The 144179-nt window shown below is 40.0% G+C and overlaps 6 protein-coding genes across 8 annotated transcripts in view; 1 reads left to right on the top strand and 5 right to left on the bottom strand.

The window, feature by feature from the left end:
- Window positions 1–7031: 7031 nt before the first annotated feature.
- stum (stum, mechanosensory transduction mediator homolog) lies at window positions 7032–20192 on the bottom strand (the record flags this gene model as incomplete). The annotated part of the gene is made up of 2 exons (XM_083898529.1): window positions 7032–7231; window positions 19982–20192. 2 exons carry the CDS (start codon window positions 20190–20192, stop codon window positions 7032–7034), a joined length of 411 nt encoding a protein of 136 aa, XP_083754655.1.
- Window positions 20193–25488: 5296 nt separating this feature from the next.
- Window positions 25489–26708, bottom strand: LOC310934538 (C-C motif chemokine 4-like). The gene is made up of 3 exons (XM_083898283.1): window positions 26630–26708; window positions 25754–25865; window positions 25489–25628 (listed from the first exon to the last, which is right to left on the bottom strand). The coding sequence occupies exons 1-3, from the start codon at window positions 26697–26699 to the stop codon at window positions 25535–25537; spliced, it is 276 nt and encodes a 91-aa protein (XP_083754409.1). The 5' UTR covers window positions 26700–26708; the 3' UTR covers window positions 25489–25534.
- A 10860-nt stretch (window positions 26709–37568) lies between these two features.
- ehd3 (EH-domain containing 3) lies at window positions 37569–50130 on the bottom strand (the record flags this gene model as incomplete). The annotated part of the gene is made up of 8 exons (XM_083899180.1): window positions 37569–38096; window positions 38174–38338; window positions 39277–39447; window positions 39887–39986; window positions 40106–40247; window positions 43835–43932; window positions 45599–45775; window positions 49904–50130. 8 exons carry the CDS (start codon window positions 50128–50130, stop codon window positions 37569–37571), a joined length of 1608 nt encoding a protein of 535 aa, XP_083755306.1.
- Window positions 50131–54816: 4686 nt separating this feature from the next.
- Window positions 54817–59964, bottom strand: il20ra (interleukin 20 receptor, alpha; the record flags this gene model as incomplete). Its single annotated transcript, XM_083898530.1, has 7 exons — window positions 54817–55713; window positions 56265–56398; window positions 56879–57023; window positions 57165–57334; window positions 57419–57624; window positions 57998–58121; window positions 59916–59964. The coding sequence occupies 7 exons, from the start codon at window positions 59962–59964 to the stop codon at window positions 54817–54819; spliced, it is 1725 nt and encodes a 574-aa protein (XP_083754656.1).
- A 930-nt stretch (window positions 59965–60894) lies between these two features.
- med23 (mediator complex subunit 23) lies at window positions 60895–75524 on the top strand. 3 transcript variants are annotated; one of them, XM_083899088.1, is made up of 31 exons: window positions 60895–61034; window positions 61549–61580; window positions 62354–62441; window positions 62543–62667; window positions 62985–63096; window positions 63456–63554; window positions 63665–63766; window positions 63869–63938; window positions 64029–64141; window positions 64236–64331; window positions 65102–65119; window positions 68397–68603; window positions 68692–68835; window positions 68941–69086; window positions 69190–69435; window positions 69540–69682; window positions 70289–70463; window positions 70606–70769; window positions 70863–70987; window positions 71073–71278; window positions 71465–71645; window positions 71757–71927; window positions 72077–72293; window positions 72433–72542; window positions 72630–72756; window positions 72992–73157; window positions 73292–73364; window positions 73457–73671; window positions 73760–73880; window positions 74670–74801; window positions 74965–75524. In XM_083899088.1, exons 1-31 carry the CDS (start codon window positions 60984–60986, stop codon window positions 75214–75216), a joined length of 4227 nt encoding a protein of 1408 aa, XP_083755214.1. In that variant the 5' UTR covers window positions 60895–60983; the 3' UTR covers window positions 75217–75524. The 3 variants fall into 3 exon arrangements, with proteins under 3 accessions (XP_083755214.1, XP_083755215.1, XP_083755216.1); XM_083899089.1 differs by lacking the exon at window positions 65102–65119; XM_083899090.1 differs by lacking the exons at window positions 62354–62441; window positions 62543–62667.
- A 21160-nt stretch (window positions 75525–96684) lies between these two features.
- akap7 (A-kinase anchoring protein 7) overlaps window positions 96685–144179 on the bottom strand; it is a gene marked incomplete at its 5' end in the record, with an annotated part of 54190 nt that continues 6695 nt past the window's right edge. The window contains 10 exons of the mRNA XM_083898531.1: window positions 96685–98582; window positions 124807–124907; window positions 125144–125190; window positions 126646–126758; window positions 128691–128851; window positions 129842–129978; window positions 130346–130497; window positions 130675–130821; window positions 131983–132175; window positions 132269–132386. Coding sequence (XP_083754657.1) covers window positions 98371–98582; window positions 124807–124907; window positions 125144–125190; window positions 126646–126758; window positions 128691–128851; window positions 129842–129978; window positions 130346–130497; window positions 130675–130821; window positions 131983–132175; window positions 132269–132386 — 1381 coding nt within the window. The 3' untranslated portion in view covers window positions 96685–98370. The remainder of the gene's footprint in view (window positions 98583–124806; window positions 124908–125143; window positions 125191–126645; window positions 126759–128690; window positions 128852–129841; window positions 129979–130345; window positions 130498–130674; window positions 130822–131982; window positions 132176–132268; window positions 132387–144179) is intronic.

The following is a 144179-nucleotide window of genomic DNA, read 5'->3' on the forward strand; positions in this document are numbered from 1 at the left end:
AGAGTGAAAGGTGATTACACAAAAGAGACGACGATAATTAGACTCGTTTGTTTTTGCTGCCGAGCATTTATCAATTACTTTATATTGCATAATGCTTCCCAACAGCTTTGTGCAATCTCACTCAATCAAACCAAATAAATGTGCTGTTTTCCCAGAACACCAGAGACGGAGAATCAGTGACTGCACTCTGCATATTTGAAGCAGTGAAAAAGGTCAGGACCCCGCTGCGTGTCAGCACCTTGCAAATGACTGATGACTGTTTGATTGTCGAGAGTCTGCAAGATGTATCGAGTGGCTCGCTCCGAGATGGAAACTACTCCACTGTGGCCGTGTTTACACTACAGGGGAGGATGGAGGTGGTCGTGTTGTGGATCGAGTCGTCTGGTCAGAAAGAACGAGCACAGAGAAATCCTTATTTGGTGAAAGAGAGAGAAACAGAGGAGGCTCAGGAAGCCTGGGCTCAGTCTCTAAAGCCAAACACCCTCACAGCACCAACTTCACTCTACAGATGGTTAATGAGACTATTTTTAATGTCGCCATGGAAACGTGGATGTTGTGCCGTGTTACGAGACGTGTGCTGAGGCTCAAATTGGGAGAGGAAAAACTCAAACTGACAAAGTTTTCCGCTTCTTTCACTCTCTCGGCAGATAAATGGAAATATTTCAGGACTAAACGTTTCATTTATCCTAATGTAGCCTCTCTGCTTCGAGACATGAACGTGAACTTGATGCTCACGAGGATAAATGCTCGTACCAAGCAGACGCCACGGCGCTCAAAGTTGCCGAAACATTAAGCGTCAAACCATAAAAGTCTAAAAATGGCAGTCAGATATAATTTATACAATTAAACTTGTTTCTAGGTGAGAAAAACACACACACAAAAGAGCAAATGTGATGAAAAAGGAAACATTGGATGTATCAAAGATTGCAAAGCTTCCATAGCAACAACTGCTCTCATGCTTTTTTCCCCCACTGCCACATTCAAAGAGGCATGTTTATTAATTATGTATTCGTATATTTTTTTTTCTCCTCATAGTAAACCAAAGGATTACTGCTGCCTGCAAACCCAAGATACTTTTAAGTTAAAAAAAAACAAAAAAAGAAACTGCCTTTAAGAGATAATGGTTAGTGAATGCTTTAAGGAGGAACTCCAGCCTTCATCATGGTGACAAAAAACATGAATAAAGAGAAATAAAAGTTAATGTTTTCACCACAAGAAAACAAAATAAAACACACCCAATGATGGAATATATGAAATAATTGCAACCAAGAGTTTTTAATAGCAAGATTTTATATTTGTCATCAATATGTGTGTGTGTGTGTTGTGTTATTTCATACATTTAACATCAAATATTTGCATGCAGAAAACTGAATTTCTATTCATCCTACAGTTGAAAAGCAAAAAAAACATTACATTACACTTCCACACATCCCCCCCACACACACCTTAAACAGAGTCTGTATGTAGAGATGTGAAATAATCATTATTTCACATCTATAATCAATAAATCTATGAAGTAAAACCAACTCCACTGCTACAAAAAACACACTTGGTCATTTATAAAGGCAAACATTATCATCAGGATTACACACGTCATCTTCTCTCTCACAACATATACACAGTCAAAACCAAAGCATCAGTGTTGTCTTACAAAAATACTGTAGAAAAGTCATTAAACCATAGTGGAAATGAAAAAAAAACAAAAACATTACAGTACATCACGGCATTTTGATTTCTGTAGAGGCACCGACAATAATTTCAACCTTGAATCCAGTAAATGCTGCCTTGCATTTGCAGGAACAAGTCAATACACGTTATAATCAGCTGTTTTTTCACTCACTGAGCTGATTGTTTACACACACACACACACACTGATTCTTTCCCTTTAAAGCTGTTTGACTTTTGATACGGTTGGATATTTTTCAGGGAAATAAGCCGCTGATAACGTTAGAGGAAGCTAATGTGGCATCAACATGGGAGAAGCCTTCAGTTGAGAAACTTGTGCACGTCTTTATTTACCACACCATATACAGTATGGCACACAATAACACAATAATGACATGATTATACACCAGGGGTCTCAAACTCTAATGACCTGGAGGCCACAGAGTGTCTAGTTTGGTCAGTCGGGGGCTGGTGAAGTGAAAAAAAAAGGCCAACCTTTTGAGAAAAAGACATGGAAATAATATTTATGATGATATTTTTTTGATATGGAACAAAAAAAAACTTGACAATTTAACCGTATTTGTGATGCAAATTTAATATAGTAATAAAAAAACATACATAAATAAATAACTAATGCTGGGCACGTTAACGGTGTTAGCGTTGGTTAACAGTGTTAGCGTTGGTTAACGGTGTTAGCGTTAACGCATGTTGACGCATCATGCGTTTCCATGAAATTTAATCTGTGAACTAAACTTCACAAAAGACTGCATTTGATTCTTCATTTTGCAAACACCTGCATGAGTGCATGGTTACTGAGGTGAATAAATAAGATTTCCCAATGTAATGCAGTCCTTTTTTTAAATTCATACTTAGGTTAGGATTTCATATTTGATATCAACTCAACACAGCTGGCTGTTTTATGCCGTTTTCCTGTCCATTAAATGACTCATGTTCACAAATGAGCTCCTTTGTGCGCTTGAAGTTAAATGAATGAAGAGACTAACGTTAAAAACCAGGTACTGTGATTATAGTAAACAGAGTGCCAGTTGGGACACTGGTGATTGTTAAACACACAGATTCTGGTGAAATCCACAAGGCAAAAAATACATACAAAATCACCATCTTACACCCTCATGTACATGTTCTTCCTTCATTTATTCTCTAATATCATGAAGTTTGACTAAAGTCTCTACAGATTTGTTTCAGTGAAATAAAAAAATCTTAATACAGGAGATACAAAGCATAAACACTCGTGGGTTTTCCCTCTTCCTCTTCTTCCCTGTTTGTGTATTTGAATCATAAATCTAACAATGTGACCCCTGGTGCTGATGAATCAGCAGCAGCGACTTAATCAATCAATCAAATCAGATGATTCACTTAGACTGAATCATCTCTTTTTCTCTACGCTCACACAGGTCATCACAAAAAGGTCCGGCTGATCAGAAAAAAAAAACTGTCCGTGTCGTCGAAAACATCGGAGCGACGTCGCTCCTCACACGTCCTGAGGGACGCTGTGGTCCCTACAGCCTGAGGAAGAGGAAGATGAGGGTGAGGTCCAGACAGAGGGAAAGAGGAAAGGACGTTGGACCTGAACACTTTTACAATCACAGGACTATAACCCGACGGTGATAATTACGCAATAGGGAAGTCATTTCATGGCAATTCCATCCTTTATTGCTTTGCTAATCACCAGCTAAATGCTTCATAATAACAAAGGAAATTGTTATTCACATCACATCTGCATTCATATGCGTGCACTGTGCACACTCTTAGAAATAAAAGTGCTAAGTAGAACCATATATGGTTCTTCGGCTTGTAAGACTTTTTTGTATAACCCTTTTGGAGGGTTCCACCAAGAACCCATTATTCAGGATAGGGGTTTTAAAGGGTTCTCTGGATCAAAATGGTTCTTACTGGAACCATTAGTGTCACCAAGAACCCTTGAAAAACCCTTTCTTCAGGAAAAGGGTTTTTCAGAAGCAAATGGTTCCAAGTAGAACCTCAGCCTTTGTAGAAGAACCCCTTTGGAACCATTATTTCTAAGAGTGCAGGCTCTGAGATACAAAGTCCCATTCCAAAGATCAAGAGTTGGTGATGCCAAGGTTTTCCGGGCCAAAACAACACAAACATACAGTAGTTTAAATCCTAAATCCTGCTTTCGGTATCTTCAAGCTTTCTGCTGTTGCTAGATTATGGATATGGGTCCTTTGACTAAATGTTTACAGTCTTTGAACACGGTTTATCACTGTGTTCTGAGATTTGTCACTGGTTGTGGTCGACGTTCTCGTCCTTGTGAACTTTATATTGAATCTGTGTGCAGACATGGCATCTGCAAACTCTTCTTTAAAATACCTAAATGCCACCATTTTCTTCGTTCTAGTGACGTTCTCCATCTTTCTGTTCCACATGTTATAAAGGATTGGGGCAAAGAGCGTTCAGCTTTGCTCACTTGGAGCAGTTGGTTCGATCTTATCAGACAGACAGAGAGGAACCACTAAACAGTGGCTGTGTTTTTAATTTATTAGTGTCATTTATTACTTTAAATGTCAATATTGTACACTATTACATAATATTTATTACGACGTGTGCTGCTGACCTCTTGGCCATGCAGGTCACCCTTTGACAAATCTGTGTGGCTGTTCTTCTATTTTACAACTACTTTCATGTGTTTTTCTTCCTTTCAACTAAACTATTTTCAGAGTTAAGAAGAAGAAGCGTATCAGCAGAAGATGTTGAATAAAAGCCTGTAGAATTTGAAGGATTCCAAGGTCAAAGAATCCAGGATACCAAACATAACTTCCGTCCCAGACGAGAGATCATGGGAAAGTAGTTCTGATTAAAAAAAGTTACTTCTAAGCCTGGGAACTCTGCCTGGGTAACTATTCAGTATGTTTGTGCTATTTTACGTCATTCGACAATGCTTGATAGTGTGTGAGAGAGAAAAAGAAACACCTACCATCAGAAACTGATCCATGAAGAAGAAGAAGGTAAAGAAGGGAGGGAGGAGCAACAAGAAAGAGACAATTAGTCAGGATTTAACAGCTTTAAAGGCCTTTAAGTATTTATGAAATTGGCTGTAAGTGAAGTTCAAAACAATACATGATCAAATATACAGTAACACAATCCTGGTTTAGTGAATCGATGAGCAGAAGAAGACGGGGAAAAAGAGGTACGCGGAGCAAGGAGGTGGAGGTGGAGGGGAGGGTGTAGAGAGTGGGAGGAATAACATGAGTGATAAAAAGAGAGGGAGCAGGGATATGGCAAGATAAAACAGAAAGAGTCATTAGACGGAGAGAACGGCAGAAGGGAGGCGATCAGTGGGAGGCAGATAATACCACGATCATTAGATAGATAAAGAAAGGAGGGAGCCGTGTTTGAAAAGACGGAGGTATGGAAAGAAAGGGAAAGCCAGTCAGTCATCGTATCAGCACAAAGCTCATTAGAGATGAAGAACGTGCACAATAAGAACCACATTACACTCGCTATTCACTTTCACATGCGAGACGACGACGGGGAAAGAGTTCTATCAGAGGCAAACTCTTCAAAGACAAAGAGCATGTATGATTACAGCGTGAGGATCTGGGCTCAGAGAGGGGAGAGGAAAAAAAAGGGTTTTCATATTCAGTGTAAACATTGGGATGCCTGTTAGCCGCGGGCTCTAACGGGAGGCTTTTTAAGCAGCAACATGTTGAATAAGACATGTGGCCAAAGGCCTGAGAAACAGAAACATGCACACGCACACACGTCCTGCAGGCATGCACACACATGTTGTATAATACAGTGCTGCTCTGGCGAAACAAGTTCATGACTTATGATATATAATAAGGGTTATGTTGTTTAAAAGGTCTTATTTCATTATTTATTTGACATTGAGGATGCTGCATATTTTATGACGATCGACATGTAAACGTGCCAGTTTATGGCCACTGGCTAATTTATATTATGTGTAGTCCTGAGGCAGGCTGATGGAATATCTATCTATAACGCAAGTTGCGTCTGTGGGTCCGTTGTCTGTCTGTGACGGGAATATCTCGCTGACCGTTTGTCAGATCGCGCTAAGACTTTAGATGTGGGTTGAGCATGGCCCGATGGTGTGCATCCTTGATTTTCAAATTTTTGGAGGAATTTTCCTTTTTTCACGGATTTATCACGCTACACCAGGCAGGCAGCGGCTCATCAGCAGCAGTTGCGCTGTCTGGAGCGGGGAGGTGGGAGTGAAGAGGCTGTCCTCATGGTGGGTGAGACATTTTCACAAAGTTCGCTGCAGAACATGGTGTTATACTGAAACGACGAAGTCGGTGTCCATTCACCAATACGGAAGCACATATTTATTTTGCATTAGCATGCTACTATTTTGCGGCTAACTTGGCGAACCTGTTTCCAAAGGTAAGCTAGCGACGCTACAATTAGCATTAGCGTAGGGCTAACATAATACAAACACTGTGCAACCTCATTAGGCACAACCTAAAAATGTTTTCATTTTCAATTATCATTAGCGTAGCTAGCTGTTGTGACTGTCAGCCACACCAGTGTTTGTATTATGTTAGCCTTTACGTTCCTTATCATGCATTACCATAACTGAAAAATCTTCTTCAGCTCCCACTATAGGAATACATACTTCCTACGGGCACTGCACTAGTAACACAAAATTCAAAAAGTACATTCACTGGAAGGTTGCAAGAAAAAGGTACATACAACATATGAATAATAATAATAATAATATAGAGCAGTAGGAGTGGTAGTGGTATATAAAGACTACAGGAAATGAATCTCAGTCAAAATAATATCTTCTAAAGTAATGAAAACATGACTGTGTGTGTGTGAGAGTGCAAATGCTGCATTTATAGGGTCTATTTTCAGCCATTATGCTTATTCTTATGCAGTAATCTGGCTAGTTTTTTCTTGATAATAACATTTTCTTGTCATTAACTCTTAGATGTGCCTTCAAAAAGGTCACCTAGAGCATCAAAATGTGCTCATAAATGTTCAAACAGTTTTATTTTTATATTTTTCTGAAAACCAGCATCAGTCCTCATACATATCATATATTAATATTAATATTAACCCTTAAATCGCCAAGTTTGTCTCATGATGCATGCAAAACAGTAATCTGAACATGCTTCAATGAGCACATTTTTGTGCTTAGGTGTGTTAGTGTGAGTATTTTAGTTAACAATGTTTTACAATAGACTGAAAATAAGAAATGCATGAATTTTTTCACACTATCATTGAACCTCACAAAAGGTCAAATCATTTATTGCCGTTATTCCACAACTCTATATATTTCATGCTGAGCATCAGTTTGGCAGTGTCATGTGGCATCAGTTTGGCAGTGAACACACCAGATTAACCAGTATAATCTCAGATCAGTAGCTGTACTGACTTGCCAGGATGACCATGTCCATTCCCCAGAAGATGCTCATGATCCATCCGACCATGATGACGGCCGTCAGCACCTGGATCAGCGCCGCGGCCACGTTGAGCCAGAACACGCAGCACACGCCGCGCTCCGAGATCAGATCACAGCGCGCTCCGCACAGAACTGTGAACGCTGAGATGAATGTACCTGTGATATTTAAAAAAGTGAGAGAAAAAAGTGAATGAATAACAAGTGTGATGTAGAACTTTTTCTGTTATATAAGTACATTTGAACCAAAAGAAAACACATGATTTACCGCTTAACTATACAGTATATTGTAGATTTATGTATACTGAATCTGCTCAGTGAATGCAACTTGTCAGATTTTCTCACTGCTGCCATTGTCTATATCCCCTACATTCTCGTGATTTCTCTTTCCTCCCATGCTTTCCTGATGTTTTCCATCTGGTTCCAATGATAAAAAGTGACCTTTTTCTAAAGAAGTCACTGAATGTCTGGCCCTGATTGGCTGCCTTAGAGAAACAAACAAACAAAACAAAACAAAACACAGACAAACAGACTGATGCTCAGTGCACAGCCTTTGTCTTCCTGAATGAAACCCAATATCACTTCTCATCATGAGACCTGGACCTTCCCACAACCCACTCATTGTACAGTTACAGTGTGTGTGTGTGTGTGTAAGTCCCAGTGCTCTCAAATCAGATTACCCTACTACAAATTGTTTCCATGACAACATCCCCTCAGGAGAAAGACATACACAGTGTAGATAAACAATACTTCCACTCTTTCTTTCATTCTACTACTACTGTTTTTAAATGTTTTTTTTTTAAATGTTTGGAATGGATATGCTCCCAGCTTCTCCTAAATATAAGCCTGGAAAAACAATACATTTCTGAGAGGCTCTAACATTCCCACAAGGAAATAAATGACTTTTTCCCACGTCATCTCAGCAGTATATCCACATTACCCGTTTAGGAAAAATGTCTATACTTGTTTCTTTTATTAAATTAAATTCACACTCATCCATCGTCTGCTGCTTTATCCTCCACATGAAGGTCACGGGTTGCCAGTCCTTCACAGGGACACCTAAAGACTCACTGACCCCAGATCTTCATGCTGCTAAGGCAAGAGTGCTAACCGCTACACCCAGCCTATCAAGTGGTGGCCCAAAAGCAACCTCTTAGTGCCCCTTGTTCCCACCAGAAACTCTGAGAAACACTTTTCACTGTCCCTCAAATACAGTAGCTCTGACCATACATGGGTCATATGTGACAAATATGTATCTTAATTCAGAGAAACTAATGCTGTTGCTAATATTGTGCACCTTTAGTTGCACTTGGGTTAAAGACGCCATTTGTAAGAATGTGGCCAAAAACGGTTACCACACAAATTCAAAATAGCGAGGTCTTTTAGGTTTCGTTTTCTCCGCCATCGTAGCTCAGACGTAACTGGCAACCCGTGGTTGCTCGGCAGCTGAGACTCTACTGACTGCAATAATTGGTAGATTGCAGTAGGTGGCGCCACATGCCAAAACATAAACATGATTTGCCGTCTGCAAAAGATTCTTTTTAATGCAAATATTTTGGCTGTACTGTTGTTGTTGGTGAGTTCAGTTTGTTATATGAACATTATTTCTGAGTCTCTGATTAGGAGGATTTTATGGCCAGTTGCTTTAGATTTATTACATAATGCACCTTTAAATATCAAAAACTAATGTATCAGTGCATGTGTGTTTGTTTTTATGCACTTTGAGGTGCACAAATGACAGAATGCATTTGTGCTGGTGTTTTTATTTTTTTATTTTAAATTTTAACCCTTTAACACAGACACCTTTCTTGCTTGGTGAAAGTGTTCTGTGAGTAAGTGCTTTTGCCCATTTTTCCATCACTTTCAATATCTGGCAGTTATTTACAATTTATGTTAAATGTTAAAATATTGTATTAATTATTTAAAATGAAGTAAAATAAAGTTTTATTCAGAAAAGGCACTGTAGCTGTACATAAACCCCAGATTTTGCGTGTTAAATTTGAACACTTTCTTTAATTTTTTGTCTCAATGTCCAAGAACAGGCCAAAATATAGGAAACTATGTGCAGGCGTTTTTCCCAACTCTCTCCTCTCTGGTGACAAAGATGCTGATTCGCCAGCTTCCTGCAACAGTGTAAGTGACCGTAATAACCAGCTTTCAGAAGCACAAACTGTTGTGTAATTACGGTAATGTACTTGTCGGCGATGCACTCTGTGTTAAAGGGTTAATTTGGCTCAGTTGAGTTCGTAATATCACCACAATGGTTGACGTTTTTATCAATTTATCATGGACATACTCTCAGTAAGAAACAAAAACAAACGGTGATACTTAAATTCCTCATGTGAGAAGAAATAGAGGGAGGATGATAAAGAGATGGATCAAGGCCATGATGCACATCAGGCTTTTCTTGTGTCGCACACAGTATTAACAACAACAGTACAACAAACCTGCAGGGAGAAATTAAAAATACCAGCAGATCTGCTGAATAATTGATGGTTTTTGTACAAATGGAAAACATTTTTTCAAATGAAAAGGAACAAAAAATGAAACACTTCTCATCAGGACACTTTTATTGGAGTTATCTTATTCTCTCACACAATCTGAAACAAACCCGATATAGAGCCTATTTCACGTCAAAAACCACCGAATAATAATAAAATCTAATAAAATGAGACATGGACACAGACAGATGAATTTAACGTTTGGATTGCAGCCAACTCCCATTTCAAAGCTTTTCCGCAGAAAGAGCAGCAGCGAGCTAATTGGAGCTCGTCCACCCAGAGACGACGATGGTCTGATCTAATAGAGGAATCTTCTGGTCACAGAGGCCACGCCCACCAGCAGATGCTCCGGAATGACCACCTCCACACATGAGCTGTGACTGACAGCAAGCTGCCGTCTCTAGTTACAGGCAACTTTTTTAAAAAAAGATTGAAGGGTTTCCAGTTTCTGTGTGATTTCTTCTGTTATCTTTATATTTATTTTGGTTTTATTATGTTTTATAGTATGGTTGCTACTTTTACCCATGTCTCATGTCATTTCACTTATTTTGGATGTTTCTTTAGATGTAATTTATAGCCTCATGTGAACTTTTTATGTGTTTATTTATTATTCTGTGCAGCACTTTGTTCCTCTGTGGTTTGATTTTTAAAGTGCAGTGTTGTAATGTAACAAAGTACACATAGTTCGTTGCTGTACTTAAGTACAAAATCCACATATACTGTACAAATACTCGACTACATTTCCCATAACTATCTTTGTCACATATAACTACCAAATAAAATCAGAAGAGTTGGTTATGGTCTGGATTTATAGCGCTTTTCCAGTCTTGATGAACTGCTTTAAACTATAGTTTTGTCATGGGGTAAAGTGTCTTGCTCAAGGACACATACACTAGCCGAGCCAGGAATTGAACCCACAGCCTTCCAGTTGAAAGACAACTACTTTTACTTCTTAAACTCAAGTACATTTTATATCAGAGAATGAAGGTTCATACTTTTACTTGAGTTATATTATGACAAGTGACTTCAACTTCTACCAAAGTCTTTTTCTGCTTAAGTACCCCTTTAAGGTACTTTATACAACACTATTAAAGTGCTTTATAAATAAAGTTGGGTCATATCAGGCCTGTCACACTGCACCAAGGAGACTAGGACTCAAATGTAGGCTCTAGGAAAGTTAAACAGTCCTTTCATGACAATTCAGGTTTGGCACACTTAAATCAATCCCCACAGCAAAGACCATAAGTCTAACAGGTATCAAATATGTGCAATAACCCCAGAAACATTCTCTAAATACAGTCAAACTTTGGTTTGAAAAACACTGGCCCCAACAACACGCGAGCACAAGAAGAATTGGCGCAGCCACAGGCAAAGACAGAGTTTAAATAGGGAGGAGAGCCAACGACATGCAGGTGTGATGCATTAAGGCAGGTGGTGGTAATCAAAGAGGCGGGAAAAACACACAGCAGGAAGTGGAGAGACCTGAAAGAAACAGGCCATTTGTAAGACAAAACATGTGATAAAGGGAATAAAAGGGAGCTTAGCTAAGAAGGGATTTGACAATGTGTTGATAATAAAGTAGTATAGTTGTTTGTGATTTGTGTTTTTGAAATTAGCTACTTGATTTATCATATCATGCCTCTGCCTTGAGATAATGTATGTTCTAATTTGATTTGATCTATAAAAAAAACAGTCTAGGTCCATTTAAGAAAGTGGGAAAGTGTTTGATACATACTACTGTACTGTATTGGAATAATTTAGATTTTTAGCATTGAAAATGCCTGACATTACTAAACATGTTTGTTTGTTTACTTTGAGGCAGCAGAAACAAGTTGTGTTTCACCTCTTATCAGCTACTCATACAATTAGCAACATACAGAGCTAACTAGCTAATGTTGAGTAAAATCCATGTTTATTCACTGTTTACTGGTGCTGTTTAAACTGTGTGCGTACAGAAATGTTTCACCTCTTTTTTAGCTACTCATACCATTAGCGACATACAGAGCAAAGTTAGCTACTCAGTAGCTAATGTTGAGTATAAGTCCATATTCACTGTGTATTGTTGCTGTTTAAACTCTGTGTGCATAGATAAACTTTGTGTTTCACCTCTTATCAGCTACTCATACAATTAGCCACATACAGAGCAATATTAGCTACTGAGTTGCTAATGTTAGCTACTTAGTAGCTAATGTAGAGTAAAAGTCCATATTTATTCAGTGTTTAGTGCTGCTTTTCAAACTCTGCGTGCGTACAAAATGAAACAAATAACCATAAAATATAACAATAATAATTAGCAACAACATCTGCTTTGGTGACAGCTGCATGACAATATCATCATACGTGTTGATAGTTACACACTGGTATGGTGAAATTAGTTTAAAAAGAAAAAGTTTAATTTCATATTATCACACCTAACACGTTAATATCCCACCAGTGTTTTTTTTTCACAAGCAGACATTATGAAATATCAAAAATGACCACGCTGCTGGCATTTGAGTAGAACACAAGGCCAAATGTGAAGGACGTGTATGAAAGTTCAGAGATTTATGGAAAGTTCTGCATGACGACAAAAAGGTTCACTAAATCTTTGTTACAAATCGACATTGTAACATTAACTTCATGCGTGAAAAGCTTTTGGATCGTCTGTATGTTGCATGTGGGAGAGTGTGTGTGTGTGTGTGTGTGTGCACAGATATTACCCAGACTAATGACTGTAATTACACACAGATCTGCACAGAGCACCCACTGGCAGTGTAGGAGGTTAATGATGGAGTGTGAGAAAGACAGAGAAGGGATAGTGAAGAATAAAGAGAAGGAAAAGAAAGGGAAGAGCGAGGAGAACGACAGGTGCACTTAAAAAACTGTGATGGAAAAGTTATTCACACAATAGAAATGAATGACTTTATCTTTTACTCAACAGCTAAATATCCTAATAATATCCATTTGGCGTTACAGTGTATGAAGCTCACAGATGCTTATGACAGTGTAACTTTATATGAAAAGAATTGTATATCACACAATAGATTAATATGTACAATATTAAATACTCTTTAGTATTTAATAGTGTACTTAATATAGTATTTAGGTTGTCAGTGACATTTGAAACCAGCTCTTTGATCAATTCCCAAAAAAAAAACAGTGATTCCCAAAGGTCATTAAATATTTAAACGTTAATATATAAATAATACATAATAAACACGTCTTTATTCGTCAGTTGCGTAAATAAGCAAGTATGCAAGTTCCGAAATAAGATGACTGATATAATGATCATCGTCATGATTCAAGGTTTAGGTTTGGATCTCACAGGATTTTCAGATTATAAAATGGGCCCCAACACTTTTAAATTTGGTAACAACTGATCTACTGTATATCCAGGTTTAAAAATTATTAGTCCGTCTTCTCTTTGTTCCACAAGCAGAACATCAGGAGTGTCTTCAGTGCTGCAGAACAGCTTTTGAGAAAGCTTTTAACGTGATTAGATCGCTCGCTAACATTTCTGAGCAGCAGCATTTTAATAGACAATGTGGTCGTGTTGTGCAGTTATGGAACACAGTGTTGAGAGGGAGATTTTATTTCTAATAACCACACGACCACACTGCATTTCCGTTTGCCGTGTGAATTGAATTCAAACAGAGATACAAAGACAACTTTTTTGTGATGAACAATGATGAGAATGTGTCTCTTTTTTTGTTCAGAACCCTCAGTTAAGTAGTATCTCTTTAGGTCCACCATAAAAACAAGTAAATACGAAACTTAAGGGACAAGAAATGACATCAGCCACAGAGGCTACTGGGAGCTAACAGCAGTTAGACACTGGACAGATAAATCCTCTGAAGCTGGAAGTTTGTGTAGGACTCTGTGCTGCACTGTGGAGCCAAGAATAGAACTTTTCTCGGACTTCCGATTTTCGGATACCGTTGCCCTCGTCAGCACTCGTGCGTGCTTTACGGACAAAGCGGAGCTCCGCGAGACAACAATTCCAGGAATTTAGCGCATTGTGACGTCCCAGTGAGTGCGGAAGTCAACATCGCGTGTTTTATCTCCTGTACTTAGACTGAGGAGGACCACAAAAACATGAGTGAGTCAACTTTTTTCACACTTTGCCGAGTGATAGGACCTCCAGAGTCCCAAATATAAGGATTTAAATGATTAAAAAGTTGACTTTGCATAATATGGGACCTTTAAGTAAGTTTTGGATAGTTCAATATGCCACTGAACATTAACACATCTGTTAAACCTTTTAAACCAGATCCAACTTTAAACTACAGTTAATGTGTCTGTTTACCTGCAGCTTGCCCTCAGTTAACCCAGTTAACAATGACAAACAAGAAGTCCTGCTTTTTTTCATGGTGAATCCATTTGGTTCTCGTATGTTCTGAAAACACACACACACACACTGAAATGTTTGCGTAGCATTTATAAAGAGGACTCATTCCTTAAAACCAACCCTTAAAATGGTGGACAGTACGTGAGAAGCAGCCAAAATGTCTTGTCAAAATGATTTATCCAGGTGCTTTTTGTGGAATATTTATCTTTATACCTCTAGTTTTTAGCTCTGTCTAGTTTTCTGTCCCTTGTTTCCTCTTTTATTTTGAGGTTTATTTAGTTGAGTTTTTCTTACTGCCCTCTCTTCCCTGTTGATCGTTTGCCTCGCCCTGACGAGTCTCACCTGTGTCTGATTAGTCTCACCTGTGTCTCGTTAGCCCTTCCTCCCTCTGCTCTCCACTCTGTTTCAGGTCACTTTGTTAGCTGTGTTTCTACTCCCTGTGTTTCAAGGCTTTTCTCTTTGTATTTTACTTTTTGTTTGTTTTAGACTCTTTTAACCCCCTTCATTTTTGCAACCTTTTTTGGTCCCCACAAAGGAGAAAAACCCTTACAAGAACACACACACACTAAGCTGAGACTAAATTAGGGGTGCATTAAACAAATCGTGATATATTTAATGATCTAAATAGTGTTTATTTTGACTTAAATGTGGGTTTATTTTGTAGTTGAAGATCTCACATGTGCACGACTGTTCAAGGTTTTAAAAACAAAAACCATTGAACTGCTTTACAAATGCATTGTGTGTTGTTGTATTTTGTGATTTTCTTTTTAATTCATGTCCTGTATCACCACACTTAGCGTTTCACAAAAGTGCAAATTAATACTAAGCCCCTCTAGTTAAAAAACAAAACAAGAGTGACACTGCTTTGGAGTAATTAACACAACTATAATCAGTGCAATTTGTAGTGTTACATTAGTATTGATAATAGTGAACTGTGAAAAGTGCACTGAGTACACTGAGGTGGTGGGTGGGACACTTTCTTGTACTTGCTGCATACTGAGGACCGGGTTGCTGACAAAGTGAGGATCAGCATTTCCACTTTGTAAATCAACACAATTACAAATCTACTTTATGAATGACATCTAAAAAGAACTACTGGGTGCAGTACAATACACTGTCTGAAGGTGGAGCCCCAGAGCAAAAAGTGTGTGAAACACCAGGGCTGTAAAACGGGTTTTTGTACTCTGTTAAAAACAGAGATACATCATGTTTACAACCTAAGGATGTGATTTCAATGAAAACAAAGTGAGGACCGGCCAAAATGTCCACTTTTTAAAAATGACCTCACTTTGTTGGTTAAAAACCCTCACTGGTCCTCAGTGTGCCGCAAGTACAAGAACACACACACACACGCACGTACACACACACGCACGTACACACACACACACACACACACACACACACACACACACACACACACACACACACACACACACACACACACACACACACACACACACACACACACACACATCCAAGACAACAGGTCAGCATGACCTAGAAAACACAACACACTGGACTATCTCTGCCTGTCACGACAAACTTAAACTGCAGAGATCTGTAGTTTTTCCTTCACAATAAGAGCGTGTGCGTCATTATTTACAAAGCTGACGGTGAATACCAGCCTCGCCAAGAGAGTTTGAACTCATTGCATTACAGCAAAACCCAGGAGAAGATGAATGTCAGATTTAATTCTCCAGCTCAATCTTCAGGTTCACTTAAGGTAATCAAATTTGACCTTTATCACAATGTTACATTTTTTTTTTATAGCTTTATCTGTTCACACAGACATACATAATATAAAGGACTCAGCTGCTCTCAGTTGTGCTTCATAAAAGTGTCCTATATAATTTGTCATTGTGTGTGTGTGTGTGTGTGTGTGTGTGTGTACATTCTATCTATGTGTGTATTTCTTCGTCCACCAGTGTATCTGCATGTCTGGCGCTCTGCTCTGGCTTTGCCCTATAATGCAGTTACACATGTCCACATTTTATTATGGCTGCAGGTTGAATAGAGCAAGATGCTGTCTCACTCAATTCACTCCCATTTGCAATGACACACGTGCACACACACACACACACACACACACACACACACACACACACACACACACACACACACACACACACACACACACACACACACACACACACATGCATGCATTGTGTTCATTTCAGTCGGTGTTGTCATGACAACTAACCACAGCTATTCAATGAAATGTCATGGCATTCAAGGCGAACCTACGCTGTACATGCACACACACACACGCACACACAGACACACACCTATATTGTAGTCAATATTGAACATAGTGTGTGAAAATCTGTGTCAAACTTGAGCATTTGCTGATCCTGTTTTAATCAATGGGTGTTTGGGGCGTATTTATGCGGTCGATAATTCAGCATTTATTGTGATTTTTGAAGAAATAAGAACCACACACACAGACGCTCACAATGACGACCAGCATCTGGAGCTGTAATTGCTTCAAATTAAAATATCAGAATTTTCTCTCTGTGTGTCTTAACGACGCGAGTGTTAACATGTTCTCAACTGAGCGCCACTTCATGGAACAGTTTTATGTCCTGCTGCTTCCCAGCTGACACACTTAAGCAATCTGGATGAGTCAATGACACACACTGTGTGTGTGTGTGTGCGAGCGAGTGTGTGTGTGCGAGCGAGTGTGTTACCGTGTGCCCTGAACCTGAGCTCCACTTACTTTATGTACAAAGCGAGGATCAACATATTGATGAAGTTGCTGCTGCTGCTGCACACAGTGTGTGTGTGCACGTGTGTGTGTGTGCTAAACTACCAGATGTTATTACGTAATCTTACTATACAGAGATGCACATGCAGAGACGAGCAGCCCGAGTGGAGGATTAAACTGTAGAGGGAAAAGGTGTAAGAGATGGGAAGAAATGTCTTAAAAATAGACGGTTTGGATTCTAAAAGCACACAGAATACAAATCCTTACATTATTCTGACTTTATACAAGTATTATAAGAATACAGTGGTATGCAAAGGTTTGGGCACCTCTGTAACTGTTCATGATTTTCCTTTATAAATCATTGGTTGTTTGAATAAGACATTTCAGTTAAATATAGCAGGAGACAAACACAGCGATATTTGAGATGATTTAGGCATGTGCATAAGTTTAGGTAAGAAACATTTTGTGCATCCTCCTTTTGCAGAAATAACAGCCTCTAAACGCTTCCCATAGCTTCCAATTAGAGTCTGGATTCTGGCGGAAGGTATTTTGGACCATTCTTCTTTACAAAACATCAGTAGTCCAGGTTTGATGGACAGTCGGCTTTAAATCACACCACACATTTTCAATAATATTCAGGTCTGGGGACTGAGATGGCCATTCCTGAACATTGTATTTGTTCCTCTGCATGAATGCCTTAGCAGATTTTGAGCAGTGTTCAGGGTCGATGTCTTGTTGAAAGATCCAGCCCCAGCACAACGTCACCTTCGTCACCGATTCCTGGACATTGTTCTCCAGAATCTGCTGATATTGAGAGAACCAACCTCTCTATTGAGAGAGGCCACACAGCCCCACAGCATGATCGAATCGCTACCAAATTTTACTTTAGGTAGCAAGTGGTTTTCTTGTGTTCTTTTTCCGCCTAGTGTCCTTTCCCCTTGTTTTTCCCAAACAACTCTATTTTAGTTTCATCAGTCCACAGCACCTTATTCCAAAATGAAGCTGGCTTGTCCAAATGTGTGCTTTAGCATACCTCAAACGACTCTGTTTGTGACGGGTGCAGAGAAAAGGCTTTTTCTGCATTACTATTCCATACAGCATCTCCTTGTGTAAAGTGCGTTGAATAGTTGAACGATGCACAGTGACACCATCTGCAGCAAGATGATGTTGTAGGTCTTTGGAGCTGGTCTGTGGGTTGACTGTGACTGTTCTCACCATCCTTCGCCTCTGCTTATCTGAGATTTTTCTTGGTCTGCCATTTCCAATTCCTCACAATGTTCCTCACGGTTGAAATTGAGAGCTTAAATCTCTTAGATAGCTTTCTGTAACGTGACACTAATTCGACCGGAGGTTATTGGGTGGTTGGGAGGCTGTAGCTACTTGATGAGGGTCTGTAGTATGAGGAGAACAATGGTGTTGAAAAGTCACAGTAAAGTGTTTTTTTTAGATGTGTTTCACTGACAATCTTCTGCCTGTAGCTTCCACAGCGACGGAGCTATACACGCTGCCAGATTTACAGCATCCGACCGTGCTAAGTCAAGGTTTCCAGCCATTCTAATGAAAGTGATGATGTGTCTCGCCTGCTGTGATAATGCTGCTGCCTGTAATGACGACACCTGCCATGGATCTTTACACACACACACATGCAGAGACAGAGAGATGACACCTCCACCTGCTGCTGTGATGACATGCAGACGGCACATTTAGCACGGGCATTATCACACACTGACACACTGAAGCTGCTAGGATTCACACTCTGACACTATTATTTTAATACAAGGTGTGAATGGGGTGAAAACCATTCTTATTCCACCTGTATATCACACACACTCACACACACATAGAGGGGATTGAGACCTCTCCAGTTAGACCTCGTTCACACCTGCTATTAACAGCCTTGAACTAATTAGCCAGATCACACTGAATACAGGTCTGAGATCTAGACCAAGAGAGCTGGTCTCGCCTGCAAAAGTTTCAATATAATGTGCTTATTATTATTTTATTATAGCTTTTACTGCCACAATATCAACACAGATGATTAAAACTCTCATATAACAATAGCAGGAGAAGAGTTTGATTTCCTGGAGATCCCCCCCCCCCCCACACACACACACATGCAACTACAAGGATAGTGGACACACCTGTGCACTCAGACTCCTTTAGGAACACGTCTATTGGTGAATTCCAATTCCTTGCTTAAGCCTCAATCTTAACCCTCAATCTCAAAAATGCGTGCTCCCTCTAGTGCAAGTGCTGACCCGATTCTCAGAAAAATTAAGTTGAGGGGCAAGTTTAAGGGCTGTATCGCCCTCAATATTGAGATTTTTTCCGAGATCACCCTTGGGAGCAAGGGCTACCCAGAATGCATTGCGTGTTTTGACAGAACAAAGATGGCGCAGAAAGCAGAAAAACGAGTACGCTACAAACGTAAGTATTTTCTTTGTTAATAGAGACCATTGTATTATCTTAGTTAAGGCCCATATTATGGATTACTTACGCCATTGTCAATAGCCGGCCAGTGCGGACAAGCGATCGTTTGCTATCATTTACTTTTCAATAAGCCGTGGTGTGTGGTAACTGTCAGCTGAATATGTCAGTGGTTGTGGTATTTGTATGAGTATCATCTTAAAACTAACTGATAGGTTATTACGGATGACGTAAATGTGTTCTTCTTCTTCTTTTTTGGAGTTGACAGACTGGACGCAGCTTTCGCGTTATTCTGCCCCCTACAGTCTGAAGACGTATCTGCATTTAAGGGGTGTCCCATTTCTAAGTGAAAAAATAACCCTCAACACTTGGATTTGAGGGCCAGTTAAGATTAAGGGTTGAGCTTGAGGGTTAAGATAGGAATTGGAATTGGCCCTTTGTCCTCGCGAACAGACATGATGTCATTGTGTATTTGAAACAGAGGCAGGAGAAGTCAGATGTGATCATATGTGGTTGTAGTTGTTGTAGGATTTCAACGGCAATCACACTTCATTCCAGTCCATGTGCGACTGTATCATCACTGAGGATTAAACCCTGAACGGGGGATTTAATGTAAGTAGATTTCTGCCTTAAATGGTCTTAGGAGATTTTTTTTATCCCAAACTTGTCATGGTGTGCCAACTTCTGTTTGCTGGCATGTCTGCTTGCACCACGTCTGCAAACTTCTCTCGTATGTGTGTTTCATGAGCAACGCAGTGTCTCCTTTATCTGTTTTCATTCAACATTTTCTCTTGGGTTTTTTGACTCAGTAACTTCATGGACATGCATTTCTTTCTTTTACACAGGAGCAGGAACAGAGACGGATCAAAACAGTCTCCTCCTCATACAACAAAAAAAGGGATCGATTTAGATACATGGAAAGAGCAGGACAATCCTGATGCTCAACTTACCGAGTCCAGGTATGAAGGTGTTGAGGAACAGACAGATGACAGCCAGAGGAAAAGGCATTGTGGGTATCGCTGCCCGCAGAGGTCCTTTCTTCTCCCTGACCTCGACCACCACTCCTCCGCCGGCTGTAGGTGCTCCGACGATTGCTTTGGCCCCCAGACTCTCTCCTGTCTTGACAAACCCTAGGTCTGTTCCTCTTTCCTTATGTGCCATCTTTTTAATTTTTTTATGAATCAACACTCAAACTGTAGTTGGTGACGAGTAAAGGTTGATGCAAAAAGAACTAGTAGTGTTTCAGTGGAAGGAAAAAGTGATCCACTTGTCTCATTTATTCAGGAAGTCTATAAAAGCACAATCAATCTATGGCAGTATACTGAAACAAATATATCCAGACAAATCAACAGAAATGCTAATTTTTATGCCCAAAAATGAACTTTGCAAACCTTGTTGCAGGGAATAATCTTGTGCCTTGAAGCTTTTCATCAATATTCAAGTAAATCTCTTAACCTCTACCTCTTTAACACTTTCTGTGACTCCACTGGAGAGAAAAAATCACCTCATTCTTGCAGCTGCTGGTGTCCTTAACTTTTTTTTTCTCCTTCAATGATCCTGAATTTAGTCCCTGTAGGAGATTACAAACGTCTCATCAGGCGTCACAGGAATCTGTTGATGTTTGTCTCCAACGTGTCCAACATGGTCCTGAGCAATCAGCAGAATCTGCGCAGATCAGTCCTTAATAGATGTGCAGCACTTTTTCAACGAAGTCCCCTGTTTTTCTTTCCTTCTTTCTTTGTTGCTTTGTTTCTTCCTTTCTTTCTTGAAAAGAAAAGCACACACACACACCTCTCAAAGACAGAGAAGAGAAAGTGCACACATCCCCCCCTTTTTCTAGGTCTCCCTCTCTCTCTCCTCCTCCCCTCTATCGCTCTATCTCTCTCTCTCCATCCCTCCCTGTGCTCCCCATCCTCTTGCTCCATTTAAAGGAACAGTACGACGTTTAATGCGTTCACCGGTGTTATAATATCAGTGTGACTGGTTTAAATTCACCGTCCTTCAACGATAAAAGTTTACAATGATGTCGTTGCACGTTCTTTTTTATTTTATTTATTTATTCATACAGCAGGACTCATAACATATGAACTAAATTTGATGAACATTAGATGCTTACTAACATGCATATAAGTAGCATACTAGCTCTTTATTAGTAGATATTAAGCACCTATTATCACTTTATGTAGGGAAAATCTGAATTCATGTCGTAATAGAGGTCGAATAAGGTTATGTAGAATAAGGTGTTAATACGTGCTTAATGATTAGTAATAAAGGACTAGTATGCTACTTATATAGTAAGCACTAATGGTGAATATGTGTTCCCTAATCTAAACACATCGATAGAAAAATCCACAAACATTAAAACAAAGAGACTGAGACAAAGAAAGACAAGAGTGGAGGTAGAGAAGGGAAAAGAGGCTGAATGAAGAATTATCAAATAAGAAAACGAGGGGATGAGGCAGGTGTCGGACGGTGATGAATGGTGAGGAGGAGGAGGAGGAGGAGTGGCGATGAAGACAGAGTCGGTATCAATATCTCAGTAATTATTCATGCAGCCCACTATCGATCAGTCGCACGGCCGGTGCACCTTCATCACCCGTCCTCTGCCTCCTCATCTTCCTCCTCTTCCTCATTCTGTGCTTCTCAGCACCTTTTCTTCTTCACTCTGTCAGCGCTCGGTGCTAACGCCCGGCGATAAAGACGCACGCTCTGCCTTTGTGTGTTTTCCCGTTCTCTGTTTCATCAGCTGTCTTCCTTCTCCACCTCCCCTCTTCTCCCTCACATCTCTTCTCTATTTGGTCTCCTAGCAACCCAGGAAGCTGTAGGTAATTATACAGCTAGATATTGATCTCTCCGTTCAGGTCCCCCTCTTCTTAATATCTCTCTTTCTCATAATTTCCCACTTTTAATTTCCTTTCAGTGTCGGCAGCAGCACACGACAGGACAGCGGTTTTATTCAAAGTGTGATGTGATAATGTGGACCACTGAGCCCAATCGCTCAGCTCAGTGATGCTGATCACCATGGCAACGTGACATTGTGTACGAGGAGTAACTTGTCTCTTTCTCCATTTCTGCTCTCTCTCTCTCTCACACGCAGAGTTTGATTTATGTTGATTCCATCTGTCAGAGAAAGCTGTCATCAAATAGTTCTGTCTCTCTCTTTGTGTGTGTGCGCTTCCCCATTGTGTCCCATCGCCCCAGACTGGATCATCACCACAGTGTCTGCTCTGTTCAACACACACACACACACACACTCCTTTTCTTTGGCCCTTTCATCCACAGGCTCCCCGGCTGATTCTGGTGCTGGCTTTTATGTTCCTCTGTTTCTTCCCCCCGTCTTTTAATTTATCACTGCCCCGTCAACGCCGCACAAATTTCTCCCCAAATTCAAGTCACATGGCACAGTGTGTGTTTCCTTTCAGCTTTTATATGAACAAACAGTCTTTTATTGTTGGGATGAAGGCGTCAGGGAGACACTATAATAAAGACACAGACGTTTAATGTGCTCATCGGCTCTATAGACCAAGGTCAGAAGCTTATGTCTTCCTGAGAGAGAGCGAGAGAGAACAGGAAGGAACAAGAACAGAGGCAGTAATGAAACATCACTTCCTCCTGAGTGCACTGATCATTTCATGAATGTATGTGTCATTACATCTGTAATCGTTTAATAATTGCAGTATAATCCAATAATATAATATGCATTACAGCCATTTTTTCCCCACTTGGTTAATAAAGAATAAACCTAAACTTTAATTCACATTCTATTACAGAGTCAGATTAACTTTGACAGTTGTTTTTTTTAATTTATTGGACTTTTTCAGATCTTTTACTCTAATAACACACAGAGTACAAATCCTTGCATTATTCCGACGCTATACAAGTATTATAAGCATATCTAGTTTATAAGGATATCATTTAGATCAGGTGATTTAACAAAATAAAACAAATTAAAGGAGGCAGAAAACTAAGTGTGGTAGAATATAGCTTAAATAATAACATGGAGACTGAGATTTAACTGACTGTAATTACATGCACAAAGAGCAGTGTAGGGCTTTCATTTTCTTTGGAGGAAGTGACTGTCTGATAATCAAATAACACATTTATCTCTGGAAATGAATAAAAAACTATAGATTTTTGAGGTGAAGTGGCCCCTTAAGGACTGTGATAGAAGTACTTACTTCTTCTGTTAATTTCATTGTATACTTTAAGACAGAAAATCTAATCCAAGTTCAAGAATTGATCAAAAAGTTTGTTTATTCTTTGTTCTCTTGGCTGATTTACATTCTGACTTATCATAACTACAGAAAAATGTTACTTATGTACTAATGTAAGTAGAATGTCAATGAAAGATTTCAGTTTAAATTTGTTTAAATTTTTTCTATACTTCACTGTGTGTGCATAGGGTTAAACAGTAGACTCTAAAACCTCACTCTGTGTCCTAATTTCACTCCTCCACAGGCTGACTGACGGATGGACGGACGGACGTGGTTTTATGCAAATAGGGCATCTTTTTTTCCGAGGCTCTTCTGCTCTCATGAATATATTTTCGTCACAGCAAATCCAACATGACAGCCAATCGAGCGCAATGTGGCTTCACCACTGTGTGTTTGTCCAATTAATCCTGACGCCGCTCAGACCCCGACGTGCCGAACTCTCGCTGTAATGTCAAATAAGTTTGGCATTTTATAAAAGTAAGAGCAGAATGTAATCAGACCACATCTTCTAATGAGTGTGTGATGTTAAAAGTGTCTGCGTCTGACACTGACATGTTTGAGTTTAAAGGAGTCATATCATACCCTATTTCTCCAAGTTAACCTAGTTTCCTGGTGTCCTAATGAACATGTCTGTGACATGCTTTGGTCAAAATACCATAAGGATGAAGTACAGTTCAATCACCCTGCCAAAACAGCTCTGTTCAAAACGCTCTGTTTAGTTGTATCTCTTTTGGTCCACCTTAAAGGTCCACCTTAAAAGTAAAACGAAACTTAAGGGACAGGAAATGACATCAGTCACAGAGGCTACTGGGAGCTAACAGCAGTTAGCATTCGGAAAAGTGATCATTTGCAGGCTCTAGCAGGCACATTGCCGTCATATATAACATGTATCCACTGGACAGATAAATCCTCTGAGGCTTGACGTTTGTGTAGAACTCTGTGCTGCACTGCGGAGCCAAGAATAGAACTTTTCGCAGACTCCCGGTTTTCGGATACCGTTGCCCTCGCCAGCAATCTCCGCGAGACAACAATTCCAGGAATTTAGTGCATTGTGACGTCGCAATAAGTGCGGAAGTCAACATTGAGTGTTTTATCTCCTGTACTTAGACTGAGGAGGACCACAAAAAACATGAGCGAGTCATCTTTTTTCACACTTTGCCGACTGATAGGGCCTCCAGAGTCTCAAATATAAGGATTTAAATGATTCAAAAGTTGATTTTGCATAATATGTCCCCTTTAAAGAAAGTCCGGGCGATGGCTTCACCTGGGAGGTTGTTCTGAGATGTTCTCGTTTGTGTTGCGTGTTAATCTTGTCACCTACAGATCTGTTTTATTTTGGTGCTTATACTGACAATCTCTGCCACCTCAAACAGCTTCACCACCTGTGTTTTCCCGCCACTGAGATTAGAGCTGCTCCACCTCATTAGTTTCACCTGTGTCCAATGAACTCAGCTCAGTATTTAGTCTGTGCTCAACAGCTCAGAGTCTGAGTGTTTTTCATCCAGAGAGGGTTCTGGGGTTTTTGTTTGTTGCCTTTGTTCGGTGCTGTTCTGACACCTGAGCCATTTTACACTTTTATCTGAGATTTGTCTCAACTACTCTGCATTTAAGTCACTTGTTAACTCCAGGACTCATAAAATCAAGAGAATCATGACATGCTTTGATTTTTTGTGTGATTCTGAATCCAACCCTCAAATCGTTGGTGATTAAGGTGTTTTTTTTAACTCTTAATTTACTTTGAGGCGTATATTCGCCCCCTCTATTACACCAGACAATAAAGATGTCAGAGGTTTTATTGGTACTATTGAAAAATGTTCTCATATATCATTGTGGTTTAGCTGAGGAAAGAAGAAGAAAAGAGCAAAGGCCACATTTTTCTGCAAAAAACCACACACTGAAACCACCAGGAAACATGTTTGACTTCCGTGTGAAAAGGATAGAAGAGCGACATCTGCTGACTCACATTAGACAGTGTAAAGTGACAATTAGGACAATTTACCAACAAAGAAATACATTTAATAAGCCTGACTTACTCACGACTATGTAAAGAGTTATTATTTGTGCCTTTGTGCTGCAGATCTGAGTTTCCTCTCTGCTGTTTCCCATGTGAAAGAGCTGAATAAGGACAATAACGTGCACTAAAAAGTTGAATTTATTTGTTCATCACTGTAGATCTTACATCTAATCTTCCACTACAACAGTTGAATTATTTAATGATGCATCACACATTTCTACATCTTCTTCTTAACTCTACGAGCTTTAAAGTGGAGTCATCTTTATTATCATTTTTTAAGCCTTGGCTTTTCCTTTGGCCTTCATTATGTTCTGGACCCACTCCACAGACGGGTCACCACAGACTTCCACATTACTCTGCATGGTGAAGCTTAAAAAAAAAAAAGGAGAGAATAGGTGTTGTTAGTGTCAGAGATGCATTGATGTATTTCTTCTTCACACAGATGATATAAATCTATTTAAATGTACCGGGAAATCACGAGTCAAAACACTCACAGCACGCCCTGCATAGGACACAGTTTGTCTGTGCGTTTGTAGCTCACCACCTTCTTCACAGGCAGAGCTCTGCGGACGAAATTAAAACAGCATGCGTCTGGACTGAAGATGCCTGCCAGAAAACAAAGACAACGTGGGATTAAACACAAAGGCATGACGTGTCGGAATAAAACAAATTCTTCAAAACTGTCAGAGTTGACCCAAAGAATAGGTTTTTCTTATGGCCCACCAGGCTTACATTAAAAAAAAGTGAAATGTAAAACCCAATACAACTGTTTATGATGTTTTTTGGGAAATAGAAATGATCCTTTTGTTATTATTATGTGTAAAAGCACAGCTAAATGCATCATCAAGGCAGAAAATTAGCAGATTTGCACTGTGTACTTTGAATTACTTAAAACATTGATATTTTATGGCACCTCACAAGGAAAACAAAGTTATGTGACAAAGAATGTGGAATTCTTAGTTACCTATAATAAGTAAAACAATATTTAATAAAGGAACATGGGATTCCAGCACGTGCCTCCATCTTAATACATGCTGTACATGTATGTGTTAAGGACACACACCTGCTTCAGAGGACATGCACATACATGAACGTAAAATGCTGTATTGATAGTAATGCAACATTATTACACTGATGAGATTATTAATCCCAGTGCCAACTCAACTTGGCAATAATAAACACAAGGACATACGTAGAAACATGAAAATAGTATTAAAATCAGTATGTGTTGCTAATATTTAGTTGGATTATGTGGAATAATAATCTCATGGATGGAGCACTTGTTCTCCAGAAAATAATTTAACTTAACATAGCTTTATTTTAATTCCTAATTGATAAATAAATAAATAAATAAAGTAGAATTAACTCACTGTGAGAGGCCAGGACAGCGGGGGATGAGAAAATCAAGATAAAGGCCACGAGCGTGATGAGGGTCTTCATCTTCAGTATGATGATCTGGTCTGGATGTTTTTCTGTCAGCGTATGTCTCCTTTTATTTAAGGTGTGTGTGTGTGTGTGTCGGTGTGTGTAAACACTGACCTTGTCAGGACCAGTAGTCCTCATGAAGACCAAAATCTAGTCCTCATGAGGCAGAAGCTCATTTCTGAGGAACTGTTTAAGGATAAGGGTTAAGTTTTTAGTTGTGTTTGGGTTAAGCATGAACTAATCATGGTTAAGTTCAGGGATAATGCTTTGTTTAGGGTGCACAAATGTCCTTAAAAGCATAGCTGTGTAAACTTGTGTGTGTGTGTGTGTGGGGGTGTGTGTGTGTGTGTGTGTGTGTGTGTGTGTGTGTGTGTGTGTGTGTGTGTGTGTGGTAGCAGAGCAGGTTCCATGACAAAATAACCCCCATAACCTGAAACTACATATCCTGCAGACATGTGGTCATGTGGTCAGCGCTTCTCAGTAATTATGTGAGGGGTGGGTGGGGGTGGCAGAGGACGCTGTTGTTGGTGAGAGCAGATTTGATGAAACGTGCAACTTTGTGCAACTTGCAGATGCAGCTGTGGTCTCCAGCTCTATATACCTGTGATGTGATGTTTGTTTGTTTTCAAATAACATACAACATGATGAAATACTATCGTCAGTGTAAGACATGATGTGTTTTAAAAAAGTATAGTCAGCTTTTCAGAGTTCTAATGAGTTCTTTTTCAAGATAATCCATGATAATCCATTACTGATATTAATAATATTATTACTGACCTCATATTATTGTATTATTTCTAAGGGGATCTTAAAGGAAAGGAGCAAATATCAATTCAGGACATGATATTTATGCTGCTCTCCACACACACGTGTGCAGCATTCATAGTGAAGACCCTCATAGACCTTAACCATCACAACTAAGTGCCTAACCCTGAAAGACTCATGAACACCAGCCAAAATATCCAAAATAATAATAAAAGTATCCTCGCTCTGTTTGGTTTATACAGTTTTTGGTCCTCACAAAGTTACAAATTCAAGCACACACATACTCAACCGACACAAGTTTCATTTTCTCAACCACGTAGTTGTAGTAATATACACCAGACGATATCAAGTGTTGCATGTATTTTACTGACTGCAGGACAGCAACAATTATCATTTGTTACAGTTCACCTTCTACATTTAATTTAATTTTAATGGCATATACTGTGCAACAATACAATTGACTTCAAGTTGTGAAAATGTTGAAGTAAAGCTTGAACGACTGATTTCTACTGTAGAGGGTTACAAACGCAGAGATAGTTTCACACAGAGACAAACTCCCCCATGTGCTAATTCAAATGTGACCCTGTGGTTTGTTGCAGAATCAGCACAACATAGACCAATATGGGTGTGTTAACACCAAAGAAATCTATTTTCACGTCTATTAACCTAGTATACTAAAATACACTCTATGATACATATTATTGTATACTAAACCAACAGAGGTAAGACCAAAGATTGAGAAATATATCATATCAGAATGTGTATATATATACATTTATACATACTGTATATGTTTATTCATAAACATAAACAGTTCTTCACTTCAATGAGGTTTTGCCTCATTAGGACCAGGTTTTTGACTCCATGAGGACTACTGGTTCTGATAAAGTCACCGTGGATACAAGGAAAGGTCATAAAAAAAGGTCATCAATAACAAATACAAGCAGAAATAACTGTTGCAGTACCTGAGTGTACCACTGGGTGGCAGCAGAGACGTACAAAGAGGAAAGGAAGGGTCAGGGTTAGAATGATTTTGTGTTTGCTGTTTGTTTTCAATCACACTTACGACTATATATAGATTGTATTTGTGTTAATTTTAACACCAGACAGGCCAGATAAGATTTGAAAACTTATCTACAGGAACAGTGCATGCACTCACAGAAATGTACGATGATGGTTTTGGAGCTTATACTTTATTAATTTTTTTATTTTTGTTTTTTTTAATGATTCTAGTTGTCATTTGAGCAGCCAGTGAGTTGTCATTTATCATGTGCATCATCACCCTCATTAAAAGTGCGAGCACTCGTGTCTGTGCTGTGTGTTTATGTATATACGCTTTGTGTTCTTGTGAGAATTCATCCTGTCTGTCACTTAGAGAGGAAAAGGGTTTTGAAAACAATGTCCACCCACCGAGTCTTCTCTTCACATCCTCTCCTCGTCCTGGTCCCTGACCAGAGGCTCATTCATCAGCTGATAAGACGAATAAGTTATGAGTCATGATTGCTTTGTGAATGTTTATTACAGCTCAATAAAAGCAGCGTTAAACCATACATGGAGCTGGAACTAAGTGGATCCAGATCCAGAAGTGGAAAAACACAGTTAAAAAAAGACATTGAAGCGTAGAGCTTGATAAGTTCACCATTATTTCCCTATATTCTTTTAAGACACTGAACAAAGTTTTATTCTCTGTTTCAGTTAAGTTGGACCTCCTAAATTTGATTATTCTCTAATGCCATTCTTCTAATTTGTCCAAATGTATTCAAAATTTAAAATAAAAAACAATGTCCTATGGAGAGGGATGTCAATATGAATAAAACATATTCCACACTCTGCTTTTTCATTGCATGGTTCATTTTAAACAGAGGTCTTGGCCCGCGGGCTTCATGTGGCCCCCCAATCAGTTATAAGGGTATAATGAGTGGTTTCTGTATGTTTTTTTATTCATAATAAACATTTATATTGTGAATTATGTATCGCTCCATATCAAAGAAACACTTTTATTTTGAAATTATGTGAAATATCATTATAAATATTATTATTTTGATGTCTTTTTCTCTAAATGTTGGATTTTTTTTTCCACTTGACCAACACCCTACTGACCAAACTGGACACTCTGTGGCCCTCAGGTCATTTGAGTTTCAGACCCCTGATTTAAAACAGGCAGAATTTATTGCAATTATGGCTCTTGAGTGAAAGATAAGATAAGATAGTCCTTTAAATTTGCATTGTCACAGCAGCAAAGACAGTAAAGATAAAGATAATAAATAATAAACATGCATGTGAGAAAGTACAATATAAAAAGATAACAATATGACGATAAAAAGTTAACACAGAGTCTACACATTATAGACAGTTTCCAGAATACATACTGTATGGGCTTGTTATTTACAGTATAAACAAGGAATGAGATGAGATATTGTACACGTAAAGTATGTTATCTATATACATGACACGTGGGATGAGCAGCCTGTTACGTGTGGTCTACTGAGAGCAGTGCTTGTTTAACAGCTGCAGGGAGGAACGACATGCGATTTTTTTTTTTTTAATGTGTTTGTTTGAATGTTAATTGACCTGAACTGTCTGCCTGAGGGCAGCAGTTCAAACAGAGTGTGTCCAGAGTGAAATGGACCTTTTTAACTACTGCAGTACAGAAACACTAGAGCATGAATCATAAATAAAACAGATTTCTTTTGTGGGAGTGGCTTAAAAAGTTAAAATCTTTTTCTGTGTTCGGAGTGCAATGCCCTGACGTTGCACTGGGATGGTTAATTTTCACATTATTCACACTCTTAGAAATAAGGGTTCCAAAAGGGTCCTTCCGCAAGGGCTGAGGTTCTACCTGGAACCATTTGCTTCTGAACAACCCTTTCTTCAGGAAAGGGTTTTTCAAGGGTTCTTGGTAACACTAATGGTTCCAGTAAGAACCATTTTGATCTAGAGAACCCTTTAAAACCCCTTTCCTGAATAAATAGTTTTAAAAGGGTTCACGGGTTAGGTTCTACCTGGAGCCAAAAAAGGGTTCTCCTATGAGGACAAGCCGAAGAACCTTATGTGGTTCTACTTAGCACTTTTATTTCTAAGAGTGCAGAGTGGGTGATGAGACTCACTGAGGTCAAAGTAGAATAAATGTCCACACCTGAATGAATGAGTGCTGCTGTCTGCAGTGGAGTCAGAGCGGTGTACATAATGTACTCTGATAACATATCGCAAAATTCCTTATTTGCACACGTCTTATGTGATGGAAACCTAGTTCCTGCTCTCACACACACACACACACACACACACACACACACACACACACACACACACACACACACACACACACACATGCACACATACATGAGAGCACACAAAACAGACAGGAAAAGAACCAAAAAGGTGGATAAAGAGAACAGGAAGGTCTTCAAAAATCACTGACTTGTTGAAACGTCACATCACTCACTGATGCCAACGTGACAGTTCCTAGAATAAACTAAGGTGTGCCTTGTTTTGGGCCAAAACAACATCAAGAGCTTGACCTTTTATGTCACAGCAACATCCTTTAGTGTAATCGTCAGGTCGTTCAAGTGGAAATCATATTAAATAGAGGAAATATTGGATCACAATAGTGTGCCGTGTTGTCTTATCGGCTTGTGTAACAAGGCCATGACATATTGTTGTGTTGTTTTCTGCATATCCCACAGTGACCGTGTCATATCTGATTCTCCTTATTGAACTTGTACGGGTCAAAAGTCTCATAAGCACGTTGGGATGGACATGGTGCTATAGCGTTGAAATAAATGGGCATGTTTATGTTTGGGTTTGACCTCATCCATGACCTTTGGTGAGGCAAGGAAGAGGTTGAAGGAATGTCTTTAGGTTACTTTTAACACACAGAAACACATGTAATTGTTTCCTTCAGTCACAGGATACAAACAAGAAGTTTGACCTGACACCAGCTCAAACGTCATTGTCTTTATTTTTGATTGATTGTTGCAAGATTTTTCTTGAATATTTGATTGATATTCTCACAACAACTTCTTAAATTCCCACTTTTTACGCAGTATTATATAAGAATTACTGTTATACTATTGTTGTTTTTAAGGAAAAACATGATTGTATGTAAATGGACACTTCAGATGAGATAAATGGACATTCTGCCACTCCCTTCGCTATATCTTTGTTATTTTTCTGTACGTCACTGTGCAAAACAAGTCAAACCGACTCATCCAATAAATAACAAACCTTTATTTTGGGCAATAACATATGTCCATTTAAAAGAAATTAGACATGTTCTCAGTTTTGTAATCATGTCCTGCTCTCACATTTTCTGTCTCCATGGAGATCAGAGACATTTAACAGTAGGGTGACACCACTCCACAGACCTTGTGACCGCTCCACCCTCACACACACACACACACACACACACACACACACACACACACACACACACACACACACACACACACACACACACACACACACACACACACACACACACACACACACACACACACACACACACACACACACTCACTCATCAAAGCAGTGATGAAGTGTGAGCTCAATAAGAGTCCATCTTCTCGGATAGAACCAGACTCAGGAAACAAACACCAATGTCAGTGTTTCTGCTCAATGAAAGGTGGTGGATCACACCGGCGGCAAGAATGTGAACTATAGCGTGAACCACACTAAGTCCTGTTTTCCTGCTGAAGCTCATCACTGGCAGGTGAGAAGAAGCAGATGACAGAAGTATGTCACGGTCAGGCTGTGCCTCTACTTAATTTCTCCTTGTGTTTCCTGCTGTTTTCCCTCTTTGTCTCTGGTGTGTCCCCTGTTCACCCTGACTGCGTTTGTGTGTGTGTAGCTACACCCTTTTTTCCTTCCTGCTGCCAAAGCCACCTGCACACCTGAACCCCCATCCATGAATGAATAAAAACACTGCCTCCACAATCCAGACCAGGCCAAGCTCCGGCTTGTACAATACATTTCCCCCCCTGTTTAATCCTGTGTTTACTTCTGCTTCAGATCCATTACAGAACACTGCTTGTGTTCGCTTGCCTCGTCTTGCACCATCATCTGTCCTGGCTTTAACGTCCAGTGTGTAGGAATTAGTGACATCTAATAGTGAGACTGCAGAATGCAAGGAAAGTTTTATTGCTTCAGTTTCTGTTTGTCTGGTCGTAGAAACATGGCGACCTTCTTAAAATAAGGCCCTTGCTTAAATATATAATATATATAAAATGTATATGGCTATTTCTAAGGCTCTGAAAACGTCTGTAAATAAACCCTCTTAAATATCTACTCCAAACTTGTTCTTGCACATATTCAGTTGTGAGCTTCAGAGCTGAAGAAGATTTTTCAGTTATAGTAATGCATGATAAGGAACATAAAGGCTAACATAACACTGTGCAACCTCATTAGGCGCAACGCAAATGTTTTCATTTAGCATCAGCGTAGCTAGTTGTTTTGTAACTGTCAGCCATGAGCTGCTGCTGATGAGCCGCTACCTGCCTGGTGTAGCGTGATAAATCAGCGAAAATTTAAATTCCTCCAAAATTCAAGGATGCACACCATTGGGCCATGCTTAACCCATATCCAAAGTCTTACAGACACACAGACACAACTTGCTTTACAGTTATATGTCATAATAATAACCACGGCCACATTTATAGGTAATATACAAGGCTGTAATATACTGAAACCCAACTATATGTCTGTTATTGCAACTTTTGAACACCACACTGGTCATCATTGTTGTAGTGGGTGAAATACACAACTGTTTGTGCCTTAACAATTGTGTTCTTTTTAAATCATTCCCTCAAATTACCTCCTAAATCAGACTTTCCATTTGGATTTTTCCCAATAATGACGTGCCGCGCCAGTGTTTGTATTATGCTGTCCCTACACTGATGCTAATCCTAGCCTCGTGAGCTTACCTTTGGAAACAGGTTCGCCAAGTAAGCGGCAAAGTAGTAGCATGCTAGTGCTAAATAAATATGTGCTCGTGTATTGGTGAATGGACACAGACTTCGTCCCTACCACTAATCCACCACGGCTCAATCCTAACTCCTCAATTTTTTGAAAATACTGCTTAATTAATACTTCTTACTTCTAAAACGTAAGCACATTTTATATCAGAAAAAGACTTTTGCTACTTAGGTACAGTAAATGTCATATGTTTTAAGACTTTTACTTAAGTAATATTATAAAAAGTGACTTCAACTTCTACCAAAGTCATTTTCCAGTGAAAATATTGTACTTTTGTAGTACAAATATACTTTTTGAGTATAGAGGTAAAACCTAGTGTCAGAGGTGCACATCTGTCTACAGGGTCTCTCAGGTCAGACAGCAGGGCTTTTACAAATGAACAGACTAGAGATGATAAATTTAAAGAAAAAATGGGGTTCAACATCCACCAAGAGGAACATCTGTTTACCTTGAACCATACACATACTTTAAATGTCTAGGGTTTAGGATGTCACCGGTACTACAGAGCACATTTATTTAAGAACACACAACAATATCACCATGATATCGTGTGTGTGTGTGTGTTTGTGTGTGTGTGTGTAAGAGTTCATCGTCCACGCCCCAGTGTTCGAAAATACCCGTTCCCTCGGGTGTTTGGGTGTATACATTCAATCTTGACGTATATCTTCCTCATGCGTGCCTGTCCACAAGAACAAACACACACATCCATCACAAGCATTCAACCTCACACACACACACACACACACACACACACACACATTGACGGACTGTTTCCCCTGACATGATAAGATACCACCCCCCAAACCAGAGACAAACACGTTTCAGCTGTCTCTGACTTGAAAATTCCTTTTCCGTCGCATGCCTCTCTCTCTTGCGTCTCTGTCTATCTCCATCATTCTGTCGAATTTCTCCACAATTCCCAGTTCCAGGAAAGACTAAAATACTCGACCTGAAATAGTTATACTACGAACAATTGAATGACCCCAGGAAAAGCTCACAAACGCACATGGAAAATCTGAACACGGAACAGTTTCTTTTGGCTGTAACATTACATAGGTCATTGAAAAGTTAAGTTCACCTTGTCCTCTCCCTCACACACATATGAAGATCAAACATATTTATATAAGTATAACATAAAGTACATTATACTGGTGTGTCTGTGTGTGTGTGTGTGTGAGAGAGAGAGGGTCAATGTGGGACAGACAGGAAATGGTGGACAAGAACAGAACTTCCTGTGTGAGCATCTTCCCAATGTGCACATGTGTGTGTGTTGTGAGTGTGTGTTATTGTGTGTATGTGTGTACGTTTTAAAGGGGTCTTTGAGTCATTGGCCATAGGGGATGCTTTCACTTCCTGTCACACGCACGCACACATACACACACACTAACATTAGAAAACATTCCTTAACTTAATTCCCTGGAGTGATAGCATTGAGGAATTATTATTTTACAGTTATTACTGTATATATTCTACATGATTCTTTCTTTAGATAAACAACATACAGTATCTTTAATAAAGCCTGGCATCTGTTGAGGGAATCTCAGGATAACCCTCTAATAACTAATTATATTATGTGTGACACACAGTCATTTAGTTTAATAAAATTAAACAGAAGTAATATTGTGTTTTTGAACTTGCTCTGTCATACAGTTTATCTTGCTTTATTTCCTTTTCATAGTTTTGATATTTTTAATATAAACTGATTTTTTTGTTTTTTTCTGGTCTGGCATCAAACCTATTTATTTTATAACATTGTCTCTTATTATTCTGCACTTTAATCTTACTATTATTGTTGTGAGGTGGACTGAAGTTTAGTTTCGGCTACAATCTTGCATATTTCCATTATTAAAAGTAAAGTAAATGAAGGTCAGTGGTCAATATATCAAAAATAGACATAGAGCATCATTGAGGCTTCATGCAGAGGAAACTTAAACCCTGAACTAAATGAGTTTATACTTTTAAATAGATTTTTCTATTAAATCAATGCATCTTTGTTTTTGTTTTTTTAGTGCTATTCACTCCTTTCATCACTCAGAAAATGACACAACCACACCTACAGTGATGTCCTGTCCTCCCTATAACAACTACACAATTTAAAAACTTGGTTGTTGATTTGAATCAAAAACAATGTTAACTATACAAAAATCTTACTGATTTACACTTTTTTCCCACACATACATACACACAAAGGCTAGAACGCTGATTAAATGACTTTTATTATGCAGTTTATGTCGACAGGAAAGCAGCGAAAATACAGATGAAGCAACGCAATACCAGAACACCAGTGTTTCCCACAAACTATTATTATTGTACATTATACAGACAGAATCTCATGTCGCAGTCCATCAGGACGAGAATCCAACTTTTCAAGAGGTTAGTTTTCACAAAAATTCTTCACTCCATATCCGAGAAACATGAGCCAGCGATGCATGAAGCACATAATAATACATGAAGTGGATGATTTTGCAGCCTGTTCTCATGGAATGTGAGCAGATTCACAGTAAGAGCACGGAGTCGTATAGTGAGGGGAAGAAAGGACAGTATTTTTCTTATTCCTAATACATCTTGGAATATTTCTTATCACATGGGAATCAAATTTTAGTTAAGTTTATTTCTTTATTTTTTTTAATTAAATCTATGGTCCTAATATGAAATATACAAATATAATGTATGCATATACTGGCATAACGCCAAAGTAATACAGCAAGTATTGTATGTGTACAATTTAATTATATGGAATTAAAATGTATTAAAATTTAAATTGTAAAATGTGGTGTTAGGTTAGTGAGCTGTAGTTAATAATCAATTAATAACCCACTGGAATAATCCCAACTCAGTAGCCTGTGTGATGATTAAGACTGAATACGTACACAAATACACAAATAATAACACTGATACATGTGCGTTACAGAGAACAGTCAGGCTGTGCCCACACGGAACCATGAACATTCAGCGTCCTTACATTTATACTTTATTGATCCTGGGAATGTCCAAACAATGGTTTCATATTACAGTCACAGTATCATCAGACATGTTAATGAGATTCACAACAATTAAAAAAAACCAAAAAAAATCCTCTCATTTCCCTCGAGAGAAACACACATCCTCCTCCAATCGTGAAAGTCTGTCTTAAAGTCCACTCGTCTCCACACACGACGGTGATGTCATAAGCTCCGCCCCCCTACACAGATACTCACATCGACGTATTATTGGAAGTTAGTTGTTGAGTCCGGGCAATTTTATACTCTGTCAATGTCAAAACGCTAAGCCAGACTTGGTTCATTTACTCTGTGTGTTTGTGTGTTTGTGTGTGTGTGTGTGTGTGTGTGTGTCTACTCTCAAGCAGTTTGACAGGAAATCTTTGTCTGCATGAAACAAAAGCCAGACTCCTTCGCTTGTGCTGGGAGACCAAAAATAATACAAGACCTTGAAATAAAAATGGCTCTGAAATTAGTTTTGAAGGTCAATCGGTTCACCGAGACCATTACAGGTAATAATGCTGTAATGTTTTCTATTACACATATTTTAAAAAGGGGATAAACTGAATATTTGCATGGTAAATTATCTCAAAATAAGCCTTCCTTCGAAACTTCACATTGCTGCATCCCTCCCCGTTTTCTTCCAGTAGTTGAGAGCAATTTATATATATATATATATATATTTTATTTTTTTGCTATTCCAGTGTTTCTTGGTTTAGTCTTTGACTTTAGCTTCTCTGTAGTACTCACTCTATCAGTTGTGCCAACATCTCTAATCTCCCGTATCTCACGTTTTACTACATAAGGGAGGAATCTGGTTTTAAAACTGGTCCAGATCCAGTTTTTCTACACAGATTTTTTTTGACGAATATGACGAATCAAATGGAGTTTTGCTAATAATTAAATCCTGAAAAGGTTTGCAGCTAATTTGCTCACGTTTAATTAGGATTTGCTAACTTTCTTCTACTTGAATGGAACTAAATCGTCTATCTGTTGAAGGTAAGGAGAAGCTGCAGGTGTGAACAGAGCAGGGCTGGCGGTTGGAAAATGGAGTCGAGTTTTAAGCTTTGCTTCCTCTTCCTGTTATATCGGGAATCATTTTCTCTCCAGATGGTGGGTTAGGGGTCTACTTACAGGTTTTGGAGCAGGGAGTTTGGTTAGATTTTTACATTTATTCAGGTAATTTCCTCTTAGACGGAGGAACCAGGTGTGCAGGCAGCTCTGACGGCAGTTCATGTCCTTCCAGTTTGACTTTTATCAGATGATTGGCCAACGCAAACTCCTCATCATCCAGCATCCCGTCCTTGTCGATATCTGCCAGCTTCCAGATCTTTCCCAGCACCGTGTTGGGCAGTTTCGACTTCACCATCTCCCTCTTGGCGTTGGCCCCCGTCACTTTCCCGTTGACGGGCGATAGCGTGTAGAAGATCTCGTCGTACGCCGGTTTGTCGCGAGCGACGACCCACTCGGCTTCATCGATGCCCTCGCCGGCTCCTTCGCCGTATCCGTGGCCAAACGGGCCGTTCAAAGTGCCGTCGAACGCACCGCCTTTCACCACTGGGTTAGGACGCTGCGTTTCTTCTTGACGGACCAACACCATTAAGCCGGCGATGTCGTGGGCTAACATGTCATCAACTGCCTCCAGGAGTTTGGGTTTCAAAGGCTGGAATTTGTTTAGATCTTGAGCCTGGAGTTGGTCCTGAAAAGCAAAAAAGATTTTTAATTGGATTTCATGTTTCATATGAAGAACAAATTAAAGTACTTGCTTCTCTTTACCTGCATCTTCTTCAAACTTGGGAAATCTCCAGGAGATATTTGATGCTCTCGCTCGATGCGCTTATAGATGTCTCCCAGACTGTTGATCAGCTCCTTCTTCTTGTTCTCTTTACCAAACACAGTGGGCATCTCTTTCTTCAGTGCGCTGATGATGTAAGCGTGAACCTGCACATGGAGAGGGAAAGCGTACAGGATCAAAATTCCCGTGGAGAGTGAGCTCAAGTTAGCTACGCTGTCAGAAATCCAATAAAGAAAACCCAGCCACACTCTTAGAAATAAAAGTGCTAAGTAGAACCATATAAGGTTATTTGGCTTGTCCTCATAGGAGAACCTTTTTTGGCTCCAAGTAGAAACTTTTTATAAAGGTTTTACCTGGAACCCTTATGGAGGGTTCCACCAAGAACCCTTTTATCTGTTCTCTGGATCAATCTTATGAATTATTACACAACATGGGCTTTGCCTCCAGAATTTCAGTCATTATGCATGTACAGTATTTGTATTTGTTTCTTTGTGTTTTTATCAGTGATTCTTGACCGCCGCTATTTTACTACCCATGAAAGACTGGTTAAAAATGGAACAGCAACTTTAATTAATCTGTACATTTTAATATTCATCACAAATATTGTGTTGCTGTGGTGATATACTTGTATGCGTATGTGTGTGTGTTTTTCCTGTCCTTGAATCTTATCACCACACACACACACACACACGCAGCCCTGGAGCTGTCAAACAGGAAAAATGCCCTCAACTCGCACACTGTGTGTGTGTGTCTGTGTGTGACGCTGTGCATGTGTACATCCTCAGTGTTTCCTCAAATTACAACCGCCTGAGGACTGCTGCCTCTCACACCTGACATCCTGTCCCAGACAGCGAAAAAGGAAATAATTCACTCAGAGGAGCAGAGAGAGACACACATGTCTGCTTCTCCTGGTTGTCTGATAGCAACAGGCTTTTTCTGCCAAGGTTAGCAGCTGAACAGGATGGAGAATGTTGAATGTGTGATGCTCTGACACATGAAACACCTTGTTACAAATAAAAAGAATAGAAAAAAACTCGTAGTAAATAATCTCCATCAGTGGCCTATGGGTGTGACCGTTTCTTACCTTGGCGAGTCTCGCCCTCTTGATCAGATCGTTGAGTTTTCTAAGCGCCGCGTTTCTCGGCAAAGACTGGATGTCCTTGAATAGGTCCTGCTCCTCTGCTTCAAACAGCTTCCTGTTGTCAGGGATTAACAACGGGTGGGACCAAAATGAACCGATGTAGACACGGATCACCTGACAATGAGGGAGACAGAGGGGGAAAACTGATTTTACACAACAAGATATGAGATTTTAAAAAACACCACTTTGACCTAAAGCATGTCATTATTGGTATACACGTTTTTTTGTCAATGGGAAAAATCTAAATGAAAAGTCAGATTTAGGAGGTAATTTGAGGGAGTGATTTAAAAAGAACACAATTGTTAAGGCACAAACAGTTGTGTATTTCACCCACTACAACAATGATGACCAGTGCGCTGTTCAATATTTGCAATAACAGACATATAGTTGGCTTTCAGTATATTACAGCCTTGCATATTACATATTTGCATATTTGTCCGACAAAGTAGAACATTTCTTCCTCTCAGTCTATTTGTAAGTAAACACAAGTTTCCGCTCCGATTCAAACAGTTGCAACCTTTATTTATTTTTTCAAAGTTCATGGTTACTGTACCTCCGGCGTGTTGACTATCTTCCCTAGTGACCACATCAGAGCTCCGTAGACTCTCATCAGCTGCTGAGTCTCTATTTGATCAGCTTTGTTCAGCACAACCCTACACAAAACAACAATGTTGACATGTAAAGTTCCGCATTAGTGTAACATTAAATGGTTTACGAGCATGTACAGTGTTTTGTGTCAGTATGGAACTTTAAAGCAGCAGTGCTGGGTCACCTGATCTTGTCCTCGTGGTTCTTCAGGGCCTTTATCACCTCTGAGAACTCATCAGAGATGTCCAGTTTGTGGGCGTCAAAGAGTAATATGATCCGGTCCACTCGCTCCGCAAACCACTCAAGGACCGCTGCAAAGTCATAACCTGAGAGCAGGAGGAGGACGAGGAAAAGGGAGGAACACCAGTGGAGAAAATCACAAAAAAAGGCCGTCAGGGAGTGAAATGAAAATAATAATGGTTTCAGACAAGGTGACGGAAAATGAGCCATGTTTTCAGTGTCAACAGAGGCATTTGAATTTAAAGGATTAATGCATTTTGAGCTTTTATGCTATTTGTTCTCTGAGAAGTGTCAACATCCACTGTGATGTTGTAATATTCCCAGGAGAAAACTACTATAATAGCTTCAGGTCATAGAGGAAACATTCAGAGGGGTCATTGAGCGAGAAGAAGTGTTTAAACTAAAAGGGTGGAACCACAAACACCATAAATCTTTAACAAATTAATTCCTAAGCTTCGTAGAATACTGTGAAGCTGAATGAATCATTGCATGACTGAGTTAAAGGAAGTGTTTCGGCTCCAATAATGATTCCCTAAATGAATCAATGACTGAGTCTGTCAGCGGGAGTCCATTCTCAGTCGACTCCTTGGACGTTCTGTTGCGTTCAAGGACTCTTACCTGGGTAAATTCCACAGGATATGAGAGGTGAACAAAAGGGTAGAATGAAGGATTAGTTTGCTAAAATGTCCAATCATCACTGAAGGACATATAAGAGACGCAGAGTCAATGGTAAACCTGTTACAGTCCAGCTTACAGAATAGCAATGTAGCTGTCAGTTGGTAGTTGGTATTAGTTTGTGTTAATACAGTGAATGTCAGATGGATTTTTCCCCCTCAAGCTACAAACTAAATGGGTTTTCCATATTATAACTTTGATACAAACCTGAGATGGAATATTCCGTCCTCAGTCTCACCACACAGACATAGCCGTGTTAAAAAATCCCACATTTTACTGCTGCAACTGTTACTGTGGCTGCACAATAGTCTATAAACTTAATACTGACATGAAACCTCAGGCTGGTAAACTTTCAGTAGGGTTTTAGCGTTCAAACATTCCTCACTGGGATGGAAGCAAACGTTTAGCCGTGGTAGCAAGAAGCATCTAAAGCGACATAAATCGGGGTTTATCTGTGTCTCTGAGAGAAGACAGAGGGGGCACACCACACGGCTGCTCGAGCAAAGAGAATCGGCTTTTTAGTTGGCTGTTCTTCACGCAGTGCACTTTTCATATGGTAAGGGTCCAGAAGAGAAGCTACCAAAGGGCTGCAATGATAATTACGCTGAATAACACATAAAACTAACCAATAATAAGGAGTTTTATGAATTATTTTAAGGTCCAATCAGCTTAAAATGAGGTAAAGTTACAGAGAACACACAGATCAGGTTGTTTATTACAACTTGCTTACAAAGGCTGATCATATTTTACAAAAATAATCTATAACTGGTATCTGCACAAACTTGTTGCTAAACTGACCTCCATGTGAAGGTCAATTTAAGTGTATATAGTGTGGTGAATGGCTGAAGTGTGTTTTAACCGACTTGTGTTGTCACAGGCGTGTTTTACTCACTAATAAACAGTTCTTTGAGGTAGTTTCTATGACAATTGAGGTCCTATCTTGCGCTACTATTGTTGCACAGATCAACTGTCATCACCATTTTACAGTAAAACTCAGATTCTAGACAAAAACTAACTCTCTCTCTTAAAAAAAAATGCTACAAACAACTCTAACTGGCTGAACTGAGCAATGTATACATGTACAGTACATATTAACAAGATGTACATACTGTATATACATGTATTTCCCAAACCATGTGTTAAGAGTCTGGTGAAGAACTTAAAGAACACTCCATACATTTCAAGAAAAAAATGCATTTTCTTTAGCATTTTTGCAGGTAAGTTGGTGCCCAGATTTATTTTCAACAATACCTCCGTACGGACATCTATGTAGGCTGCTATAGCCTGACAACGCTTCATCTGGACAAGACACACACACACACACACACACATGGACACAGATGATGGTGAAATAATGCAATGGGGGAACAGACAGACAGTGATAAAAGTGAAACAGAAAATTAACATGATTACCACACACACACATACAAACACAAACCCACTGTCCTCAGTGAAAACAACTGTGCTGACTCAGCGCTGGTTAAGTGTAGCCTGTGTTTCTACAGACAATGGTAGAGACACACCTCGCTGTGCACTTTATTTGGTTTGACAACATGATCAAGGGGCATTTATGCTGAAAAAGACAATTGGAAAATGCTGTATAACAGACCTGATGTGGGTCTGTTTCAAATTAAACTACTCCCAAACATAAACAGCAGCGCAGTATAAACAGTACATATACACTCAAGTGTGAAATTCTGTCCGTGCTGACAAAGCACTGGTTCTTTTTTTCCTCGGACAATGTTGCTCTCGTGACAGAGAAACGGTCTGAGGAAAAGAATTCCACATCACAGAAAGACCCAGCCCTATTATGAAGTAATGTGATGAACCTGATGATCTGTTCCCTGTTGTTGTTTAGCCTTTGAAAGAGCCTGTGTGTGTGCGTGTTGCACATTTGATCAGGTCAACACCCTGAATATCACAGCACAGTCAAGGCACAATCTCTTCTCACAAAGGGAATTAGGTAATTCTGTGTGAGTCTGATCTGAGTTTTAAATGTATTTCCTCAGCTTCTCTGGTTCTCACGACCAAGCACTACAACAACACACTCAAGCTTCTTTCTTTAATGTGATACTGCATTTACTGATGCAGGTTCTGATGATTGTGACAGCTTTGGTCTTTTGAAACTGACGTGAAAGGAGAAAAACAAGAAAGAGAGTGAGAATGTGTGCAAGACTAAATTATTGCTGTCTTTAATTATCTGAGCTCCTTTTGTTAACGCTGGCCGTCGGCATGGCAAAGACAGCTTTCGGCTTTGGGAATGCCAGCCATGCCACGCACACTTATCAACCTGTGGAGAAAGCTGGGAATGTTTCTTGTCTTCGTTCTTTCTGTTTTAGCTCAACACTACAGCTGAGATCTGCTTCGACTCAGCTAAATATGTCTGTAATTACAACGAAACGCGAGGAAAATGCACTCGGCGAGCGCAAAACCCCTCGCCAAGGCTACTCGGTTTCCCACAGGATACTGATAACCACCAAAATGTAATCATTTCTTTCTTAGGCCATTACCTACACCCACAGAGACAGTAATCGGAATCTGTTTTTAATATTACGATGCTCAAAAACAGACACAGAGAGAGAGAAACACCAGCAAAAACATCATCCTGGTGGACGTAATCATGCAATGTCTTTGGTGAAATATTCAGTACAGAACTATGCTGTGCTAAAACTGTTCGATCTGAACTGTGAACTCTCTGCGTGTGTGTGTGAGAAAGACAGAGAGAGCATTCAAAGTTGATCTTTTTGTCGCTGCTTCCTGTTCTTTGAAATGAATGAGGCATAATCCTCCTGATAGTTAAAAAGCTAAAATAAACACACACGCACACATCCAGAAGAAACGCTGACATTGTTGTTCAGAGTTCAGTGGGACAAGGGGACCGCAGCTGAATGAGTCCAGTGAATTAGCTCTGACACACACACACACACACACATGCACACACACACTAGTATAAACAGTGGAGGATGAAAGTGTGAGCCTCCTGAGTGGGGTGTCTCACCTCGACTGATTCTCTGTTTCTCTCCAGACAGAATCCCCGGTGTGTCGATCACACTGATGCTTTCCAGCACTGGGTTCGGCAGCTGAGCACACACGAACCTACATACAAACACACACACACACACATGAAGAGAGGACACATTAAAGTATCAGGACAGAAGTGTAAAACATTTTAACAACAAACATCGTCCACACCAGACCTCAGTCTTTCCCTTATCTCCTCTATCTGGACTGCTCTGGATCTCTGTCTTTGTGCAGCTGCATAAATACAGGCAGGTTAGCGGCCGTCCTCACTGTGAACCCCCCCCCCCCCACACACACACACACCCCATAATCCCCACTGACAGTCAGCGCTGTCTCAATTCAGCCGTGGTGCGCCTTCACAGTGAGGGCACTACTGCAAGAGCGAAGAGTTTTTGGCAGTTTCCCTTTTACAAGATGATTCTGCAAAGATCAGTCTCGCTCTATCGCTCTATCTCGTTCTCTAAGCGGTGAGCAGATGGAAATTCAATCACATAGGAATGTTGAGCTGTGGTGTGGATTGTCACTCGCACTCTCTTCTCCACTTTTTTTCTGGCACTGACCTTGTGAGGACGAGTAGTAGTAGTAGTAGTACATCTGTTACCAACAAAACCTGGTCCTAATGAGGCAGAACCTCATTTCTGAGGAGCTGGTGATGGTTAAAACCCTTTAACACGAGCGTATCGTAGGCGACACGTTTGCCCAAGCGCACTCTGCATTGCCGTAATTACACAACGGTTTGTGCAATCGGAAAAATTCCACCAGTTTCTGAAAGCTGAGAAGTTGCACTTCAAAAACCAAGATGTGGTTATTAGGAATATTTCACCCGTGCTGTTTCAGGAAGCCGGAAAATCAGTGTATTTGTGGCCAGTGTTTTCATTTTTTTGGTCTGTTTTTGCAAATTGAGAGACAAACGGGTTAACAAATGTTATTGTAAATACGTTTCATACTGTTCCAATTTCAAATTTGACACGTAAAATCTGTTGTTCATTTGTTTTTCTTCACTCACAAATTGTTAAAGGTCCCATATTATGCAAAATCAACTTTTTAATCATTTAAATCCTTATATGACTCACTCATGTTTTTTTGGTCCTCCTCAGTCTAAGTACAGGAGATAAAACACGCGATGTTGACTTCCGCGCTCATTGGGACGTCACAATGCGCTAAATTCCTGTAATTGTTGTCTTGCGGAGCTCCGCTTTGTCCCTAAAAAAAACTTGAGAGTGCTGGCGAGGGCAACGGTATCCGAAAACCGGTCCGCGAAGTCTGTGAAAAGTTTCTTGGCTCCACAGTGCAGCACAGAGTCCTACACAAACTTACAGCCTCAGAGGATTTATCTGTCCAGTGGATACATGTTATATATGACAGCAATGAGCCTGCTAGAGCCTGCAAACGATCACTTTGCTCACAGATGCTAACTGCTGTTAGCTCCCAGTAGCCTCTGTGGCTGATGTCATTTCCTGTCCCTTAAGTTTCTGTTGTTGTTGTTGTTTTCTGTTTTTTAAAGAGATACTACTAAACAGAGCGTTCTAAACAGTTGGCAGGGTGATTGAACTGCTGCGGTGCTTCAGTCTTATTGTATTTTGACCAAAGCATGTAACAGGACATTCTCTGGTCCTTTTATGGTTAAAATAGGGTCCTCAGAAGAATAGATGTGCACCTGTGTGTGTGTGTGTGTGTGTGTGTGTGTGTGTGTGTGTGTGTGTGTGTGTGTGTGTGCGTGCGTGTGTGTGAGATCATCTACCTGTTGAGGAATGCGTTCCCAAAAGCGTTCAGCTTTCTGAAGGGCTTCTTGGGGTCAACCACCAAAGCGTTTCCGGGAATGACTCCCTCGGTGTCGCCGTGCATCACCGCGATGAAGGAATCCGTGGTGGGTTCAGGGCCGATCCGCATCCCAGGAAAGTCCTGCTCCAACAGGTACCTGTGGGTAAGATAGCAAGAAGTGGCGTTTAACTAAACAAGACGTGTGGAGATTTCTGCGATATGTTCAAACCTCTTAAAGGGCTTTTTAGTACGTTGCTGTAATCGTTCTAATAGATGCTGCCTGAATTATTGAAAGATCGAGTAGAGGATGATGTGTTTAATCATCTGTTATTTATGTATTATGTATATGAAAAGGGAATTATATTATTGTGACATAAAACCTCCAACTTAATCTTCAGTTGGAAAGAAAAGTCTGCAACAGCTGCATCTCCACGTCATCAATATGAAGCTGTAACCTTTATATCTGTCATATTACTATAAATCCCGACATTCATCTGTAGGCGATGGACCAGATCGGCCACATCTGCAGCGTCTTATTTGAAACAAGTACTGTGTGCTTTTTGTTTTTGTATTGTGATCATGTTGAAAGGAAATTGGTCTGGATGGTAAAATATGATTCCAAAATTGGCCGAAACGTAGTCTGTCTTGAATTAGACGCTGCTGGAGCAAAGATTGGGGGAATTTCACATAATCATAGACCGGATTAGTGCTGTAAGAAAAAGAAACAGACTCAAGTTTGTTGTTAGCAGATAGTTTTGTGTTGAGGTGAGACAAAAACAGAGCAGTATTGTCAGACAAAGCACCCGAAAAACACATTTTTATCAGCTCCTTTATCTAAAAGTGATGGGTTCCTATGTGACCAAAGAATAAAGAATAATAAAGAGAATAAATACGATTGATATTCTGCAGGACAATTTCAAATTTTAGATTTTGGTTCAGCTCTTCCTGTCCTGACATGGGTCTCAGTACCATGCCACAGGCTTGTTTCCTCACAGATGATCATAAACAGCTGTCTGGGGTGAAAAGAACTGTAAGGGACACTGGGCTGTCAGATGTAGATTATATGCATGTTTGTCTTTGACATACAATACACTTCTCAAATCTGGTTAATTTAATGCGATTTACAGCAAATTATTATCAATATTATTACAGTATTATATGTAGGGCTGGGGCTATTATGAGTACAATTGAGAATTGATAACACATTTTATATGGATTTTTGTGTATATGCTGATATTGATGTTTGTCTATTTATTTAATATGTTTAATACAGGTATGAAATGAAATAGCCATATAGATTATTGGTGCAGGGAAAAAGGGTGGGACCTGATAAGTTTATCGTGTACATGTTTCATATTCAAAATAATAAATCATCATAATAGTAACACAAAAACAACACAGTTTGCTGCAATTAATTCATTCTACTTTTCTATGTGCTATGGAAATCAAATGTGTGATACAGGAATTAATTCATAAAATTCTGAATTAATGTGTAAACCCTTTAAGGTACTACAATTGCATCAAGCTGAACTCACGAACACTTAATGTGACTTGTGAATGTTGTGAATGCTCCATCATGATTGAAATATTTCACATAACAAGTATTGAACTAAAGTATAATTTTTATACAACTTTTCGCCTAATTGTTTAGCTATGTAGCTAATACGGTTGAGTATGTTTTAAGTGTGAAAGTTTGACTCCTCAGCTGTTAATGCAGTGACATAACACATGTTCCAAATGAAAGTTTAATGCGTTCCTGTCGAGGTTCTGCACACAGCAGTGGGAGCAGCACAGGCCAGAAGAACAACATTTACGACTCAAAAAAAAAAAGGCGGGGATCATAAATTTGAAGTGCCAGAGTGAGTGTGTTTACATTTTAATGGCTACCAGATGTAAAGATGGGTTCTCTTATACATCTTCTCCACAAACACACATACACCTTGTCAGAGGAGCCGGCAGTGCCTGGCAGAGCCATCTCTCTCCCCACACACACACACACACACACACACACACGTCTGTGTGGTGAGAGTCTGCATGCATCAGATTGTATGTTCGATAGAAGAAACATGAGTTCACATTCATTCATCATAGTGAAGTGTAGTTTCTTCAGATAAACCTGAAAATCCACAGGCACCAAGAGGCCCACAACCTGAAAAGATTCCAGTTCATGAGCTTTAAAGGTCAGGTAATGTGTAAGAGTTAGCAGCATTAGATTCCTTATTTTATCTTTTACCATATAATTCTAATGTATTTGTGTAGTAAGCTTCTACTTCTAAATGCTAAACACACGCTCTGGCTGGTTTGTCCTTTCAGCTGCTGTAGAAATGTGGTTGGGCAAGGTGGCGACCTCTGTGAAGCAAGGCCCTTGTGTTACAGTACATACACAATACCTTTAATGCCTTCAAATAAACCCTCTGAGATTTTACACACCGGCCCTTCACGACGCTGCATATGTGCAGTCATCTTAAAGGAGGAAAACCTCAGCTTCGCAGTGAGACTCTTGTGATGTGAAATGAGATGCCGTAACTGTGCAGCAGCTCCCGCCGAGGGTTACTCAGCACTTTGCGAATTCCTCATCTTAGCGTTACATCGACGGCGGTGAGAGGTCACGCTGCTGAGTGTGTGGGTGTTGTCCTGAGTGGAGGAGCAAATCGGAGACAGAGGAGGAGGAGGAGGAAGAGGAGAGAAAGCAGGGATGTTTGCGCTGTCCTGCCTTGTAGCAGGAAGTCACTAACAGCATCCTTTCTCTGGCTTTCAACTAATGACTCAACTGTGTGTGTGTGTCTGTGTGTGTGAAAGGAAAGATGTCAGCAGCACTCAAGCGGGTCAAAAGAGGCCTATATCACCCAGCTGCCAATATCTCCTCATGTCACACACACATACACACACATGCCTCTTTTTGGTCTCGTCAGATTAGCTAATATGAATATTGAGTTAAGTGGTGTAACATTATGTGTATGGTGCTTCCTACCTCTGAAAACAGGCTCTGTCAAGCAATACTATCAGACCTGACTGAGGGAGCGTTTGTGTGTATACACACACAGACAGAACAGGGACGGGTGGGGAGCAAGACTTGACTTCTGAAACTTTACTAGGGCGTACTTGTGCAATGTTGTCTGTCTCGATATATGCAACAAATCACTTCCTGTGTGCAGGGCAGAAAAGTCGCCAGGGCGACACGGGGCTCTAAACCCTGCTATACTGAAAAACAGAAAAGAGTTGTGTATCATTGTGTGGATTCGTTTGACAATGGTTTGAAGGTTGATCACATTCAAAAGTTGCACTACAGCTTCAAGTTTAACATGAGAGTCTGATACCCTCGTGCCTGATGACAACACACTTCCTTGGTAATTACTTGTGTCATAGAGAAGAGAGATGGACTAACGACGAGTCTTCAGACTATGATGAGACTGTGATTTATTTAGTTAAAAAAAATTAAAAAGATCACATCTAGGCTGGTATAGTCAGGGCTAGGAGGAGGATCACAAGACCTCCTGCCCCTCAGGGCCTGGCAGTCTAACCTCCTGTATCAACTGACTCAGTTAAAAGTTCTAATCATACACACATTTATTTGTATACCTTAGTGAGGACACACCATTGACATAATGGATCCAATCACCCTTTACCCTAACCCCACTTCTAACCCCAACCCTAAAGCCCTTTACAGTTATGGGGCCCAGATAAAATGTCCCCACAAGGTCAAACCATCCTCACAAAGATAAGTTTGTATGTCTTTTTGGACCTCACAAAGATATGAATACAGACATACTATCATACATCGATAATTCCTCTGAGAAGGAAGAACACATATATTTGTATACACTCCCAATTCACATATCATGAATCTGTCTCAAGTCTCCACAAAAGCGTAAGCCTGCAGACTGTTCTGCGTCCATGTACCAAGAATCAAGTTTGTTAGTGAGTGTGTGTGTTATGTTGGCTGTTCTATAAACTTTTAATGGATTCAGTAAAAACTGACATAAAAGTGCTTCCAGACATTTGGACTGGGTGTTTTCTTGTGTGTGACGAATGACCTTTATTTCCAATCTTCTTCTCACATAGTTGTGTGCATTCTCTTCTCTTGAAATCATTATTATCATCAGTTCATCTTCATATGTGTGTGACCACTGCTCAGCTCTACTGAAGCTGAGAGAGAGAAGAGTGAGTTTGGGTGTGTCAGCCTCAGCCTCCCCCTTTTTCTTTCTGTATTGACTCTGTCATCATATACACAGTGTGTACGTGTGTGTGTGTGTATGTGTATTGACTGTTCATGCTGCCCGCTCACCGTATGAAGCTCGTCTTGCCAGTGGAGTACTGTCCCACCAGTAAGACCATGGGCTTGTTTTCAAAGTCAGCATCCTCCAGAGCCGGGGAGTGGAACTCGTGAAACTTGTAGCTTTCCTCCAGAGGCAGCAGTTTGGTTTTGTAGAGCTTCTTCAGTCCATCGCTGACCGTCTGAAACACTTCTGGCTCCTTCTTCCTCCTGTCATCTGTTCCAAGCCAACTGAACATGGTCGCTTATGGTTGGAGTAGTACAACCTCCAATATGTACAACTGGCCAAGAATGCTGTTTGTTGTTATGAACGTGTAGTTGTGGTTAATAAATGTGAAATAGTCTTTGATGTGTTGGATATTTGCCCACGAAAAAGGCAAAAAAAAAAAAAAAATCAGGAAAAAAATAATCTTTTAAAAGGTTGTTTTGGTCATAAAAATTAAATATAATAGTGGCAGAGGGAGAAATGTTAATGTGACTATTTGGACCAATACTCCAAATGGTTGTTGATTACAAAGGTTAATCCTTTATATTTATATTATATTCAGCCCAGTTATGATTTAGTAATATTTTATCTCTCCATTTAAATCAGTCCTTTCAAGTCCAGGCCACTTGTTCTCCTGGGCCGAAACAACACTGCACTCGGTGACTTTGGATTTGTCTCCCAATAATCTTTAAATAAACAAAACAAAGCCCAGAGGAAAAAATAAAAATAAAACACCTAAATCATTCTGTTCATGCACAGCATCACGTTACCGCTATTCAATTTCGTCCAAGAGCAAGCGGAGGAATCCCAAAAATGATGCACCGAGCTGCTGTCAGAGCACAGCCGCCCTTATTGTTCCGCTGCTCCCGCTCTTCTGCCAACAAAAAAAGACAACAACTCGGGGTCCGGCTCATGAACCTGTCGCTGTCAAAATGAAGAGAAACCTGTCTTGAATTGCGTTACGAGTTAATTTCTGTCACGGCGCAGCGGTGAATGTACGAGCAGCTGATGCCCTGCAGCTCCATTTAAATGCCGAGTCGAAGGAAATCCGAGCCCGCCGGAAGTGCCCAACGACTGGCAGACCGACCCACCGACGTCCCGCCCCTCTGATGCGGGGGGATGAAGCCGATCAGGGCGACGCCATGATGGATGAGGAGCGGCCGGAGGATGGACAGTGCACCACCCAGAGGATTCGCAGAGAAATAAGTGTTTAAATTACCCTTTTTTTCTTTCATTTCAACACTGAGAAGTGACTATGAAGACAGTTAGTTTCCTTTAATGTTGTTAATATTCCAATAAAAAACTCCACACAAGTCACTTCTGCTTGCTAATGGGTAAGATATACCTTCCAACTGTCACACACTGTACTGTGTACTTTAAAATAGTTTCGACAATTGTTCACATTCATTTATACAATGCAAACATGGCAAATTGTGAATACAAACAACAAAACACGAGCTATTTCAGACAATGCTGCTTCAAACTGTGTGCGAAACTACTGTACGTTTTGGCACTTGCTAATACTGAGCACCAATACGAGCACATTAGTCATTACATTGCTTACATTTATAGTGAAAATAATAAATGGCCTACATTCACGGACAGCTGTAATTAAAACACTTAAAAAAATAAACCATCTTTATATTATAGTCCTATAAGTTCTTATTATTCTGAAATATCATTCTGCCAATATATGTCCTCACAGTAAATGTTGTTTGTAATTTGACCACCAGATGTCACTAATGACCAACTTCTTACAGGCTTGTGTCAAGAGTAGTATTATTTCTCATCAAAGGTTTCCTGAATGTTTAAACTGTGTGCGTTCATACTGATAATATGAAAAATGCAAGTGAGTTTAAAGAAGGGCTATTCAACTAAAATTTCTGGAGGGCCAGCTTTTCTGAAGGCTGTCCAGCCAGTGGGCCGGTCAACCCCTGTACTACTATTTTGTGTTGCATGTACAGTAAACGGATACAAATAGATACAAAATGTTTTCAATTATTTAGCACTTATTTATTGAAATAGCTGCTAGTTTTGTGCTAAAAAGGTAAGTAACCGACATTCTGGTACAATGCAATTTGCGTATAGTGCAAAAAGGTCACAGTTACAGTACCACCAACATTCGGATAAGGCTCTTACAAAATTAGAGATAACAATATAAACAACATTAAGCTGCAATGGCCACAAAAGGCTATTTTTGCAGAAATACAAGCAACAGTACCAATGATATTCAGGTACAACTGCTACAGTTGGCTCTTAGTGCAAAAAATAAAAGTTACAGTACCAACAAGACACAGGTACCGCTGGCCCATAGTGCAAAATATTCTGGTACATACATAGGCCGCCTACAGCTGTACTAGTATTTGCCAAAAAGGGACACAAAGTGTCAGAAATAGGCAAAGCTATGGTTTTATTGGCCTTTTAATAATACATTCATTATTTATTTGTTAATGGGCCGTGGGCCGGTCCAAAGTGGTTGAAGGGCCTGATCTGGCCCCCGGGCCCTCAGTTGAATAGCCTTGGTTTAAAGCCTCTAAAACACATGTGTCAAACTCAAGACCCAGGGGCCAGATGTGGCCCGCCATGTCATTTTATGTGGCCCGCGAGTGATTAATTGGTCTTAAAATAGGTCTATGCTGCTTTAAGGCGTGCATTGACCATAAACTACATTTCCCGCCACTAGATGGCAGTGTATCATTGCATATGCATCATGCGACGAGTGCAAATTGAGATTGAGACTGTGATCGCAGCAGAATGTGTTCACAAAAGCCACAACCAAAAACGATGAGGCAGTGAAATATAGCTTTATTGTGGCTGAAGAAATCACCCGTGCTTCAAAGTCTTTTTCTGAGGGTGTGCTTTTGAAGCAGTGCATGCTGAAGGTGTGTGAGCAGACTCACCAACGCGGACCGGGTTACATCTATAATGCATAATATTTGTAACTTGAATAAGTAATAAATACAGAAAGTTATTTAGCAATATGTTACGGAGTAGTTTACTTTATTTTACATTATATATGCACCCCTGCTCTAAAATGAGAGAATACTGGAAAATAACTTTCTTTAAGTTCACTTTATTGTTTTTTTATTTGAATATACAACCATATAGTCTTGCAACATACAAAAGTATGGCAACAATATCCCCAACATAATTCCCAGAGTAACACCACTTTTGTAAACTGGATACAACTTTAATGCACAGCATCTAACTGCCCACCACATAGTAGACAACCCCAGTTTTTGCAAATCCCCCCCTCTTCTTGTGATCTTAGACACAGGGTTAACAGGGAATCTACAGAAAGATTTTACAGTTATTTTCAATATGATACAGATAATGCAGAAGTCAGCTGAGGTGAGGAGGTTAATGTTCTACACGTACACATAAGTTTCAGTAGTTTTGACCTCATGTAGGCAGAAATACAAACACTAAAGAAGCGGGAGAACATTGACAAAACATTATAAATACTTCCTTCATTACGGAATATATGGTGTAAAATAACCAGGGTGGTTTTCTTCTGTATCACAAAGATACAATAGTGAAGTGAAAGGATTTACTGTGCATCGATACAGATCTAAAAAACAACAACATTATTTTATGATTATATAGACTGCTGTTCAAAAGTTTGGGGTCACTTAGAAATGTCCTTATTTTTGAAGGAAAATTACTTTTTTTCAATGAATAAAACATTAAATTAATGGTTTTTAATGGAATACGTGTTTGCTAATCGCATTAGAAGGCTATTGGTTGATTAGAAATCCCTTGTGCAATGATGTTATCACAGCTGAAAACAGTTTTGCTGGTTATTTGACGAAAGCTTGAATAAAATCATTATTTCTAATCTTGTCAATGTCTTGACTATATTTTCTATTCATTTTGCAACTCTTTTGATGAATAAAAGTGTGGGTTTTAAATGGAAAACACAAAAAAGTTGTATAGGTGACCCCAAACTTTTGAACAGTCATGTAGATCTTAACAATCTTTACCAGATGAAGCTGGTAAAAACTAGTGACGTAAACAATCGAGCATATCAGAGTACACAAAATGACTTCCGTAGACAATGTGTTTAAAGAAAAGAGAAAAAGAAAGTGCAACAAAATAATGTCATCATTTTTTTTAGTACAAGGAAAGAAACCTGACCCGTGTGTGAGTCACGCAGCCTCATTATTCATGTGTAAAAGAATAACAAGTAAAGTGCTATAGTTTTGTCTACATCCTACATGAACATGTTAGTTGCAATGAAAGAAAAGCCTCTCCTTCATTAAAAATAAACATTACATTTCATTTAACCGTACTATCCTTCATTTTTAAAACAAACCCTATCCAAAGGTGTTTCAGCAAGAACGGCTTAAAGTGTTTAACCTGAAACTAAACTGCGGACGGAACTAAATCAAAATAACTACGGCTAATCGCTGTCATGGATCAACACAGATGTATACATACACATGATAAACTGAGACGTGGAGAAAATAAACATGTACTGTTAAAAAACAACAACCCCACAATATCACAAAAATATTCCATGTTGTTAACAAAAACAAAAAAATATTTCGATGGTGAAACATGACACTAGCCTTAAACATGCCATGTTGGACTGAGAGATAAGGATTTTACTGCAAATAATAATAACAGATCAACATAATAAAAATATGAATATACAGTAATAGTTTTCCCAAAATTCATAAGGATTAATATTGATTAGAGTGACACATTAATCAGTAAGACACAGTAGGTCAACCATACCAAAAACATAACCTAACTAATTAGTGCTCCAAAGATTTTGTCAATATTATTTGTTTTTAAAACGAATCACAGTTATATTTTGTATTATTTTCATTTCTATCGTGACTAAATGATTCAATCTAACTGGATAAGTGCAAAAGAAGAGGGTGTATTTTTTTTTGTAATAACGGGGTAAATACAGTACATTGATGAATATCATCTACTGGTCCATTGGGATTACCACGTTCCATTTGGCGAATATATCATCCATCTCCCATCCTGCTTCTCCACCTCTCTCCACCTCTTCCTCAGATGCTTGTTTGACTAAGACGTTTTCCAACATCAATTTGCCTCCCGTTACGTTCGCTTCCTCTCGTCCTAAGTTGCCCTCACTCCCTTCCGCTCCCTCAATCTCTAGTTTCAACACTAGTTTGCGAGTTTCAGGGTCCCAGTTAACGCAGAGTCCCCCCTCTTCCTCCTCCTCCTCTTCTTCCCCTTCCTTCTCTACACTATGTGCTGAAGCTACACTCAGAAGCCCATAGTCATCTGCCAGGTAATCTGATTGGTTACCATGGATGGTCGAGGTGTTTCCTACATTCTGGGAGGCATAAGCAGAAAAAAGGGCTACTGCCTCACTTCCTTCCTCTGCATCTCTATCTGTCTTTCTATTAGCTTCTACTAGACTGTGACCGTGTGTGCATGTGTGGGGTGAAATCTGTGTGAGGTAGGAGTTTGTCAGAGGACAGTTAACTCCGGTGAAGTGACCAACTCCCCACTTCTTCTTCTCATAACTGTCTCCTGCAATGCATATCTGATTTGTACCGTTCAGATTATTCCCATCTCCACCTTGGTCAGACCTCCTCTCTCTTGCCGTCTCTTCTCCTCCGACACAGGTTTGAGGAGCTTCTCCAACAAATCCATAATCAATCAACAAGTCAACAGACTCCGGAGGTGTTTCTGGTCTCTGCAGCGCATAAGGTGGTACAGGATCTGCAGGATCTTTTTGCACGTGGAGGTCTGATAGTGAATCGTTGTTGATGACACTGACGAGGATGAAGTTGAGATTAGGCTTCTCAGGAGAGAAGGTAAGCGATGGAGGCCAAAAAGTAAGTGAGTTCTGGAGGGTGAAGGAGGAAAAGGTGTGGCCTTTTACAGATTTACGATTTGATTTTAAACATTACTAAAATTAACATTGCATGCCATGTAAATGTATTTTTTTTAATACTACAAAGCTGTAGCAATTCAACTATTAGTTCCTACACTCTTAGAAATAAGGGCTCCAAAAGTGTGTAGCTAGTGTAGCATGGACATACTGCATCCTACGTTTCCTTTAATGTACTCTATAACAGTGTCTTTTGACATCAAACTCTACAGTTCAGTTTGGAACAAAAGCTTTTCTTCTTTGAAACTGTTCTACACTTCCATGCTTAGATAAATGCTTCATTAGAGTAATTGTCTCTGACTTGAGAGAGCATGTCTCTCCCTAGAGAAATGTGTACTTTTATACTGTGCTTTAAACATATTAATAACATTTACAGGGGGTTAGAATAGATACATCATAATCAAAGCACATTTTCCTAACACTAAGGACAAATATTTGACAAAGCAGTTTTCATTGTGTGTGTGTGTGTGTGTGTGTGTGTGTGTGTGTGTGTGTGTGTGCATTACCAGCATACGGCTCTTCTGTCCTTTTCCCGTTAGGTAGTTATGGAGAAAGTAGGCAACCACAGCAAGTATACACAAGCAGACGGATGGAACAACAATTGCCCAAATCACCTTGTGCAGGCGAGCAATCTCAGGGTCTGGAAGGAGATGGGTGAAACAATATATGTACATGTTAGTCATTTTGGAAAAAACAAGAGAAAGCATCAAGGATGCTCAGTTTCCTGGTCTGGATGTGGATCCAGATCTGGATGTCCACTAAAATCGAATTATCTCATAACCTACATCTGCACAAAAAAATTATCTTTGTCTTCTTCTAACTGAAACGTCATAGTTTGATCCCAGGCTCCACGAGTCTACATGCTGATTCGTCCCTTGGCAAGACACAATCTGAACACTAAATGCATATGACTGTGTGAGATACAAGACGAGAAAAGTACCATTTCAACACAGACCACACCTTTTTTTTCCACACAGATTTCATATTAAACTCCGTCTCAGGCACATGACTTATTCTGTCTTTCACCTCTGTATCTCTATAACATTCCATTCCGACCAGTCCGACAAGAAACATCGCGTACTCTTGTGTATATCTCACACAGCAGCAATGTGGTTTGTACCTTGAGGTGTGGTTATGCAGTGCCACTCTGATGACTGACACTGGATGGGCATGGCGGGCAGTTTCATCCTGGCAGAGAAGCAGTGCTTTTTATTGTGCAGTATCAGCTGGTATGTGTACCGATTAGAGTCCACTGGAAAGTGATACTACACACACACACACAGAGAACAAATACCATATTAGTCTACAATTGGTTAATTGTTACAGTGGGAATTCAAGAGTGTCTGATTTAACACCCTGTCCTTGCCAGGAGGGTGGGGAAAGCTGTGATTTATTTTTCTACTCACTGTCTGTCTGTGGATTTGGACGGAGAGGTTGTAGGTCAGCTGGGGGTATAGTGTTGCCATGGAAACCACTGGGAAGTTATTGTTGGGTTGATGTCTCATGGGTGCCTTCATATCAATTATGGCATTGTTGCCCTCCATTTCCACAGAAACCAGCGGAGGACCCAAAGTAGCTATATGGATGGACATTGTTATTTTAGCGTTAAAATATTTGCAGTTCTCAGTTACCAAAAGGCATAAGTGTCAATTTAACTCACTGTCCAAAACTGGATCAAATCTCCTTGTCATGGCCCATTTGGAGGATTCTCTCTTGCCCACAGCACGGACTTTGGCATAGTATGCCTCCTCTGCATCCCATGTCTCCAAGCTCAGGTCACACCAGCTCCTCGCTATGTCCGTACACTGCTGCACCGCCCTCCAATGCACACGTTTCCCTTTACTTCCCTGTATAGTGTCTCCGTAGCTGGAAAAGACAATGCAGGCCCAAAGAGATGAGATGACGGCTCTGAAACCCTGCACGAGGGAGCAGGGATCATCGCAAAATGTTCCCTCAGGTGAAGAGCTTAACTCTATATCACCTGTTTGTTCAGGTTACTTTGCTCTTTTGTGTCTGCCCTATTTCTCTTGTGACTTCTCTTTCATCTATAGATTCCTCTGAGACTTGCAAAAGAAAGCCTTTGTAAAAGCCCTGACTTTACTTCACCTATCTCAAGTCCAATGTCATGTGGACCATATACTAAAGAACCTCTTTGAACCTTTACAGGGCCTATTCTCTTGGAAAAAACACAGACATGCACATATAGTTATCCATATTAAATGTTTATTTGTATACCTACATGGCATACTGCACTGTAAAGTATGTGTCCTCTGGTGTGGCGTATCCTGGAGTCCACTGCAGCACATTCCTGAGATTTACTGAGGAGAAGATGACATTGATGGGGCTGGAAGGAGGGGAAGACACTGGGGAGAAAAAAGTTTGGAAGAAGATTGAGAGAGAGAGAGAGAGAGAGAGAGAGCCATAAATTAATTAAATATATTATGTTTCCTCTTTATAATGCCTGCTTGTGCAGATAGCGACGGATGTCGATGAGATGTTGATTTAAGGATCAAGCAGGTTGATCCTTAAATCTCCTCTTGTCACAAAGATACATGTTACTTCCTTATAAAATGTGATGGTTATAACCCAGTATATATTTATTTATTGTGCTTACTAGATACTAATGCCCATCCTTCCATACATTATCTACTGCTTTATCCTCCACTGAAGGGTCGTGGGGGGTGCTGTGCCAATCTCAGCTGACACAGAGCGATACCCTGGACAGTTCACCAGTCCATCACAGGGCCACATATAGAAACAAACAACCATTCACTCACACTCTCACACCTACGGTCAATTTAGAGTGACCATTTCGCCTAATCCCCACCCAATCTGCATGGTTTTTGGCTGTGGGCGGAAGCCAGAGAACCCAGAGAAAACCCACGCACACACGGGGAGAACATGCAAACTCCATGCAGAAAGGCCCTTGTTCCAATCGGGGCTTGGACCCGGGTCTTCTTGCTGCAAAGGAAAAGAGCGCTAACCACTATGCCAACCGTGTGGCCCTAGATACTAATGTCTTAATATTAAATGTGCACAGTTAAATACATCCATCCATCTTCTACTGCTTTATCCTCCACATGAGGGTTGCTGCAAAAGGTGGGCTCCACTGTAGACGGGTAGCCAGTCCATCACAGGGCCACACAGAGACAAACATCCATCCACTCTCACACGTTTAGAGTGTTCAATTTGCCTAATCCCTAAATCTGCATGTTTTTGGACTTGGGAGGAAACCAGAGAACCCAGAGAAAACCCAAACTAATCCATCTAAAAACACAACATAACAGAGAACAGCCATAGTGTCCAATAATCTACTGTCTGTAATACAGCCTGTAATACATACATGAATGATGAATGATAAATCTACAACATTAAATGTCTAGCTGTGACAAGTTTCTTTCTGAGAGATTAAGCATTCTTCTTTCCCTCGATACTTCCCCATGCTTTATTTTTATTTATATCATTTGTACTGACTGTGGGTGTTCAAGTTTGCATGTCTCTCAGAAAACCCTGTTATTTCATCTGTACTGGTTCAGATCCTCTGCTTTGGTTAGTGCAAGAGGAGGAGAAACATTAAAAACGACTGCTTTAGTGCAGCTTGTGAATTAGTTAGTATAAGTATTCATTGAAAGTTCAAAAGTGGGTTGATTATTACTCAATGCTAATAATGTAATTTGTATTTTTTAAGTACAATTTAAAATCAGGATTTTGCATTTGACATATTTCTACTACCCTCACACCCCACGCAAAGTAACTACATAACTTTTACTTAAAGTACATTTCAAATGAACTACTTTTTACTTCTACTTGAGTACATTTTCATCAAAGTATTGGTACTTTTACTTGAGTACAATATTTGAGTACTTTTTCCACCTCTGACAGTTAGCAAACTTGGGCTGCAGGAGTTTGATGGAAAGGCCCCCTTTTACCTTGTTGAGCCTCCAAAATCCATTGAATCGTCCCTGACTTAACAAAAACAGTGTCGCAACTTTGCATTGCAAGCGTTTAATGATTAATCACTGCAGTGTTAGTCATTAATAACACAGGAGAAACTGACTGTATGCCTTAAGGAACATTCTCGATCGTTACACATGGCATCGAAAGAGGACTATAAGGACAGAAAAGAGAAAAACAGAACAATAACAATGCATAAATACCTGCATAGGATAGAACCGCCAGGTCCAGAACAAATGACAGTGTCCACATTTCTGCGTGGAGTGATCATGTGTTTTCTCCACAGACATGTTCTGCTCCTCCGGCTCACCTGTCGTCTGCAGCCGAACACTCTTGGTGCAGGCTGTCAGAGGTCCTCTTTCTCTCACTGACAAGTTTTCTATATGGTCGAAAAGAAGACAACGAGGAAGTGAAGGTTAAGTCGCAAGCGGTGCTGTGTTTATCTGTTAACATAAACAACGCCCGCGCGTCAAATTTCCGTGTACGAGGAAGGAATGTTACCTCACTTGTTTGCCCGTGTGTGTGCGTGCGTGTGTGTGTGAGAGAGCGAAACAAAACGATGTTATTTGTAAATCATTTACAAATGACATAATGTATGATTTTTACACTACACACATACAAATATATATAATTATACGAAAAATAAAATATAAAAGCCGGACTGAGAACTTAAAAAATGTAAAAAAAAGAATATCATTTTTTTTTTAAGAATTAAAAAAATATACATATACAACAGTTTGAAACGGCATGTTGCTGTAAATTCAGCATAGTACAGCATATTCAGAATATTTGTGACCTGAACTAAAACTGACTTGCCATTATTTTTATTTCATATAATGTCACCCACAGCGACATCCACTGGCCAATGTGTATCACTGCAATATATTTCACATAATAGGTCACATAGATCAGCGTTAAACAGATACCTGGAAGTAAATGACGATTCATAATAGTATTTAACTTAATTATTATTATTATTATTATTATTTTCCTATCGATATTAAATCCATCATTCGCAATGACCACAGAGGCCAAGTGTTTCACATCACGATGACCAAATGAAGCGGAACTGTGCAGCAGCTTCTGTCTCTGTACTGATGTGACTCCGGATTGTTGTGGGTGTTGCACGTCTCACGGCGCCGTTAGCATCCATTGCCGTTAGCAGTTAGCTCTTAGAGTGGAGTGGCTTCGCTCTATGAAAGGAGTAAATGGGTTGTTTTTTTTAACGTGTATGATGCATCGCTAAGAATTTAACCTATTTTGACGCAGACATGGCGCTTTCTATGGAGACGCAGCTCCAGAGCATCTTTGAAGATGTGGTGGTAATTTTGCACGTCCATAAACTGGCTCTGAAAGCTAACACTTGTTAGCACCACATAAAGCGTTAGCCCCACGTCGTTGTCCTATGGTTATCTTTGCAAATAAATAATATTCATCAACTTATGAGGACAGAATTGCCCTCTACGTGCAATAATGTCATCCCGCTAGCTAAGGCTGTATCATTTGAGATTTTACCTCGTCAGTGTATAAAGTTAGGCTAATATTTCAAATACAACGAAGCCCGAGAATTTCTTCACTGATAGACGTTTTTAAAATTGCCCAGAAGTCCTGAACATGCATTAATTTTAATCTTTTTGCACAGACACTCACCCGTAAAATAAACGTACCTAAGCTTCACACTACTCATGAACACCGGTTATAAATAATGTATTGTGTTGCTGCAAGAGCTGACAACTGAACTCTGTTTGTGCATGAGAAAGAAAAGTGCTGATGAATTGATTTTGTCTTCCCAATTAAGTGTTTCTCTGAACGTTGTTTTCTCCTTACTTCTTTCAGAAAACTGAGATGATAGAAGAGGCCTTTGCTGGGTAATATGGCTCACACATATACACGCTCTTCCTAACGCTGACTTATCATGTCCTAACCAATTTTTGCTTGTTGAAGATGGCATTTAGTTTAAGATAAGAAGTCCTTTATTCGTCCCGCAGTGGGGAAATTTACAGTGTTACAGCAGCAAGACAGTAAGGATAAGGATAATAAATAGTAAACATGCGTTACCAAAAAGAAATAGAATCTATAAAGTACAATATATAAAGATATTAACACTGACTATAAAAATAGGTTTAAAAATAGAATGTACATTACAACCGGTCTGCAGAATATACACAGTATGCACATGGTATTTATAGTGTACGGAAACAAGGCTGAGCTATTAAATAAGGATAATAAATAAGGATAAGGATATTGCACTGATGAGAAAACTACAGTATAAAAAATTTGACAGTATGAAAAATGACAATATATTGCACTTCAAAAAAAGTTTACATTATGAGAAAATATATACAGTATATTACACCAATGAAAATTAACAGTATATTGCACATGGAGAGTGGAGTGTGTGTGTGTGTGTGTGTGTGTGTGTGTGTGTGTGTGTGTGTGGGGGGTCTACTTACACACACACACACACTCCACTCTCCATGTGCAATATACTGTTAATTTTCATTGGTGTAATATATTTGTGCTGCTCTGTTTCAGGAGGATGCACACTAGTGACAGAAAATATACAATAATTCCGTTTAATGATTTCCTCATGCTTGTATTGTAATTTATTGCCTAAACGTGCTGCTTTGTTGTGGTTTAGGATGTTTATGGACACTCCTGAGGATGAGAGGACTAAACTGATCAGTTGTCTCGGGGCCTTCAGACAATACTGGGGAACACTGCCACAGGTCTCTGCTCAAAGAGGAACAGACGCTAATTTGCCCTGAGGATGATTGATTAGATATATATATAGATATGTTTTTTTAACATTGTCCGTGTCTCTCTGCAGGAGTCTCATGAACAGTGCGTGCAGTGGATAGTGCGGTTTATTCACAGTCAACACAGTCCTAAGAGAATCTCCTTTCTCTATGACTGTCTTGCGATGGCTGTGGAGACCAGCCTGTTGCCACCAAGGTACACATACACACTCACATTCAACAATGCAGACAGATACATATATAAATCTATTAATGTAAAGGGTTTGACAGATATATGAAGTTTAGTATCTGTCTAATACATCTATTTAAGACTGCTTTTTTCTATGATATCAACTGCATTGTATCCTGTTTCTTTGTATCTTGTGCATTGCTTATGGTTTTTATTGTTTGTAATTTTTTATTCATTGTTCGGTGTCCTTGAGTGCCGAAAGGTGACTGTAAATCAAATGTATTTTATAATTATTAACTAATTAATAAATTGCTAATCTGATGAATCTCTTCATTCATTTAAAGGATGGTGTGTGTAGCGCTGATAAGCTCCGATAGTTTGGAGTGGGAGAGGACTCAGTTGTGGGCGTTAACGTTTAAACTCATCCGCAAGATCATTGGTGGCGTGGACTACAAGGTCAGTAACACACACTTGCATAAACACACTCACACATGCTTGTACAACTGAGACAAGTCATGGACACGCAAGTCCTTGAAAAATTCAATTTGTATTTGTTATCTGTGTTAGTGTTTTTATTGCAAACATCACTTAGATTGTTGTAGAGAACATTTCTTCAGGATTCATATAAGTTTATTGCCTTTACTTGCAGAGTGTTGTTGTTGGGTACATTGCACATTTTAGAAGGAAACTCCAAATTATATCAAACATTTGGGTGTGTTTCCAGTATTTAATTCCCCCTAAAGACTCAGTTCTCCTATTGTGTAGCACAAAAAGTGTTAATTCACAGAATATGTTTGTGTGTCTGGGTGATTCAGGGTGTCCGGGACCTGCTGAAGCCTGTTCTGGATAAAATTCAAACCATACCCACCACTGTCAGTTCAGCTATAGTCCAGCAGCTTTTGGCTGCAAGAGAGGTACTTGTCATTCATTTCTTTACTTTTATGTTACATTTTTGGAATTTGTTGTGATATTTAATGACTCGTTTCATGTTTTATTCTCTGTCAATGTTTGTTTTTTATTTAAGGTTGTAGAGTATATTCTAGACAGAAATGCCTGTCTCCTCCCAGCCTACTTTGCCATCACAGAAATCAGAAAACTGTATCCAGAGGGTCAGCTGACACACTGGGTAAGTGTGTATTTCTTGTCATTAGAGTATATGTGTGTACATGTATTTGTGTATGTAACACCTTTTCCCTCCTGTTGTATGTTTTGCCCGTCCTGTGTGTAGCTTCTAGGCAGTTTGATATCAGACTTTGTGGACAGTTTCAGACCCACAGCCAGAATCAACTCTATCTGTGGTAAGAAACACACGCACAACTGACCTCAAAGACGCACAAACACAAACCTATGTTTCTCTTGACCATTTGTTGTGTGATTGTGCGTAACAGGGCGATGCAGCTTGTTACCTGTAGTGAATAACAGTGGAGCCATCTGCAACTCCTGGAAATTAGACCCCACTACTCTTCACTTTCCCCTAAAAGGAATGCTGCCATATGACAAGGTAACATATGTTTTTAAACACTTCACTCACCTATGCACTTTTTCCCACAAAGGGTCACAATTTGAATGTGTGTGTTTCCTTTTCATGGATTTAGGACCTGTTTGAGCCACAGACAGTCTTGCTGCGCTATGTCCTAGAACAGCCGTACTCGAGAGAGATGGTGTGCAATATGTTGGGACTGAACAAGCAGGTAAAACTCTCCTTCTGCCTCTGCCCCATTGCTAACACAGTATACCCAGACCTCCACCTGCTGTCATGATTCTTGTCCATGTCATCCTCTATATTTACTCTTACCCTTTTTTTGTTATCGTGTTTACAAACCCACACTCTCCGCTTCAGCTTCGTTTTTTTAATTTAGTCTCTTCTTTAGTGCTCCTTTGTGTTGTTTATCATCCTTTGTGTATATTAGTTAATTCTTTATTTTATCCTCCTGTTTCTATTTTTGTTTATCTTTACCCAGATTTATGTATCTTTCTTTTTTATTTATCGTCTTCTTCCAACCTTGTCTTCCCCTCAACCACTCTCTACACTTGTTGCCCTGGTAACACAGTCACTGTGTATACAACCATATGTTATGCAAACCAATGATGTGTGTTTTACCCACATGCACTGGTGTTAGTTTGCCTTGTTGGGTTCATACAGTTTCAACTCAGCCCATCACGCTGAGCACACAGTGTGTCTACAGAGTGTGCTGTTAAGACACTATAAGATGGTGGTTAAAAGATTAACATATTTTAACGACCACAACAAAAATCCAGTTTCTATGCTTGAACTGGCTGAGTTGAAGCCAACTGTGCTGAACAGACAGTGAACAACTTAGCTCCTTTAGTCACCACTTTTTCTCTCTGTCTCTCCGTTTTTTCCTTCTCTGTTTCTTTCTCTTTTTTGTCTTTATTTCTCTCTCTTTTGTCCTCTGGTTGTGTTGTGTCTTTGTCCGTCTCTCTGCCATGCGCTCTCTAGACTCTGAACATTGCCCAGGTATGTCATTGTTCCTCTTCCTGGGTCACCTGACCTATCGACTAACCCGACTATTGGACACTTTTGGGCTTTTTAGAAGCACGCAGATGTCCTAGAAATGGGAACGCAGACAAATAAAAAGAAAATTTGAAATGAGTAAAGGGAAATGTCACAGAGCTTGAAATGGTCACAGCAGGGCTTCATAGAGATATACTGAGCATATAGAGAGACAGATGTGAACAGGTACACAGACAGAAAGACGGGTAGATCATGCATAAAGGCTAGGAAACAGCACGTAGATTGATGAATGTGCAGGTTCTTCAAGGAACAATAATCTTGGATGAATTGGCAGCATGTAAATTGTGTCTAGTCACATTTTTATAGAATGAATTAATTGAGGCTACATTATGAATAATAAATATCACTATGTTGAATTATATTTTTGGCAAAACAACTTGTTTCCCCTTGGCCTGTAACAGTGCAGGGGTTTTGTAAATGAAACTATTTTTTAACACAATAGAATACATTTTATAATCATATAATGATAAATCAAGCTGCCTGACACTTGGTTGTCAGTGTTCTTGGATATGTGTAGGAGTCTCAGCCATGGTACACATGTACTCTATGTGCCCCGTCTAATAATCTGACTACTTTTCTTTCTTTCTTTTTTAAACCCTGCTGTTGACATTTCAAGTCCTGCTGCGCTGCATGTCTGGATGTAGTCTGGTCTGTGCCTGTTGTTAGTGAGGTCCTCCTCCCATGTTTGACCCAATGCTGCCGCTCTCTGTTCCATTGACCTGGGCAAAACTCACTGTTTTTTGGACATAGTAGTGTCGACTCAGGCAGTAAGAAGACGATATGTGTCATGAGATCACGTAATGGATACATCAAATTGTTGATCATTTTTTTGAATTAAGGTTGGTGTTGGTTTTTATTTGCAGTGAACTGTGATGAGTTGAAGTGAAGTCCACAGTTGGTGGATCATCAAAATGACATCATTGTCTTTTGATGTATGTGTATGTTTGTAGTGATTTGTCCAGGTCTGCTGATGACCTTCATGATGTTCACTGGTTAATGATGCGCATAAATGAAAGACAACAGAGAGTTGTTTGCATCTTTTTTTTTTCTTTCTTTTTTCAATTCTAGTCATACAGGTTCCTCTTATGATGAATGAGATAAAACATTGACACACATGCCCATGCCAGAGCTCATGTCAGTGACTTAATCAGTTTTACATAATCAGGGAGAGCAACATTTTTTTTCAATCTCGAAACTTTGATTCAACAGAAACAGGCAGGGCTAGTTAGAGGCCATGGGAGTGTATTTCACAGTCTTTGTTCACAATGGTTTGTTTGATTTATTTGATTTATTTTTATTGTTTTAATAGTTGTAACACTTGTTATCAAAAATATAATTTCAAATCCTTTTGAATTGGTTAATAAGACCAAGCAAGGTATTTACAGAAGACAATTATAAATATAAATAAAAACAATTATTGCCTTAATGGAAATTATTTACAAAAATGATCTATTGTAGACATGCTGGTGTGTTTTCAGCTTGTTAAGGATGCAGATGAGCAAAGAAAATCCAGTGTTTAGGATGACGTAGGTACGTGATAGGTGGGATTAAAGACCAGGCTCTCAGCCTAGGTAAAGCAACTTGTGGTTGATTTCTTTTTTGGACCCCTCTCTATTTCTTTCTCTGGCCCTTCTCTCTCCTTCTGTGTGAGTGTGTTTGTGTTTTGGGAGCAGGAGACGAGAAGCGATGAGAAGACTCACAGCCTCACAGCTCCTCCTCATCTTCTTCTCCACCACCACACCACCTCCCCCACTCTCTCAAACCCTTTCGCCTGCATGCAGGAATGTAATTGCACTGTTTGGTTCAGTTTGGTGTTTAGTGCTGTGCTGTGCTGTGCTGTTCTGTTCCATTATATTGTAATGCTCAGTGTTGTGCCGTTCAGTCCCTTTGCTATGCTCTGTGCTGTAGTTTTATGAACATGACTCTGCTGGGTCCCACAGTGCAGAGATCCTCACTCCTGCTCTGTCACACTTGGGTGCAGTTTGATTTTGACAATTGAGGGGCATGTTTGCAATAGTTTACACAGTCTTCCACATGGTGTGCTAACTTCATTTCCTAGGCAGGAACATGTAGTCAGCCGACATCATTGACTGCATTCACCGAACTACATGGCTTTAAGACATTAACTTGCCTTCTCCTCACCAAAAATCCCCGTCTTCTGTCTCTAGCGATTATTCTGATTTCCTTGTGATTCTCCCTCTTGCAAAAGGGTTTTCCCCTTTTCTTCCTTTTGTTGAAAAGTCCACTTCCTGGTTTGGATCAAATGCCCATCCTCATCATGCAGGTTCTCCTGTGTATGGAAACAAATTGTATCTACATGGCAATTCTAGTAGAAATAAGCCATAATTCCACTTCCACAATAATATCAGTGATACCGTTTTTATATATAGTACTGTAAAGAAGTCTCAGGGCACCACCAGCTTTGTTGTTTTTATGCTTATCAAAGTCTGTGATCGTTGGAATTTGGACTACAATGATGCAACTAAAGATCAGTTGTCAATGAGTCACACTCCGATAGAGGCTTTATTTTAAAACCATACATGTTTCCTGTATTTTCTGGATGTGTTCGTACAAAGTTATTGAGAAGTAATTATACTGTATGGTCATTATAGCATTGCTAAAACAACACATCTAACGGTGGCGTATGACTTTTGCACAATACTGTATGATCCACATATTGGGATGCAATGGAATCATGACAAAAGCATAGTATTCCTGCAAAACCAGTGTCATTTCAGCTGTCACGTTTTCCAACATGCATTTTCCAATTGTTCACTTGGTTCTGATTTGAATATTAGTACATTCACATTACTATATAGCAATTAACTGGGGATTTGTGAGACTTATGTGAAAGTCTCACAAATCTCCTATTTCAAAAATAGAAAGGTAAATGGGGATTAATGGGGTTTACCCAGCTGACAGAGACAGGATAGAGATTCGGTCCTGCATGCCAGGGATGAGGAAACATTTTTATGGTACATTTTTGAGCTATTGCTTGAGCTGTCTGTTAAGATTACATGTTGTTTATGAAGTATATTGATGATGACCTTCTTTCTTGTTCTCTCCCTCCCTCTGTCTTTCGTTCTTCTCCCCACCTTTTTATCTCTGGCTTTTTTCACTCTTCTTTCTGTCTTCTTGGGTGTCTTTCCTCCCCGTCCTCCGTTTAACCTCCTCTCCCACAATATTCTTCATCCTTAAACTCCTCGTCCTCCCCTGCCAGCATAAGCAGCGTTGCCCAGTGCTGGAGGAGCAGCTGGTGGACCTGGTTGTGTACGCCATGGAGCGCTCTGAGAAAGAGGAACACTTTGACGCCGACATCGGAGGAACGAGCCAACTGCTGTGGCAGCACCTCTCTTCCCAGCTCATCTTCTTTGTTTTGTTTCAGTTTGCAAGCTTCCCGCATATGGTGCTGTCATTGCACCAAAAGGTACATCTGGTTATCAATGCATATTATTATTAACACTGTAAACATTAAATTGTGTGTTTGATTCAGTCAATTCAACTCCTTTTTGCAGCTTGCAGGTAGAGGTTTGATTAAAGGGAGGGATCACCTGATGTGGGTCCTGCTGCAGTTCATATCAGGAAGCATTCAGAAGAACGCCTTGGCTGACTTCCTGCCTGTTATGAAACTCTTTGACCTGCTTTACCCAGAAAAAGAGGTGCATATTTAGAGGATAAAATGTCAATCATTAATGTTTTGTGTGACACACCTTTTCTAAACAGTACCATCAGATAAATCTGCATTTTTCCCTCCGTCTACTCAGTGCATCCCCGTGCCTGACATTAACAAGCCTCAGTCAACTCATTCGTTTGCCATGACCTGCATCTGGATCCACCTCAACCGCAAAGCCCAGAGTGACAATTCTAAACTACAGATACCCATTCCTCACTCTCTGAAGCTACACCACGAGTATGTAACCGTGCTGTGACACAAACATACCCAATAATAAATGTAATAATAGAGACCTGTTGTGTAGCTTGATGACCTGACCTGAGTCCCTCCTCTCTGTTAGGTTTCTCCAGCAGTCGCTGCGGAACAAAACTCTTGGCATGTCCGACTACAAGATCGCCCTGCTGTGTAACGCCTATAGCACTAACTCTGAGTGCTTCACTCTGCCTATGGGCGTCCTCGTAGAGACCATCTATGGTAATGGATCTATGCGGATCAACCTGCCTGGCACCAACTGTGTGGCGTCTGGATCTGTGACGCCGCTGCCCATGAACCTGCTGGATTCACTCACAGTACACGCAAAAATGAGGTAGGAACAAACGGAAGCAGATAGGACAGTGACACTGTTTTGAAAGACCTACGTCATTTCACTGTTCTTCACCTTTTAGTAAGTGTCTCTCTGCCTGTCTCCAGTCTTATCCACAGCATTGCCACACGCGTGATAAAGTTGGCTCATGCCAAATCCAGCAATGCCCTGGCGCCGGCTCTGGTAGAAACATACAGCAGACTTTTGGTCTACATGGAGATCGAGTCACTGGGCATCAAAGGATTCATTAGTGAGTACATTTCAGTTTACTGGAAATGCCTAATGTGCATGAACATACACTTTACAATATTACTGGATGCAAGCACTTGACAAAAAGTCTGATACTGTTTATACTGTAGAGTCTGTTCTTAAACAGTATTCTTCATTGTCCAAGGGAACTGGTTTTTATTATTATTAAAGTAACATCCTGGAGTCGTGGATAGCACTGTTTTTATCTAGGGTTTCCTCCCACAGTCCAAAAACACTTGGAGGTTAACTGGACTCTCTAAATTGACTGTAGGTATGAATGTGAGAGTGAATGGTTGATTGTCTCTGTGTGTTGGCCCGGTGATGGACTGGCGACCTGTCAGTGTGTAACCACCCCTTTGTTTATTTAGTGTTGTTCCATCACTGTCACAAAGAGTAGGCTCAGTATAAACCCACAAAATGCATTTCAAAAGACAGCCAGTTAATCTCTCATCCGAGAGGCTAATTCTCCTCTCTAATCCTACCATGAAGATAGATTTGAGATAGGAATCTGTCTTTTATGCAGCCACGCATTTTCAGAAACATTCTCTGAAACCTTTGCCGTCCTTTATAGAGGAAATAATTTGAGCCATTTTTTTCCCCCGTCCAGGCCAGTTGTTGCCCAACGTGTTTAAATGTCACGCGTGGGGAATCCTTCACACTCTCCTGGAGATGTTCAGCTACAGGATGCACCACATTCAGCCACACTACAGAGTCCAGCTGCTGAGTCATCTGCACAGTCTGGCTGCCGTAGCTCTGACCAACCAGAATCAGCTGCATCTGTGGTAATGCACACACACAAACACACACAAGCTGCTTCCATTAACATCTCTACTACAGATTATATTCTGTATGTTTAAACTGAATTTGATTGAAAAAGACAGAAGAAGGTGTCTCTAATTGTCTTATCTCTTGATCTTTATTCAGCGTTGAGAGTACAGCTCTGCGCCTGATCACAGCGTTGGGGAGTTCAGAAGTACAACCGCAGTTCACTCGCTTCCTAAACGATCCAAAGACGGTTTTGTCAGCTGAGTCTGAGGAACTAAACCGAGCCCTGATCCTCACCTTGGCCAGAGCCACGCACGTCACTGGTAGATCTCGCTCTTTTTCTCTCTTTTGTTCTTTAACTCATTAGTTTTGTCAGATATTTTTAGGTTTAATGGTCATCTTGTGTCTGTGTGCAGATTTTTTCACAGGGTCTGACTCCATCCACGGGACTTGGTGTAAAGACATTCTACAGACCATCATGACCTTCACACCTCATAACTGGGCTTCACACACTCTGTCCTGCTTCCCTGCTCCACTACAGGTGCACATGTGGTCATTTGGATGTGGACAAACTCGAACAGTAATTTCATTTTAACCATGTTATAACCAGGCTTTCTTTCCTTCAGGCGTTCTTCAAGCAAAACAACGTTCCTCAGGAGTCTCGTTTTAACCTGAAGAAGAATGTGGAAGAGGAGTACAGGAAGTGGAAATCTATGGCCAATGAGAACGACATCATCACTCACTTCTCCATGCAGGGCTCACCGCCACTCTTCCTCTGTCTACTGTGGAAGATGCTGCTGGAGACGGATCACATCAACCAGATAGGCTTCAGGTGGGATTTTTAATGCATTTTCAAAGAAAAATCACTTGGAGAATTAGCAGTGTTTCCACGATGCCTGCTTGAGAAAAACGCTTGCTTTGCTCCATTTTAATAGAACTGAATCATTAGAACTTGACCTCTGCCTGCACTGCATGCTAATTACAACCTACAACTTCATCCTGACTGTGTGTACCTCAGGGTTTTGGAGCGAATTGGGGCTCGTGCCCTTGTGGCTCACGTGCGCACATTCGCAGACTTCCTTGTCTATGAGTTCTCGACCTCAGCCGGCGGACAGCAGCTGAACAAGTGCATTGAAATTCTCAATGACATGGTCTGGAAATACAACATAGTCACACTGGATAGACTCATTCTCTGTTTGGTAAGAACAAACTAAAAAATAGAAATAATTTACAACACTAATATAGAAGATGCTTTGATTTACATTCCTGGTAAACATGGACCATCTGCCGCTCATCTTTTCCTCCTCTAGGCGATGCGTAGCCACGAGGGCAACGAGGCTCAGGTTTGCTACTTCATAATCCAGCTGCTACTGCTGAAGCCCAACGATTTCAGAAACCGAGTCAACGATTTTGTCAAGGAGAACTCCCCCGAGCACTGGCTGCAGAGCGACTGGCACAACAAACACATGAGCTACCACAAGGTACACATGTCACAAAGTCACACTCTTTGACCAAGTGAATGTTACATAAAGGGAATGAATGACAAATGTGATATAAACATATTGTATAATTGTAAAATTATATGTTTAGCCTTCATTTAAAAGGTGTTTTTTTTTTGTTCATTTGCCAGAAATACCCAGAGAAGTTGTACTTTGAGGGTCTTGCAGACCAAGTAAACCCCCCCATGCAGCTCCAGCCTCAGTATCTGCCAATCTACTTTGGCAACGTGTGTTTGCGCTTCCTGCCCGTCTTTGACATCGTCATTCACCGCTTCCTGGAGCTTCTTCCCGTGTCCAAGTCGCTAGAAACGCTGCTGGATCATCTAGGAGGGCTTTACAAGTTCCATGGTGAATCATACTGTCTATGTAGAAATGCAATAATAGTAACTATATGTACATAAAAAAACAGAGATGGTTGATTTTGTGATTTTAATCTGTTAGCCAGTAATGGAAACTGATCTGTGTTTACTGTTGTGTTTGTGTGCAGACCGCCCTGTCACCTACCTGTACAACACACTGCACTACTACGAACGACACTTGAGAGACAGAACCAACCTGAAGAGGAAACTGGTGCACGCTATCATGTCTTCTCTGAAGGTATGAAGCAAGAACCAATTTCGTCATTGTCTCACGTCATACACGACATTATTTGCAGCAGTTATTTACAGAGGTGTTGTTTTGTAGGACAACCGTACACCAGGCTGGTGCCTTAGTGAGACCTATCTGAAGTGTGGTATGAACGCCAGAGAGGACAGCGTGTGGATCCCTGATGACACCTACTACTGCAAGCTGATCGGACGCCTGGTCGACAATATCCTTCATTAATCTAAGCCTACGGGTAGACGGCTCTCTCACTGTGTCTGTAACATAATCACCCTCATGCTGGCCAAGAAATCACTGACCTCTGGAGTCCCTAAATTATTTATTTACTTTGTCCGACCTCTGTGCCTCTTTGTCTCAATGTGACACAGTAATTGTTTTTTGTGTCAGCAGTTAATTAATCACCTCTGTGTCACTGCCTCTTTTTACCCTTAACTCTTTCGCACCCATGGCGGGAAAGTCACCAGGTCCTTTCCCCAACTGTGACTGGAGATTCAACGAGTTCCCCAACCCTGCGGCCCACGCTCTGCACGTCACCTGTGTGGAGCTGATGGCTCTGGCTGTGCCGGGGAAGGATGTTGGCAATGCTCTGCTCAACGTTGTGTTGAAGAGGTATGATTCGACAAAGAGCGCGTCCTTCTCTGAGAGATGTCATAAATACTATTGCGTGTAGTGTTCAGTGTTGCAAGATTTAAAGAGCATTTGAATTATTTATTAACATAGCAACTTCTTCTTTTACCTTTCAGCCAGCCACTGGTTCCCAGAGAGAACATCACAGCTTGGATGAACGCCATTGGTCTTGTCATCACTGCACTTCCTGTAAGTTAAAACACGCACAAATATCTTTTAGTTTAGTATTTTTACAAAACCCTATTCACGGTTTGTTTGCCACCTCTGCTCTGCTCTCTCAGGAGCCGTACTGGATCGTTCTCCATGACCGCATCGTGTCTGTGCTCGGCTCTCCGGCACTGACATCAGAGACCCAGTGGGCTGGTTATCCCTTCGCCCTGCTGGATTTCACAGCCTGTCACCAGAGCTACAGTGAAATGTACTGCAGTTACGTGCTTGCGCTAGCACACGCCGTCTGGCACCACTCATCCATTGGACAGATGTCTCTGATTCCCAAGTAAAACCGTCTTCCTTCCCATGCTTCCCAAACCATGCATTCATTTTGATCGATTGTCATCATAAAATTGTCTGTTTTTTGTGTGTAGATTCTTATCAGAGACTCTGAAGCCCATCGTCCAGACAGAATTCCAGCTGCTCTACGTGTATCACCTGGTCGGGCCGTTCCTGCAGCGCTTCCAGCAGGAGAGGACGAGATGCATGTTGGAGGTGCACACACACACGACTGTTGATGCTTCTTTTTTTTTATTAATGTCAAGTCAAGTTTATTTCTAGTGCTTTACAGATTTAACGGCTCAGCAACATAATAGGTATAAAACATAAAAATCAATAAAGATAGAAGTAAAATAGTGACATAATGTCTAGGCTGACTTTTTTTATCCTGAAGTGAAGGCCAAGGAGAAGTGGTCTTTATAAATGTTCAATGGTGTGGGTGGATTTAATGTCCATGGGTAGCTTTTTTCAAGGTTTAAGGGCAGCTACTGAAAAGGCCTGATCGCTCTGGGTTGGAGCTTTAAAAACCAACAATAAAATGTTTAAATCAATCCTAAAATGAATAGGAAGCTAGTGGAGAGAGAGTGCAACACAGGTGTGAAGTGGTCTCTCTTCTGTTTTCCTGTTAAGAGGCGAGTGGAAGCATTCTGGACAGATGACTGGTCTAAACCAACATCCAGGGAATTACAATAATCCAGCCGAGATGTTATAAAAGCATGGATTACGGTCTCTAAGACCTTTTGCGAGGGAGATAGCCCTTCACCTTGGCAACGAGACTTAGTTGTGATCCGTTTGTTGAATTTGAAAGCCAAGGCTTTTAACAGAAGTGTGGATTCTTGGTGCCAGTGGACCCAATGCACCCACATCCACAGTAAAAGTGTATACTAAGAGTCGACTAATAACATAAAACTGCATTTTATTATTCCATTTGATGTGATTTCAAGAACATTGTTTTTCTGGTTGTGTGTGTGTTTCTTTTGCCCACTACATTCCTGTGTGTCTCAGATTGGCGTGGCCTTCTATGAGATGCTCCAGGCGGTCGACCAACACTGCCAACACCTCAGCTACATGGACCCCATCTGTGACTTCCTTTATCACATTAAATATATGTACACTGGAGACAGCGTGAAAGACCAGGTAAGCTTTTGGATTTAAATAGAGAGAGACGGGTTGTCGTTGCTTTCATGTCATGATTTCTGAACTGAACGGATTAACAACTGTTCTTCAGTCGTCATTATTTATCTCCCTGTATCATCACCTGACCCTTTTGTCAACACGTGTGTACTTTCTTTCTCTCTAGGTGGAGAAAATCATCATGACTTTACGCCCGGCCATGAAGCTGCGCCTGCGCTTCATCACGCACAGCAGCCTCGCTGAGACCTCGTCGTCGGCCGCTGCAGCCGCCGCAGCTGCCGCAGCCGCCGCCGCTGCCGCCGCAGCCTCTGCGTCCGCCCCTCCCTCCTCCTCCTCTACCCCCCAGCCCCCGCCCACGTCGCTGTCGTCGTCCTCTGCTGCCGCTTCGCCCTCCACCGCGCAGCACACGCCCATGTAGGCGGCCGAGGGGAAAACGCAGAAACTGTCGCAGCTGTGTGGACATAGATTATGAGCACGTGACCTGTAGAGGTGAACATGAAGCATGGATGAATGCAGTCCAAACTACTACACAGAAGTCAGTGAACACATTTTTAAACTAAGAAGTCACATGGACTGATCTGTTTAGATAATCCCTGTTTAGTAGTCACATACTGTAAGGAAACAACATTGTTATTATCATCCTAATGTATTTTTTTTATTATTATCATTTCTTTTTGCAGTCATTTTTATATTGCATGTTTTCATTACTAATTAATTAAAAAAAGATTTGAGTATTTGTAGTTTCAGCTTTTATACTTCTTTCTTCCGTTTGGCTTGGCTTGTGTTTCTTTCCTTTTGTAAAACACTTAAGGCTGGGTTTTTGTTTGCAGAGATTACCGTGTTGGCTAACCTTTCCTCTCCCTCTCACTCACTCTTTAGACGAACACATTTTCTTTAGGTGAGTCACATTCAGGCAGGTTGTGACCGAGACGACCCAGTTTCTGAGAACACTTTACTTAACTGCTGTGCTGTGCTGTAAAATAAACACTTTACAGAAGCCTAACACCAGTAGAGGGAGTCCAACATTTCCCTTGTTGCCTTCAGTTGCCCCCGCTCACTCATACATTTTATATCTTAGGCTTTAGATAGAGAGACTGTTGGCCTCGTTACCTTATTTTTCTGAGTCTGTCAGAGGGAACTTTTAAAATCACCCAAACAGACAGATTTAATTTGGTGAGAGGCTCGGCTTTCAGCCAAGAATATTTACCATGTTGGCACTGAGCTGGGTCTGGGATTTTTGCCATTTGACATATTGCAATTAAACTACTCCAAATCCTATGGGTGTATTTGTTGGGTCGGCAAATTATAGTTATAATTAAAATGGTGCCGTTGGATGTTATATAGCTCGCTGGGGGATTGATGCGACAATAGTGTTTTGCAGTCTCATTCTGCCATGTGCAGTGTTTTTTGTTCATGTAGCTGCTTCTCTGCAGACAGAATACATTTTTTATTATGTAAGAAAAGTCTTTAAATATGGAAGCCCATTGCAGCCAGTGAAGATCCTGTAATTTATTGTAATGACTTATTATCTCAAAATATTGACTTAGTATCTCAATATACTGACTTATCTCAAAATATTGACGTAGTATCTCAATATATTGACTTAGTATCTCAATGTATTGACTTATCTCAAAATATTAACTTAGTATCCGAATGTATTGACTTAATATCTCAAAATATTGACTTAGTATCTCAATATACTGACTTATCTCAAAACATTGACTGAGTATCTCAATATATTGACTTATCTCAAAATATTGACTTAGTATCTCAAAATAATGACTTAGCATCTCAATATATTGACTTAGTATCTCAAAATAATGATTTAGTATCTTAATACATTGACTTAGTATCTCAAAATAATGACTTAGTCATTATAAGTCATTATTTTGAGATACTAAGTCAATATACTGAGATACTTTCTCATTATTTTGAGCTATTAACTCATTATAATGACTTACAGGATCTTGTTTTTCATCACACTGGCTTCCATATTTCAAGATTTATATGAAAAACATGAAGTCTGTTTCATGCTGCAGAATCAATGAAGGGTTTAAATGATGCCCTGAAGGCAGGTCAGCGTCTGTCGTGACCATGTGTGACCACACCCGCCAGTGACACACCGACACACTCACACTGTGCACGCCTGCATCACGTTTAAACCACTGGAGGGCAGCATGCATGAAGTTTTCAGCTGGTGCTGCCCTGTAATCATCAACACTGTCAGTCATATTGGTCTGTGGTGTTTTCTGATGCTGCAGGATCATTTACTGCCACTCCAACTGCTCAGTCAAGTCCTCCTGGTGAGCACTCTAACAGGGTCTGAAGTGTAATTCTGCATCCATCATCCTTTCCTGAAAAGAGTGTCCTTATTCCCCCTCGACACAGCGTCGGAATCCCGACGAGACCGCCGGTGTTTACGTTGAAGAAAAACGAGGTTAAGACCCACAGTCAATCATTGCTACTCATCCACACTCAATTAAATTACATCTCCGCCAGGTCAACTGTAAGTAAATGACGATGAACAGTCAGCCAATACTTAATTACATTAGAGGCCCGAGCATCTCTTGTGATTTCCATTGTGCAAATTCTGCTTAATCCTTTCTCGTGTCTTCACAAGACAGAGGCCTCACAGAGAGTCATTATACTTGTGCTTTAAGTCATTTCTCTTCATTAAAGTTTCACGTTTGCAAGGTCAACTGTGACGTAATCACATCAGTGTGTGTGTGACACCATCTGTGCTCGGGCCTTAACCCTATTATTTTCCTCTGTATAAAGCGTGAGTCATCACATGGTCTCTGTAAGGTCCAGGGGGATGTAGGTCACGTCGTGGGCCTCTCTCTCTGCGTCACCCATTAAACTCTGCTCCTTAATGTAACGTGACAACATGTAGGGTCTGTGGATGTGGCGGCGCACGCTCGTGCTAAAGCTGTTGCTACATACACGTACATGTGTGCGTGTCTGTCTCCGCTCTGCTCGTGTCGCGTGGGAAGCGGCGCTCTAAATTTAGTCTCGCGCTGAGGGTCAGGTGCTGTGGATGGGCTGCTTTCCAGAGCGAATGTGTCATCGAGCATCGATTCAAGACAGGATTCAGTTTTGTTCCGTTAAACTGAATTATGTTGTTCTGTCTGTTTAGGAGGGAAAAGTCAGTAAACGGAAATGCACAATTAATCACAGGTGAATCTGTCACTTTGGGCCATTTTGGCATGTTTTAGCAGGAAAAGCACAGGTGTTACTGATTAACTCAGTTCAGTTTATTAAAGTCAGAACGGTGTGACAGTGAACTGGCATGACTCTTAAAACTGAAGAAGCTAAATGGAACCCAGCCATCATTAAACTGATAGATTGCACCTGTGATTTCCCTACGGCGACCTGTCAAAATGGCTGCTGTTCTTTCATGCTAATGCATAGGAAGGATTATTGAAAATATGATTTATAACATTGAAAAAGTAGGGCAATTACTAACCTTGCAGGACTGAATGGTATGTAACACACACACATGATGTGAAGCAGTTTAAGTGTTTGCTATGCTTTCATAGGTTTGTGTGTCAGTGTCATTTTTCTTTTACTCTTTTGTTCAGTTGTTCTGACTTTAATTTGTGAAACAGTTTGTAGTTCTTTTGACCTTTTTTTTTACTGACTCTGTCTTGTATTCTTGTTTTGTTTTCTTATAACTTTACTTCCTGCTCGACCTCATTACCCTCACTTCTGCTTGTTGCTTTCTTGTCCCTTGTATCCTTTGTTGGACTCACTTGTTCTTACCTCTCATGTCTCTTTGTGCTGTATTTTGCATTTTGAATATTGTTACCCTTTAACCTCTGTACCCTTGCTACAGAATTGTTATTGTCTTTTCTGGATGTCACACCAGCCTTTACTTCAGAGGTCTCAAACTCGCGGCCCGTGGGCCCTCCAATCAATGTCCTGTGGCCCTGTACTTGCTTTAGAGTAATCATGAGAAATGTGACCTAATGATTATAATACATTAGGTTACATTAATTACACTGTTAAATTTGACATTTAATAAAAAAGGACTGGAAACGTATCTCAAAATAACGACTTAGTATATCAAAATAATTACTTAGTATCTCAATATACTGACATCTCAAAATATTGACTTCATATCTCAAAATAACGATTTAGCATAAAATATTGACTTAGTATCTCAAAATAACTACTTAGCATATCAAAATAATGACTTAGTATCTCAATATACCGACTTAGTATCTTAAATAATGACTTAGTATCTCAAAATAATGACTTAGTATCTCAAAATAACCGCTTAGTATATCAAAATAATGACTTAGTATCTCAATATACTGACTTATCTCAAAATAATGACTTAGTATGACTTAGTATCTCAAAATAATGATATAGTATCTCAATATAATGACTTTGTATCTTAATATATTAACTTAGTATCTCAAAATAATGACTTAGTATCTCAATATATTGACTTATCTCCAAATATTGACTTAGTATCTCAAAATATTGACTTAGTATCTCAATATAATTACTTAGTATCTCAATATATGGACTTAATATCTCAAAATAATGAGATAGTATCTCAAAAATAATGAGATAGTATCTCAAAAATAATGACTTAGTCATTATAGTTCATAAACAGAGAACTCATTTCATATCATTTACAGTTATGAAAAGTTTAAATACTTGTGTGTATGAGAGCGATTATTTGTTTCATTTGTCACTGACTTTAGTCTTTAATGTGTCCCTCAAGGACACACACACACACACACACACACACACACACACACTGAATTCACAGCACAGACAGTTTGCACACTTAGTCTTGCCTCCATTCTTCCTCCTTCACATTCAATTATTGCTAAATGAGAAGCTCTGAGACAGACAAACACAGACCGCACACTCCATTTCCTCATCGGCGGTTGCCACGGTAACCAGGTGCATCTGGGTTAAATGAGTGTCCCCAGCATTTGTTCGCTTCTGACTTGTCTTGTCTCTGAGAGAGAGAGAGAGAGAGAGAGAGAGGATCTCGTCGTGACCCCATCACTCTGAATCTGATCTGACACTCTAACTCTCTTTGACAGGAAGCAAAGCAGGTGGATGGATGAGGGGAAAGAATAGAAATGCAGGAGCACTAATAGACAGAAAGTGACCAGAGAGGGTGTTTTCCTGGGCTGCCGGAAGATCGTTGCACTGGCATCAGAGTCACAATCAAGTTAGAATGACATTCCCTGGCGAAGGCGAGTAGATGTGTGTGTGTTTGAAGGATGCATTATCGAGTAGAGTGGTGCCAAAGAGGAAGCAATTACAGACATAATTATCATTTGCTGCACAGTAATTTGGATTACTGTGGAGGACAGGAACAGATGGAAAAGGACAAAGAGGCTATGTCAGGTTTTGATATGACTTCTTTATAAAGACCCGATGCAAAATAAAAAAGAAAAGGTGTCACCAGATTCTTCACTTGCACATGATTTGGTTTAACTTCCAGGGAAATAATCACTTTGAAAATGTTATAGTTCAGTTGCGTTTTCCCACTAAGTCCCTGACCAGATGATAGGTCACAAACACATTTTGATCTTTTAAGGAAACAATCCATAAGCTACGTGGACACACACACACAAGATACCAGTGAGAAAATCTATATTTTGTTCATGTAGCCTCTGTGTCTCAGTATGATCCTTCATCCAGCATCTCTTATCTCTGTGTTGGATGTCAATAAAGGGTGAAATGTAAGTACACAAAGGAAAAGAAGGACGACAGTGTTCATTATAGATGAAAATCTACACTTCTAACTTATTTTAATGTTAGTGTCACTCATTGACAGCTGAGATTTGCCTCGTCCTCTCTCACTATCGTGACCCTTAAAAGGTTCACAGGAGAGACGGATAAATAAAGGCTATAGAGCTGCAGAGCCACATGTGATTTGTGTGACAGAGCTGCACTGAAACTTGAACAAGTTGATGGACTGATTGGTGTTTGCCAGCTGAGCCACATCCACTTCAAAGGTGTGAGGAAAAACAAATACTGGTTGAAGAAATCCTTATTTTTTTCATGCCGTGAGACCAGGATTCCAAGTTACTTCTGCGTTGTGTGTGACTGCATGTGCAAACTCTGCATATGCAAATCGGAAAGTAAAATGTATAATTTCAGTGCGAATGCACAGCTGTGGCTGCAGCTGATTGCCAGCAGCGTGGTGTGTTTCCAGCTGATTACAGCTCCTGTTTTACAAATCGTTTTGTACAGACATCAGGAAAAAAAATGGAATATCCCCTAAATGTAAAGGGTTACTAGGATTTAGAGAATGAAAGGGAAAGCTTTATTTTGGAAGAACACTGTGAGTAATCGCCGATGTTGTGTATTTCCTGTTATTAATATTTATATTTGCAAACCTCTTAAGGAATATTTTTTATGAATTTTTGAAATTCAGGAAATGATCAATTTGCCCTGATGCATTTTGACAGTGAGCTGACTTTCTTCAAAAAAACCAAAAAGTATCTCGGAATGACTTGAAATTTAGCATCATAATAGTTGTTATCACCCTGAACAAGGATATCTTGAAAATATTTGCAAACCTCTTAAGGAATAATTTGTATGAATTTTTGAAATTCAGGAAATTTTCCATTAGCCCTGATGCACTTTGACAGTGAGCTGATTTTGTTCTCAAAAACAAAATGCATCTCAGAATGACTTGAAATTTACCATCATAATAGTCGGCATCGCCCTGAACAAGGATCCGTTGAAAATATTTGCAAGGAGGACTCAAGATCCTCACTCATGAGCATGGTGAGTAATTTCTATGAATGTGCACCGTTTTAAATTCACTTTAAAGCACGTATGTGTGTATTGGCAGGTGGTGCAGTGAAATTGTGGTGATGAAGGGTGTGGAAGACACTCTAATCTTCGTCAGTGATTAAGGTGGCTTGAAAAACAACATCCTCAGTGACTCTGTGTTACAGGGTTCAGGATGAAAGCTGCATTGGGGGGAAAAAAAAAACACTTTAGCAACACTTTCTTGGCAGAACGACCACTCATGTTAAACACGTAGTCAGTAGCACTGGCTGTTCTGTGCACTCCTCTATCTCTGCATGAGATATGGACGCTTGCCCTCAACGGCTACCAGAGGAGATATAAGGACAAATGGATTTTTGTCACTTTAAAAAAAAGGGTCACCAAATAAAATCTGTAGTCACTTACCAAATTACAACATTTTAGCTCATGGGACATAGAATCTGCTGGTCTGCTACACTCTTAGAAATAAAAGTGCTAAGTAGAACCATATAAGGTTCTTCGGCTTGTCCTCATAGGAGAAGCCTTTTTGAAGGGCTCCATCAAGAACCCTTTTAAAACCCTTTATTCGGGAAAGGGGTTCTTACTGGAAACATTAGTGTTACCAAGAACCCTTGAAGCAAATGGTTCCAGGTACAACCTCAGCCCTTGTAGAAGGACCCTTTTGGAACCCTTATTTCTAAGAGTCTACTGCCTTGTTTTGGAAGTTTTATTGCTTGATAAATCTTAATGAAGTTGAACACCAACATTTCAAAATCCCCAAATCTGTGTGTGTGTGTGTGTGTGTGTGTGTGAGTGCCATAATGTTAAGTTGCTTTTTTCCCCCTCTATAGACATTGGTGTAGCGAGTGTGTGTGGTTTACAAAGTGACACAAATTTCAGTTTACAGTTGGAGAATGTTTTAAACAGCATGAGTGTGGTGTGTTTGTCTGATCAGAGGTCGGTGTCTCGGCTGTCAAGTGTGTGTGTGTGAAGCAGTGTAACTAATAATACACACACATATTCCTTTCTATACAATCCAGGCTATTTTGTTTACTTATGGAAGGATATATGATAGGATATTGCACAAAACAATGTCATATCAAAGCAACAATCAAAAATAAAAGGACACAATAAAGGAACACAACAGTGTTTCCCTCTGCTCCAACACACCTGATTCAGATGTTCAGCTCAGCTCGTCAGTATAAGCTCTGCAGACGCTGCTAATGAGCCTTCATCTGAATCAGGTGTGTTGGAGCAGGGGAACGTCTAAAAGTGAACACCTGTTTGTGACTTTGGACGTTTGTTTTACAGTCAACAGTTTGACAAGCAGCGTATATCTGATGTAAGTTTGTGTGTGTTCTTGTTTTTTTTGTTGATTTGTGAGGAGCAAAAATCACATAAACCAAGATATTTTGGGAAAATGTTGACGATTTGGCCATTTTTAAATGACCGTTTCAGGGTTAAGACCTGGTTTTACGGATAGGGTTAACATTGTGTTTAGGTTAGGGTTAGGGAATGCTGCGCAAACGTGTGTGTTTGTGTGTGTGGGAACAATGTTTGTGTAGGGTTAGCATGTGTCTCACTAATGAAGAGAAAATCTTTCAGCAGCATTTAGTCATTTGTAAATTCCAGTCCCAGTGTCACTCTTTCTCAAATCACTTTGTTTTCATTATACTACAAGGTGATTATGAAATAACTGATAAATAACGCCTAGTGTACCATTATTGTTCAAACTACTATAACTTTTCCATTAGTATAACCTGTGTTTGTTAACACCAAGACAAGACTAATTTATTTAAATACTATTTATTAAAATTGTTTGACTTTCACCCACTTTTATTTAAGATTTTAAAGTGTCGGGTGTTACTGAGCTTCCAGGCAACATCATGAACCTGGTCTGGTAAAGTATACAAACTTTTATTTTAATCGTTCTTCCCCTGTTCGATAATCAAAACTGAATTGGTTATTTAACGCACGTTTAAGTTAAATGATGTTCATGTTTTACTGCCATTAACCAAAGCCAAGCTGCCCTGAGGCTGGAAAATCAATTAACTGAGTTAAATAAATTAAATTTGTAGTTAATGAACTAAAAGTGAAGTTCGATATAGCGCTTGAATCCGTTCTTGTGAGTCTGTGTTTTAATCCTTCCATTAACTGCTACACCTTATTCTCAGGGTCTTAATTAGAAAACGTTTAAACTGGCTTAGTTTTTACAAGCTTCAGTGTTTTTGTCTTTATTCTGATCTCTGACTGATCGCCGTGCTTTAGCGTGCACTTCCACAAAAGGTCAGGTTGACTCAGAAGTTGACTCAGATTTATGAACAACAGCTGCATGATGCATTAGAGTCGACGCTGCTTTCAGGAACAAAAAGGAAACCACTCTGCTGTTACTGAAGATTTAAGTGCTGGTTGATTTAGTGACTCACTGGCAGTACCTGGTGTCATCAGGTCCTTTTTGTTCAGCGGAGAATTAATTGTGCATCGATCAGTGAGGGAAATAAAACGCTCCCCTGAGTTACTTATAATGTAACAAATGTTTACAGATATGCTTTTGCCTGCTGGGAAAGATCTATGAGTAGGAATCCAGACACAAACATCCATTTATTCACAGAAATGCATCGCTGACTTTCACGGGTACACAAAAACAATGCATTCAAAAGTCTCTCACATCTTATCTTAGAAGACTTAATGCCAGACAATATGTAGCAGGCAATGTGTCAGGCAGGTTGTCTCTTTGGTGATTGTATTCAAAAAAAGTGAAGATAGCTTGTTGTGCTCCGGGATCCGGGAACAAGGGGACAATCAAACAGGAGAGCGTTTTCAAGGATGCCAAGAGATCACAGCCATAACATACCTGAGCATTGAAGACGGAGTAATGGGAATCCAGAGCAATGCAGAGCGCTTTATAACCATTAACATTACTTGGAGCACTGCTAGCTATCTCACCGGAAGGACTACAGGAACTGCTGGACTCTATAGATAGCATCTCTAGTGAGTACCAACTGGAAGTACCAGAGTACCAAAGTAATGGCCGTAACCAAGGCCGTCACAAGATTTAAGTACATCCTCAATGGAAGAAACAGCCAGCTGTAGCCACAAATTCAGGGTTCTTCTTGGAGCAGCACATGCAGCCCTCCGAAGTCTACAAGTAATCTGGAAAGATAGGGCCCTCAAGACAGTCACAAAGTGCTCAGAACTCTTGTCTGGCCTGTGGCAACCTACGGCTGTGAGGCCTGGACCCTACATACCAGTGACGTCCGGAAGATCCAGGCCCTGGCCCTCCGAGTCAGCTGGACCGCACATTGCACAAAATGACTCGGTGCTAGAGGAGCTGGGAGTGAAAAGAACACTACTTAACATCATAAAAAGGCGGAAGCTCAAATACTTAGGCCACGTCACCAGAGCACAGAACATCTCCACATACATTCTACAAGGGACTGTTGCTGGTAGAAGGAGACGTGGGTGACCACGGAGGAGGTGGGGTGATGACATCCGAGACTGGATGGGAAAACCACTGGTGGAGTCCAGAAACAGGAAGGAGTGGAAGAGACTGATACTGGAAGCTACCATGGTCCCCGACCCTCAAGCATGAGGATGGGACTAGACTAGACTTGGCGCAGGACAAGGGTTTATCAGAAACCCTGAGATGTCTGGATATTGCACATCGGTAATAAAGTCTGTTATGTATTACTTGATCCCCATGGATTCATAATGCACAGTACAATACATTTTCCTGCCAACATGGTGGTGCAAATGTCAGTGAAGGTTCTCAGTCATCCAGTGGAGGCTGGATCCCGAGGCCACGTGGGGCTATCAACCGTATGTCTTCTGAGGGATGCAGGAGTGACCAGAGGGAACCTGAAGAAGGCAACCAAAGAGCTAGTGGAGGAGGCAGAGAAGGGGAGCTTTTGGCTCTGGCTGAAGGGGAAAGACAAGAGCTGGAGAAAGTACAACTAACCCCGACAACAGCCGCAGGGGGAAACATCCATCAGCTGCAGGTGGTGACAGGGAGACGTTCCAGGATTAAAGGAGCGAAACGGTTAATGGTGGTTCCTGGCTGATGACCCTGCAGCTATGCCTAGCAGGTGTTCCACCTACCTGTGGTTCTTCCCACTAGTTTCAGGGTTTCTCACTCCTGGTCCTGGGGAGCCACTGTCCTGCATGTTTTAGGGGTTTCCCTGCTCCAACACACCTGATTCAAATAAATGGGTCATTATCAGGCTTCAGCAGAGCTCACTGACGAGTTGACCATTTAAATCAGGTGTATTTGAGCAGGGAGACATATAAAACCTGCAGGACAGTGTCTCCTCAGGACCAGGAGTAAGAGGCAGACCTGAAGGAGGCTTCCTGGATGAGAGGTGAAACGTCTTCGACTCGGTGTAAACAAACTGAGTCCCGTGATGCCCAGAGGTCGATACAGCTTATGCTGTTAGGGTCTAGAGTGGAGCTGGAGTCAATGCCAGCTCTCATTGCGTAAGAGGCAGGTTCCATTTTTGCACGTCACCAGTCTGTCACACGGCCAACGTACAGAGAAACAACAGCACAGCAGATGTCATTGAGAGCAACCTCACATCCTTAGTATACGGTGTAAAATGGTAAATAGTCTAACCCCTCACAGTCTCCTGCCCACACACACACACACACAAACCTGCTTCAAAAACAGGCTTTTCCCAAAGCTGTATGGAAATCCAGTTCATTAAAAGGAATGCTGCTGCCAATATCCAGATTTATGCACTTTGACAGTTATTATGTGAACCTCGTGAAGTATCTGCTGAGGATTGTTCTGTTGCTCCAAGGTTCAAAGTGTTGTGCATTCAGAGCCGGTCTTCTGCTTCAAACCTTGGTCGTAACATGTGGTCATTGGAGTCACTCCAAAGTTGCCTTCATTTAATCTCCAACCACTCTGGTTATTTTTCCTCTGACCGCAGGCATCAACAAAGCATTTCCGCTAAGATTACTTCAAATCACTGGATATTTTCTTTTTTTATTGAGCCTAGAGATGGTTGTGCATAACAATCCCAGTAGATCAGCAGTTTCTGATCCAACCAAGCCCCCACGCTCAAAGTCACTGAACTCACCTTTCTTCATGCTAATGTTTGGTTTGAACTTCAGCAGGTCATGTCGTTGTTTACTGCATTAAGTTGATGTGATTAGCTGATAAGGTGTTTGCATTATAAGTAGTTGAACAGAGAGCAAGGCATTAATGCTTAGTTACTACTGTGTGTCCTGAATCTATATGAGAGCCCAAAATAAAATTTAAACCATAGGATGTGTGGACATTTTGGATAAGTGTGGACAATTTGGCTTGTCCTTATAATTTTAAAGGGCTTTTACAGTTGTAAGACTTAAGAATTGGGGTTAGAATTGGGTCAAGGAGCTTCCTTACTGTGTCTTTGAGAGCAAAAAACTTATAAAACATAAAGGGAGTGAGGACAGTTTAGGAAAGTGAGGACACTTTGGCTGATCCTGATGTTCTGTCACCCCTTAAAAGGGCTTTTTGGGGGTTAAGACTCTTTAGAATTGGGTTTAGGATTCAGGTTAGGGTAAATGTTAGGATTGGAATTCGATTTAGGGTTAGAGCTTAACGTATTATGTCTATTCCTCACTAGAAATGCTCCACAAGTGTCTGTGATGAGCATTACCAGGCCGCCGTGCTATTATATTTGCTCCAGCTGTGCCGTCATCAGTGAACCTGACCTCAAATTGTGTTGTTGATTGAAACGTTGCTTGTCTCCAGTGAGAAAACAACTCTGTATTTCTTTATGTTTATATGCAGCCAATGTATTGATTTACACTTTTTCACCGTATAAGGTAATATTAATCCATCTCTGCTGCTGTATGGAAAAAACATAACAGGGTGAATCACTCATGTGACGTGCAAACAGCTCAATGTTTTACCACACTTTTTTTTTTTTTGACGTGCCTCACAATGCAGCTCAATAAGAGCTACAATAAAATAGTTTTCTTTTGTATTTCTTCCCAAAGCATTGACTTGAAGAATAAATCAGTGTTGGACTGTTACACTCACCTCACAGCAGGTGTTTATTGAGGTCATTAGAAATGTGGTGTTTGCAATTTGTCAGGCGGCGCTGATGTGACGCTAAGGCTCAAGGCTGTGGGGGAAAAATAAAAAAAACTGTAAATCTGTAGTAACATGTCTGTCAGTCTGTCAAGTAAGTAAACAACACACAGTTATCAGTGTAAAAAAACCCCACTATTTTAAGTGTATATTCTCTCTGTGTATATACAGTATATATAAGTAACTGGACGTACAGTTACCTTATATATATCTATATCTATATATTGATTTAAAGACAGTGCAAGTTAAACATTACAGGCCAAGAGTTCTATTTTCTTGGATCTTTTTCACCTTTTCTCTCTCTGTGAGTGTGTGTGTGATGGACTGCAGGTGTGCATGATTGTGTGAGTGTGTGTGATGAGTTGCACATGTGCCTGGTTGTGTTTGGGGAGGATCCCGGGCGGCCGATTGGTCCAGCTCAAAGTGTTTGGGTACAAAAAGGCTGAACTTTCTCAGCGACAGCGGACATCTTGTGAGTCACTCAAAGGCAGAGTATCAGCAGACACTGATCTCATGGTTTACACCTTTGTTTTGTGGGGAAAATAGAGGGTAATGTTCAGCATTTTGAAGTCCATTAATTTCGTGAACTCAGTTCTTAAAGAAGTATATTCTGACCACTGAATTCTTTCCTGCCCCAGTATTTTTACATTTATATTTGAATCTGTTGCTTCATTAGCTGTCTACCACATGAGGGTCGTGGGTTGCTAGAGTTACTCCCAGCTGACACGGGGTGAAAGGCACAGTGGTACAACCTGGACAGAACCAACATGTGCGCTAACATTCCCACCTGTGGTCAATCTAGAGTCTAATTAACCTCTGTATGTGGTCTGAACTGTGGGAGGAAACCCAGAGAAAAGCTGTAAATAGTTGTCTCCTGCTTTACATGGAGGTAGAAACACTTTCATCTTTTTGTGCATGTGCACTTGGAGAAATATCAGTATCATTACTTTAAGAAATGAATCGAACATCATGTGCAACACATTAGAGTTTCTTCTGTCACAGAGAAAGCCTTATTACTGAGATAAATGGTTTTAAACACTGTATACAAAGACCTAAAAAAAAAACATTATCACTTTAACAGTGATTACTGTGTCGTTTCAGCTGTGACACCCAACATAGATTTCTTCCTCAGAAGAAAAATGTTGTTGCTCCGGGTGCTAAAAGAGCTGTAATTTTGTATTTTCCTTGGTGTGTGTGTGACACACCGAGATTCTTCATGATAGATTGTGTGTGTGTGTGTGTGTGTACCTGTGAGTGGGGTGGCGGTGCTGGCTTGTTCATATTCCAGTCATGGTTGAGTCACCTTGCCATCGAGGCTCTTCATCACAAATAATGTCTCTCTCTCTCTCTCTCTCTCTCTCTATGCCTGCCCTTCGATTTCTTTAAATTATTATTGTGATAATTACCCACTTTCAGCCCACGTCCCCTGTGAGACGCCTTCCATTTTCATAATTGTATAATTATGACAGCATGTGTGCAGATATTGTGTGGATTTAGCTCTCACTTTATACTGTTGATTAAAAAGGGGGGTGAGATCGGGGGTGACATGAGGACTTTAGAGTCGACGCTCACTTTTTAAAAACTCAAACATGACTTAAACCAAACTTTAGCTTTACTTAAGAGACTGAAGTTCGCACAACATGGTAATTCTTCTCACGCTAACTTAACCACAATTCAAATATTCGCCCTAAACCAGGGATCTGCAACCTTTTAGAATGAAAAGACCCATTTTTGTATTTTCTCCACCCAAATATTATTCATCTGGAGCCTCAAAAAACCTATTTGACCCTTTAAAATGAAGTTGATATCATGTATAGAGTTTCTTTTTTACTTAAAATTAAATGTAAGAACTATGAAAACTGTTGACATTTCATTGCTGTTGAAATAAAACAATATTTGGAGTTTATGGAGTTCATGCTTGAAAAAACCCGGCCTGGCATAAGTACGTGGCTCCAAAGATGGACAGGACTCCACATGTACTTCCTCGTGTACACATTACTTCATTTAAGTGTTGGGCATGGCCTTTAGGGAGGTTTTTCAATATTGTATTTGACGTCGACATTGGATGTGACGCACAAAATATCAAACACTTATTTATGCCTTCATCTCTATACAAAAATGGTGAAAAACATGGAAATAAAACGTCTAAAAAGAGGCCATAGGTTACTTTCTAAAATCCTCAAAAATGAGGTTCTGCCTCATTACGACCAGATCTTGGTCTCCATGACGACAACTGGTCCTGATGACAAGGTCAGTGTTAATACCAGAAAAGGAACCTTAAGAGGTGAAAACAACACAAGTCACACACGCCAAAATGCCCGACGGTGCCTTGAACTGAGACTTAATATAGAAAATGATATTTCCCATTTCATTGCAAAAAGAGAACAATGCTGTGGGCATCAAAGAGCGTGCACACAGCAGAAGAACAGCTGGACGCTCGCCAAATTGTGTTGCTTTATTTATTCATGGGCCTTTTATTTTTATTTTTTTTTAAACTCCAGTTTGTTTTGGTTTTTTAGACTCAAGTAGGAAAGGGGAGAATCACACACACCATCTAACCTAGTGTTGTATGTTTTATTGTAATGTGGGCCTGAAATACTGTATTGTGCTGTGTATATATCCACACCTGCTGTGTCTGTAAATATTCTGCATCAAAATACTAACTGATATAAATTGTACAAAATAAACAGATTGAGTCTTTAGTAGTTGTTGCAGCCTCTGCAATCATGCACGTTCCTATGAATTATAATCATAGAACCGGTATGAAGGAAAAGAAACAATACAAAAAGGTTACTGTCGTGTGTGTGTGTGTGAATCAGAAGGGCCTTAATGTAGGTCAAAACCCTCAAACCTCCCACAATGCAGCTGATTATCTTCCTGCATGAGTTAACCCGATGTCAGAGAAGCTCCCCGCATAGCAACAAAAGACTCTACACACGACACTACGCTGTGCAACTGCTTTAACAGGCCAAAGACTTCCTCATGATGAGTAAACTGACCTTTTAAGAGTAACAAGATTAACCTTTTGAGCTGGCTTCAGCTCCAGGGAAAACGCTGGTCAATAGTCTCTCACTGACCCCTCTCTACTATGACCCTTCTATTGTTATTTTCTACAGCTCATGTTCTTGGGATGAAGATCAGTATTTAGTAACAAGTGAAATAATGATTTACTTAGTTTTATGCAAAATTACTTCAATTCATTCATCATGGCTGAAGTTTAAAAACAAGATAAAAAGTCAAATGTTTCATTCTCCCAACTCAGACATTTTGTTTCTCTGCATGTCCTCCAATCAGGGGCCTCATTAGTATTCAGCACAAGCCACATTAACAATTTCCATTCATGATGAGACACACAGTGGGTACAAAGAGCTGATAACTTGTATAAAGCTGACGCTGAGATTGACATTTTCCCAGTCGTGATCACTCGACATCCCAACCTGAAAATCAACAACAGGAAGCAATTGAAAAAAAAAAAAAATGGATTACGTGATGGAAATGTGTCATACATATTGATTCAGGCAGTGCTGCAAACATTCTAGAGTTGGTGTAAAATCTATCTGCATTTGTCTGAGTCAGAGTGGACGCCCAGAGACCAAGTGAACATGTTTTATTTTCATGTGGTCAGTTCAGAAGAGATAATCTTCAGTTGTTTATTGACCTGGGGCTTTCATGATTTTCTATATTGAGAAGAAGCATCTTCTTGTCTTGAAGGCATTTTTGGTATTTCTTCATGCGACTGGTCTATACAGTATGATTAGATGTGGACTCCTGGTTCTCACAAGGTAGAAAAAAATCCTAAAGAGCTAACAACAAATACGAGGACTGCTCGTACTTATTCATGGACGGGGACCTTGTGTCCCAAATGACCACGAAACCACAGAATAATAACCGCTAAGTTGCAGAGCAGTCAGCTCACGTCACTTTTGCAGATGTGCTCAATGTGGGTCCCGTGGTTCATATATGGATTTTTCAAGCAGAGTGAATGCACAGCCAAGTTACAGGACACTTCCTGTTTGAGATGAACTACTTCCTGTTGGGAGGTCATGACTTGTGTATGTGTTCAGGGCCTGGTCTCACATATGACGTTTTGAGCAAATTGGTCAAAGTTACAGGGCACTTCCTCTTTCATGGCAACTGGTCGAAATTCGGTAAAAAAAAATAATAATTCCGATTGTTGCCGTGGCCACGCCCTTTTGATTCCGCGAAACCTTTCGATAACTCTTTATGTTGGTACATTAACATACTCAGACAAGTGTGTTCATTTGTGCCAAGATGGATGGCAAATTCAAAATGGCCGACTTCATGTTCCATTGAGGCCATGGTTTTTTTGTCTTGGTCTGCAACATGTTTCCACCAGTTTTTGTGACCACTTTTTACTGCATTTTGTTACATTTTTTTTGTATTTTAATTGATTGATTCGCATTCCATTTTCCGTCTGTTTTCACAATGTTTAGTGCCTCAAAAATGAGATCCTTTGAGAAGAAAAGTAATTCCAATAGGTTCTTCTCTCACACACACATGCTCAGCTAACAGCTCGTGTGACTCAGTAGATTCTCATGTTATAGAGAAAGCTGTGAAATGAAAGGGCAAACCATGAAAACCCTGCTGACCCCATTTCTCACACACTGACTCTGTCGTGTATTTGAAAAATAAATATCATCATGAGCTGTTTTCATTATCACTTCAGTCCCAGTGATGCTTGTAGTGTGTCTCCTTCACTGCTGTTTTTTATATCTCCTGAATGTCACCATAGGGAAGACAAACGTAGTTAAATGGCTCATTATGCTGCATGATGATGATGATGATGATGATGATGATGGAATCAACATCTCTGGTGATGTTTGCATGAAATTTTCTTTGTTCATTTGTGTAACAAAAAAAATCTATTTTAACTGTGGTAACACTTTACAGCACAGAAACAATATGGTCATGTGTAATATTTATATAGTAATTGCAACCAATTATTTCCACACTTTTAAAGGAGACATAATATACCCTATTTCTACAAGTTAACCTAGTTCCCTGGTGTCCTAATGAACATGTCTGTGACATGCTTTTGTCAAAATACCATAAAGATGAAGCACCACAGCAGTTCAATCACCCTGGTTTTGAGTCTCTTTAAATGCAAATGAGACACAAGAAACTACATCAGCGTCACTGAGGCTCCAGCAGCTAACAGCAGTTGGCATTTGGAAAAGCAATCATTTACAGGCTTTAGCAGACACATTGCCACTGGATCCACTGGACAGATAAATCCTCTGAGGCTGGAAGTTTGTGTAGAACTCTGTGCTGCACTGTGCAGCCAAGAATAGAACACTTTGCAAGCTTCCGCTCTTCGGATAATATTGCCCTCGATTTTTTAGGGACAAAGTGGAGTTCTGTGGAGGTCTCATTGTGACTTCAGAGTGAGTGCGAAATTCAACATCGTGTTTTATCTCCTGTACTTAGACTGAGGCGGACCACAAAAACATGCCTCAGTCATCTTTTTTTACACTTCGCCCATAATTTAAAAATTATTAAAGTTGATTTTGCTTAATATGCCCCCTTTAACACCGAATGCATTGCAGACGACATGTTTTCGCAAGCAACTTTGCATTACCATAATTACACAACGGTTTGCGCTAGCTCAAAAAATTCCACCGGTTTCTGAAAGCTGAGAAGTTGCAAGTCAAAGTCAACATGTGGTTATTACGGTAATCGGCGTCTTTGGCACTGGAGAGGAGAGAGTTGAAAAAACACCTATAGTTTCTATGTTTTTGGACATTGACACAAAAACTCAAACATGTTATTTTAAATAAGAATAATTAAATATATGTTTTATATTCTTTAAATTTAACATGCACAATCTAGTGTTCATGGTTTTTCCTCAGTAAAACTTTTGTTTTTCTTCATTTTAAATTGTCAATACACTATTTCAACACACAGTAAATGGTAAATAACTGCCAGATATTGAAAGTTTAGGTGTTAAAGGGTTAATGTGAATGTATTACACTGATGGTAACCAACATTAATTATCACTACCAAGCTATTACCTGGATATTATTTTGCAAATATTATCAGGTGATTACTGAGCTGGAAACTGCATAAGAAAACATGGTATTACCTTAATTTAAATATGTATTTCCATGTTGCTGTGCTGCGACGTAAATCGTTACCCTGACATTTGTTTCACTGCAGCGGGGTCGTGAACTCACCGTCCTTGTTATAGCGTGAGGCATCGACAAGTGAAACAAACGTCCCACGTGCATTTGTTAACGTTATTCCTAACGAGTCGAGGTCGTAGAGGTGTTCCACTCGTCTGCACACGTCACGCACACGTGCAGACAAGTGAACACGTCTAATCAGACCAACGTGAAATCACCTGTCTGCAGGAGACGGAGTGTAAGTGAGGACACGTCCAAAGTCAAGGTGCTGTGACAAACTGATGCCCACCAACAGATGGAGGAGAACTCCACTGGTATTTATTTATTTATTTATTCATTCATTCATTTAAAAAAAAAAGAAAAAAAAAAGAAGGAAAATATGGTGTTTAGAATTATTTGCAGTAAGAGTGAAAGACTGCTAATAAAGCAGTACAATCCTCCCTTGTATATAAATAGGCCATTTTTGGTGGCAGACCTTTCGTCAGATTACTGTCACAGTGGTTTGAATGAAATGAATGGTGGTTGGTTAGCTTCTATTTAGCACCAGGTCAGTGGAGTCAATTATGACTTTAAACACACTTATGACCACTTAAACACTGGAATATTTCAATCATTTAAGAGAGAACATTTATTATGTCCTACCTTTTTACAAGTGTAATATATAATGTCAATAACAAAGTGATGTAACAGTCACCGACTATTACACTGCAATTAAAATATTTATCTTGTCATATATATCTATATATATATATAGATATATATTGTTGTTGGGTTATTGCTCAGCCCTGAGCTTACCACTTTATAATTGATTGTGTGATTAACTCACATGACCTGAAACGATCCATCGTCAATGTGATCAATATCACCCGTGCTTTTCCCCTGTGATAAATGATGTATGAGCAAACATCAAGGACACTGACATTCTGCACAGAGTGTCAGAAAATGAAGCCTAACATGAGCATTTTATCTTTCATTTATAGCCATAATAGAGTCAGAGGATAAATGAGTGTGAAGGCACATTTAATAGTGAACACAGTTCAAATGTATTTATGTTAAAAAGCTGAAAGACGTGAGGAAAATGCAAACATTCATACTTGTGTTTTCATTAATAATAAGTAAGCGTTGTTTGCTCTATATGTAAAGGATTCAGAATGCATAATCTATTTTAGACTATCACTTAGCACATTGTTGCTAAGTGATACATCTTATAAGGACAATAATTGTGTTTTTTTTTTATAAATATGAAATGTTTTGTATTTCATTGCCTGGTGTTATAATACATTTAATTATAAGGACAATATTTCACTTTATAATACAAAACTATGATATGTTGTTGCATAATTGGAAGGAGAAAACATAAATGTTATGTTAGATATGACGGCAATGTGCCTGCTAGAGCCTGCAAATGATTACTTTTCCAAATGCTAACTGCTGTTAGCTCCCAGTAGCATTTGACCAAAGCATGTAACAGACATCTTCATTAGGACACTAGGGAAGAGATAGGGTATAATATGAGTCCTTTAAATCAAAATTTAAGATGCTGCTTTTTCCTCAAAGGATATGACATTTAAATAAACACATTTTCATTCACAAAACATTTCTCACTAATACTGTGTTCCTTATAAAGAAGACGTCACCACTGTTTCACAAAGTGTGACGTAACCTCGACTTCTGTGGACACACGTGGACTGAAATCAGGAGACGGGGAGAAGGATATTGGTTTTGAATCTCATATCCTGTTTTATTGTTCAAATATGGCAGAACATGATAAAACACACACACACACACACACACACACACACACACACACACACACACACACACACACACACACACACACACACACACACACACACACACACACACACACACACACACACACACACACACACACACACACACACACACAGAGAGAAAGACAAACAGAAAAGACAAATTTGTTGAGGCGTTCTCACACTCGCCTCTGTGTTTTTATAACTGATAGTGACAAGACTTTCTCTGGGGAAGCTCTGATCCAGCATCCCACACACACACACGCACGCGCACACACACACACAAACGGATGAACACATTAAACAAACAAATCAACAGGACAATTTGTGGATTAAAGGGGATTTTAAGGAGATTAAGGATCCGGTGACAATAATAAGATCAAAACAAAAACGTTCAAAAGCTTCCACCTTAAGACAGAATTCTCTTCTGTTATTATTAATGTTTCAATGAGTCCATGACAGGACTGAAGTGGGTTTCACAGGGATAAGAGAACACTTTCCACCTCACGCCTGTTTGAACTAAAGGGAAATAAACCTCATATGGCACAAAATCTGAGCCGACAAGCGGAGTCACTCTTTTGAAATAACATGAATTCTGTCTCTAGGTGGATTTTTTTTTCCCCCCACTCAATTTCCACATTTAACTCAACCATCCAAATGTAACAGGTGAACATTTATCATCACCTGTGCATCGTCACCTTCAGCACTTCAACAAAAAAATCACATCGATTAGTTTTAGTGACTAAAGGCCACTTTGAACAGAGGCAGTTTGATTTAACAGCGTCTACCTGCTCTCTAAATCTAAAGTTTGTGCTTTTTTTTTTTAATCATTTAAATGCAAACTGAATTCAAAATAAAACATCTTTTCAGTTGTTCACATGAACGTAATATTTCTGACAGTGATTCTGCTGCAAACCTAAAGCAAATAAATAAAATAGTTAAAATGTCATTAGTTTATAACCATTATCTTGTGCCATCGTCATCTTGTCAGTCGAAAAAAACAAAACAAAACCCTCCCCTCAAAAATCAAAGCTTTTCGTTGGCAGCCACGTGTTTCTGAATGGAGTCTAATGATAATGATCTTGGGGTCAAACTCATATCGATGGAAGACGGCGAAATTAAAGATCACGGCGTTTTTTTCCTTCAGCCGACAGCAGCGTTTGTCTGTCACTGAGAATAAAATTCTCTCAGATTAGCACAAATACCAAGTAAACACTGAGCCAGGCTTAAACTCAGACTATTTATAAATGGACTAAAAGAAGAAGAAGAAAAGAAACTAATAAATCATGTGCATTCTTTAACTGACAATTTACATTTATATGTGGTCACCAGACACAAAGCGAGGGCTAATCAATTATTGAATATGTCAAATATCAACAGCCATAATAGCCTTTCACATATAAATGTAACCGTTTGTTATTGAGAGAAGCACAAAGTCTTAATAATGTTGTAAAACACATTCTTGGCAGCTCGTAGTGTGTTGTCATAGTGTTGTAGTATTTTGAGTATCTCCGATTTTAGTGTCTCCAATTCACATCTTCTGTGAAATAAATACATTAGTGGAGATAAATGACACTAGATTCATTAATGGACCCAACACAGGAAGGAGTCATGTCTGGGTTTTTTAAAACAAATAGCTGAGTTTATCTTTAACTTCATGATTGTCTCAGTGCAGCTGCAGCTGAACAACACTATATTTTTAATACCTGGGTCATAACTGGAGCCATTTTCTACAAACAGCTTTAGAATGAAGACAAATCTGCAGGTTGGTTTGTAAACAGAAACCTCATGTCATAATCATACAATAAAACAAGTACCTTGAACAACTTGCAAACGTTGTGTTAGAAACAAGCTAGACGTGAAATTTCTTAACCTAAAATTTTGTTGTGATAATCCAAATCGTGGCATGTCAAAGTACTTTGGATTCTACACCATAGAAAGAAAATAAAATGCTGACTCACCTTTTTACCGCATCGCTTAGCTCCACCTGAGTGAAGCAGCAGAGGACGGTATCGTATATTCAAGCTAATGTGACGAACAGCAAGTGTAATAATGACATGAGGGGATAAAAGTGACAGCCCTAACTCCGCTCTGACGCTCTATATTTCACATTTAAGTTTCAATAATTAGCCCAGTCACAACACCGTCAGTCAATGATTTTCTAAAAGAAAAGAGGCTGAAAGAAAAGTACACCTGAAATAATCTACTGAAGGAGAAAGGAGGTGGTGAAAAACATGATAGAGTCATTTTGGTGACGGTAAACCAAAATGTCTACAAAACATGATTCGTTCCATTCTAGTGAGTGAGAGGTCACAGTGAACCCTACATGTGCAGAGAAGGAGTGCTTCACGAAAATGTGTTCTGGGTAACATGGAACAACATCCTCACCGTCATGGTGTGTTCTGACCAAAATGTGATGTGAATACACACGTTTTCAGAATCTAACGGGAGGTCCTGCTGTTTTTCTGACTTTGAGGGTGAAACTTTTGTTTGCGTTTCTTTCCTTTTCTTTGAATCTGCTCCACGTTTGGTGAGCTAGCAGACGTAGCTAGCCTGTCTTTTGGAAACAGTCATCGTGTGGCACTGGTCTCCGGCTCCATGTTCTATTTAGCACTGTGTCAAGCCTGGTCAGGTGGGCAGGAAGCTAGCATGGCTGGCTAGCCGTTGAAGTTGGCTAGCTGGTGTAGTTGGTCAGCAAACTGACTGGTTGGCTGGTCCAGGGTTTTCTGCCCAGAACACGGACTCTTCTCCTGGTTAGCCAGGTCTGGCTAATGGTCTGTGGGCAGCTGGACTTTCAGTCTGTGTACCTCCCCCGTCTTTCGATGTCACTTCCTGTTGTCTGTGGTCAAGTTAGCTGTAGTGTCCGTCTTTGCAGCATTTTCCTCAGGGAGCTGCACCACCACGGAATTAACCCCGCCCCCATTTTGAAGTGTTTCCTGTTTGTATTGTTGCACAGCGCGACTGACGGCATCCTCCACCAGTTTCCTGCTGACTCTCAGTAGCTCCGCCTCGTCTGGCTCAGACCGGCGACGCGCACCTGAGTGGAACACAAAAAAAGTGCTTATTACGTAAAATTTGCGCAAAACAACATAATGGATGCTGAACTTGCTCTTGTGTATGTAGCTGCTAAATGCTCCGATATGTTCACCAACTCGTCAATAACTCACTGTTGTCCTGACATGGATTTTTTTGCCCCTATTATTATGTAATAATCATATCATTTTATAAAGTGGTTTGTCCCCTGGAATTGACCTGTATTGAAAACATTTGACAAACAGGTGCGACAGTGATCAAGCACAATAAGGATCAGCGATTAAAAACAATGTCAAAAATAAATAAGTAAATGATGTCAGTGAAACCTAGTACTTCAGCAGTTTAACAGTTGAGGAAACACCACACATTTTACTCGTAATCATCTGGAAATTGTGGTTCATTTCTAAAAAAATACATCAAACGACATCCAATTTCAATTTGAATGCTATCATTTAATTGTCAATTTACCACGGATGTTAATGTAATGTGCTGGGGTTCGTCTCCACTGTATGACACAGTAATAACAAACTCTTTAATAATCTAAATGCTACAGAAGATTTGATTCTAGGTCTACGCTTGCATCATCATTTTTATTCCACTATGTGCAAAATGAAAGCAGAAAGTTACCAGATGTGTCAGCAACAGAAAATTATGCGACTATTGATGATAACAGATGAGCCAAACCTTCTAAATGTTCATTTTGTAATTGAATCTACCTCCTGCAGTGTTTGATTCAGCAGGAAAATATTTTTTTGCACACTGCTGTTTTTTTGTGTGGTGCATATATATAAAAAAAACTGCAGAGAAAATCAGACAGACTTTAAGCCAGTTTGATTTTAACAAAAAGAAAAAAAAGGTAAGGTAAGAAGGCAGAATGTCAATAATTCATGTAGAAGGACAGGCAGGCCGGCTCGCTGGAAGATGGACAGGCTGCACTAAGCCATTTAGATTCAGAATAATAGAAAATCACTCAAGCATCTATTCTAACACACACACACGCACACATAACCACCCCAACATTTGATTACAGAGGCCAAACATAAAATCCCAGAGCTTATCGCCTATACCACACAGTCCCAGTGGGCTCAAAGGTTTGTTTACATTTGAAAACAGAGTGCCACTCTATTATTCATTACAGAAACAGACAGTAATGAGACAACGGTCACAATCTCATCCATAAATGAATATATGGGTTTGTTATGTACATGCTGTGGTGTTATTACGGTCATTTTTGGAAGGCTCATTTATAAAAATCCTTGTAACTCTATGGATGTGCAATGCTTCACTTATTCCCAGGGAGTTTAACGCAAAAGCACATGGGCACATTGTTAGAAACACCCAAAAAAACTCCACATGGTAATTATAGGACACAGACTTACACTTCCAAAGACAATTATAACCTTCTTTTAACAACTACATCAGATTTGGTGATTTGTCTGTTTACTGTAGTTATTAATATTGGGAAAATGCAGCTAGTTTCTATTATACATGATATACACAACCAGCCTGGATGGTTCAAAGTGTTAGTTTAATGGGGCGTATAGATGCTGTGCTTAATCCATGATGAGTTGGCATGGAATTATCCAGTGTTGCTCTCACCTGACACCAATTTGCACTTGATTTCCATCCTTTTCTGCTGAGCTCTACCACACAGCCCACAGAAATAAATCACAGTCACTGTTACCACAACATTTCGCCACCATCACCATCATCACCACCACCACAACAGCAGCAGCTCCTTCTGTTGACATGCATTATGCATCTATGGATTTTTTGTTGTTGAGGCCGTTCTGCAAACAGCTTGACAAACAGAAACCAGTAATCAACAGACCAGCAGGCACATGAATACTGACTCAGCTGTGGTCACCATGTGCTCACATCAGCTTATTTTCTGCAAAATGTGGTTTGTTCCTCACAAGATGTTCTGCTGTTATACATCTAACTCAAGGTTGATTGAATTGTGCTTACAGAAGAAGCACTGTTGTTGTTGTTTTTTTTTTACTGCTGTGCTATTTGATTAGTTGCAGCCTGGCTGACGGGTCACACCTATGACCACGGTCTGATAAGGTATTTTTACACTCAGCATGGCAGCACACTCAATTTATTCTAAATGTGACTTTAGGAGTACACTGAAGTGACTGGAGATAGGAATGTGCTGGCTATTTCTGAGTAACTGAAACTGGCCCTTTCAGGCACTAATGGACGGATCGTGATCACATGCTCGATCACATGATTTAAATCACTACACCAAGCTTTGCCAGACTTTTTTCTTTCCCCGCGCCCACTCGGTCGTTTGCAGGCACAAACCTTCAAGCAGCTCATTATTGATGACAGGCTCCAGGTCTTTGTGACCAATAATAATCAGCCTGTAGTCACAGGAGAGAAAACCCTCATAAACAAACATTAGTACACAGAGTAATTTTCCTCTGTGGGAACTGAAGAATTTGAGGGAAATATTACTTTTTTGAACAGATTGCAGTTCGACGTGCGATGCCTTTTTCAAGCTGAAGTTCAATAGTCATTCATTATTAACACAAAGGAGCATTAATAAACCCCAGTAACCACTCTATATTCTAATGCGAGATGATGAAGAGTTATGAATTGTTTATTGTATCACATTTTAAATGATTATGATGTCAAGATATGACTGTGTTGAGACGACGTCAGTGCAGTAAAAGTCTGTTTCAACAGCACAAACTGTGATGCTGTCGAAGCTCCAATAAAGATAGTGTGGTGAAGGATGTTCTTACACAACCTGTAATAAAATCTCTGTACATGTGAAAGGCAAATGGAACTAACATATAAAGATTACCATAAAAGGTATTGAGGAGATGGATCCAAAATGTTTTAAGGGGTCATTATACTCTATTTCTCCAAGTTAAACTAGTTCCCTGGTGTCCTAATGAACATGTCTGTGACATGCTTTGGTCAAAATACCATAAGAATGAAGCACCACAGCAGTTCAATCACTCTGCCAAAACAGCCCTGTTCAGAGCGCTCTGTTTAGTAGTATCTCTTTTTTTTAAAAAGTAAAAAGAAACTTAAGGGACAGGAAATTACACATCAGCCACAGAGGCTACTGGGAGCTAACAGCAGTTAGCAAAGTGATCATTTGCAGGCTCTAGCAGGCACATTGCCGTCAACATGTATCCACTGGACAGATAAATCCTCTGAGGCTGGAAGCTTGTGTAGAACTCTGTGCTGCACTGTGGAGCCAAGAATAGAACGTTTCGCGGTTGCCCTCGCCAGCACTCTTGCGTGTTTTATGGACAAAGCGGAGCTCCGCGAGACAACAATTCCAGGAATTTAGCACATTGTGACGTCCCAATGAGTGCGGAAGTCAACATCGCGTGTTTTATCTCCTGTACTTAGACTAAGGAGGACCACAAAAACATGAGTGAGTCATCTTTTTTCACACTTTGTCGACTGATACGGCCTCCAGAGTCCCAAATATAAGGATTTAAATGAATAAAAGGTTAATTCTGCATAATATGTCCTCTTTAAGGAAACTACAGCAGGGTAAGGGCACTTGCTAACACAAGGCCATGCATCCAGGCAGTGCAATTAATGGACAGTCAATTTAAATCGTTTCCTGCTCTGCTGCCATTAACCAGGCAGACAGACAGAGGCAGCGTCTGGTTAACCAAGTTAGAACTGATAGGGTACATGAAATGACTCCACAGGAATAATGTGGCATTAGCTGAAAGGAAATACTGGCAACGACAAATTTATTTTGTCTTTTTTTATTTTACTTTCTCTGTGGATTTTATTGAATGTTGCAAGGTCTAATAAATCTCACTCTGATCACTCATACTGAATAATTACTGCTCAGATGTAGATGAGGTATCATATGAAACTCTGTAATTGAATAAATACTTCAGCGTTTGGCATTAAGTAGGCTCACATCTGCAGCACAAGCACACGCAACAGATATCTCACAGAGATGGCTCCCAATTCCCCGTGTCTTGTGGATTTCACACAAACACAACAGCACAATCATTAAAAGCCTCTTTGTCTGTTTAACACAAGGGAAATGTGTGTTTTTTGTGCTCGGCGGGAGTGATTTTAAAAAAGATTGTTTGGTACCCGTTGGCAACATGATAACTAAAATGGATGCACTAATAGTGTTATACAAATCCACTGACTCATGCTGTCAAAAACTGCAAGACTCAGCTGAGTAAAAAAACAAGGTACAATAACCTTTTTATTCAAAAATACTGCTGTGTGTGTTTCAGCACTTCAGATAGTAAACTGTGGGAAGATTAATGGCATATGGAGAACAAATCCCTCACTTCATCTCCTTTAAAAAAAAAAAAAAAAAATCAGATCAGTTCCTGTTGTCTTCATTAACGTCCAGGAAATATGTTTGCCGTGTGGCTCCATTTGTGAGAAAGCTTTCATCTGCTCGCAGAGTTAAGCCTCTCTCACTGTCACCAATTCCGCAGCAACAGGGTTTAAAGACACAAGGCGATTCTCACATGTTATCTGTGCTTCACACACAGACAGACTGCAGGTTCAAAAGTCTCTTCTCCACACTTTCTCACACAGTAATATAGACCAAAATTCACATTCTCACTATCGCACTCTTCACTTCCTTTATCTACCGCTCTTTTGGTCAGTCTTCCATACTCCGGTCCATATCCTCACCTTCTTACTTTTCATAACCTCTCTCGCTATCTAAATATTTTTTTTCCACTCTCTTGCTGGCAGCGTTGTCATGGTGACAGGATGAGAACCACTTCAACTTTTCAACACAGGAGGCTGCACCAAATTCCTTCTGTTTTTTGGAACTCTCTCAACTCAAAGGTTTCTCTTTGCTCACCTTTTTATTTTTTGTTCAACCCTTTCCTCTGCGTCCATTCTTATTTCACTTTGTTTCACCATCTTTCTCTTTGTAGCTCAGTTCTTCACCCTCATTGATTCCCTGTATTGTCTTAAGACCTCTTTTACCCATCATCATTTCTGAAGTCTCTCTGTGTGAACGGACATGTTTTAGTATCTGTAGATTTTAATGAAATAAAATGTGATGTAATCTGAAAGCTGGCAGTTTAAATAATATAACCACTTAGAAACAACAAAGAAGAGATTTGAAGGTGTCCGAGTACGAAGCACAGATCTTTTTTAGTCAGCATAGATAACAGTCTCTGCCTCTTTCATTGTGATTGTTAATCATAAACGGCCACCACCAAAGCCAATCTGTGTCTATAATTGGTTGGTCGTAATGAGGACAGCTTAACGTAGAAATGATCATCTGGACTGATACTATATCCATTTTATTCTAATCTCATATAGCATTATGAGATTAAACCAGGATATTGCTGTAATTGTTTTAATTGCTCTCACAAATTGTCCTTCCAGCACGAAATACCTCAACTGGGGCTTAAATAATAACTGAAATAAAACTTGTCGGTATAATATTAAAACCAATTTTATACGATAATGATAGTAAAAATGACACCAATCATGTTCATACACTCTTAGAAATAAGGGTTCCAAAAGTGTTCTTCTACAAGGGACAACCATGAAAAACCCTTTCCCGAAGACAGGGTTTTTCAATGGTTCTTGGTAACACTAATTGTTCCAGATGGAACCTTTATAAAAGGTTCTACCTGGAGCCAAAAAGGGTTCTCCTATGAGGACAAGCGGAAGAACCTTATATGGTTCTATTTAGCACTTTTATTTCTAAAAGAGTACTGATGCCCTCTCTGTCTTGTTTCCACTTCATAATTCTCCTCGCCAACGCGACTGTGCATCTTTTATTTATCTGCTCGACTAAAAATGGTCGACTGGAAACGAGTGCGTCTCTGCTTTTGCTTTTATTTAATAACAAAAGTACCACTCTGCTGTGATTCGATCTGTGCTGCCCAAGAACCGTTTTAACGTGATTACTTCAAACTTTATTACACGTCTATTTATCTTGTTGTGCATCATCGTCTTCCTCTCAATAACTCTGAGTCCACTTTGCTGTTAGATCAGAGCTGATGTCTGCCAAAGTCTGCCAGAAATCTTTGGTGAGCTTTCACTTCTTTGTACTTTCCATGATGGAGGGAGAACTTTTTTAAAGTTCAGCTCCTGCTTGTCTGACTGAGTCACAAAAACACATAATTACTAAATTGCTTAAATGTTTTGTCTCAGATTTGCCTCAGAAACATTTTTGTGTTTTGTTTTCTGTCACGGCAGGAGGAAACTTGAAGGTCACATATTATGCAAAATCAACGTTTTAATCATTTAAATCCTGGACTCTGGAGGTCCTATCAGTCGGCAAAGTGTGAAAAAAGATGACTCACTCATGTTTTTGTGGTCCTCCTCAGTATAGGAGATAAAACACGCGCCTGCTCGAGCCTGCAAATTATCACTTTTCCAAAATTTGCTAACTGCTGTTACCTCCCAGTAGCCTCTGTGAGAGAAAAGAGATACTACTAAACAGAGTGTTCTGAACAGAGCTGTTTTGGCAGAGTGATTGAACTGCTGTGGTGCTTCATCCTTATGGTATTTTGACCAAAGCATGTCACAGGCATGTTCAGTAGGACACCAGGGAACTAGTTTAACTTGTAGAAATAGGTTATTATATGGGTCCTTTAATTGCGATAATGTGTTGGTCATTGGAGTATGAGTGAAGACATAAAAAAAAGCCCATGGAAAGTTTCAGAAGTGAATTCTACTTCTCAAAAAATCTGTTGTAAAGCAGAAATAAATCTTTCTTCCCCACAGTTGCCCCTGTACTGTATACACACACAAACACTTGACAGTATAACTTTAACACAAATAATGTTACACCAAACGGAGGCAGAATAATGCCATTACCAACAACAGTTACGCACTGCAGCTTTAATTTCAACGTGTAAGAGAATATCAAAGAGACTCCGACTAATACATTAAAGGCCTGAATCAAAATCAGTGGATACAGCAGCCCAACTGATTATGTTTTAAATCCAGCCCTAATAATCTGCCGCTGTGACTGATATCATCTTACCCTGAATCAACTGATTTCCTGAAACCTTTATAGCAGAGATCTGAGCGCACATTAATTGCAGCATATCTGGTGAAAGTAGGAGGTTAAATGTATTGGGCAGAAGAGGAGGAGAGGGAGAAAGACTACATTACATGACATGACATGAGGAAGAGGAGGGTGGGGATTATGTGGGCAAGGATCTCCTTTAAAAAGAAGTGAATGAAAATTGGAAAAAACAAAGGGAGAAGGGAGTGGGTGCATTTGAGTCCAGGGTTGGGAGGGAGAGGAGGAGACGAAAGGGGAAATGAGGAAGGACAGACCTTGAAATACGAATAAATGAATAAATAAAGGACATTCGGAGTACATACAGTAGAGTCGAGGCTGTAGAGCATCGGGGAAAGGTGGGGGTTGAACCCTGATGGTAAAGTGATTTCCTCAGGAAATACCACAGAATCTGTCTCAGACACAACTCTTTCAATTTGCACTTTTACAGCCTGTATGTGACCTACTGTTGATGGATTATTATTATTTAGTGACATGGAGACAACAAAAAAAGGTTAAAATAAATGCATTCCTTAAACATGTTGATTAACAATGCAACGTTTGTGCTGACACACAAACTCGATGAAGATTAATCCAGTAAATTAAGCAATTGGCTGGAGGTAGAGTGTCAGATCAATAAACCAGAGATGTTATTCTTAGCCTGAGAGAAATTATGGGGCCCAGCAGGCACATCACATGTGCCTGCTGGGCTAACCCCATAATTTCAATAATAACACTGCACTCGGGTCCAGTTAATACAGCTAAAACAAAAAATATCAGGCAAAACACTGCAAGAAGATGCTCAGAGGCAACATTCTGCAACTCTATCACGTGTTCATCTTTTTACAGCTTTTCCTAAAATGATGCCTAATTTGCCTGCATTTCAGAGAATTGAGCAATAACAGCAAATAATTACATCTCTGACTCGCTCTGCCTTGTGACATCAGTGGTGTACAGGCTGCTGGCGTTCAGAAGTGTGAGAATCCTCTCCACCAGTGTGTTTATTGACAATTTCATGGCTGATAAATCTCCTCCAATGAGTCAGGGAATGCCTTCAAAGGCTCTCACACTCTTACCCCCATAGAGATACAGTAAGAACGACTTGATTTATTGAGAATAAATAGGGGTGTTGAGAAAGGGGTTTAAACAGCATAGATCCCAGGTCACTAATAGTCAGTTTGCAGTCTGGATGTGGACCCAGATGCTGTCGTATCTGGACCCAGAACGATAATGATAAATCATTTAATTCCTACAGGAGCAATTGTATTTAACTGGTGCAACATTTCCAGCCTGAGTTGATTTCAGAAAAATAAGGTTTAGGAAAGCAAACATAAGGGCTGTGCAACTCCTTCAACACCATTCTAGAAAGCTTTTTGAAGGACTAACATTATACCCTATTTTTCCAAGTTAACCTAGTTCCCTGGTGTCCTAATGAACATGTCTGTGACATGCTTTGGTCAAAATACCTTAAAGATGAAGCACCACAACAGTTCAATCACCCTGCCAAAACAGCCCTGTTCAGAAAGGTCGGTTATGAGTAGGGATGGGACTTTTTTGCCGACAAATCGATCGACAATCGACACGTGCGCACCTCGACAAAAAAATGAAAAGTTAAAAAATTCGAAGTGTCACAAACACGTAAAGTTCACGACCATGGAGGTTAAAGAAGCTGTGCACGAAAAGGTGATCCTGCTGTCCAGGCTCCCTGCGCTCTCAGATGATGATGCGCGCGTAACCGGCTCGTTCTCTCGAGTGGCTGTGCGCGTCCAAGCGTGTGTGTGCGTGTGCAGTGCGAACAAGGTTGCGCTTAAGTTTAGGACGGGGGTGGGGGACATAACACAAGCGCTACACAAATGAAGACGGCATCTCACCTAGGATCAGGATCACTGTACTTCACTCTGGTGGACACCTAACGAGCGCAGGTTCAAAAACCAACGGAGAGTCCGCTTTTCTTCCTTTTTTTTGCCCCTCATTTTAATTATCGCTGTTCTGATGGTCAATAATGGACATTACAGCCATGTTTTTGAGCCTTAAATGAAGTAGTACAGTGTAGAATAGTTTACACTCCCGCGTTGCTGCTGTTGCTGCAAAAAAAAATTCAACAAAAAATTTGACACGTGGACCCCGACAATCGACTCTAAAAATGTGTGAAATTCCTATCCCTAATTATGAGTGCCTGTCTCTTTAAATGCAAATGAGACACAGGAAAGTCAGTTAGCATTTGGAAAAGCAATAATTTGCCATCATATATAAAATGTATCCACTGGACACGTGAATCCTCTGACGCTGGAAGTTTGTGTAGAACTCTGTGCTGCACTGTGCAGCCAACAATAGAACACTTTGCAGACTTCTGCTCTTCCAGATATTATTGCCCTCGCCTGCACTCTTGCATTGTTTAGGGACAAAGCGGAGCTCCACGAGACAACAATTACAGGAATTTGCACAATGTGATGTCAGATTGCGCACGGAAGTCAACATCGCGTGTTTTATCTCATGTACTTAGACTGAGGCAGACCACAAAAACATGAGTGAGTCGTCTTTTTTTTTTCACCTACTCATAGGGCCTCCAGAGTCCTAAAGTATTAAAATGATTAAGAAGTTGATTTCACATAATATATCCACTTTAAATCAGTCTACAGCAGTGTGGCTATGTGAAGCAACTCTGGTGACAGCAGGAATAATTTAGGAGGAATATTCACCACACGTCTATTTGCATTTAGCATTAGACCAAAATTCTGGATGACAGGATATTACAAGGTATCCCCAGTGTCAGTAGAATTCAGCCTCTGGCCAACATAAAAATGAGTATGATATTTCATGGTGATTCATCCAATTGGTCTACTAACCCCTTAAATGTCACCAACATGGGTGGCACAACAGGACAAGCCAGGAGATGACCAAAGACGGCAGCAACCAGTTTATTAGATGATGTGATATTCCGGTCAGGCGCAACACCCAGGGGCAAAGTATCTGTTTACATGTGGATCAGAAATCTGTACAGCTGGACATGTGTGTGTGTGTGTGTCACCCTGTGAAGGCTGCTTGACCACAGATCAAAAAAACAAAACTGGTCTTTATAGTGGACAAATACATGCTAAGCTTTGATTTGACATCTTTCAGTTTTGCAGCCTGGTGTCATAACACCAGCAACAACAGCCTGGTCTGTTTGCTGACTTACAGCAACATAAATTATGACTTGATGCAATCAGCTCAACACATCCCCACTGTGACTAAACAGGATGTGGTGTGGTTTCTGGAGTTATTCAGTGGTATCTCTTAGCATAACTTCCATGTTGACACTCATTTAGGACACCTAAGGTGGCATTATGTAGGAAATTACTATGATGTGTGACCTGAGTTTAAGGAAACCCATTCAATTTAAATAAATACTGGGTTCACTGATAGCAATCGTGCAACCAGTAAATTCATATACGTAATCGATTTCCATTTACAGGCCACAAAAACTGTTCATGATTTGTTTTGGTCTATTGCACCACTCAACTTACAAAACAGCTCCTAGCACTTAAACACACAGGATGCCAGCAAAGTCGGCACAAAACAGCCTCAGTACCCCTCTCAACAACATCTCAACCAGAGGCAAAGCAAAACACGTGTCTGCAGAGAAGATATGTTTGAATATCTCAGACTTGAACTGTGTGTGGGCAAACAGAGTCCTGTCCTCAGCACAGTCAAACATGAGGGAGAGGAAAAAATTGTAAGTAAACACCTCTAATTGATTGCTCCTTGAAAAAGCAGACACTGAGCTGTTTCCATTTGCCTTGTAAGAACAAAACCATGGTCCCTTATTCCCTGGCGAAGCATCAGTGTATGTGTGTTGTGCTTTAAACCCAGCTGTTTCTTCCTCCTCAGTGTCAAAACTTGATATGATGCAAAAAAGCAGTCACGTCTGTATTTCGGGGATGACTCTCTCTGCTCAGTGAACCAGCAGCGCTGAGTTGTTGTTGGCTGTCGGGCTCGTACAAAAAAAAGTGAGTGAGAGAGAGTTAACACAGAGTCACTTGGCAGAGAGAGGAAAACTTGATATGAATGGGAGAAGAAACAGTGTAAATTATCAGTGCTGCAAGCAATTCTTCCCCCCTCTCTCTGCCCCTCTGTGGCCTGTTAATCCTCCGCCCTGCTCTCTTCTCTCATCTTTCTCTTCCCCCCCCCTCTTCCTCACATGTGGTCTCTGCCGTCTGCACCAGCGCGCACTCTCTTTCTTTGTGCATCGCTCTGCTTTGTGAGAGGCTCATAAAACCGACCACATAACTCAGCGTTACCTTCTTTTATTTTTTGATTGACCTTGACACACTTGACAACAGAAAAGGAGAAGAGTCGTAGCTATTCTGTTGCTATAGAGTTTGTGTGAATGGACAGTTCATGCAGTGACCGACCAGAGGCGGAGCCTGCTCGCAGTTACTTCTGCCAGGCCATCTGCGACCCCCCGTGAAGGGGATGCTGCCTTTATCCGACTCTACAAATAAAAACTAAACTAATGCAATGGTGCCGTTTGTTTGTGCTTTTTGTCAAAAGGAGGAGGAGCAACATGGCACACTAACCACAGATATTAGTAAGTAATAATATCTGTGGAAAATATCACAATATACAGTATATTGTTACTGAATCCACATCATTGCCTCTCAAAGAGCAGCAGTGAAGGAGTGACAAGAATTTGTAGCTTCATGACAGAACAAAATAACTATATTTGTTTCTGGTTTGTCATTTTGACAGAAAGTTGTCAGGAAATGTCAAAAATGTGTGAGCAGTTAATGGCATATGGAGGTTAGGGAGGACTCATTTGATGCAGATCACACATGACCATTTATGGTAAATAGCTTCTCGTTTGCCCTTCTTATTTGTCAACAGTTGTCAATGTCAACGCACAATATTTCTAATCATTCCTTCTATGACAAATGTTTACCTGTTCTGCTAATGTCAACTAATTTGCCACATCCTTTAATTATGTATTTGTTATTTTTTTCAAATTCTCATTAGCTCAACTTGGACAGTTTGGTCAAAGGTAATAAATTAAAACCATCTTGACAAATAATCACTATCATATTTAGAATTAAGTGGTTTCTTGGGGCCATCAGAGTGATTCTGACCATCGCAAAACACAGAATATGTTTAAATGGAGGGCCGTGCTGTGGTGCAGTGGTTACCACTGGTGCCTCACGGTAAGAAGTAAAAGGTGATGCAGGCATTAAAGCGTTGCAGCTGTCGGACACGCGTGTCTCCCTGTCGATGCTGCCTGACCGCAGATCAAAAAGACCGGACAACAGGAGAAAACTCATGCTACGCTTTGATTTGACATCTTTCTGTTCTGCAGCCTGGTGTCACAACACAAGAAATAACAGTCTGGTCTGTTGGCTAACTTACTGTACAACAACATAACAAGCCATGACTTGACTCGATCAGCTCTATCAGCTGATGTGACTAAACATGAGTGTTGTTTCTGTAGGGGGCTAGAAGTGTAAATTACAACAACCTTTTTTTTTATCCTATTCAGAGCAAAGCATCACAAGGACTCACATGCATCTGCCTCTTGGCATCGCCTCCATGGCCACACATGTTTGACACTCGATTGCTACCAGTTAGTACTGGTTTCTCATGGCAAGAAGGTTCTGGGTATTGATCTGATTGTGACTTTATCTAATTTGTATGTCGTATGTGTGTATGGCTTTTGTCTGGGTAAACCAGCTTCCTCCAACAACCTAAAGACATAGATTGGGGGTATGGTCCTTTTGAAGTCTCTGGCTCTCAACCCACTGACTCCAGCTCTGCCTGTGACCATCAAAGTATCATCAACATAGATAATGGATGCATGTGTAATTGGATAAAATGATTGAGGACACAAAAACTGAGACATATCATCATAATCAGCCATGGTTGGTACACACATGGAGACACTACACACATGCATGTGACCTTCAGTACACAAACTTCTCTGCCTTCGTTTCAATATCATTATATCTCTTTAAGCCGGTTCCCGTCCTTTTCCCCTCATTAGGTTTCATTCCCCGCATCAGTCTTTCCCCTTCTCCTTCCATCTCTCTCTCTCTCTCCTCAGAAGTAGGGCACAGTGGCTTGACTGTTTATAGCAGAGCAGCTGCAAGCGTGGAGAGAGTGAGCGAGCAAAAAGAGAGAGGGAGAAGGAGAGGAACACTGGGGGAGAACACAGGAGGAAGAGAAACAAAGAGATGCAAGAAAAGAGGAGCGCACGCACAGTGATGTGTGTACATCGAGCTCAGTATATTATTTCTGTCTGTGCTTCAAAAGAGAACACATGCACCCATTTTTCCACCGTCACTATTTCAACCAGTGTCAAAGTCTGCTTGATCAAGACCTTATACACAGCATGTACACACACACTTTATGTTTTCTCTTTCTGTTGAACCATTAATGCAACCAACACATTAGAAGCTAAATCAATATGCAACGGTTAGTGTAGTTTACCATTTCCTTTTAAGAGCCTCTTCCTCTGCTTGAGTGGCAGATTAATTTGAATATCCGAATAAAATCAATTTTAATTTCTTGACCTGGAACAAACAAGAAATCAAACATAATGCCAAAAAATGTTCCCTTTTTAAGATGTACGTGACATTTTTTAATAGCAGTCTGCTGTCAAGTCTGTTTACATCACACGACGACCTTTCACCCGAGGTCAACCCGTGTCATGGACTAATGTAGTTGCAGTAGTGATGTGGGAGGCTGCAGACAGATGGGACAAATATTAGAATTTGAGTTTTCTCTCACAAGTTAGTGCTTCAGCTAAAGAAGCTTACAGCTGTATTATGTGCAAGTGCTTTGGTATGTTTTACAAGTGAGTTACGCATGAATGTTTGAGTTAATTTCCACATTTCACAGCCAGTAGCCACCAGCTAATGACACATGGCTGCTAAATTTAAGCATGGGCGGGTTTCGAAGAGCGGCTTCTTTGAATTTGTATTAGTTATTTTCAAAATTCGTCGTCTGATTTATTAAACGTATAGCCCCGAGTCATTGCAAACAGCTGCTACAGAAATATGAGATGAAGTGCTGCTTAAAAAAAAACTATTGTCTATTCATTCCATCTATCATTTCTTCTGCTGCTGTAACAGGGATGATTCCCCCCTTGGGAGATCGATAAAGTGCTTATTCTATTCTGTACTCCTCTTTTTTCTTCTTTCTGCTTCTCCGTCTCTCGGGGTCGCCAGAGCAGATGATCCGCATATTTGATTTGGTAGAAATGTCTTTGGCCGGAAGCCCTGCCTGACGCAACCCTCCCATTTATCTCTGCTTGTGACCGGCACGATGGCGTATACTGGATGTGGGGGTCCATCCAGAGTGTCCAATTAACAGTAAGCAATGGGGATTTGGAACCTTGTACCTTGGCACCCCAAACCACTGATGTAAAACAACATCGGTGGTCAAAAAATGCATTGAAAGTATATTGTGGTTGCAGAGATATCTGGCTAATCTGTGCCATATGGTCTTTTAAAACATAAGTGTTCTACTTAGTCTTTCTTCACCGTCATGTTTATGGTGCAGAATGCAAAAAATGCTGAGCGTGAAACTAAAAATGTACCTCTTGGCTTGGGTCTAACTTTAACACGTGTACATACAGTAGGATTTTGTGACTTGACAAATGGTTTGTTCAGTGGGAACAGAGCAGATGTAAATATAAGATAGAGAAGGGGATTCTAAAGCTGTTAGATCATCCAGTGAAGCCATAACAAAATAACTTACAATAACAGATGATCCAGTTCTTCAACATACACAAAAGTGTGCTGCTAATATAAACTTAGCTCATAACTTCTTCATCACACTGTCATTCAGACACTCGAAACACAGCATAACACTCAGCACTAGAACCACCACTGTTTGACATTTGTCAACTAGTAGCCCTGAGAAGGGACATTTTCACACGCATGTCTCTCGTTTTGTTTGTACCGATTTATAAAAGTGACATGTTTTACAAGGTGTGTGGTTAATGTCATTCCTCTAACTGACAGTTGGAGGCGGCGGGGGCATAAAGAGGCACTGCAACAAATCAAGGAGGCAGTCGAGGTAAACTGACAAATATGGAGATCATGCAAGGTTTAGAGTAACAAAATGTAGTCATGTTGTCAGGACGCAAACAAATCCAACTGAATAAATATAACTTTTGTGTTAATACTCCACAAAGAACCTTTTATATTTTAACTGGGGGTAGCAGCCAGATCTAATCAGTATGAGATTAAAGATACAAATACTTACTTCTACTGTTGCACAAGCTAAATTTACCACATCAGTACTAATAATACATATTATACAATACTAGACTGCACACAAAGCAAAGTGCATGGTCACACTTTCTTGCACTCGTTGGCCACCTCTAAGTCGGATACATTCATGGATGTTAGCACATACACACAGTCAGCTGACACAAAATGACACACATACACACTGAGTAGATTATCGTCCCGCTCTGCATGCACACAGTCTCTCCTACAACACACACCCACACATGGAGACAGGAGCCGGAGACACTTACTGATTTTCTCCTCGGCTTGGGAGAAAGGGAAGCAGCACAGCTGACCCATGGCGCCTCCTTCCCTCTCGTCCTGTTCCCCTCTCCCTGCGTTTCCCCTCTTTTCCCCTTTCCCCTTGTTCTAAGACAGACAGATGGAGCCAGAGTCCTGCTCCTTCCAGTCTTCCCCACTCTTAATCTCCTCGATTTTTCTCTTCCGTGTCACTCTTTCTCCCACCTCGAAGGACTGGCAGACTCAATGAGGATGGAGGCAACAAAAAAAAACCCTCCCTTTCCCTCTGTGCAGCCCCAGTGAAGACGGAGCAAAGCAAGAGACGATGGAAAAAAAGGAACGAGTGGCTCCTTGCTCTCGCTCTACTTTGCACTGACACAGGGAGGAGGGGTGAGTGTATCAGAGAGGGACAGAAGGAGAGGGAAAAGAGTGGGAGAGGGAGGGAGGAAAAAAGAGAATGGAAGAGCTGGAGAGTGTGCAGCATGCATGTGCGTGCAGGAGACAAAAAGAACATTTGTGTGTTTGTGTGTCAGCAGATGCAGACACAAGGGTAAGGGGTGGGCTGTGTGCGCAAGCTCGCAAGGTATATTTAAGAATCTGAGGAGCACACATGACGGTGTGGAAAGTGTATAGATAAGCAAAAGGGAGCAATAGATGTGAGGAGATGGGAAACACTACCCTGTGTGAGAGTACATGTGTGGAGGGGGGTGGAGAGGGAGGGGGACAAAGGCTCCACCTACACTTGTCACTGTAGCTTGAGTAATGGTTGTTGAATAGCTAGTGGCCTTCAACGGTATTGGCAATGGGTAAGTTGTTAAGGGAACTAATATGTTTCAAAACTAATTAAAAAAAAAGAATCTATGAAACCCTGTTATATGTTATCTATGCAAAGGTCAAGCAAGGTCAGGCGTAAAGACGGACAAGTCTCCATGAGAGAAGATGAAATTATCAGCAGTTTCCAGTATTTCTCAAATTAAATTCATATCTTGTATGCTGCAGTCCTTCAAAAATGCTGCAAATGTAATGAATAATGGATCACGAGGTAGAGCTTGGATATACAGTACAGCCTGAACTAAACCTGACCCGATGCAGGCCGTTGAGTTCGGGCCATTATTTCTTATGTTTCACCTGCATTACATCAGTGTGACTGTGACTGACTGCAGCCAAGGCCTTATTTTTTTCTATTTAAGAAAAAACAACAATGTTTGGTTGACTTTGTAAGGAGGTAAAATTAAAAAAAACATTTAGACCTTCCCTAGAGCTGTGTGTTTAGTTGGACTGTGCAGGGCTACATTGAAAACTCAGTCCAGCTTAGGTGGACGAGAACATAAGTGGAGCTATTGCAAACTGCATTACATTACAGGAAGTCCTTCGCTGCTTGTTTATAAAGGAATAAAGAATGAAGTATTGGCTGTAGTGATAAGTAGTGACAGCTACTTATTCTCCAGTGTATTGAGGTCTAAATCAATGTCCAGCGGGTAATTTTCTCATAGTGAAAAGCTGGCACTGGCAACCGAAAACTCTTCACCGTCATGGAGGAAGGGATTCATTTTTTTTGCAGACAGACATTCTCTATTGCTGGTCTGTGTCAAATCAATTGGCTGAAGGGAAACTATAGTCTCGTATCTGACCTTGCAAAGTCAGCTAAATTATTTATTACATGCATTTTACTTGTTGACACATTGTTTGTTTGCTAGTAACCTGGAAAACTTCCAATAAAAACTGTAATAGCACAGCATTGTGAGGACCAGTCCACATTATTCCTACATTTGCTGTCTCATTATGTATTAGTCTACTTCAGTTGATCCTTTATTCCACTGCAATATATTAGCAGTATTGCCTGAATCATTATATAATAAGACAAGCTGAGCAGTTATGCTGTAACACACAGTTCTGCGTAGCACTCCGACATAATGATCTTGAATGAGCACTCACAGTCGGTGTAGTTTGGTATTATGATTTACCCATTTATACTTTACTGTAGTACTGTATTTTATTCTATTTTTTTCATTTGCTATTATTCTCCATCGATGGAAAAAGATAATTTGATAATGGACACCCATACCACCAATACAACTGGACACAAACTGTTTAAGAGTGGGAGAGCTAAGGGAACATGTGTTTTAAAGACATAACAACCAACATTTCTGCATTTAAAATATCTAAAAACAGCATGAAATACACTTTTTTGAGTAGTGTACATGCCTAAGACTGCTTATTGCTTCACCATCTCTCCACTAATGTGAAATGACAATAGAGGCTTTACAGAACAACAAGCATGTACAGCTTACACAGCACTACACTCTTAGAAATAAAAGTGCTAAGTAGAACCATAAGGCTTTTCAGCTTGTCCTCATAGGAGAACCCTTTCGGCTCCAGGTAGAACCTTTTTATAAAGGTTCCACCAAGAACCCTTTTAAAACACTTTCTTCGGGAAAGGGTTTTTCAGAAGCAAATTGGTTCCAGGTAGAACCTCAGCCCTTGTAGAAGGACCCTTTTGGAACCCTTGTTTCTAAGAGTGTAGCTGCATGACTTCTGGTTAACTCCATGCAACCACATTTGCATACCACTGAATATTTATTGCCATTTGCTTTGAGTTCTGCCACCAAAGCTCTACCCAGACAACAATTCCCATGATTCCACATGGCTTCACAACTACTGTAGGTCCTTTCTTATGAAAAACTGTGCATTCAATATACCTTGCATAAAAGCAAATCGGATGCTGTGCTGAAAGCAGACGTAAACCAAATCAAAACAAAAGTTGGTGTGAGGATGTGGATACCAGGTTGATTAGTGGCCCTGCTTTTTAAATAGAAGGCCTTGGTTCAAGCCCTTTCAACATCCCCTTCATCAGCTCTGTCGATGAGTCCTTGAGCAGTACAATGAATTCCAACCAGTTTCAGTGAGGCTCTTTAGTGGCTCTATGTGCAAAAATTGACTGAGGGGGGTAGTAACAAGCAAATGTCTACGCAGCAGGATTACAGAGGGATTACAAACAAGGGGAGATACAAATATGAAGAGCAATGGGGGTGTTCAAATACCCCCTCTGGTCCCCCAGTGGTATTTAGTTCACAGTTACTACTTTAGACATGCTAAAACAACTCCTTATCACACACACACTCGTAAAAATACCCATGTATAAATGCAAACCATGTAATTTATTAGCAAGTATCTCGATTAAGTTATTGGCCTATAACCAGAACTTGGTGCTTTAATGCTGGGCATTGACATACATCCAGTATTTAAATTTCTAAATATTTAGATGTCGAACAATGTTGACGATGATAAAGGTGTGTCACTGTTGAAACTGCAGGAAAACACTCAAATGGTTGTACAATGTCATTACAGAGTGGTGGCTCTTCTCTCACAAATCATTTCTGACATGCATGCGGAGAGCACAGACTGATTGGTGATAGCTCATATGAAGTAACACCAGCAGGAACCAGCTCGTGTTCACATGCACAAGCTTGAAATTACTTATACAGCAGGATGCTACATTATAGAATGCTAAAACGTGCCTGGTTAGTCAGTTTAGACACTCAAGATACAAATATACAGCAGCTGTTGTAGGCACGCTAGCAATGGTAATGTGAAATTCAGTTATTTGTTTCAACCACCAGTAGTTGTTCAAGTGTCACCTTTTAAAGGTGCTTTTTCTCTAGCAGTGAGCTTGAGACGGCAAAAGAAAACACCGTTGCACAGTGTTGACTTTGTTTAGCTGAAGGTTGGTCCCTCAGTGCTTCATCATGAGACGGGTTATGCACACAAAGAGGAGACGACTGCATGCCGCAGATAACACGGGCTTGGCGATATGGCTCGCTGTTTGAATAATTAAGTGTAAACACATTCACGAGCACATGCATAAAGAAAAACCATGAGGTACAAAACCATGTCGAGCTTATGTGCGACATGCCTGGGATTCTAGTGTTTCTACTTGAAATGTTTTACAGAGACGGCGAAGCTCATTCATTCAAATGAAACTGCAACTCAAACACTTATGTTTACTTCGTTTAATCCATATCTAGCGACTCATAGTCAAGTGTTACAGTGTAGTTCATTATTTTGAAACACTACACTGTGTTAAAAAGCTACCAGAAATGCCATCACATAGGGCTGGGAATCCCTGCTGATTTCTTAAATTGACTCAATTCCAATTTGCAAGGTCCCGACTAAATTCAATTTTGCTTGATTATGAAAGATTTTCACAGAACTAATGCTGCAAATTGTATCAAATTAGGATCCCTCTAACCTCGTGTGTCATTAAAATATGAGTGTTTACTCATGTTTGGCACGTATCTGAGTCTGTTTGTGGTTAATGGGCGTGAGTGTTCCTACATGTGCTAGTTTTTTCATCATTTAAACATAAAAGACTTTTCAAATAGTGACCCAATTTAAAAATATGTGCATATATTGTATATGCAAAATCTGCTTTTTAATCATTTAAATCCTTCTCACTGGGACGCCACAATGTGCTAAATTCCTGGAACTGTTGTCTCGCGGAACTCTGGAAGTCCGCAAAAAGTTCTATTCTTGGCTCCACAGTGCAGCACAGAGTCCTACACAAACTTCCAGCCTCAGAGGATTTATCTGTCCAGTAGACACATGTTATATATGATGGCAATGTGCCTGCTAGAGCCTGCAAATGATCACTTTTCCAAATGCTAACTGCTGTTAGCTCCCAGTAGCCTCTTGGGCTGATGTCATTTCCTGTCCCTTATGTTTCGTTTTACTTTACTGAACAGGGCTGTTTTGGCAGGGTGATTGGACTGCTGTGGTGCTTCATTCTTATGGTATTTTGACCAAAGCATGTCACAGACATGTTCATTAGGACACCAGGGAACTAGTTTAACTTGGAGAAATAGTGTATAATATGAGTCCTTTGAAGGTGCCATGTTCAAAGATTTCTTCTCAGTCTAGCAGTGCAGAGAGAGAAAGCGATAAAGAAAACACTGCAACAGCAGTGACTTTGTTTAGCTCAAGGTCATCTCACACTGTCTCAGTTATTCGCTGAAGTACATAAAGCGAACACGACTAAAGCTAGAAATAACAGGGGGACCATGACGCTTTTCTGAATAATTAAAGGCCATTCATGCTAATGCTCGTGTGTCTTGTCACTGAAAGCACTCGCTGAACATGCTGTTAAGCTCATCGACGCTGGTCACCAGCTTACTGTGTCAAATCACCTTGGTGAACTTAATGTAAAGCAGAATTTTCACATGCTCTCATGCTCTGTCAGCATTCATTCACGCTCTAATTAACATAACAACTATGATATCATTATTTTCTCATCTGCACTGTTTAGAGCATTTCTGCCTTTAATATGATGGTGGAATTTAACTGTTGCCTCCAGTGGTGCTGATTTGCAGCCCTGTAACACCTTAATACAGATAGATGTATATACTTTATACAAACTACTATATAATGGGATACTGTAAGCAAGGTAACATATTGTGGTTTTCTTCCCCTCAAATAATAACACTACTATTTTCTTTGTTTAGTGAGTGTTTCATAGGTTTCTTCATCATATTGTATCAGTCAGGCATTATTGGTTTTGCATAAAACATAGACTGCCCACATATTGTGTATATGTGTAAAATCATCCCATTACACAGTGAGATTAAACAGAGTAGTTTCTTAGAAATGTCCTCGAATCAACTGTATTCATTCTCTGTAGCAATTTTCCAGTACTTTGTTGACACTGATTTTTTTCCAGTGGTTCCACAGTTTCTTGCAATTTCATGGTAAACTTAATGGCAGGTTTGTTATATAAGGAGGCAATCTGCATCAGGCTCACTAGAACTACTGGAGGGAGAGAATCCTTTGTTGCAAAGCACATTTAATGAAGGATTTCTAATTCGTATCCAAGAATAACGCTCTTGCTATTGGATTACCATTTCAGTGCAAAACCATAAAATCACGGAATGATTTGAGCCTCAGTTTTGTTAGATTGCTATGGTGCCGTCGTTATGCAAACCTTGCCAATAATCTGCAGTCTGCGATGGATATTCACTTACAACAAAGACCTTATTCAGATGCTCTATCCATCAAATTGGAAATTCAGATGCTCTCTCACTCTAGACAATTAGAAGAGAGGTGTTCGTCCGTCTCTCTGTCTGTGTGTTCTCATGAATACAGAAAGCGAGAACAGCTGGTATTCAAAACACTAAATGTTCAAAGGTTTGTTTTTACCCATTTTTTTACGCCCCACCTTAAAATGTAGAACAAAACAGTTGCTGCTGCCATAAAATCTGGAATATGCAAACAAGTGGTTGAGTCAAAAGACAAAAATACATGTTTTATAATAACTGAATTTGTATCATACTTTTTTCAAACATTTTTTTTGTATTGTTCATTTCATTTCCACTGTCATGAGGAAAATGTCTGTCATGCTTTAAAAGTCTTTCTTTAGTTGTGGCTTCTACAGGCAAATAAACAGCAAACTTTACTTCAATAAATATATGCTACTTTTCACATTTCAGGCATTAATTATCCCTGATTACTGTTCAACAAAGCCCTCAAAAACTGGCCCTTCAGATGTTGCAGACTCCTGATTCAGTGTTTTTGTGGAAAGGAATTAGCCCACTTAAATGCAAATTAGCAATTTGCATCACCTGGCACTCGCTCGTGGCTGGTGACTAGAAAATGAGCATGGACAATGAGTCACTTTATTGGAAAAAGCCAGATAGCACAACAGACCTTATCTCAACAAAATACCAAAAGGTCACAGTGCAACGATCCACCATTATCCGTCCATGAGCATGTGCTTTTTGAGTGCTGTGCATTTTTGATGGTGTGCATTTGTGTCTGGGGGCTTCTCTATATCGATGTCTTTAAATATACATACGTCTCTGAATGGAAAGCCGTGGGTGTGATGTTTAATACTGTGAGCACAAACGAGTCATGCCAGAGGCTGCAGAATTAATAAGAATATTATTTTTACTTCACACACATCACACTGAGCTTTTACTCTAATTATTTAAGAACATGACAAACCTACTACCACGAGTCCATTTGCTACAAACTGAAAAACTATTCAAGTATTCCTCACACATTTCCTATGAAATATCACATGAAGTGACAAGATTAGTGATGAGGACTACCTACATTCTGCGTTCATTAATATCGCATTCCAACAGATAAGTCTGAGGAATGTGAAAGAGACATAAGTGTGTGCGTGTGTGACTCTCATCCATCTGTCTGGATGGAGTTACCCAGGCCAACACAATATTTCATGCCGGTTTTGTTTTTAAACCAGACAGGAGAGGGCAAAACAAGACATGAAAGCAGGAAGAGGTTGCACTGTGAATTCACAACCAGTTCAAAGGGCTCCTCAACTGAAACATTATAAGGCTTAAAAGGGTCTGGCGTGTAACATGTACGAGGGTTTAGTGGCAGAAATTGAATATGTTTGTTTGTATCAGTGTATATACTATAGTCACTTTGAAGTAAAGACCCTTTGGTTTACAGAGCCTTAGAGTAAGCCTTTTATAAGCACTATAGCCAAGGAACTTGCTTTAGCTTATGCTGCCATGTTTTCACAGTAGCACGAACAAACAAACGACAGAGAGCGTGTTTTTTTTTGCCTTTTGAAGCAGAAACTTGCTACACAAATAAAGAAAATATAATTCCATACCACTGTAGTCTCCTTATCTGTGTGGGAATTGGATAATTGAGCAGCTTTATTACAATCTGTCATCTCACCATTAGAGGTTACTAATTCTTAACCCTATAACGCCAAACGTATCATATGTGATACGTGAGTTTTTGAGCCCTGCACATGAGCAGTGTTACAATTTTTTCCTTGAAAAACCCAATGTATAAAATAATGGGAAACCCGACAGAGATACAAGCACTGCATAAGGCACTTTGCCCATGCGTACTGTGAGAAATGCAAAGTGCATCTTTCTCTGAACAATTGTTTTCAGAAGGACCAATAAAGGCTTCAGTTTCAAAGAATTGAAATTTTCTGTCAATTTAATGGTTTGGGCTTTACAGGGTTAAACATTGGACCTTTTAAAGCGGATATACTTATATATTTTTATATGAACATTGTACAAAATGGAAATAATCATAGCTAAATCGAAACATGTGGCTCCTGGACTTTTACAATGTTTTCGCAGATTTGATTCATGAAGTGATATTTTGGCCTGCGTCCTCATCTCTACAACTCACTCTGTTGATCTATGTATCAGTGGGCCTGTTGGGGATTCTGTTGTACCGTGGATTATAGGATTATACGCAGGCAATCAGACATTGACCACTTCCAACCACCAGGAGAAGCACACTGAACCTCAGTGTTTGCCTGTGAGGAACACGAAGAGGAGCATAAATCCACCGCAAATGAGAGTTTAATCAGTATCCGTTTGCTTCCCGTGGAATAATGTGCACAGCAGGACAGGATGATATCATGTAAGCAGCAGGATCAAACATGATGGTGTAATGGAGATGATGTAGCAGACTGACGTGCTCTACATTTCAGCATGGAGACAATGACTAAAATGTTATCAAGTGGGATAATTGAGGTGTCGGAGCATAATGAAAATAAACAGTGTGCCATAAAGCTGCACAGTATTTTCAACAATTATTAGTGGTTTCTCTGTCAGACTTGTTGAATTGTTAGAGGAGTCGTTGTTCTGCATCACTGTCTCCAGTCGGTAACAATACTGCTGCAGAGCTGACTGAGTAATTGCTCTCCCAAGGAGCAATTACTCATTTGCTCATCATTAGCACTTGGCTTCGAATAACAGAAACATAATGCTCTAATGCAAAGTATGGCCATTTTCTTTACAAGCTTGAGGATGTCGACCAATTCCTCACCCAGCAATAGTACCACTTAGTATTTAAACTCTCAACACCACACCACCTTGGTATAGACATTCACCGTGCCCAATTTTTTACGTCTCATGCATTTAAAATACATTGTTGTCAAAAAACACCAAGCAACATGATGATAGGAGGTGTGATGTAAACATCCCCCTGCCCCGTCTCCAGCTCCCACACAAACACACTGTCACTCTTTGTGTCTCTCAGAGAGACCAGCCATCCTCAAACATTGTGACAGCTCAGTTTTAGTCATGATGACAGCTCTCACACACTCGTGCACATGTCTACAAAGCAATTAGTGTAGCTACTTGACAGTGGGACTTGGGGAGTCCCAGTCCATCCATTACACCCTGGATAATGACAGTGGAACTCCATGGTAATAATGTCATCATGGAAATTTCCCCACCGCGGGACGAATAAAGGACTATCTTATCTTATCTTATTCCTTGACGAATATTTACTTCACTAATGTTACCCTGAAAGACAAATGTGGGACACATTTTCCCTAATACATTTTTTTAAGGCTCGTTTCCCTTTTAAAAGCTGTAAAGCGTAACATTTTTTACTTTAGTTACAGATTATTAAGATAATTGTATGTAATTGGGAAACCTTAAGCTAATTTTGGCAACAATTGGCCGTTATCCTGCACAAATGACTATAATCCTACACTCTATGTTAATTGATACATCTTTACTCTTATTATATCAAATTCCTTGTGTGTTTAAAACCTACTTGGCAATTAAACTGATTTTGACTCTCACATGATCATCATTAAACTGGCTTGAATATAACCACATACCCTGCTAGTTAAGACATTCTCAAGGCAGACTTGTACAGAGGCAGTCCTGACGTAATGTCATTACATTCATTTCAACATAGATGGCATGGATCCTATTTAATTTCTGCCAATTGATTTTGGCTCACAGCAGCCATAAAGCTTCATAACTGTCGAGTCTCTAATTTGTGCGTGGGCTGTTTTTGTGGTGGCAAAACTGGTTCAGATAATGTTAAACAGAAAGTGACTGCGAAAATTCGATTTAGGATGATGCGTTTTATCTGCGGCTATACAAGCGGATACATTTATGAAATTATGAAGACTCAAAAGACTTTTATTCCTCCAGTGAATCAAATTCCCTCTTAGCTCCAAGCATTCTGTTATGAAGCTCAGCATTAGCTTGACAACAGGAGCACAAATGTTGCCTGTCTGGCTACAGCAGTCTGACTCCTGACCCTCAGACACAATATAGAAGTCTTCAGATTTAATTCTGCAACATACTGATTTTATCCATTTCTCATCTTAAACCAAATTTCAGACCAATAACAAAAACAAACACATTTCCTCCACACCCATATGCTCCATGCCAGGAAATGTACTCTATGAACAACATAGATTGTGTCTTCATACACTGACCATTTGATTTCACCAAAGTCTCAGTGCTCATTAATTCAGCAGCCATTAACACTGCCTTTTCTGCACAGTGCCAACATTAGAAAGAACTGGCATGGTGGTAAAATGGAAATGAGCTCTCAAGTACCCCTAGAGTGCTCGATCAGGCCTGTTTGACTCTCTTTTCACTTCTGCAGAGCACATTACGTTGGAGTGCATTACGTAAACTAACTACAAATATGACCAGCAGGTCATAAACCAATTGCTTCAATCTTTTTTAAGTGGTATAACAAAAAATACCACCTATACACAAGTGAATGTGAATGACATATGGAAATCCATGTAACTTTGACAAACAAAAATGCCAAAAACAAACAAACGCATGGAATGGAATTGGTTCACAATAATGTGTCAATATTCCAAAAATAAGCTTCTGCAAGAAAATGTTGCTCCACTGCCACAGAGGAACTCATTATCAGGTGAGTAGATGGCTCCCCCTAGTGGCACAGTGTGTACTCACCAAGTTGTAGTGAAGTCTCAGTGTGGTAATAGCCGTCTTGTTGCTTCTTTTTCAACATGGAGCAAAGATCCACCTGCTCCACCGTCTGGTCTCCAAAGAACCTTTTAACATGGAAACATGGAAAAATATAAATTGTTATTATTTATATTAGTAGTAGTAGTTTATATAAAACTGAGGTAAATGAAAATGCTGAGGATTTCTATATTACAATAAATACAGAATATTGACTAGTGTTTATGTATTTTATTTAAAATATTGTGTTGACACACAACATTATACATTGTCCCTCTACACTTATTAAAGACATCAGTGTACGTGGTCTTTAAAAAACACCTACTTGTCAGTATAGTTGGAGTAAAGGGCCGGCTCCACACGCTTTATACCCTGAGAGACACAGAGAAGTTCATGTATTAATCACACATGCGTGCACAGACACACACACGGAAGGATGACAAGGATGTCGCCCAGCAGGCACCAGACAGGATGTCATCAGGTGTCAACAGGGAAAAACAACACAAGATAGATGCTGTACTTCCTCTGACTATCACCTCAAAACCACAACTCATCTCTGCTTATCTTTCTGTCCCTTTCACCCCTTCACTTTATATTTATATATATTCATATCCTCATTTCATCCAACCATTTCCTGCTCCCTTGTAACTAATACAAATCCATCCAAATATACTGTAATAGAGTGAATACAATATCCCAGTTTATAATGTCAAGCCATTTTATTTTAAAATACCACAGCAGACAAGTTATTCCCACTTGTAGTTTTTTGGTAGAGCAATAAATTGATATAACGACTGGATGACACATTTAACAGCCAGTGAGAGGAAAGGGAACTGGGGACGGAGGAGTAAAATTGTGGCCATCTCCAGTCAGTTTGTAACAAGTAAACAAGCTAATGTGGACCAGTGAATAAAACCAAAAACAACATCATGTATAATATACTGTTCTAGCAAATAATGGAACTGTAACAAGTTTTGTTTGTATTTTGGAAACTGTTCTAAACGAGCCAGTCCAAATGTATTTAACTGAAGCAAATGGTGGCAATTTAAAATTGATGTAATGTCTTTGTTACTGTGTTTCCTTTTATGAAAGAAAGCTGTAAATAGGCTAAAATGAAAGTAATAAATGGGTTAAAGGTGCAGTGTGTGAGACTCGGTGACATTTAATAGTGAGATTGCTGATTGAAATAAACACTCTCCTCTCTTTTTAACAAGCCTGTTAAGGAACTGCGGAGGCCTTCGCGGTTTGTCCATCCAGGATCCGTTCAAAAGTTTGGGGCCACCTATACAATTTTTTGTGTTTTCTATCAAAATTCACACTTTCATTCATCAAAAGAGTTGCAAAATAAATGGAAAATATAGTCATTGACATTGACGAGACATTGACAAGATTAGAAATAATGATATTTATTCAAAATAATAATGTTGCCCTTCAAACTTTACTTTCATCAAAGAACCAGCAAAAACTGTCTTCAACTGTGCTAACATAATTGCACAAGGGTTTTCTAATCATCCAATAGCCTTCTAAAGCAATTAGCAAACACAATATACCATTAGAACACTGGAAAGATGGTTGCTGGAAATGTGCGTCTATACACCTATGAACATATTCCATTAAAAACCAGACGTTTGCAGCTAGAATAGTCGTTTACCACACTAACAATGTATGGAGTGTATTTCTGATTAATTTAATGTTATGTTCATTGGAAGTGAGATTGTAAGGGAACTGGGGACAGAGGAGTAAAACATAAGAACATTTCTAAGTGATCCCAAACTTTTTAACGGTAGTGTATGTACTGGACCTTTAGGATATTTATCCTGTGCCTACCTGGGATCGTAGTTTTGATGCTCTGGACAGCTTCATAATGGTGAGGTGGGGTTCAAACCCACGACTGCCTTCTTGCAAAAGACCCTCCTCTTCAAAACGACTCCGTAACATCTCTGTCACAAACACAAACAATGAGCTGCCATTCATTAATATGATAAAAAAAAGAAAGAAAGCTAATATGTATGTATGTTAACTTAACATTATGTTACCAAACAAAGAAACATCAGACATATTCACACCCACAAGATCATGGTTATGCTGTACATCCGCTTCTTTATCCATCTCAAATCTGTTATAGACTTCAGTGAAAGCTTTAATGGCAGACAATGGCTGTGAACGTGCGTCAGAGGAGGTAAAAGGGCTTTTTGCTGGAGTATCATTTCACCACATACACGAAAACAAGGGCACAAACGCACAGCAAACCTCCAAGGACACACACACACAGACAAAGACACACACTCACACCAGCTGATGAGGTTCAGTGGGAAACAATAGAGGTATTTTTAGAAGAGGAGCTGCACAGAGAGAGAAAGGTTAGTAGATAATCAATAACAGTGACAGAGAGAGCAGACGAGAGGAGGACAAGAGTCTGACTTAATGCCTCCTCCCTCTTTTTACTCTTCCAACAACAACAACAACAACAACAAACGCCACCACTTTTTTGTTTTTCACGTCACAATTCAGAATATAACTTGTAAAAATGTGCACCATTCATGACTTTGGGATCCTTGTTAACGTCGAACCTTTGTCAAATCATCCAATTGCAAGTTTTACAAGTCCACATCTACAATTACATGCATGCAGATTTTATTGTCTTGCCTTTTGTTTCAATGTTGTATATTAAATATTTTTTACGTGATAGATGCCAAATAACACTCCTTGTGATTTTTTAGTATTTTTTATTTTATAGGAATAGGTCATAATTACGGCACACAATTTTTTTTTAATGACAATAATAATCATCATGACATGTATAGTAGTTTTAATAATATATGGGTAAATGTGTGAAATTTCTTTGTACACATTGGCACACACCTATTGCCTCAGTCAATGGAAATACTCTGCTGTTGTATGTTTTTCTTTCCTATGCATTGACGATGAATCGAGTACTTGAGCAAAACTGTTTATATTATTACGTTCTCTGAACACTTCGCGCTCATTACAGCACACACTCAATCACTCAAAGGTTAGGACAGTTGTGTTCGATGGGGACAAATATAGAGGCTCTGCCCCTTATGTCTGATGAGGGGCAGAGAACGTTTGATGGAGGAATGTAAATCTAATCAGAGCCTGCACAAAATGCATACTTTAGTGGCAAGACACACCCACTTCCACTGCAAACCTCTCTGGCAATTTGGTACGAGAAGTTAATCACAGTTTCTGATTATTTAACAACAACAATTTATATCCAACTCCAAGATATTTCCAAGAGACGGAGACAGAATGTGGTAAAACAAAACCTTACCACGTAATGGCAAGCAGAAATTAAATTTCCTTTGGGATTTGTTTCGTCTTTGCTTTCCCTTACATGCTAAAAGCAGCATTTGGATTTGGTCAGGTCAAACTGGCTGATCACTGATGAACTCCACACTAAAGCGAGATCTGATCGTGCTAATCCAATGGTGTCATCTTCAGATAAGAATCACACACACACAGGTGAAATTAAAAACAAAACAAGAAAATGTCACGGAAAAGACAACACATACAAATCCACTCATGCTCCAGGTCAAGTTCAGACGTTGGACACCTATGAACTTTAGAAGGGAGATCATAAGAGTTAGCTTTGCAGATTACACCTGCCTAATCTTTAATAAACCTTACACAAAAAAGCCCTTCGGCAGCAAGCGTCCACCCGAGTCCTCAGCTGAACCAAACTCAAACCACCATCCACAGAAACACAAGACAAATACTGTTAAACAATTGAATTGAATGAAACAATGCATCTTCAAGCAAAACCCAGCATTTTAACCACATATTAAGCTAAATGTAACGTAGTATTTAGAGACAGTAGATTATGACAGGACAGTTCAAAGTTTAACACTGACCTGCCAAGCTGTCCAGCGTCTGTCTGTGTTGTCCGGGGCCCATCCCAACAAACACCACCTCCTTCCTGAAATGACCGATGCCCAAGAAGGGCAGCACTAGGTCCCGCCCACCCAGCAGCTCAGCCAATGACGGCTCGACCCGCGCCAGCACGGTAGCCGCTCTGAAAGGAAATAATACAGACATGAGGGAGCAGAGGAACACACTACACACACACACACACACACAAGTTCACAGCTTAATCCTTTTCCTCCCTCCCACTCATATTACATAAGAGAATCTAGTGATTACTAATGACAAAATCTTTTACTTGATTGAGATTAAGAATCGGTGTCATCCACTGACATAAAATAATGTCCTTGTCATTTCCCTGAAGCACGAGTTTATCTGTATTTGCACTCGGTGTAGTTCACATTTATTTCAGTTTGAGTGAAATCACATGAAGGGGTTTTGTAGCATCATTCACAGCACTTTCAGTGCCAGATATATGTGGGTTGTAGCTACCATTTTGCTTGAACACGAACAATATGATCGATCAATCAAGAGTCTTCATTCAAAGCACCAATAACAAAAGAAAAACCCTTCTTAGATATGAAATTTGAGTTGCGATGAGAGAGTTGTATTACATAGCATCTGTAGCCTCATTGACTGCCCATCTGAAAAACACCTTCAGCAGTATTTTTGAGGCTCATTACAGGAATTTGAACCTGGAAAACGCCCTCTCTACAAGGAGGAAGAGGGAAATCAGGCTGCATTTAACCTGGCATGTTTGGAATTATTCACAAACTTCCCTGCTTTCCATCACTAATGTGTGTAAGAGTCATTACTGCAGCAACTCTCTGTCATATTACATTAATGAATCGTGAGGAAAAACATGGGACTGTTAGTGTTAGAGTTCAGCATTTTAGCAGCAATCAATATGGAAGATGGAGAAAGCAGAAGGAAGGATAAATCATTCTGTTCGGAAAAGAAATTGCCAGATAAATAATATTAATAATAATGTAGAAAATAACATAAAGCACATGTTTGTCTATCCATATGCATTACACACTGACACAAAGTAGCTGAAATGGCTGCATTAGGAGGGAAAAATCGATAATATTTTCACACTGTGATATGGTTTGTGCATGTGACAGCGTGTGTATCCACTCACAGGTCTATTTGCTCCTGATTGGCGAGATGGGTGACTAACAGCGTGATATGCAGCGTTGGGACTGGGATCATAGCTTTGGCCAATCGGGGCTCCTGCTGAAGCACCGCCTCTTGGACATCAGTCACAGCTGAGCTTATCTGTCATTGGACACATCGATGTTCAATCGTCAGCAATTGCACTGAGGCAGATACACACACCCATTACCCACTGTCTTCCCTTTCATGAAACAGCTTCTCTAATATCCACTACTGATGACCAATGAGGAGACAACAGGGACATCTGCTGGGTGATAACAGAAAGTGGTAGCAGCTTAAATGAGCTTAAAACAACTAAAATATATGTCATTCTCATTGAGGCAGTAATTGTATAATGAGCAGTGTCTTATATTTATCAACTTAAATACTGTAAACTGTTTTTCAAAGCATAGTGAGAGATTAAATAATCAAGCTAATAATCATTGAAAAAAATGTGTGTTTAAAAGAACTTTCATTTTTGATTCCATACCTTTGGGTTAGTAATACGGATGGAGACAAAGTAGTTGGGCCGTTGACTCTCCTTCTTTTTCTTCTTGTCTCCATCCTCCTCACTGTCCACTCGCACTCCACTTTCTCCCCTCTTCCTCTTCCTTTTTGTCTGGGTTGACTCTGGGCTGGGGACTGCAGAGAATGGGCACTGATTAAAAGTCAAATCATAGTCAGGTCGTCAATGAGCTGCATGTATAGTGTTTTGTTAGTAATTCAGACACAGTGGTCATTAGCTATCTACAAGTCAAGAAAATACCACATTTTAATTCAAGCAATACATGAAAACTGAAATAACAATTATGTACGTACATCCCAGCTCCTTCCATGTGGTGGGACTGGTCAGAGCAAACGGAAGCTCTGACATTAAATTGTCCGAACTATGAGCCAACTTGAGCTTATTCTTCATCAATTTCTTCCGGTCCCTCTTCATCTTCCTCCTTGCCTTCTCATTAGATCCTGTAGGAGCAACAAACACACACACTGTACCTGGATCTGGTCTCAACATGGATACAAAACAGAACTATATTCATATAGTGCATGTGAGTTCCATTCACAGATGTGTTCACAGATGATTATGATTATGATGATTAATATCTGTGTGCAGATCTGGCAATAATAGTTTATTACAGGGATATCCGAATAATAGGGTAAACATTTGGACCACATACAGCAATATAATAAACATGTTTTACCTGAAAGAGATATAGGAAAACAGAGGCTGCATTTATCATGGTAAATGAGTAATGAGTCACTGTAAAACTGCTTACACCGTAAAAACTTGCATAAGAGTCAATGCAGCTTGTTGTTTAGCAGTCATATCTGTGTTGTTATAATAATGAACAGCATCACAGAGAATGAATGGAATGAATCATATGAGGAAAAAGAATAATTGTGGAACTGGAGTTCATCATTGTTGAACTTGGTAATGCTACATGCAACCTTATACACTGTCCATTTGATTATGATCATGATTACAACTTGAGAGCTGTTTACCAGTCTGTTATTAATCATGCTGTACATATATTGTAGGAGCCAAGTATTTAGTTAATTTAGTTTAGTTAGTTAAAACGATTAATACACAATTACTTGTTTCAGTGTAATATGAGAACAGTTAAAGTAGTTAACCGTTGGCCTTACGCCTTTTAGTAAATATTCTTATAAGGTGGCATTGTGGACCTTTGATGTTATTAAAACCTCTATTTTATTGATATGGGGTACTGTGGACCCTTGATACCTTTGATAGCTATGATAGATATAGAGGTAGATAGGAATGTACTGGAAAACATCTAGCAAATTGCCTCGGTGGACGTGTGGGAAAAGGGTTTTCGACTGTTATGTTACTGCGAAATCTATACATCGTCATTCACAACCTGAAACATCAAGAGAATAGGTGTGTTGTTGATCCGAGAGCGGCTTGGATATAATATGTGGATGGAAATGTAACCTGGATGTAAGGCAAGTGGAAATAAATGTGCAAACCCTTTACATGACTCTTCCTTGGAACAGCACATTATGAGTAGTTTGCCGCATTGGTAACACGTGCCATTTTGCATGCTGGTATTAAATTATGTGCAAACACCCTTCACCCAGCACGACATGGCACCGTTTACTACTCACCAGATCCAGTGGAGGCTGCTCCTGGCTGGACTCCTTTGGTGACTGCCTCCACCTGGCGTGGATTCGTCATTATTTTCACAGATTCATCACGTCCAGCTGCACCTTCATCACCCCCTGAGGCTACAGTGGTCTCTTTGCCATGGCAGATGCTCACTGGCTGCATGTCCCTCACTGTGAGCTGGTGCAGACGCGTCTGCGGGATTAGAGCCTAAAACAGGTCATATTTATTTATGTTATGGTCTGTAAACTCAGATGAGGACAGACAGACTTATATACTAGACTTTACCTTGAGTCCTAACCACTGTGGCTGACACGTGCTGACGTGACGCAGCCTCTGAACGGACGCTTTACTGACTGCAAAAATCCTCGGTACGTTCAAACTTTGTGAAAACGTCCACTTTAGGCTTAACAGGACGCGACAGAGGAGCATGACACGAGTGGGAAACTTTGGCTAACGAATACAATAATACCGGTAACAGCTAGCCTGTTATACAGATATTACAACTCACTAACATGCTAATATTTCACTATTTTTGCCGATAAGAAGCCTCTCCCGCTAACACGCAACACCTGTTGAAGTAAATCAAAGTCCCACGCTGCAGCTGTGCTACTGAGCTAATCAAGTGTTAGCTGCTACCATAACTAGCATAACTAACCGGACACTCATGATTGATAACCAGGTCTCCGCTTGTTGGTGCAGAAAGCTCGAAAGACGTCAGTCGTACACGGAGGAAAAGTTGGAGCAGATGACAGAAAGTGACAGTGGAGCACACGCGCTAATTCATACTACCATGACCGGTAAGCGCATCTGTTTGTAAACAACGTCAAACTTCCGGTCTTATTTTCAGAGTAAAATGTTTTTTTTTTTAATTTTCAAATTAAGAGCACATGGTACTTGAGTGAGTGACTAAGTTTTACAAAACATTGTGCAATTGTGTTCGGAAGTTGCTTTCAACCCTTTTATCACGGTTGAATTAGACAATGATATACTGTATTTAGATTGAAAGAATCATTCAATATGAACACACCATGTCTAGTAGTAATCCCACATTTTATTTGCTTTCCAGTCTGTCAGTTATTAGCAGCTGTAGCAAAGTGTACATTGAAGCTAATATCTTGTTTTCTATTCGTGTAACGTTTCGATATTTACTTATATTTCACCTTATTTGTGCATCTAATTCATGTTTGGGCTGTACAAGAGCAGTGTTGTCATGGTACAAAATCCACGTATCTGTACTTTACTTTGTTATTTATATTTCCTGCATCTCTTACTCCTCTTCATGTCTCCTAACTACACTCACCAAAAATATAAATGCACGAAGAAAAACTTTTTGTTATTGCTATGTGACTAAACGGAGTAACTGCCCAAAAATAACAGTACAACTTTATCATTAAAGTGGCTTTAATTTGCGAGCATTAGGATCAATTTCAAAACAAAAGTCCTGGAAGTCAATAATTTCGGATTCACAAACTTCAATAACGTGTGTCCACCATTAGCCTCACGCAGAGCGATACACCGGCGACACATGGACATCGCCATATTGCCGATCGTGGAATGATGTACATTCAGTTGTGTTGCCACAGCTGTAACGCTCAACCCAGCACTCGGCATGCCAATGGCACGCTCCCTCATGATTTGTGACATATAGGGCATATTGACAAGTGACAAAAGTCCTGTGACCTCTGAACTGTTTCATGTCTTACTATGCATCAAAGTCTTACTACGTTGTATAATTGTAAACCTACTATAGACAGCCTCAAGGTACTGGTTTTGAAAACAGGCTTGGTTGAATTGGTGCATCGCCTTACTCAGCAATGAGCACCAACAGCTCTTTTGCCCATTATCAGTGCTTTGCAGGCTTGCTTACTTTTTGCTCCTTTTTAAATGAGCCCTTCTCCATAAACTTAAACGCATTTAACATTTTATTGCTCAGTTAACGCTCCATGTAATGTAGTGCACAAAAAGAGGCACACAAGTAATTGTGTAATTATTGTGTGAATGAGTAAAATATCCAAAAGCCCTTATGGTACAAATATGCATTTCATAATGGCCACTTTTAAATCTAAGGGCAGACATTAACAAATTACCACACATTGCTTTTCTCTATTTAAGAGACTTTACATGTATACCAATGATTAACATACTATGCATAATATATAATATTTAGCCTTATACAGACTAGTATTCTATAATGATTTAATTTCCAAGTAAACCTCATTGAATTGTAGTGTGCAGTGTGCTCAAATCAGATGGAATCACCGTTACACAAGTCCTATGCAGTAGTGGGCAGGTGTGCAGTTGCTGTCTGTCAGGCACAATGCATTTTTGTTCGCCCAAATCACTTGTATTATTTATCAAGCTTTAGAAATTTTGTTACAAAATGTAAGCTTTCGAAGGGGTTGGGAAGACACCTCAGCAGTTCCACCTGACACATTTTCTCCAGAGCAGTTGTGAACTTGTGATATGTTTCATTTAGATCTATAAACTTTAGTGTGCAGACCCATCAGGCAAACATCATAAAAACCTATATAGTTTATCAATGAAAGGAAAGGTGCCACATTTAAACAGCAACACACACTGTGTCCTGTACTCCAGTTTAGGCCACACTCATAATATCACATTACAAGCAGATACGTGCCTTGCACAATGATATATCTGTTATATCTATGATATATCTATATCTGTTTCCTGTCAGATTATCACCCTTTTTCTAATTATGGTTCTTTTGACCTCGCTCATTAGTGCAAAGCTTTGTCACCATCTCTCAGATAGTGTGTCACAGCAGAAATGTGGCATTATGTTTCAGAGACACAGAGATAGACTGAGAGCAGAGTACAGCAATCTCACATGTACAGTAAAACCAGCAGGGAGCAGCACTGCACAGTTTTTTTTTTTTACTGTTACGTTTGAACAATTGAACCTGTTCCATTTTGGGAGTGTGCATTTATTTGAAGAGCTCTATACGAATTTGTACTAAATCCAATCTATGCCACACTCACTAAATGCGGCGCTTCTGTTCAAAAGAAGGCCATCACAAATCACTGAAACCCCAGCTGCTGTTATTTGCACACACTATTATTCAAATTAAAAAAAAGAGGTCCACCAAGGCTAGAGCCAAAACTAGTAATCACACTGTTATTATTTCATAGATGAGAATACTTCACTGCTTACTTAGTAACAGAAATAATGGTAAGGTAATTTCACATTTGGGTAAGGAGAAGTTTTATGTTCTCTGGAGCACTCGGCGTTATAGATGACAGTTGAGGAGAAAACGAACAGCTCAGAGAGAAAGTCGTCCACTGGCTTGTCTGTAGGTGTTGGAGTCTCTTCTTTGAGAGTCTTTGGCAGACACTGACAGTGACAGTGTGTGTGAAGGCTTTTTTTTTTCTTCTTCTTCTCCTGTGTCAGACTTTCTGCAGGGAGTGAGACGGCTCCAGGGGGGTTCTCCTTAGTCTCACCCGTGTATGATGATGTAACAAAAGACATTTTTGTGCAGATCTTATTGTGTAGCGCTGTCTCCATAATGACATGCAAAGTCTGCTTTGAGACAGTGAAGACGTCTTCACATTGGCTTTTGATGTTTAGATTCAAGCCTTTCAACAGTCTCCTGTGGCGTTTTTGGTGCAAAACACAAACATTTTTTTATATATATATTTCATAAAGAGGGAGCGATGTTTAATTTACAATTGAGCAGAACTTTGATTTTATCATTCGCCTTTGAATTCATTTCAAAATGTGACTCAGTCATACATGCCGCAAAGCCTCCAGCAGTCCCCACTGTTTTTACAAGCTGTGACAAACTCTGGCCAGAAGATGGTAATTGAGTATCAGGAGTCCATCTGTTTGATTGAGGGAATGCAGGAATCTTAACAGAGAAGCGTAAGAGCCGGTTTGGCCTTCAGCCTAACTTTTAGATCATGCCATGTCTGGAGTGCATCAGCAGATTTTAGCATGGTGCCAGAATCTAAAGCAAACAGATGTCTCATTTGTACCTTCTGGTGCAGTTTGTGACTCCTAATTATATCAAGCATGTCTGTTATCACGTATAAACAAAACAAAAAAATGTATCCCACAATCAAAGCACCCAACAGCAAAATAAAGGTAGATAATAAAGGCTTACATCAAATGTCTGACCAAATTAATGTACAGAAATCTTGATTTACACAGAATTTGTGTTATATAGTTCTGTGGTTACCAATTTATGACATGGAGTCTAATAATGTGTCTTCAGAGGGTGGAAAGAAAACTAGATTATAATGAAATTCTGTTCAAATTGACAAATTAAAGGTGCCATATGTTAGAATGTGGCCAAAAACGGTTACTACACTCAAATTCAAAATACCGAGGTCTTTTAAGGTTTCGTTTTCTCCGCCATTGTAGCTTAGACGTAACTGGGAACCCGTGGTTGCTCGGCAGCTGAGACTCTACTCACTGCAATGATTGGTAGACGGCGGTAGGTGGCGCCACATGGCAAAACATGAATTCAAAACATAAACATGATTTGCAGTCTGCAAAATATTTGTTTTAATGCAAATATTTTGGCTGTACTGTTGTTGTTGGTGAGTTCAGTTTGTTATATGAACATTATTCCTGACTCTCTGTGACATATTAGGATGGTTTTATGCCCAGTTACTTTAGATTTATTACATAATGCACCTTTAACATACCAGTTCCTATGGTGGAGAAATTCTTATGTTCATTCCATTTAAAGGAAAACCCATGGAATGGAAAACTCTGCAGCAAGGATAATCCACAATGTTTTTTGGGGGGCGGTGGGGGTAACATATTCAGTAACAGTAATCAACAGTTAACATACATCAATCCTCTAAATATTTGAGTACTGCGTAAAGCAGATGTCGACCTTTCCACAAACAAGGCCATTCTGTGTTAACATGGTGAAATGCACACAGGACACAATAAAACAACTATGTAAATGCGTTTAATGGTCATATACGAACGACCATGAGATAAAAATGAGAAAGAAGCCACTTTAAAACATGTAACCTGTGAGGCAACTCGTTTTCCGTCATAACCAGCTTTCTGATCTTTCATTTTTAACACCCTCAATTATTGCAAAATTAGATTTTCTCTCGTCTTGGCAGAAGCAACATGTTAGATTAAAAGTCAAGGCTTTGTACACACACACACACACACTCGCTCACAGTCACAGACATTGCCCTCAGTTATTATGCATTCATAAATCAAAAGGTTGTGACGGGAATTAATCTAAAACGATGGTGAGTGTAAGTCACAGGATGCAAATATGACAGCTTTATTAGAAAACTAGATTGCTTAAATTTGTCTGAATTAATGTGACACTTTTTTTGATTAAATAGAGCCACCGACCCCCGCGCCCCCCTCCCTCCTTTAACTTACTGAGTTTAGGAACATGCACATTCTCATTCTCCTGCAGTTGTGGTTTCTGTTGTTGGTGTAATGAACGATACAGCAATACTTTTTAATCATGTAGATGTATCTCAAAACTGATGCCTCTCTCTGTTTCATTATTTTACAGACTACTACCCACCCGTCCACCTCTGTGTGTGAATTTTGCCTCAAACGTAAGATGTTAGCATGCTACGATTTGCGCGTAAACACATGTAGCCACAGCCTGTGCTAATTGGAATGTAATGTTTAGTTCCAGAGCCCATCCAAACAAATGGGATGTGGGACTTATCCTACCTGAAAAAAGCGTTTCAAGCAATTGAAGTCAATTGTTAGAAAACATGGACGATCGCGGTGCTTTCGCTTTATGTTTGACCGTCAGAAATTCAGTCCACATACACAAGCGAGCCGTATATGTAAAAGCAATACATATCGATAACTTCATGAGTATACTTTTACCGTAGCCATAAATATCTTCATGCTAACAGATAACAATGAAAACATAATTTCACGCCATAACATGAAAAACAATTTGTGGTAAAAATTGCTGTGTCTAAAACGACTCTATATGCAGAAAAGTAAAGTTTATAGCCTATTCATGTGACTCCATGGGCGCTGCCGTTATTCTCCAACTTGATTTCGGTGAAGTGTGGGTAGGTCGATCAGCCCTGACTTCGCTAGTAGGAGGTCCCATTTCGACAGGCATTCCAGTGCACTTTTCTTAGTTCGAAGTACACTCTTAGAAATAAGAGTTCCAAAAGGGTCCTTCTACAAGGGCTGAGGTTCTACGTGGAACCATTTGCTTCTGAAAAACCTTTTCCCGAAGAAAGAGTTTTTCAAGGGTTCTTGGTAACACTAATGGTTCCAGTAAGAACCATTTTGATCCAGAGAACCTTTTAAAACCCCTTTCCTGAATGAAGGGTTCTTGGTGAAACCCTCTAAAAGGGGTTCCACCTGGAGCCAAAAAGGGTTCTTCGATGAGGACAAGGCTCTGGAACGTACCATTATTCACAGACGATTTAGACATAAACCAAACTGGAACTACTGCTTTGATGGTACATGAAAAGTTCTTGTGCTGCTAGCGAGCTCGCCTTAAAACACAGAGGTTCTTATTGATTCAAGTTCCTGCTTCTCTGCTTTATGTAACGTTTAATTTTGCTCGATGGGTTTTTACAAAAGAAGAAATATGATTTCAAGTTGGGCTGTGGATGAATCGAACATTTTAACCTGTTCATGACATTGTTTTGCTCTCATAATTCATCTTACATGAGGTTTTTTTCTCATCCCCAACTTAAAAAGTCAATAAACTTTAGTCTTTTTTTTTGGTTTATAAACAGAATGTATGTGTTTTTCTCCCTCACTTGCTTTTTATGAAACACTTGTGCAGCAAAGTTGGAAGAAACAACTCGGAGCACAAGCTGTTCAGTCTGTACGGTTCTGGCTATTTATCTTGCTCAATGTCTTTCTTCACTGTCTCGGTGTTGCCCTTCCTCATTATCCCCCCAACCCCCTCTCTCTCTCTCACTATCTCAGGCTTTACCCATTGGTGCTCGCTCACCCTGCAAAAGTTTCAGTTCTCTTATTGACGTCAATGAAGCAAAATGAAAGATTCTTTAAGATGTACAGCCACATCACTTCAATCTTAAATGTCCAAAAAAAACCACGACCTGTAAATAGTCCCCTCTCCCTAAAGCATTTACAGAGGAGGCAGTGGATGTTATAGTCAGAGGGGAAGTTTAGGATGAAAAATAAGGAATGACGTATCTGACTGAAGTGGTTTCAGCTTTAGAGAGGAGGGTGTGGGAGGAAGGGGGAATAAGCAGACTGCCGCAGGGCGAGGAAAGCTAAGTGGCAGGTAACAAGAGAATGCAGATCATAGGCACAACAAGACTGTGGCCTCGAGGTATGTGTGCCGCAGTTTTGTATTCGACACAAACCCAGTGGTGGGACTGCAGGATGCGTGGGGTTGTGTGGGGATAGGATAGGATGGGTTGGTGGGTGGGTGGGTGGGTGGGGTGCTGGATGTAAGAGCTAAAGAGTGCTTTGGGAGTTGAGCCAGGAGGGATGTTGCAGCAGTCCAGGCGGGGTGACTAAAGCATCAAAGGGGAGTTGGTATGATTCCCTTGCGAGGGAGGTTCAGTGGAGGTTTGTTCAGTGGATGGTGGAGACTGCAAAACCTGCAGCAGCATAAGAAACATTAGAAACAAACGCTAAAGACACAAATACACCTCCTGTGCGATCGTGGCTCAGCTGCTGCCTACAAATCGTTCAAATGACTCTGGTGGATAAAATCCCTCTGCTGCCAAACCTCCAGCACTGATGTCAGATGAGCACATTCTGAAAGCAAGTGGGGTCCATGGATTGAGCCACATCTTCGTTGTCGTTAAAAGTATTTGCGCTGCCACTTCCTCTCACCCTGCTATATTCAATCGTTGTTGTTGCAAAACATCACAAATGTTAAAATGTATCATAACTGTGTGTCAGAAATGGAATATGAATGTCGCTGCTTTGCGTAGCTGTGTGTGTGTGTATGTGTCCATTCTCCCTCTGCTGTCTTCACAGCAGGAGTCAAGCTTCTTATAGAAAACAGAAGACGGGAGCGACACTGAGATTTAGCTTGTGTGTGTGTGTGTGTGAATGTGAGTCCCAGTGCTTTTGTGCTGTAAAGTCCATGTGAACCCCGCTTGCACAAAGTATGCACAGCATTTATGTGCTGCCTGCAACCTTGCACAGTGTCTTCTCGCATATGTTTATCTGTGTGTGCCTCGTTGTGTGGGTTGTTGCATGTGATTGTCATGGGAGTGTAATTCCTTTGATCACGACAGCATGGAGAAACAGATTTACCTTTCAGTGCCGCAATGGCAGTGGAGTGCTCTCCTGTTGACAAACCTCAACCAGCAAATTTAATATCCCGCCTCACTTCACTGACAAACACTGGGCAGCAGGACCAGTATATGAAGTCAGCCTGATATTTGTCAGTGAATATAATGCTTAATAATGCGTCTTATTATTCCGTTTCTGGGAAAATGGAGGATCCAGTGTTGTGCCGAGCTGCAGAGGGCTGTGTTGAGCTTTTTAACAGATTGCACCACTGTGCCAAATTCATCTGCGAGAAGATTAAAATGGATCTCTGAAGTATTGATATAGCGCGAGGATTGCTGGCTGGAAAATTATAATTTACATCAAAGATGCTGGTGATATGATAGCACTAAAGCATAGCCAATCCTTTCTAATTAAAATAACATGCGTCACTACAGGGAGAGATGAAGTAGTTTAAATCAGAGCTTTCACAGGGGCCAGTTGGAATGAAGAGAGAAGACGGCGATGCATTGCTTTTCTGTTCAGTCCATGTGCAGCAGTTCTTTTCTCTGCTAGATATACAGTATATTAGCAGATTAATCACATTTCATAGTTGTGCTGTATTTTACTTTTATACCAAGACAATAATACTGCTGTCTTGAAAATATACATCCCCATGTGCACACGGATGGTCACATTAAAGTACTTTTCTCTGTTTTACCTCACTTCACCCCCTTCGCCCTCAGCTTCCCCGTGCACCGCTGTGTCCCTTTACAGAAAATAGTTTGACATTTTTTTCTGAAAACATTATGTGGTTTCATGCAGAGACTTGGATGAAAAGAGAGTTGCAAATCTCACATCAGTACAGTGAATAAACAGCAGGAGTTTGACAGCAAGCCAAGGCTTTGTTGAAGGAAACAAACTCACTAATCAACACATTAGTCATTCTGCACTAAAACCAAAATGTTACAAGAGTAAGAGGTTGTGACAGAAGTATGCGTTTTACTGCCTGTGCCAGGTTGCTTGCCTCTGGTGACTCTACATAATTAACAAACAAATCCTCAGATGTTACCTCAAACAATTTTTTTCAATATTTTTCATAAAATAGTAATTTGTTCTAATGTTGAAGACAGATTGCAGTTTTTGTCACAACAATAATTAACCTTTGACATCACAACCTCTGCATATGTTGCATATCTGCTTTCACAATTATATTAAAGCGGCAGTGACAGCCTGTCAAAGCAGCTCTTGTCCTTTTACTGCTGTTCTTCTTACATTTACTTTATTTACTTTTCAGAATGACAACCATCATGGAGGCCAAACAGTGATTGGTCCTTAATAGTATTATATAGTATTTCTTTCCTTGTCTTACTTTTCTACATTGTTGTGATTGTATGCTGCTGTAACACTGCAAATTTCCCCATGTGGGACATATAAAAGATTATCTTATTTTATCTTATGAAATCACACAATGCTGATTAATGACTCTTTCTGTGTTTCTATGTACAGCAGTTTTTGTTTGTGTGTCTGTGGAGAAATTCCAGAACTAAACACAGAGTGATATATTTCATGTCATGACTGAGCAGTTGAGGTGGAAGAAGAACACAGAGCAAGTAAAGCCAGGTTAGCAGCTTCATACAGCAGCACTTTTGCTTCTTGGTAAAAACACCAAGCGTGATTGAAGCGTTATTGAAAATGTGTGCAGTTAACGTACTGCACACAAACTCTCCCTGCCAAGGTTATAATAGTTTGGGATTTTTCATTAGTTTTAGTTAATTATAATTTAATTATTTGATAAGTTAGTTTTATTTCATTTTGACTTTTTGTTTTTAAAATGAGTACGTTTCAATTAGTTTTAGAGCAGGTTTGCCAGTTTTTATTTTTGTAAATGCATAGTTTGTTTAGTTTTTATCTGTTTTAGTGTTAGTTTTTTGTAATATGGAGTATTTGCCAGCTGCAAGATTCAAAGAGGTGATAATTGGTAGTGTGTCTCAAATACAACCTTTCAAGATTGCCGGCAGAGCAAAAATAAATCCGCTTCATATGAACCCAAAAGGATTATGTATGAAATAAATGCGCATTTTTGCTCCAATTTTAGTTAGTTAACTAAAATATTCCCCTTACTTGGTTAGTTTTATAAACACAATTCAGTGCATATTTTGTTCGTTTTCATTAACTATAATAACCTTGCTCCTGTGCCTGCATGTGCCACTCAGAACTGCTGCTGTTCCCTTCACCACACAGCTCCAATTAGGTTTCCTGGAGAAGCAGTCTTGACAAGCAACACCACGTTAAAAGACAGATATAAAACATAACTTAGCAAAGTACTATAGAAACATACTCTTTCTCACTTTGTGTGTTTATGTGTGAGAGTGGGTTAAGGGCAGGGGGGGAGAAAAATAGGTCAATCACTGCAGAGGCAGTCGACTGTTTTGGTAATTGCTCAGAAATCCACAGGAGAAGATTGAGCTTCTGCACTAGAGCTTTAACGTTTCAAATTAAACCTTCATTTCAAGAATTCCAGTCAGTGGTTACATATAACACCACTGCTGTTTCCATGAGGTGTGGTAACCTGGGCGAGTCCATTTCAAGTCTTAAAATGCTCATGAATTCCCTGCCAGGGCAGTAGTATAGTAGCAGCACAGTGCTATTGTAACGCCAGTTCCTGCAAATTCATCATACAGTCAAATGTTGGCTTTTGTGCTTAGCGGTGTCTGCTGTGAAATGTTGCCATCCCAGGAATAATTAATGATGGGGATATGAAGATGGATGTACAGTAAACAGCTTATTGTGAATAAGAACTCAGCGGGATCACAGGCAACCAAGCAGAGTGCTGTAAACACCGTCTGTAAACACACTCGAGACTTCTGGCAACATGAAACTCATCATGGGGCGAGTGTGATCAAAGGCGGGTGGCACTGCTGATCCTGAAATCTGTTTAGGATTTATGAGATGACCGGGGTGGAAGACATCAGACATTAAAAAGGTTGCTGTAAATTCGAAGCATCAATGAGAGATGGAGTCCTGTGTGCATGGTTTATTTGGTGCATAAAATGTTAATTTTACGAGTGTGAAGCGGGTGAAAAAAAAAATGAATAATATATCACAAAGCAACATGTGCTGAGGCTTGACAGTTATGTTGTTAGGTGTTGAATAGGTTGTTCAGATTTTAGTGATTAATCTACCACTCTCTCTCTCACACACACACACACACACACAAACGCTCACATCCTTTGCCACATGTTGCAAAGCTGTGACAACAGTTTGGACTTGGCAAGCAAACCAACAATCACCAGCTGCTGGTGTCTGAACTTGTCAGCATGGGGGAGAGGTTAAGAACTAAGAAGGACAGAAGGGAGAACGTTCCATGATTTTTGGCTCATTAGTGCAGCAGAGTGTTTGTTCCTCCTTGCAGATGCCAAGAGAAATCCTGTCTTGCAACATTATTACTTTATTGACTTGTATTTTTGCATTGTCCCTGTAAAACATTTATTCTGTTAGCGTCTGAATAAAACATTATACATCCATTAATCATTTATAATGCCACGGGAAGAACAGATCACAAAGTGACTTAAAATTGTGGTGTTGTAAAAAGTTGGACTGTCTGGGTCAGATTTTCCACAAAAGTCTAAAAGATGTGATGTAATATGCGCTCCTGGATGGCACAGGTAAACATTAGTGGCTGACTTCCCTCCACCGTCCACTGAGTAGCAAGTTTGTGGGCGAGTTGTAGTTCACATAGGAATAAAGTCGAGGCTAATATCAACAAACACCGACTCCCAGTACAACAAAAAGCAGCAAAACCCAGCAAAAGCGCAAAGAAAGAGCAAAATAACATTTTCTCAAATGCAGCCCAAAGGGCCGTGCAAGACGGTAACAAATGCCAAAGACTAGAGTGTTGCTTTAGTTACCTAATCAGTGTCCATCTTGTCCATGAGTGAATGATTGCAGTCTCTTCTTTCTGATGAAGCACACACTTCTCACTTGCAGCTGTCGCGAGCGCCAGGAAACA

This window comes from Microchirus variegatus (genome assembly GCF_963457635.1).
Source record: "Microchirus variegatus genome assembly, chromosome: 12".
NCBI classification, from domain to species: Eukaryota; Metazoa; Chordata; class Actinopteri; order Pleuronectiformes; family Soleidae; genus Microchirus; species Microchirus variegatus.

Excerpts from the sequence above, each read along its gene's own strand:
- LOC310934538 (XM_083898283.1), bottom strand. The coding sequence starts at position 26,699 with ATGAAGACCCTCATCACGCTCGTGGCCTTTATCTTGATTTTCTCATCC. Across the intron at positions 25,866-26,629 it reads CGCTGTCCTGGCCTCTCACA|GCATCTTCAGTCCAGACGCA; the intron begins GTGAGTTAATTC and ends GTTTTCTGGCAG. Across the intron at positions 25,629-25,753 it reads TGTCCTATGCAGGGCGTGCT|CTTCACCATGCAGAGTAATG; the intron begins GTGAGTGTTTTG and ends TTTTTTTTTAAG.
- med23 (XM_083899088.1), top strand. The coding sequence starts at position 60,984 with ATGGCGCTTTCTATGGAGACGCAGCTCCAGAGCATCTTTGAAGATGTG. Across the intron at positions 70,464-70,605 it reads CAGAATCAGCTGCATCTGTG|CGTTGAGAGTACAGCTCTGC; the intron begins GTAATGCACACA and ends ATCTTTATTCAG. Across the intron at positions 73,881-74,669 it reads GGACGAGATGCATGTTGGAG|ATTGGCGTGGCCTTCTATGA; the intron begins GTGCACACACAC and ends TGTGTGTCTCAG.